Raw genomic sequence first — 144,179 nt, forward strand, 5'->3', positions numbered from 1 at the left:
CAGTAGAAATCATATAATCTTCAGATGAACAAAATTGAAACCAAAAACAAAAGAAACAGGAACAGGAACAGGAACAGAAACAGAAAGAAAAGAAAAGAAGAGAAAGATGACCGCTTTCTTGTTGTGTTCTTGGACAGCAAAACGAGCGAGACTGTCGATCTCGGCGCTGTTCTGAGAGCCTTTGCAGTCGCGAATCCCTCCAAGCCTCATCTTTATAACAGGAGCGTTCGAGACAGTGACCCAATTCACACAACGAACAAAGCAACACCAACACCAAAAGGCCAGGCAACACTCTCACTGAGATAACCTTCTTCATCCTCAAACCTCTTTCTTTCTTTCTTTCTTAATTCTGTGCCCACTCTCCGCCGCAACCTCCAGAATCCTCTCGAACACCTTCACCAACGCCTCTTTCGCCTTCGACACCTCCTCACCACGAACCAACTAACAAAAGAACGAAAATACACGAACCCACAGACGACGCGATCGCTGGCCTTGACGGTGGAGAAGAAGTCCTTCTCGGAGAAGATGTCGGTGTAGTCGCCGTGGCCGAGGGAGATCCAACGGCTCCGCTTCTGGGCCATCTTCTTCATCTGCTGGAGCCTCCTTTCTCTGAGCCCTTTCTTCATCTTCTGGAGCTTCCTTTCTTTAATTTTTTTTTTTTTTACAGATTTTTTTTCTTTTAATTTCGAAAAAAAAAAAAAAAAAAGGTAAAACGGTCATTTCTCAATTAGTTTAACGGTAATCCAACTGAGTTTTAACAGAAGCCTAAATCGACAAAAATTAAAAGTTAGAGAACTAAAATGACAAAACTTAAAGTTAGAGGACTGAAATGAAAAACGTTGAAAGTTAGAGGGTCAGTTTTGCATATTTACCTTTTAAATTTAAGAAAAATATGTGTTATTTTTTATAATTTTTTTTTTTTATAATTGTTAGATGTATATAGAAAGTTTGTTTATTTGAAAATATATTAAGTTTTGAAATTATTGCACTTACTAAGAAATAACTTATACAATATTTTAAAGAAGACTAGTTATTCCTCATTTTGAAGAATAGCTATTCTCACAAGGAATGATTATCCCTTGTAATAAAAACATAACTAAACTAAAAGATAACTTAATCATAGGAATAACTATTATATTACCGTTCCTATTACAGTTTACTATGCATGCTCTTAATAGATATTATAAGAATATTAGTTTAGAAACTATTTATTGAAAATAAAAAAAATCATTGAATTTTTTGACAGCTTCTAATATTTTTCATTAAAACTTTTTAAAAATAGTCCATTAACATTCACAGGTGCTCATTAACATCACCATTTTATTATTATATATAATTAAGAATAATTTATTACTGTATTAAAAAAAGAGGGTTGGAGGGCACCGACCCATCTTTGTCTTCTTGAAAAGAAAACCAAAGATGGAAGAGTAGATATGGTGAGGGGGCCATCCCACTCTTTACTCTAGAGATATAAATTTTTTACGATAGATAAGATAGATGTGTATGTGTGTGTGTGTTTTTTTTTTTTTTTTTTGGGATCATAGCAAAACACATTTATGGTAATAAATTTTTATTGTGTGGGGCCTAATATTACACTTTTTAATAATGTAATATTTTACTTTTAAAAAGATAGCAAAAAGTGTCGGTAGCTAAATCAAAAAAAAAAAAAAAAAAGAAGTCATTTTAGTGAGAGCAATTCAAGACTAGTTGTGTTGCAAGCTGCCATGTGCCCAGTAGTGTACACTGTACATCGTGACATGATAGTAGCAGTTCAAATTTGAAACCCTATTTCAGTCCGTTTAGAACAGTCGGCACAATTTTTTCAAAGGTAGATCGTAAATGTGAGACCAGCGGGCTCCACTTGCAGCCAAAATTGTCACACTCTTTGGACTCAAAACACGTTTCCCGTAACTGTAAAGAGTAATCTTAGAACGGAGAAAGTCTAGATACGCAGAAATTGACAAATAATTTGATAGCCGTTAATATGACAATGTTAGTTGAATTTCTAATTGACTTTGCAAGTTTAATGAGGCCCGCCTGGATCACGCGGCAGAGATATTTAGATGAGAACTAGTAAAAACTTAACAATTTAACACGTGTGAAAATATCAAATTTTATGTGTATAACTATAACAGCACTCTTTACCGTTATTACTCTATTTTATACAATTATTTTACTTAATATTTTATGATTGGTTGTCTATTACTTTTATACTAATTACATCGCTTATATCCTATGATGTGATACATCACCGAGGCAATATTGTTGCAGGGTAGTACTAGATTTTTTTTCTTCCTAGAATGTTTTAAGAAAGATTTTTTCTTTTGGGTTTCGCATATAATCTCAAGGTACTAGCGCCTCTGATTGATGGTGCATGACAGCAAGCAGAACATCAACTGTTAACAATTTTACAGTATTAACAGCACCAACTGGACATCGAGAATAACGACATATCGTTTTCTTTGTGTTTGTCACTCTTTCTCTGCTGGATTAGGCATTGGTTGCTCTTCAACATTGTTTCATATCATTAAAATACATTTGATGTTTAAATTTTCACTTGGGGTGAGGGAGAGGTAGTGAAAGATACTGTAATTGTTGAGGAGACTCTAATTATGTAGTTATATAAGCATATAGAAACACCATTTAATCAAAATGTTTAAGCCTATGACTTTAGGCTAAATTATATTATATCAACTACTTATGTCATTATTATTCAATGTAAAACTTCACTTACATGTGTGTACCTAACAATCTTATCCTTATGTGAGTCATTGTCTCTCTATAGGCTTCAAAGCCTTGTATATGGGCCATGAACAAGTGTTACTAGCTCTTTTTACTTGCAAACTTTTTCCTTTACCAATGCGCCATTCATACGTCTTTTGTATATTATCTACCATTTATGGAAACCATGTGTCAACCTCGCATGCTCATTCATGGGAACTTGGTCTGCATGGAGAGAACATCTTGGTGAGACTCCAATTAAGCAGTTAATATAATATGTAGGTGTATCACTTGATCTAAAAGCTTAAGTATGTGAGTTTTGTTCCTTGATATTGTTTCCTCTTTAATTAATTGTTCATTTTATAATAATTGTAATTTTCTTTATATGCAAAAGGATTGTATTTATGCTTGATTTATAAAAAAATAAAATTATATTAATTAATTATTTTATTTTTTAGATTTTTTGGATATTTTATCCGTATAACATTAAGATTTATAAAATTCATTGCTCCCATTTTTTCTTGAGGGCATAATACTGAGGTATATTAAATAATTTCACAATAAAAACTTATAATCATCCCAATCACATTTGGAAAAGATTGTTAATCAACTTAATATATGGTGCAATGGTTTTGATCGTAGGTTCAATACTCATGCCATCAATTTAAAAGAAAAAAAGAAGAAGAAAAAAAGACACTATATGTGGGGTCATGGATTTTGGGATTTGGCCGAATGCATGTGGTTTTGGCCGAGAGCATATGGTTTTGGCCGAGAAGCATGGGTGGTCCGAGTCCGAGTCCGAGGAGTACTATCTCCTCGGATAAAGCCAAACGCAAATCTGGTATAGATCCTAATGATCAAGGATGACCTTCTAGGAAGTTCTAATGATAGCAACGAGCATTATGAACGTACAAGAGGGATAAAGACTCAAAAATATCTAAGGGAAAAGTGCTACCATCGCATTAATGAGGAAGTGACCTTTGAACAGTATTATGGCAGCCTTACAGCCACCCTAGAAGACTTTTAGAGGGGGCTGATGGGACAACCATCAACTGTCCACATGTGGTCCACGTGTAGGGTAAGGATGAAGAGAGAGATGTAATATAAATAAGGGTAGAGATCCCAGAGAAGGGGGGGTGAAAGAAGGAGAAGAAAAAACACTATAGCAATCTCAACAACTCCTGTAACTATTGTCATCCAATATATGCTAGAACAGAGTTCCTCGGACTGTGATGAGAACCAACTTTCTCACACAAACCGGGTTCAATTCTTGTTGGCTCATCATTCAAAATCATATTAACTGTTATCCAAGCACTAAAACCTAGCTCTTTGACCCACTCTCTACAAATTTATTGTACTGGGTTCACTGGGCCAAGATCCCTTACATTTTGGGCTTGGTCTGAAAATTGTGTCCCTACAATTGGCGCCGTCTGTGGGAAGAGCTTGTGTGATAGTGAGTGCAATGGTTAAATATGATACAATTACGCCCCCATCAGTAAGAGTCCTTAGGGAAAGCCATTATGGTGGCCAGTTTGCTATGTGAGCAAGTCACGACATGAGGCACACAGTTGTTGTTCTAACTTAGCTTCCGCTCAGGTCTATACTACAAAGTATGGATTATACGGGGAGGATTGCTGAATGGGACACAGTTCTGGGGACTTTTGACATCAAGTACATGCCTTGTACCTCTGTCAGGGGCCAGGTTCTCGCGAATTTGGTGGCCGAGTTCGCTGAACTCCATTAGAGGAAGTGGCAACAACATATGATCAATTCAAAGGGGCTTTGCGGCGGGGCTAGTTCTTGAAGGTATATATTGATATCTTCTAATCTTTTGAAGTGGTTAAATAGAACCTTAGCTATGCCGGGTCCTCGGACCTCCTGCTTTGAGGAAATTAACACACACTGGCATCTATTGAAGTGGTTAAATAGAACCTTAGCTATGTCGGGTCCTCGGACCTCCTGCTTTGGGGAAATTAACACACACTGGCATCTATTGAAGTGGTTAAACAAAACCTTAGCTATGCCAGGTCCTCAGACCTCCTGCTTTGGAGAAATTAACACACTAGTGGTTAAACAGAACATTAGCTATGTCGGGTCCTCAGACCTCCTGCTTTGGGGAAATTAACACATACTGGCATCTTTTGAAGTGGTTAAACAGAACCTTAGCTATGCTGGGTTCTCGGACCTCTTGCTTGGGGGAAATTAACACACACTGACATCTATTGAAGTGGTTAAACAGAACCTTAGCTATGCCAGGTCCTCTAACCTCCTGCTTTGGGAAAATTAACACATAATGACATCTCTTTTCAAAGTGTTTAAACTATAACTCAATCATGCCTCGGTCCTCGGACCAGATGATGTGAGAAAGTTAACACTTCATGATATCTCTCTTCAAAGTGTTTAAACTATAACTCAATCATGCCTCGGTCCTCGGATCAAATGATATGAGAAAGTTAACACTTCATGACATCTCTCTTCAAAGTGTTTAAACTATAAACTTGATCATGCCTCGGTCCTCGGACCACATACTTTGGGGAATTATCATTACACAACATCTATTTGTTTCTAACTAAGTGTCAAGACAGGCCCAAGATTATAACCAAATCCTCAGATTGGTAGCTCTGAAAGGAGCAATTCACAGTATAAATATGGAGCGCTTGAAACGACACTCCCACAAATGTAAATCAAAGGATCAAAGCAGAATCAACTCTTAAGAATTGAAAACCCCACTTTTCTCCTCGGATACGAGGAGAAAACCGGAGTTTTGAGGGGCTATTGTGGGGTCATAGATTTTGGGATTTAGCCGAGAGCATGTGGTTTTGGCCGAGAAGCATGGATGGTCCGAGTTTGAGGAGTACTATCTCCTCGGATGAAGCCAAACGCAAATCTGGTATAGATCCTAATGATCAAGGATGACCTTCTAGGAAGTTCTAATGATAGCAACGAGCATCATGAACGTACAAGAGGGATAAGGACTCAAAAATATCTAAGGGAAAATTGCTACCACCGCATTAATGAGGAAGTGACCTCTGAACAGTATTATGACAGCCTTACAGCCACCCCAGAAGACTTTTAGAGGGGGCTGATGGTAGGGATGGCAATTTTTCCCCGCCCCGCTTGACCCGCCCCTCCCCGCTTCGCCCCGTGCGGGTTTTCCCTACCCCGCAAATATGATGGGGTGGGGATGGGGCGAGATTTTAGACCCGCATCACGGGGCGGGGCGGGGATGGGTTTACACTTTTTAAACCCACCCCGCCCCATCCCCGCCCCACCTCCCGTTAATAAGGATTAAGTTATAATTTTTTCATACTCTAAAATCCTACTATTTAAACAAAAATATCATCAACTTATTTTATTCTACCTAACGTGGTTCTACCTCTCTTTTTTCTCAAGCAAAGTTGGAAATAAGGTACCGATTTTAACTCTTTTTTTTGTCTTTTCATTCATGATTCAAATGTCTTTCTCAACTTACTGTTCATCATTAACATAATATGAGATTTTTGTGTCATACTATGAGATTTTTGTTGTGACATTGTCTTGTTAAACATTTAGATAATATTATTTAGTTTTTGCTAAAAATTAGTTTGATTTGATAGGATAAATTTATTTATAATTTCAAGTATATTTTTAATATTGAAACATGTCATTTTATTTGAAAAAATGGTAATAGCTATAGGGAAAATTAACAAGAAATAAAGTTTTATGGTATAGGGCGGGGCTTCGTGGGTCTTCGCGGGGCCTTAAAGGGCGGGGATGGGGCAAGAAATTTTCCCCGTCATGCGGGGCGGGGCGGGGATGGGGCAAGAAAAATCTATACGGGGCGGGGGCGAAGATCCCATCCTTCGGCCCCGCCCCGCCCCATTGCCATCCCTAGCTGATGGGGCTGATGGGACAACCATCAACTGTCCACATGTGGTCCACATGTAGGGTAAGGATGAAAGGAGAGATGTAATATAAATAAAAGTAGAGATCCCAGAGAAGAGGGGATGAAAGAAGGAGAAGAGAAAGCACTATAGCAATCGCAACAACTCCTGTAACCATTGTCATCCAATATATGCTAGAACAGAGTTCCTCGGACTGTGACGAGAACTAACTTTCTCACACAAACCGGGTTCAATTCTTGTTGGCTCATCATTCAAAACCATATTAACTGTTATCCAAGTACTAAAACCTAGCTCTTTGACCCACTCTCTACAAATTTATTGTACTGAGTTCACTGGGCCAAGATCCCTTACATTTTGGGCTTGGTCTGAAAATTGTGTCCCTACACTATATATGGTGTCATTTTTTTTTTCCAATTTTATATCACTTAATAAATTGTTTTTTTTCACATTATTTTATTACTAATCACCTCTTTCAAATTCCGCAAAAATGAGATTTTAATGCATTAGGTATGATCTTTTTATTATTTTGAATTGTACCATTGAATTATACTTTTTTTTTCCTTAACATACATGTCAAAATTTGCATTAATTAGATGTAACTTATTATCTCATCCATAAACTTGTATATCATTTAAAAAAAAAAAACTTTTTTTTTTTTGAGAAGGAAAAAAAAAAACTTAAAATGTAAAGATTTTATAAATAATAGTTTTGTATATAATTTTAATATTTAACTTGATAGTTTACAATCATGAAAATATAATGGGAAAACATGTAATAAATGGATGGTATTGACAAAAATTTCTTTTAAATCTTCAACCAGACATATTAAAATATATGTTATTTTCCCATTTTGTTATTTTACCAGCTTTCATAAGTGAAAAGAAAACAAAGAGTGACTTCTCTCACAAAACCATTATTAAAATATATGTTATTTTACTAGCTTTCATGAGTAAAAAGAAGACAGTGACTTCACTCCGATCACTTGCAAATTTTGAACTAAAACTTGAACATGAATTAAGAGTATTCGTTTTGAGATCAATAATAAGTCTTTAGAATTTCTGTTTGCTGAAGTGATCAATTACGAGTGATAAGTCTATATAAAAGTGATTCCCATAATCTAAAGTCAACCGCTTCTGCAAACTATGACAAGAATTGTGTCCCTAAACTTACTGTTTTGAGATGATTTTAGAGCTTACACCTACCTATACTTTACTTCTCTACCAATCCTTAATTACTTGGTTAAAGAAAAGAGGGCACAATTTACTACTAGGCTGTGAGGCATGAAGTATATGGCATTATGACTTCCTTCTAAATGGGTAAATACACAACTTATTATAGTGTACGTAATTGAAATCAGTCTCTCAATAAAAAAGGGTACATTCCTCAATTTTGAAGAGATCAACCCACTATTTGGTAATTGGTAGTTACATATTCATCTGTTACATAAATAAATGAGACTGACCAATAAATGAATAATGCATTGTACCCCTTTTCTTTATTTGGTCATAAATAAATAGGAGACATCAGCTACATTTTTTTTCCCTTGGCTATGAATCAAAATCCAGGGCAATTTAGACCCAAAGGAAGGAAAAAAAAAGGAGAAATTTCAGTAGTACAACATTTATCAATATGATGAGAATTTGAGAAACTAGATGAGGGCTTGGACTCCAAATTGTTGCATTTCTCTTAGCCTCCATATTGGGTAGAGAGCACCATCTCCAAGTTCTTCTGCATCCACTAGTTGCATTGCCCAAGCATAGTATACAGTATGGATTGTATCCTAGAAATGCCACAAAATATCACAGGAAATTAATATTGTTGAAAATTCAAAATTTAATAAGCAGGTTAGTGCAATATAGGAAAAGGATTTTATAACTCCTTATATGGCCGCATGGTTAGAGGCACATCCATATGATCAATTGGCATGGCCAAGCTAATTTCTACACATGGTACAACAGTAAATTGACGTGTTTTTCTATAAATAAATGAAAAAAAGTAAATTGATAGGTCGCGTTGCTCTGTATCATTAGTCTTCACACTGTCAGTCTGATGCACCGCATGCATTAGGTTTTTCAAATAACTTAGGAGCCCTCATTTCACCGTTCCATGCTCATGATGACATGAGTACAGCTGATCGACACCTTTTCTTTAGGTCATGAGCAAATCAACACTCAAGGGCAAAATCCATATGAATTAGGCTTTTGGACATGTAGTGGAACTTAAAAGCAATAACCAAGCCCATAGAAATACCATAACTCAACAGAGATAGCAGAATGGCGGAATCCACGATTTCTTAAATGCAGGTCCACTTAATTTATGTTCAATTGTCTGTCATCCAGCTTATGAACAGTGAGGTCCAAAATTTTAACCTTTGGCAAAGCCAGGATGCAACAAAAACAGTTACAACTTCAAAAGTGTCTTCAAATTGAGAACAGATATCAAATGTTGTGAAAATGCAGACATTTACGACCATACATAACAGACACAAGATTTCAGGGGATATTTTAATTCCTTTTTTTTTTTAAATAAGAAAAATAGCAAGAGGGAAAATTTAATTCCTAAAATATAAAACTATTTCTCAAAAGAAATTCAAGGGGAAGTATCAAATACGCTGCTTATAAGAGATGTTTTGGGTGACGTTACACAAATTCTATATCTATATAATACCATTTTTAGGTAATAATAGTAGTCCTAAGGAAACTGTGGATACACTTACAAATTTAAATATAATAATGTGACCAACATAATGCTAGGAAAAAAAATGTAATCTTTTACCTGGCTACCTTCGGTTATTGAACCATGTCTATCACGTACACAATAGACCTGCTGTGTTTGGAACTGTGACATTTCCACAGAAGAAGATAATGAGCATCAGCTTTTGTTTCCACAAGAAATGTGTTAAAAATGCTTTCTATCAAGTTCAAAGAAAAGCAAAATGCATACTGCTAAGATAATAATAGGAGAATTTCCCATCATTTTGGTCTCTCTAACTTCAACATCTGATATATGAAGAATTCGCCAAGAAAAGCCATAAATTAATAACAATACCACTAAATATATTTCCTGATTTTTTCACTTATAACTCAGAAAAGAAAGAGTTAGAAAGTAGAAACCATAATGACCTTTTATGCACCCAATACAATATGTTATCTAATTGCCAAACCAATATATTCCACTAGACAAAATAGGATTGGAGAATCTTCTCTTTTTTTCTTTTTTTTTGATAAGTAAATTGGATTGGAGATTATGTTAACAGAAAATGACAATAAGTTGTTTATTGGGTCCTTAATGATGTCTCAAAAACAAAACTGAACCCTAAAATGATGGCTAGGATTGAGGTCAGCCAATTTCTAGAAATGGACAAAATCAACCAGAAAGGGAAAGCAAAGAAAGACACAAAGTCATAGTCTCCATTTAAACAGAACAGTACAACAACAACCACCAAGCCTTAGTCCCCGAACTTTTGGGCTCAGCTATAAATCCTCAACATATTAGTCAAGGTTAGCCACATGTAAATACCTGCTTCTAATAAAAGATTCACATGCTTGATGTTACTCTTCCAAACTGTAATATAATTTATCAAAGTCTCATATTCCATTCCTTCCAACATAAAGTATTCATCACATGCTCAACATATTCTTAAATACACCCTTGAAAATGAAAAAGGGATGGCATTGTGTCAGGAGATTAATGTGTTGTAAAGATACAATGCAACCATGGCTGGTAAATATAGACTTTTGTTTGATAGATATGACTAAGAAACAAAGAATCGGTGAACTAAAATTTCCTACCTTGTTATCAAAAAAGATGCCATTGCTTTGATAAGCCCCATGCTCAGCTTTACACCGTTCAATCACTTCAGGGAAACAATACTTCTTAAGTGTTTCGGCATCTCCCTGTAAACAAAAACCAATTTCCATTCAATAGAGATGAAAAACTCCAATGGTAGTCACATTATACACATTCATAATGAAAATTTGAAAAAAAAAAAGAAAAGAAAAGAAAAGAAAAAAAGACCGAATAGAAGGGTAACACCATTCTAGAATTCTTGCAGAAGCTCAAAACCCCACCTTCATGTAAGCACGGAGGACAGGCTTGACTGCTTCCTGAACTTCTGTCACAAACTCCGGTAAAGAGAAAGATCTAATCCACACAAATATGATCAATAGAAAACAGTAAAAATTTGTTAAAATATGGAATGAAAAACTCTTAGACAAACACCAACGGTAATATGAACATACGGATCTCGCTGACGTATTTCCTTGATTGATACTGCAGCATCTGTTTCTTGAAAGATACTTTCATTGAGACTGTCAAAGACAAGACGGTCAAATATGATATGAAATAACTATTTAAGTAATTATAATTTATATATTATTGGTAGAACAAAGAGAAAAATATCATGGCTTAAGAGCATACTCCTGAATTTTGTGAACAATGGGGTTATCACTTGTCTCCCATATTTCCCGCACGTCTTCTGCAATCTGCCAATTCCAACCCAGACAAATTAATTGCACCACATTCAAGAGGGTGAGTACTTTATAAAGTCAACAAAGTCCATTAAAAAGAAAACTACAACTTTATACCATCACTTTAGTTGATATCAAATTACACCATGCCAATTAGAATTTACAATAGGAAATGTCATGAATTCAAGAAAGTTTTATTTCAGTACATTCCTTCCTTTCTGGTTAAAATAGTGTAAATAAATTTAGATACGAGGGGAAAAAAATGGAATAAGAAGCTAAGCAATCATTTTCAGTTCCTGTTTGATACTAGTCAACAAAATTGTACCTGAAGTATTTGCATTCAGCACTGAGAAAACAAGAATTCAAGATTGCATTTCACATTTGGCTTGTTTAAAATGTCTATGAAAATTCAAATACTAGGGAACACAATTTCAAGACATATTACCAAGTACAATTTTACTACTGTCCAAGATTTCCATAAATTCAAGTGAGGCATTATTTATTTATTTTTTTTCATCTCTTCTCATGTCCATCAAATATAAGAAAGCCTTATAATTGGAGACCTATGACGCTTTGAAGAAAAAATAAAAGGTTAATTAAATGAAATCATCAGTGCTACAGAAAGAGAGCCGTGTGCCATGTTTCAAGCCCATTCTTATTTGAAAGATATCCAACATGTCTTGCTATTAAGTGGCAATTATTTTTTGTCCATCCAAGTGAGTTTCCCATTTGAAACGTTAAACATGTGCATATGACACTACCATTTATTGCCAAGAACCATTGCAAGAAAAGTGTCACATATAAACAAAAAACAAAACAGATGGATAAGCATTTCAACTAAACAAGCTGGTCAACACAAAGAAACAATACAAGATTGAAAAATACCTCCTGACTCTTTGTGACAACAGGCTCACTATACCCACTGACAAGTTTGAATGTAGGATGACTTCGAATCTGGGAAAAACGCACCGTAGGGTGGAGGTTAGAAAATGTCCATTTTCAGGTAATAGACAAGAGAATATATAACAACAGATGAAACTTTTTATAATTTTCAAAATTGGCAACAAGGATCAGCTTACCTTCTCTTTGAATGCCTCCCACTTTTTACTCCATGGGGACTGCTTTGACTGTACAATGACAATGTCAGTTTTTGTACTTCTTTCACCTGTTGATGTGGAAGGAGTATATTGCAGGTGCTTTTTCTTACTTGTGGTACCACTTAATTCATCTTTTACAATACCATATCCTTTCTTTGCTAAATCAGCAACCTTTGCTCCCTTTAATTTCTGGAAGGCCAAAGAAACCTTCTGGGAAGGAAGACTGGACTTAAGTTTGCTAAACAATGTTTCTGCATTTTCACTAGACGCAGACTGCTGGAAATTCTCTTCTCCAGATGATGCTTTACTTCCATCTTTACTGTCAGTACCATGTTTAGCTGAAGTACCATTAAATTATGAAGACTCTTCCTTCCCAATCCCAAAACTTTCTTTGACCTAATCACATAACACATAATAAATAACTAATAAATAGTCATCACTCATCAATGCAAAATATGTAGCAGTACATCAATGATGTGTTAAAATCATGAATAGAAAGCAGACCTCTTCTTTTGCAGCTGAGATCTTCTCTTTCATGTTGGTAGAAACCTAAAAACAACATAAATTTCATGAAACGTACTTCACTAATATAGCTTTTTTGTATTAGTAAGTTTACACACACACCCAATGGGTTTGAAATAACTTACCCTCCACTCCTTTCAATGGGGGAGAGGAGGTGTTGTTTGAGCAAGAGCTCATTGGCATACTTCATTGATATAGATGATAGTCACTTTAGATACTTAACAACGACCCTTAGCTAATATGATAGTAACAAGTAGGATTCCCTAAGAAATTCTTCGATTTCTTTTGGAAGCATAATAGTGGAAGCATGCGACTATTCTTATGATTCTCATATTCCACAAATAGCTAGGACATTGGTCCACAAGCTCTACCTCAAATGGCACCTCCTCTTCTTGTAAGGTTAAGGTGAAGAATGAGGTAGTGGTATCAGGACCCATCACCTTGGGTAACTTTGAAAGATTAAAAAAAAAAAAAAGAGCCAGGACATTGAGGAATATCTGAGTCTAATAATTGATCCGGCAAGATGAGTACCAAAGACACTTCATATATTCCAAGACAGCCCATAGGACCTGCCCTACAAGCTAAACATACAATCCTTAAACATGTTTGAAGACACCACCAACGGCAGAATTTTTTTAAAAATACAAGTCCGCCAATGATGAAAATACAAACTCATACAAAAGCACTCTAACAAAGTCACTAGAGACCAGAACCATACATATGGCAGTATATCAGAAGAAACCAATAGGAATATATAAAGAACAACTTATAAAATTTATTTAGAAACATAAGATGGTGTTCTTTATCACTTGTCTTGGCACTGGCAGCACATGAAGGAATATTTAAATCAAACCTTTTTAGCCGTAGCTTCAGCCTCTGTCCACGCACTATCCACATGCTTGTACAGTTGCTCAGTTGTCTGCTTTGTTCTGCATTTCGCCATTTCACCATCTCAATCCCTCCATTGAAGTGTCCACTAAGCCTTGACATACAACGGTATGTCTCAGCCTATTAATTAATAAGGCAAAATTACAAAATTTATTAGGTGGCTACATTACAATATTACCTATTTTTCAGTTCTTCTTTTGCCACTTTCAGCTCCTCTGCTTTCTCTTTCAGCTCCTTGAGTGACTTCTGAAGTTCTGGGTTTCTGTGACCAACAAAATGACAGTGTCCCGTAATTTAAGATCATGAACAAAGTCAAACCGGGGACTTTTTTCAGCTTCAAAATGGGAATGGGGACATAAGCCATTGTCAACCAGACACTACAAATCCTTATCCAAATTTAAAATTTTCACACAAATGCAAAACTGCTGTAGAAGTAACATCAAAGCATATAACACATTATCAAATTTAAGAAATCCCTCTGCCTAGTCCAACGCTAAAATACCTTGCTAAAGACCCATCAAAGCAACACAAAAGATTTTGTTGTCACCTCAAAATCAAAGTTATATTGTGGTTTAAAATAAAAAAAATATTTACATGAAACTATAAATCTAGAAATTAAAGTTACAATTCATTTTTTCGGCTTCCAATATAATTTCTCTAGCAGCAACTACACAACACACACACACAAACAAACACAAAGAAAACTGTGAGACAGTCAAACAAGCATAGAAGTTGAACAAGAAGAAGCAACCAAAAAGTTACCCGGTTACAAAGCCCCCGCCTTTATATTCGCACATGCATATAACCCCCTTAAAACAATGATCAGCTACCAAACAACGTATAAATTTTAACAATAAATCCACTGCTTCATCTATATGTAAAAAGAACAAGCTTAATAGAACAGAACAAACAAACTACCGTACCTGTTAGCTTCGACTTTCATTTTTTCTGAAAACTCATTGAAGACGCTAAAATGACGATTTCCCACATACCCATTTGCCGAAATCAATGGTAAACTCGAACTCGAACCCTGCCACAGCACAAAACCAAATAAATAAATAATAGTTAAAACCCAAAGAAACAGTAAACTATGGCCAAGAAAATAACTTGAGCTGGAGCACCAAAAAGCTTCATGCTCCTGCAAAAACCAGAGGCTATGTCGCTGTTTTGAAAAACCCGAGATGGGTTTTGTGAAAGACATGTTTTTCTCGCTTGTGCGGCAAAAGGGTTTTGAGAATAGTATCTCTTCCATTGAAAAGCCAAGTGCTTCAGCTTAGATTGCCGAACTCTTCCCCAAGATGCCATCTTTTTCTAGTTAGAGATTTCAAATTGTTGCATTTATATGATTTTTGTGAAATAATTTTCTTCCAGAGAGAGAGAGTGTGTGTGTGAGAGAATGGTGTAATAAATTCAAAGTTTTTCTAAACCCTAAATCAACCAGGAATGGCCGAAAGAAAGAGATTAGGAACAAGAAAACCCGAATGACTTGGGAATAGGGGTAGCAAGAATTGGGCTGGGCCTGCAAATTGTTTAGTAAGCCCAAAAAATTTGATATTCTAATGGGCCCGGAACTTTTCATGCTTCTAAGGCCTAATTCAAGATTCAGATCCTATTTGGGCTGGCACATTTTCAGAATGAAATTCCCATCACTATATAAGCATCTTCAACCAAAAAGTGAGCAGAAAGTCACCAGCACCGGTCGGTTACCAGCACCGATCCAACCGACCGGTGCCGATCGTCCCGCACCGCCATAGCAACCGATCGATGAAGCCGATGCCAGTGATCGGAGCGCGAAGGGAGTCCCGATGCCGGTGCGGTGCGGTCACCGGAGCTGGAAATCCAAAATCGATACATGCCGAACCGAATCGATAATCGCTCTCCACTTCTCGGCTTCTCTAGTTCTTCTGATCTGAGTTCTCTATTCTTCTCCCAAGTTTTAGTATGTTTAGTTTAGATGGTAGATACGGCGTCGTTGGAACACAGTTCTCATTTTAAAAATTTTTTAATAAAACGTTGTTGTATGATCTGGGTGTTATTAAAAAAAAAAACAAAAACAAAGACAAAACGGTGCTGTTTTGGTTTAGGTTTTCAGATTCTGCCCACTCTAAATTCATTCTTTTGTGACCGTAACTCTCTCTTTCGTTCTCACCTCTCGCCTGAGTCTGAAGATGGCATTGTTTGTATATGGCATTTTATCACTTTATAGGTACTTTTCTTTTCCAGTAAAAGCATGTCTAAAGTTTTATATGCCTCTGAGGTTGGCTTGGGCGTGAGAGCCTCTTTTGTTGACTCTTTTCCTTTAGAGACTTTTTTCTTTGGTGGTAAATCTAGAGTTGATAAAGGTGTTCTTAGATAAGGTATAGGAAACAACTGTTCAAGTATATTATTTTAGCATTTCATTTCTTTCGTGGCATGTATTTTCCTTACATATCCTTGGCAAATAGTATTCTGTCAGAAGCCACAAGGTGCTGCGGCTTTTCAGATTGTTTATCCATTCTTGAGTTCCTTGTTTCTCATTTTAATACTCTAATATATCTTCCGCTCTGTTTGTTTCAGCATTAATGTTTTCTGGAAAACTGGTAATTTTCCATAAAATATTCTTTGGAAAACTATCTCATTTTCCAGTGTTTGGTAACGATCTTAAAAATGAGTTTGAGAATGTTTTCTAGTGTTTGGTATGCACAAATATTTTTTGAAAAACTATCTCATTTTTTTAGAAAACTATCTCATTATAATTATACCACTGCAATTTTTGTGGCTCTGGAACTCTAAGCATCAATACCAAGTGAATAGAAATACACATATTGCCAAGAAGTGCTTAAGTCTTACCATCCTACACCTTTGTAGCAGATAACTTTCTCAGCTTTATGTCATGATTGAGCATGGCACTTACACTCTTAACCACCAAAATTATGCAATCAATATCCACTAGTAACAATGGCAAACCAATCATTCCATATTAAAATAATTTTTAGCCAACAAAAGGACTAAAAGTTGCTTCCAGATCCACATTCCCATGAAACAAAAGAACTAAAAGTTGAAAACCAATGCCCATTAAAATGATCTTGAAACCTACAAACTAGACGCCAAATAGTTTGATAAATACCAAAATGTCAAATTGTCCAAATAGAAAAGCATAAATTCTAACAAAAATGCACCTACATAATCAAAATTGGCTTAAATAATTGTCAAAGAAGTTCTGCAGCCATTGTCTACGGAGCTTGTCATTTTTCAACATAAATGACCTTGCTTGTTTTTCATCCCCATTCAAATGGTCAAATGCAGCCACAAGCATATTTTCCTCAAACCCATCCATCTTCATAACTTCTTCATAAAGACTACCAAAATTTAGTTGATTTTCAGAAATCTTTTCTATTGCAGAGGCAACCTTACCAAGTTGTATAGACAAATCTTGGTAAATAGCATCTTCAATCATAGTAGCATGACTTCGTTTCCTGTGAGACCTTGTTTCATTTGAAGCCACATGTGAGGGATCAACTTGCTTCTTTTTGGATATGTCATCAACATCAGCATCAACAAGCGGAGGTGAGTCATCCAATGCTTCTACACCTATATCACCAACTCCCTTGGAAAAACCTCCTGTAGCCATATCCTTACCCACAACCAAAGCCATCTCATCAAACATCTCAATTTTCTTGTTTAGAAATTGTGCATGATTTGGATGTGCCTGTGCAAAGAAAGGAAAAGAAACAATGAAAAAGAAAAAGAAAGGAAAAGAGTCAAAAACTAATATGAGAGCAATAAGAATAATGAAAAAAAATTTAAACTTTACAATGATATAAACTAAAAGTTTCTACCTATAAAATAAAAATAATAAAAGTTTCTACCTATAAAATAAAAATAATAAAAGTTTCTTACCGCGACTTCTTCATCATACACTGTCCTATCACAGGTGATCATTTTCAAATCATCATTTCATCCAAACCCGCTTTTCTTATTACGAAGTAATGCAATTGTATTCCAATTGGTTTTGAGTGTTTTAAAGCGATGTTCCACATGCTTTGGAGTACATTCAGTCATAAATTTCTCAGTAATTGCTTCAGCTACTTTAGCATATGATGCATGTTTAAATGTGTTGGATTGCTTATTGCCATGAAAAGCCTCATCTGCAAGTATCTCAAGTAATAAATTCTGCATTGGTTGTGACCACCTGAAGTTGGTCTTGGTGTCCTTGACCTTTTGAGTATCCTTTGTATTTCCCATTGCAATTCTATTACAATGATATTCACAAGAAAAATGAGACAAAAAGGAAAGAAGAATATAAACAATATTTAATACAAAATATGACTTGGGGGTATCCTGAGAAACAAAAATAATTGTAACATAAAAGTCTTGATAATATGAAACCAAAAAAATCCATTACACAACCAACTAATATAAAGAGTGTGAAATCACTCCATAGCATTATAATCCTCCCACATTTTACGACAAATATCATCCCATTTTTGAACCCATTCTCTATTTTCTTCTTGGACTTCCCTTTGTGATTGTTGGACTCTTCTACTTGTACTGTCATTTGCAAGTGGACTACCACGAAGCCCATTGCTCATAATTGAGTCTAAAGGGTCAACTCCTATTATATGATTATGAATTATGCAACAAGCTAAGACTACATCCACTTGTGTTGGGAATGACCAAAAAGGTTCTGCATCTAACACACGGAAACGTTTCTTCAAAACCCCAAAACAACGCTCAATGCTAGTGCGTAAAGAAGAATGGCGAAGATTGAATAATTCTTTGTCATTACTTGGCGGGTTATCACTAAACTCTTTCAAATGGTAACGAACACCACGATAAGGGGATATAATTCCTTTTCGAACTCCATAACCAGCATCACCAAGATAATATTTACCTACACGTCCATAGCCAAAAGGAAAAGAAATCACTCCAAAAGTTATTGTCCATATTAAAATCACTTTCTATTCCTATAATACCTTCAGGAATTTTTAATCCTCTTGGCCTAGAGAGTGCGTCATTTAAGACACGTGAATCATGTGCACTTCCTTCCCAACCAGCTAATACATAAGTGAATTTTAAGTCAAAGGTAGCAGCAGCAAGGACATTTTGTGTTGTTCCATCCTTTCGGCCGCGAAACCTTCCTTGCATTTGAATTGGAACAGATGCACGAACATGAGTTCCATCAATAGCTCCCACACAATCCTAATTACGATAAATATAAGTTACATTTGTCTAATATCTTTATATGTATATAAAAAAAATAAGGAAAATGAAAGCCTTTGTAATTTACCTTGAAATATGAACTAAACCTGCTGCTATTTCTTATCTCCAAGGGTGTATCTTTGTCAGGCTCTCTAATCATGTGTTTGTATAATTGCAAAACTGCTCTAAGGACATGTCTAAAGTATCGGTGCACTGTCTCAACTGATCTATAAAACCTCCCACCAACAACTCGAAACCTCACATCATGGCCAATAATGTGTAAAAAAATTAATACTTGTTCTTTAATGGACATATGAATGGTCTCTTGAAGTAGATTATTCTCGCTCAAAATTTTACATAGCGCATAAAAAGCAATGGGTCTCATCCTTATATTATGGAGACAACGCGCATCACCTCTAAAAAGAATATCATTCATATACGTCTCTCTTTCATACTCTCGATTGACATGAGGTTCTCTAGGCATAACTCTCCTAGATCTTAGTCCTTTCAAAATAACAACACCCACAGCAATAACAGATGTAGCTGCCCCCATTATGGCAGCAGGAAGTGATGGGTTATCCATCTATATTTCCAAAAAAAAAAAAAAAATTTGATGAGTATAAATTAAATGTGTACTTAAAGAAAGCATTCATATACACAGGTACTTAGAGAAAACAATTCATAAAAAATGACCACTTTAAGTTTGATGAGACTAAACTATAAGGTAACAACATCATCACTCCATAAGTACTAGAAACAATAACTTTTGAGTTTGTTATTAGAGGCTAAAAATTGACAAGGTAATAAATGAGCAAAGAAATTGAGGGAGTGTTCTATCATTGCAAAGAAAGAACGACAGCCTATCAGGAAACCCCACCAAACACACTCTTTACTTAAAACTTTCAATAATTAAAGGAATAGTCAACCCCTACAACTAGATTGGGCATTGGGGCTTTATCTTCGGACATTGATTGAAAGTCTAAAATGGCTCATCAATCATCATTATATATATATATATATATATATATATTATTTACTGTAATACTCAATGTCCCTTTTTTAAACTTTGATTGAAAAAAATGTTCCTTTGTAAACCGATGGATCACATTATCATATGATGCACAAATTGAATATTGTCCCCTAAATGAGTTTGAAACATATATAGATGGATTCGTTGTTTGGCCTTGCCACATATAAAATATAAGAATGCCCATCATAGAAATGCTTAATTAACACAATCCATTCATTGAAATGGCAATTTTCATTAGAATTCACTGGTCTGTGTTCTTCATAGAATCATATTCATAGGCACTAAAATCACATTATTCAACAAACAAAACAATAAACATAAAAGAAACAAGAGACAAGAAAAAAGAAAAAAGATCCTTGAAAAGTTGAAATTAAACTAAATATCTGAAAGCACCAGTCCAATGTTCATATCATGCACTTAAATACAAATTCATCCGTACCAATTCAACATAGATCTGAAGCCAATTGGACACCAAGGAAGACAGATTCACAAAAGAAAGCTAATAAAGCAGCACATATTAGTTACTTTTAACATGTCTGGCTGAGTGGCATGGCATATATAATATAACTAAAAACTAAAACCAACCCAGATAAATTATCCAACATACAAGAAACCAAAAGAGAAAGAGAAAAAAACCCAATAATCGAAACAGTGCACCCATCAACACACGAGATCTACAAGATCAAATAATCAAAGTGATAAAGCCGTTATTGCAAATCAATTGCTCAATTTGAAAGTGATTTGCTTGTACTTCTGCATGACCCACAGAGAACTCAGAAACATAGGACCCAAAAGAACTGTCATATCCCAGGAAACATGGACTTTGACCTCCAATTATTAAGACCCATATGGCCAAGTTTCTCACCACTAACAAGAACCAAACATGGACTTTGACCTCCAATTATTAAGACCCATATGGCCAATGTCACGCCCCAGAAAGAATGCTCAATCTTCTTCTGTTTTTATCAATTATAAAAATAGTATGACAGTTTTCAACTCAAACTACCCACACCCCACAACAAATACTGAAGCAAACTATAAAATTGGGGGTTTTGTACAGAAGAACGAAATATTACCAGTGCAAGGAAGAGTTGCTGACTGTGAGAGATAGATAGAGAGAGACCTGTGAAAAGAGGAGAGACCAGAGTGGGAGAGACAGTGAGAATAAGAAAGGAGAGAAAAAGCAAAGAGAAGGAGAAAATTGAAAGCTTACCTTGAGACTGTGATACAGAGTAGGCGCCAGAAATTGTTGTTTCCCGCGGCTAGAGAGAGTAAAGAAAAGATAATATTTATAGGAGAGATGTGATGGCTGAGAGAGAGATCGTTTTTCGAAAAAAAAAATTGGAAAACATTCTATAGAAAATAAGCCTTATTTTTATTAGGGTTTTCCATTGACTAAAGATAGTTTTCCGTTGACTAAATTTTTTTTGTGCTACCAAACACTGGAAAATGTGGAAAACTATCTATATAGATAGTTTTCCAGCGAAACAAACAGAGCGTTCATGTGCACAGATTTTTTGCACAGGTTTTGAAACATTATTGTTTGGATGATCAGATTTTTTTATAAAGTTTTTGTTGGACAGATTTTTTTTTTAATAGGTTGAACAGATTATTTTTATTAAAAAAAAATTGTTAATATTTTAAACCGAACAAACCCATTAAACCGAGCTGATCAAACCACACCGCTATAGGTTGGAAAACCAACCCTAATCGGTATGCATCGGTTTTAATTATTACAAAACCGATCCCTATCGGTTCGGTACTAAATTTGAAAAAAAATCAAGTCGATCGAACTGCGCACACCCTTATTAAAACAGAGGAAAAAAAATCATATAAAAAGTATTTTGCTATTTGGGCTCACTATAAAAAACGCAGGCTATAGCTGCGTTTATAGAAAAACGCGGCTATACCTGACCTATAGCCGCGTTTCTAGGAACGCGGCTTCAGACCCAACCTATAGCTACGTTTTGTTAAATGCGGCCATAGGTTAGGTCTAAAGCCGCGTTTCTAAGAGCCTTGAGCTGCGTTTTACGTTCGGACTATAGCCGCGTTTTCAAAAACGCAGCTATCGGTCCAGGCAAAGAATATTTTTTTATAAGGGAGGGCTATAGCCGCGTTTCCAAAAAACGCGACTATAGATGACTTGTGCATCCGAATAGTATATATGTTTTAAAAAGATGACCTGTGCATCCAAATAAATTTTTTTTTTATATATAAGGGAGGGGCTATAGCCGCGTTTTCAAAAACGCCGCTATAGGTAACACCAATAAAAAAAAAACCCAGAACCCCACTTTCCCACCTACCCCTACTCTTATCTTTTCTATCTTTGGTCCTTCTTGTCTGCTTTGTTGGGTTTCTTTCTTTCTTCTCTGCAAATCACGCCCAGCTCTTCTTTCGTTCGTTCCTTTTTTTTTTTTTTTTTTTTTTTTCCATCTTCACTCCAACATAGCTCTTTTTTTTTTTTTTTTTTTTTCTTTGTTTCTTTGCTGCTACTTCTTTTTTTCTTTCAACACAATGCACACACTCCTCTCCCTCAATGTCCCACCGGTACACTCCACACCACCATATACTTCATTTTTCAAGCAAGGGTCACTGGAAAACTTCATAAGAAAAGCTAAAGGCTCACTCATCTCTACTATTTGAGATAAAAATTCTCTAATTTTTTTATGGGTATTATACTTTTGCTAGAGGTTATTTTTGCTATTGTGTTGTTGATATTGTGCTTATGTTTAAATGGGTTTGTGTTCTTGAGCTTTTGTTTTCTTTGAATGGATTTAGTGTTAAATTTGGGTTGGTTTTGTTGAACGAGAGGAGATTCATGGGTTTGTATTGTTATATTTTGAGCACGTTGTATTTGTATTGTTAGTATGTTGTGTTTGATTTTGAATTTTCTAGGTGTGTTTGATTTTAAACTTTTTGGGTTTGTGTTTGATTTTGAATTTTCTGGGTTTGTGTTTAATTTTGATTTTTTTTGTTTGAATTTTGAATTTTTTGGGGAAAAAAAAACCCAGTAAATTTTTTTTTTTTGTTTTAAAAAAAACCTATAACCGCGGTTTAAAAGCAGCTCAAAGCGGGTTTGTAGCCGCGTTTTGTAAAAACACGGCTATAGGTCTCAGACTATGGCCGCGTTTTTTTGAAACGTAGCTATAGACTCGAAGCCTATAGCCGCGGTTATTAAAACGCGGCTACAGACCCCGAGGCTGTTGCTGCGCCGCTTAGGCCGGGGTTGTAAACGCGGCTATAGGCTATAGCCGCGTTTTTGTGGTCTATAGCTACGTTTTTGAAACGCGGCTATAGACCCCATTTTTTGTAGTGGCTGTCACATTTTCAGAATGAATTTTCCATTACTATATAAGCATTTTCAACCAAAAAAGGGAAAAAAATCATATAAAAAGTATTTTGTTTTTTTCATCTCAAAAAGTAGGTTGTTGTTTCATAAAAAAATTGACATCGAATTATTGCTGCATCAAAGGAATAAGAGATGGATTTAAGAAAAATAAAAGGCTATAGCCAATTACAAAAGCCTCTGTTTTTTTTTTTTTTTGTCAGTTTGGAAAATCAAGTATATATGCTTATTGCATCAAACTATATGTTAATGGTAAATTGCTAATAGCTTGTATTTCAATTGGTATATCTCATGATTTTTTTAAAAGGTTTAAATCTTCTCTCCCATTGTAATTATTGAATTATAATACTATTGATAGTTCGAATGATATATTTCTTAAGCCCAATAACGTTTAGACATGGATCTAAGTATATATCGCAAGAGTTACATTTGCATTCAATGGTAATTAACATACTCTCCAAATTTAATGGTAGACTATGATAGTTTGATGTCAATGGACCAATACTTTTCCATTTTACGGAAATTTTTTTTAAAAATAATTAAAGACATATGAGGCGTTTCATCATTTAATTAATTCGCTACTATTAAATGAGAATCTTAATACAATTTGATTAGTGTTTCGACTTGCCATTGGGGAGACTTTGTGATGCCTTAGTCAGTAAACTAGTTGTATGAGAGTATGGGTGATTTTGCAGAATACATTTTGCAGAATACTAGTTGGTCTATGTCTCATATTTATATTCTTGTCATTTGAGATTGAATTAAATCAAAATGTTGGGATCATTGTATTGTATATTTTGTTAATCTAATATCAAAGTCATCAATCTCTTGATTATAAGGAGGCATATCATGCATCAGATACATGGTATTCTTTCCTTAACAAATACTGGCGTCACAAGGACTGGTGATGGTAGGTGGATATGAATGTCTTCCCATATAACCACATTTGGTGTGGGCTCCCTTACTAGCTTGGCATATCATTAATTCAAGTTTTCATATCAACTATCTTCTCTTTGGCGGAGTTGAGCTGACAAGTCATCATTTTCCTTAACCATGTATATCATTGATAGAAAAAACAATTCAAGTTAAATTCTTATCCATGAAATGTAACGCTGGGGATCTTAACTCAATATCAATTTGGTATCTATTTAACTGTAAATTAATTTATTACTATTGAACACCTTAATATAATTTTTGTTCAAGGATTTGTCTTTTAACCATTTGAAACCCATTGGACCCATGGCTATACAATAAGAGGTAGTCCTCTCCCTTCTTATAAACGCTCATAGTATATGAGGATTTTTTTTTTTTTTTTTTTAAAGAAATTAGTATATGAGGAATTTGATCACAAACATGTTCCTTTATTTACTACAACAAACTTAACCGATCTTTTTTAAAAAAAATAATTTAAATTTTTACGATTTCTAGGACAAACTTTACCAAATTAAACCAACTTAATTACACCTATAGGAGGATTAAGTATCATAAAACTTGATGTTTCTTCTCTAAATTAGGTTTCTAGAAGTTCATCACTTTGGTTTGGTCTCATATCATTTCCACACAAGACGTGCAAGTGGTAGGGCATGAGAGAAAACCTAGAATCTAGAGAGAATTGGGAAAATATGAACAATTGAGATTTTGTATTATATCAGACTTAATCAATACATCAAGGGACTGATACATATATACCATCTCTCTAATTTAACTAACACTCGTGATCTAAGGAAAGCTAACTATTAATCTTGACTGTACACGTGTCCATTAACAGTAACTAACTCAACACTTAATAACCAACACTGAACTACAATCAATTTTACAATTCTATTACTAAAACTACATGTCGTTTCAGCAATACAAAGGACTTGACCAACTGCATATTGCTCTACATCAGCTATCACTTGTTGCTGCATCATCAGTGATCTTTACATCCATCTCAAACGAGAGGGAGAAACTCCCATGAGTTTGTGCACCAAAAAAGAAAAACGAGGAGAAGGCAGAGACTTGGTAAACACATCTGCCAACTGATCAGAAGTAGCAATGTACTTAACCACAAGATCCCTATTCAAAATCTTCTCGCTCACAAAGTGATAATCAACTTCTATATGCTTAGACCGAGCATGAAAAACGGGATTAGAAGCTAGAGCAAGGGCAAAAACATTATCACACCATAGAATAGGAGGATGATACAAATAAACACCAAGATCTTTAAGCAACATCCTCAACCAATAAAGCTCAACAGTAATGGAAGCTAAGGACCTGTACTCAGCCTCAGTGGATGATCTAGAAATCGTGGGCTGCTTCTTAGCAGACCAAGTGATAGGGGAGCCACCCAAAAACACAACCAGACCTGAAATGGACCTCCTATCATAGGATCATCAGCCCAATCAGCATCACAGTAGGCAAAAAGAGCCAATGGACCAGGCCTAAAGTAAATCCCCAAATGCAAGGACTCTTTCAAGTATCTGAGAATGCGTTTAGCTGCAATAAGATGATGCTAGGTAGGCTTGCTCATAAACTGGCAAGCTTGCTGCACAACATAGGACAGATCAGGCCTTGTAAAAGTTAAGTACTGAAGGGCCCCAACCAAACTCCTATAACCAGTAGGATCAGAGAGAAGAGGACTGTGAGCAGGCACCAAATGATGATTAGAAGCACAAGGAGTAGAGCAAGGCTTACAATCAAGCATATGAAACTTAGCAAGTAAGTCTTGAGCATACTTTGCTTGATGAACAAAAAGTCCAGAGGCAGTGGGCTCAATCTGAAGACCAAGAAAGTAATTCAAGGAACCAAGATCCTTAAGAGCAAAAGAAGCACCAAGCTGAGCCACAATCTCAGTAACAAAAGAGGAATGATTACCGGTGATGATAATATCATCAACATAAAGCAGCAAATACACAATATGAGAAGAATGAATCATAACAAAGAGATTACTATCAGCAGAAGAAGCATGAAAGCCAAGATGGAAGAGTTGAGTGGTGAAACTATCAAACCACACTCGAGGAGCCTGTTTAAGCCCATAGATAGCCTTGTGCAAGAGACAAACATGATCAGGCTTGGAATTGTCCTTATAACCAGGGGGTTGACACATATACACCTACTCATGTAAAACCCCATGAAGAAAAGCATTGGACACATCCAATTGCCTAAGAGACCAGCCAAATTGCACTGCTAAAGCAAGAACAATCCTAACAGTGGCAGGCTTCACAATAGGGCTAAAAGTTTCTGCATAATCCAAATCATATTGTTGCAAGTACCCTTTGGCCACCGACCTTGCTTTATACCTAGCTATATTGCCATTGCTATCCCTCTTAACCTTATACACCCATTTACAACCTACCACATTCTTACCACAAGGAAGAGGAACAAGAGACCAGGTTTGTTATTGCTGAAGACTAGCAAATTCAGAGTCCATGGCCTCAACCCAATGAAAATACTTGGAAGCCACAACATTAGAAGGAGGCTCAGTAATAGCATAATCAACCTGGATAGTAAAGGCTTTGGGCTTAAAAATACCATTCTTAGACCTGGTAAGCATAGGATGAGTATTGGTAGAAACCCTAGGAGCATGTAAAGAAGCAGACACAGAAGGAATAAGGGCAAGAGAAGGGTCCTGAGCAGGGCTAGGAACCACATCAGAGACCAAAGAAGAAGAAACAACAGAAGGAAGACTAGACAAAGAATCAGATTGAGGCAAGGCAAAGGAAGAAACAACAGGAACACCAGAAGTAGAAGTAGGCAAAATAGAAGAACAAGGAACAGTAGAAACAGATAAAGGAAGCAAAGTAGCCAACCAAGGATCAAAACCAGAATTAGAAGAAGAGGAAGAATCTACACTTGATAGGGAAGGAAAACAGATTCATGAAAAATACAATGAGGAGAAATGTAAACCTTTCTAGTGGAAACCTCCAAACAAAGGTAACCTTTAGAAAGAGGTGGATAGCCTAAAAAAATACACAACCTAGACTTAGGATCAAACTTATGAGAGGAGTAAGGTCTCAAGAATGGAAAACAAGCACAACCAAAAACCTTTAAAGCAGTAAGAGAAGGCTTCCTAAGATATAATTTCTGCCATGGAGAGACAAAGTTAAGGGAAGAAGAGGGAAGCCTATTAAGAAGATAGACAGCAATACTAATGGCATAAGACCAATAAGACAAAGGAAGATTAGACTTGTGAAGCATAGCCAAATCAGTCTCAACAATATGTCTATGCTTCCTTTCAGCCACCCCATTATGCTAAGGAGTGTAAGGACAGGAAAGTTGATGTGAAATACCATTAGCTAGACAAAAAGATTGAAAGTTGTGATTAACAAATTCACCACCACCATCAATTCTTAAAGTCTTAATCTTGGTATTAAACTGATTCTCAACAAGAGATTTAAAATGAACAAACACACTAAAGACATCTGATTTCTGTATAAGCAAAAATAACCATGTAAAACGAGTAAAATCATCAATAAATATCACATAGAATCTATGACCAAGTACAGAAACAGAAGGAGCAGGACCCCAAACATCAGAGTGTATCAATTCCAAAGGAAAAGTAGTACAAGATTCATGACTAGGAAAAGCAGTTCTGTGCATCTTAGCACTTATACAAGAAACACATTGAGAACAAATGTCACTAGATGAGGAAATAGAAACAGAAGGCACACCATATAAAGCAAAATGTAAAATCTTGGAATAAGGGTGCCCAAGTCTTTGGTGCCAAAGCAAAGTCTGAGCAGAAACAGCAGCAAAACATTTGGAATTGAAAGAAGATGTGGATAAAGATGAATCAGAAGCAAGAATTGGAATAGGGTAGACACCATCTTTACTCAGCACTCTGTAAAGGACCTTCCCCGTAAGTAAATCCTGAATTGAGAATTGGTAAGCATCAAAATAACAAAAGGCATTATTCTGCAAACAAAGTTTATGAACTGAGAGTAAATTTGAAGCTATTTGTGGTACTATAAGAATGTTATTAAGATTGAAATGATGCAAAGGGGCAAGAAGCTTACCATGTCCAATATGAGTAACTGGTAATTCTTGCCCATTACCTACTGTCACAGTCTCACCAGCAGTAGGCTGTTGTTGTTGTAAAGAGAGATGAGCCAAATCAGATGTAATATGATCAGAGGCACCTGTATCAGTGAGCCAATTCTAATTGGAAGAAGGACCTGTCTGAGCAGCTATGAAGCTAGCAGCCATTGCAGCAAGCTTAGCTGGAGGATGTCTTCCTTGATAGGCAAAATTCATCCTATGATAGCAATCTAGAGCAGTATGACCATTTTCACCACAAATTTGACATATTGGCCTCTGACCTTGGGAGAAATTAGACTTGGACTGAGACTGGGAAGGGGAAAACTGAGCTTGACCATTGAAAGATTGACCAAGAAACTGAGATTGACTAGTAGAGAATTGATTATGATTAGATGGACTACCTGGAAACTGACCACCACCAGAAAATTGTCCACTGTTAGTACCTCTACCATTGCCACGACCACGATTGTTGAAATTCTTTCCCCTTCCTCTATTGAAAGATGAATTAAACTGATTAGCTGCCATAGCAAATGAGGATGAATCCCTAAGTCCGGACCTCTTCTTGATAGGTCATTCTTCAGCATTGAGTAGAGTATTTAACTCTTCAAATGTAACTACATCACTCTTGGTTCGTATCGCAGAACAAAACGCATCATACTCCGATGGCACAACTTCAAGAACTAAGTGAATAAGTTCTTCCTCATCAACACAAACTCCCACAGCACCAAGCTTGTCACAGATTTCTTTGATTCTTTGAAAGAAAGTGTTCATACTTTCTGAACCTTTCTTGATGCTCATCAACTCATCTCTTAAGCTAAGGATGTGAGATCGAGAAACCGAAGCAAATTGTTTCTCCAAGATCTTCCAGACTCCTCTACCAGATCTTTGACCCACTGTGAGAGCCAAAATCGATGGAGAGAGAGTAGAATTGATAAATGTGAATAGTGCCTGTTCACGATTCCTCCATTGAACATACTCTGGATTAGCTTTAGTGGTATAATTCCCTGAGCTATCCTTGAGAAGAGGATCTGGAACTTCAAGATTGTCTTCAATGAAATTAATCATTAAGTAAGCTTTAAGATCACCTCAATTTGGTGTCTCCAAACCAAGTAATTGTTGTAATCAAGTTTTACTGTTGCCATACTCGCCATGTTAGACAGAAGCAGCAACGAGGGATTAACTCCATGAGTAGAAATCGAAGAGTGTGTACTTGTGCTTGAACTCGAAGCAGAAGAAGATGAACTCGTAGAGGACGCCATTGATGGCTTTGATACCATGAGAGAAAACCTAGAATCTAGAGAGAATTGGGAAAATATGAACAACTGAGATTTTGTATTATATCAGACTTAATCACTACATTAAAGGACTGACACATATATACCATCTCTCTAATTTAATTGACTCCCGTGATCTAAGGAAAGCTAACTATTAATGTTGACTGTACATGTGTCCATTAACAGTAACTAACTCAACACTTAATAACCAACACTGAACTACAATTAGTTTTACAATTCTATTACTAAAACTACATGTCGTTTCTACAGTACAAAGGACTTGACCAACTGCACATTACTCTGCATTAACTATCACTTGTTGCTGCATCATCAGTGATCTTTACAGGGCAAGGAGTTTCCCAACAAATCAGAAAGGGCAAAGATTTTTTTTTTTTTTTTTAATTATGCAATGCTACAATATCAACTTTTCGCTTCAAGTTCCAGACCACAATAAATAAGATAAAAATTCCATGTGATTGTTAGCTCTCAAACTTGGTCCTATATTACAATTTCTCAAATGTCTTTTTGAATTTTCCACCTTAGAAGAAGAATCGCATTTGACAATATTGGATGCGACATACTAGTACTACCCAAACTCATCAATCTTTAGCCAAAAGTGAAGAGGTTTAATGCCAAACCATAAAGTTCCTTTTTTTTTTTTTTAAAGAACCAGTAATTTCATTGAACAAAAAATATAATACAAAATGAAGTACTACTTTATCAAGCATGCATACGCAGAAAGGATTATACGTACATGGAAACCAGCCCAGAAACTTTAACAATACAGCAAAATAGAGCAAAGCACAAAACGATAAATCTAACATCCTAACATACTCAAAAACATAAAGAAATCTTAAAACTAACCTAAACAAACATATATAAATATAAACTAAACAAAGAAATAGATTAAAGAAAAGATTAAAGGCAAAAATAGAAAAAGAAAAGTTTAAGAGAAACCTAAAAAAAAAAAAGCTTTTTAAGCTTGATTTTGACCGTTCTCATCAGTCAATCTATTCACAAATTCATAGAAACATAATTAGTAATCTTAAACTCAAAGGATCAATGCCAGAAAATGCCCCAATCAAATAAAATTAACTTGAGGATATTTTGTGAAAAAACTCCCTCTTAAATTCACTATTTCTAATGAATCTTAGGTTTTCCTTTAGAATTTTCTGTATTTTGAAAAGTTATCATGTAAGGCTTCATATAGTTGAAAAATAGAGGTTTGGAACGGCTCCCAGACGATGTGAGATTCATTCCAAACCTCATTCTTTAATGTAGAAAACTTGTCTTTATTATGTCTCTAAAACTCTGGATGCGTACTTAGACTTGTGCCTGCATACGCAAACCGTGGGTTTTCTTTAGTCTTTGTTTTCAAAAAATAGATGTTTGCTCATTAAAAGTTATATTTTTCATTTTAAAACCCCTAAAGTCAATTTAACATCTGATTGAGCCACAAACCAATCTTGGGCCTTAGAATTTGGGAATCACTGGGGAATGGTGCCAAGTCGTAAGAAGTACAAAATGCAGTATCTACAATGGGGTTATATTTCATCAAAAGACACGTATGGAGAGTTAAAATATTCCATAAAACTATTCACAAGGCTTGAAACCTCCTCAAACATTTAGAACAATTATCAAAAAAATTTAGAGAAAATTCAGTTTTACGATATTCAATCGGTTGAGAGTTTCTTTCAATCGATCGAATGCTCTTTACGATCAATCGAATAGGAATTAAATAGCGATCAAATCATCTAGAGACTCCAAGATTATTTTCTTCATTATTTTGATCAATCAAGCCAAAAATTTGATCGATCGAAAATATATACTGAATTTCGAATTTTCACTTAGAAAATTTCAGAATTTGAATTTTTACTTTATTAATTTTATAAAACAATATTCTTCAAAATTAAACATTATTATTACAACATATCCATGTATATACCTAGCTATATATACAACACATCTTCAACAAGACAACAACATATACCCTTTTGCAACATCATAAGGACAAAGGTATTTCTTCTGGGAATCATTTTGAAGTCTTTTCCCTTAAAAGTAAAGTTCCTTTTTGTTTTTGTTTTTTTTTTAAAGAACCAGTAATTTCATTGAACAAAGAATAGAATATAAATGAAGTACTACTTTTTGCTTGCACCTTATGATGATATAGCCGGCCTGTGAGAGTGAGGTCATAATGTGGAGGACAAGCAAAGAAAACTCGGAAAAGTATAGAATTCTGAAGAAATCGCTCCGTGCTTACCAGACAACCATGCATGCAAAACCTAATGTGTTTAATTTACATGTGTCAACCACGAAAAGTATAGTCTAGCTGCCACACGTGTATCACATAATACATATGTGCAAACAACCATGCGGAATATCCGTATGAAAATTTAAAAAGCAACACTTAGGTACCTACTTAGAGCATTCTCATAGTTGTTCTAAAAAAAAATGTCATTTTGACACGCTAAAAGTCTACTTTATTATTTTAACACATCATTTTACAATATCACATTTATCAGATGTTTTATCCTACAATTCTATACATTAAAATAATATTTACTACCCATTAAAATAATATATTAACTCCAACAACAACATCAACAACAATTCCTCCACCACTGCCGCAACAACGACCACCAACACCGACAGCCACCACCGGCACAAACCCACATCCACCAACGGCACCTTAAAAAAAAAAAAAACACACAACCAAAAAAAAAAATTCACAACAACCCAAAAAATAACCACCACAACTGCCCAATAATCACCACCACAACCACCAAATTGCCGCCACAACCACAGTACCACTGCCACAACTAACCCACAACCCACTACATTCACAAACCTCAAAACCCATCCCAAATCAAACAAACCCACAGCTCAGGCGGCAAGATCGGCTTCAGGCGGGAGACATCGGCGGCAAGATCGGCTTCAAGTAGCTTCAGGCGAGATCGGTTTCAACGGCTTGAGGTGGCTTTAGGCAAGATCGGCTTCAGGCGGCTTGAGGATGAGAGAGGAAGAGAATGAGAGTGCAGAGGGATCTGTGGAGGACGACTATGGCTCCGGCGAGATCGGCGGCTTCGATGAGATCAGCGGCGAGATTGGCGAGATCGGCAAGAGAGAAGAACTCAGATGCAGAGAGAAAAGAACGAACTCAGATGAGAGAAAAGAGAGAGAGAGAAAGTCTGAGTGAATAGATGAGAGAGAAAACCTGGTGAACAAACAAATGATAAAAAAATTTGGCACACCTGTCCGTACCGTCTCAAATATGAGATGGTACTGTAGATATGTGTTAAAATTTTTGGCATTTGAAATATCTAATGAGACTCACATTTTGAAGTTTGGTGTGTCAAATGTGCCATATTTTGACATTTGGCACCTCTGATGAAAGTGCTCTTAGGTGTTGTTCCTTAAATTCCTCTCTTAAGATTCTTTCATGTGGTTTTTTTCTCATGAATAAAAGTGTATTTTTTAAATTAAGTAGTTACATGACAGAATCTTAAGAAGAGAACTTAAGAAACAGCACCTAAAGAACTGTATATAAGTTTTGTCCAAATTTAAACTACTCCCTTTCTCTCAATTTTTTATTTATTTATATAAAATAGAATTTCTACTCTAGTCTAATTTAAGTGTATATGTGTGTGAAACTCTGTCATAGAGACTTGAACCCTGACCCTTGCCACCACACACCTCATAAGCATTAATTCTTATGAAATGACCACCGCACCAAAGATGCCCATCACCTTTCTCCCCATTTAACTTTCCACTAAGCCTTGAGGAATTAAATTTTCATTTATTTTATTTTTTTTTTTTTTTTTTTTTTTTTTTTTTTTTTTTGAGAAACGCCCCTAATGGAGAGGGGCATTTATTGGCATTTATAGCATGGTCGTCAGATTCATTTATCTTTGTACTAGAATCATTCACGTATGACATATGTGCATGGGCTTGGTTTAGTTTTTTTTTTTTCTTTTCATTAGTTTATTTACTTACGTATTATCGTTTAAAGATTATATGTTTTTTTAGGTATAATGGTACTTTTACCAGTTTTCTCCTTTCAGCACATAAAATTTTCAACCAAAAAAAAAATTAAATACAGATTTTTCTATTGACGCAAATCATGCATAAGACAAGTTACTTAGAAAAACTTCTTACTCAACGCATGATCTTTACTTGGAAAAACTTCTTACTAAATGCTCATAGTATATGTGGACTTTGATAACAAACATGTTCTTTTATTTTACTACAAAAATCTTAACCGATCTTTAAAATAAAATAAAAAATTCGATTTTTACAATTTATGGGGCAAACTTTACCAAATTAAACCAGCTTAATTACACCTATAGGAGGATTAAGTATCATAAAACTTGATGTTTCTTCTCTAAATTAGGTTTCTAGAAGTTTATTACTTTGGTTTGGTGTCATATCATTTCCACACAAGACATGTGCAAGTGGTAGGGCAAGGAGTTTCCCAACAAATCGGAAAGGGCAAAGATTTTTTATTTTATTTTATATATTTTTTAGTTATGCAATGCTACAATATCAACTTTTCGCTTCAAATTCCAGACCACAATAAATAAGATAAAAATTCCATGTGGTTGTTAGCTCTCAAACTTGGTCCTATATTCCAATTTCTCAAATGTCTTTTTGAATTTTCCACCTTAGAAGAAGAATCGCATTTGACAATATTGGATGCGACATACTGGTACTACCCAAACTCAATAATCTTTAGCCAAAAGTGAAGAGGTTCGATGCCAAACCATATCCTCCATATATATGATATTATATCTAAAATCTTTTGTACATAATAACCTTCTAAATTTATAATATATAAGTTGTCTCTACTAATTTCAACTAGGAATAGTACTGTAATAAAACTAGGAAATAAAATAGGTTGCTGTTAGGAAGCTCCAATTGTAATGGAGAATTGATCGCAAAAATTTAAAAATACATAATATGGTTCACCTCGTTTATTTTTTGTTAATGTTTGTTGCCATGGGATTCATAGCATCTAATGTTACAGTATATATGCAATAGTCTCTTCAGTGTTTTCTTTATTGGAAAAAAATGAGAGTTACGTTTAAATAAATCTAATATTGTAAGGGCACATTTAGTAAACTGTAACTGTAATTACATAAAAATAAGAATAGGTATTATAAGAAATAAAAGATGTATCATAAAAACATAACTAAACTATTGAATAGTTAAACCATAAGAATAACTATTACATTATAATGTTTATTACAGTTTACCAAATATACCATAGGTACATGTAGTGGTAAGAATAACTATTACATTATAATGTCAATTACAGTTTACCAAATATACCATAAGTACATGTAGTGTGTGATGGGTATATATTTGCAAAGGAAAAGAGCCAATCATAACGAAAAGAGAAAAGAGCCATTCATAACGAAAGATGGAATGTCCCAACTGCTCTCTGATCATAGAGAGAATAGAACCACATAGTACCATTATTACTAGAAGTATATTCATCAGTAAAAAAGAAATATGTAATGCTAAAAGGCAAAAACATAATTAATGGCCATCTTCAAAGCAAAATTATTTGTGTTGGAAAAGGTTTTGTGAAGTAGTTTTCCTGAAAGAATCTCTATTCTCACTGATACGCATGAACCTTCTTTGATTTCACTGACCTACAAAATACCAAAAAAAGACCAAACGCATTCCTTTTTTTTTTTTAGTATTGTTTCTTGTTGGAACCAAGTTAATTTATACTAATTGGGCAATGTCATGTCTAACCTATACATGTTTTTTTTTTCTTTTCTTTCAAAAAGAGCTATAGCTACCTGCCGCCCATTGAAGAATATATATGTTCTAAAATCCATATCTTATCCTTGTGAAAACATTATATTTCTTAAGCTTGGTAATTGCGAATTTCTGTTTCTTTTTTCTTTGATCATACTTACAAATCTCTTTGCATAACCCCTCAAATGAATAAAAGAAAGAGATTTCAAAGATGATTATTGAACATCTTGTTGGGGATATTACACAAAATAATGATGGAAGAACAATATTAATAAAAAGGCAAATAGAAAATAGATAATTTGGAGGAACGATATTATTTTCTTTAGACAATATTTGCCCCCACATTTTTGTAGCTAAAGAGTTATCGCAAATTTGTCTCTAAGATACAACCAAATTGTTGGATTCTACATATAACAATTCTAGAGAATGATCATATGATTTCTTGTGTTTCTTTGTAACTTACTATTTTGGGGTTAAAATAGTAACCCTATAGAGTTATTATTTTCTTTATACCTATAGGGTTATGTTTCATCAAAAGGCACGTATGGAGAGTTAAAATTTTTCATAAAATTGTTCACAAGGCTTGAAACCTCTTCAAACATTCATAACAGTTTCTAGAAAATTCAGTTTTACGAGTTTCAATCGGTCGAAAGTTCCTTTCAATCAATCGAACAAAAATTGAATAGCGGTTGAATTATCCAGAGACTTAAGATTATTTTCTTCATCATTTCAACAATCGAGCCAAAACTTTAACTAATCTAAAATATATACTGAATTTCAAATTTGTACTTAGAAAATTCCAAAACTTGAATTTTCACTTTATTAAATTTATGAATCAATATTCTACAAAATTAAACATCATTATTACAATATATCCATGTATATACCTATATATACAACACATCTTCAACAAGACAACAACATATACCCTTTTGCAACATCATAAGGACAAATATATATCTTCTAGGAATCATTTTGAAGTCTTTTCCCTAAAAATAAAGTTCCTTTTTGCTTTTTTTAAAGAACCAGTAATTTCATTGAACAAAGAATAGAATACAAAATGAAAAAACTACTTTTTGCAATTCTGGATAATAATCACATAATCTTTTGTGTTTCTTTTTAACTTGCTATTTTGGGATTAAAATAGTAACCCTATAGGGTTACTATTTATACTTATAGGGTTATGTTTCATCAAAAGACACATATGGAGAGTTAAAATATTTCATAAAACTATTCGCAAGGCTTGAAATATTTTCAAACATTCAGAATAATTACTAGAAAATTTGATTTTACGACTTTTGATCGCTCGAGAGTTTCTAATTGATCAAATGCTCTTTTCGATCAATCGAATAGGAATCAAATAGCGATCGAATCATCCAGAGACTTCAGGATTATTTTCTTCATCATTTCGATCGATCGAGCCAAAATTTTGACCGATCGAAAATATATACTGAATTTCGAATTTTCACTTAAAAATTTCTAAAATTTAAAATTCCACTTTATTAACTTTATGAAACAATATTCTCCAAAATCAAATATCATTATTACAACCTATTCATATATATACCTATATATACAACACATCTTTCAAGACAACAACATCTACCCTTTTGCAACATCATAAGGACAAAGATATTTCTTCTAGGAATCATTTTGAAGTCTTTTCACTAAAAATAAAATTCCTTTTTTTTTTTTTTACAGAAGCAGCAGTTTCATTGAACAAAGAATAAGAACACAAAATGAAGTACTACTTTTTGCTTACACCTTATGATGATATTGATATAGCCGGCCTGTGAGAGTGAGGTCATAATGTGGAGGACAAGTAAAGAAAACTCGGAAAAGTATAGAATTCTGAAGAAATCTCTCTATGCTTACCAGACAACCATGCATGCAAAACCTAATGTGTTTAATTTACATGTGTCACCACGAAAAGTAAACTCTAGCTGCCACACGTGTATCACATAATATATAAGTGCAAACAACCATGCGGAACATCCATATTAAAATTTAAACTACTCCCTTTCTCTCCATTTCACTTTCCCTTGAGCCTTGAGGAATTAAATTCTCATTTATTGGCATTTATAGCATGGTCATCAGATTCATTTATAAAAGAAATTTCCCATCTTTTTACCAGAATCATTAACGTATGATATATGTGCATGGGCTTGGTTTAGCGCCTTTTTTTTTTCATTAGTTTATTTACTTACGTATTATCGTTTAAAGTTTTATGTTTTTTTTAGGTATAATTGTACTTTTACCAGTTCTCTTTTCAGCACATAACTTTTTAAACTAAAAAAAAAAATCTAAATACACATTTTTCTATTAAAGCAAATCATGCATAAGACAAGTTACATGGAAAAACTTCTTACTGAACGCATGATCTTTAATTCAAGCAACATATTATGAAGTTTTCTTTCCAAAGACTAATATCCATGCATTCATGAAATGCCAAACTTTGGCACGTTCTGTTAAAGGAGGTTTTGAAAATATTCTATTCCTAGGATATGAATGAGTCTGGTAATTAAATGGGTGAATAAACACGAAGCACACCATACACACAAACTTCTAAATCTCTAGGTCTATTAATGTGATGGTGAAGTATTATTGATGTTACTTGCCCATATATAGGTGGGATCTATCTCTAATCTCTTCAACCATTAACAAGTTGCGGGTAGTCCATGGAAACCCTAAGGGCCTAATGGCTTTCACACTAAGTGAAAAGGCAGTTAAGGAAAGGCACCTTTTCATTGGGAAAAGTAGCAGCACAAACCACTCAAAAACTCCAAAGTGGACAAATCATAAAAGCAGGCAATTCTTATTGGCATGAAATATCATCTTCATGAGGATGAGTTAGGGACCACAATCATCCAAGATCCAACGATCAAAGATATTTTATTGTTTCAATGGGATTTGTCTTAATCTCCAAAGCTAAGGACCCAACCAAATTGTGCTGCAATATTTAATTGCATTTATAAGAAGAATGAAAGTAAAATAGAATAAAATAAAAAGATCTACTTGAGCTCCAAGAGAATTGGAATTTCAGATTAAACAAGAGCCACACATGATTCTATCACTTAGTTGGGCAATCTCAAAAGGCAAGAGGATTGCCTGTAACTACTTACGTAACAAGGTTAATTATATAACTTTAAACATAGAATCTGCCCAAAAGAGGAAATAAATATATGTATAACCTTGCATCAATCACCAGCAATTTCAAATTAGCCTAAAGGTAATAAATAAACATGTTCTTACAATCCCCCAAAAAAAAGGTTTCCGAAAAATTACTGAGCCATGAAAGTAATTATCATATTCATACTATTATCTAACCAAGTATTGCTTTATGTATGTATGAAGTACTTATCTGTACCTAAAACTACTCATCTACCATCACCAATTCATGATCAGCCTTTGATATGAAATTTTGGCCGACATCACCATCCCATGCACTTTGATTAGCATTTTGCATTCTATCCAGCCAAGTCATGGAGCAACTGTGCACCCATCAAATTTCTGTATGGTAGATTCTGACCTTCACCATCTAAAAGCGAGTACTGAACTGGTTGGCAATCTTCAATGTGGTCTCTTGCATAGAACAGAGAGTTCTGAGAGGCGGGTGAGAAGGCTAAGCTCACACCACTCCCACCATGCTGTTGCAACCCTAATGTCAAAGACACTCCACCACCACCACCACCACCACCACCATTGTAGTTATTCTGATTAGCATTACTGTCACTAGGATAAGAAACTGCACCACCACCACCAGCTGAGTGGTGATTATAAGAAGAAAAGTCCAGCTCCATTGACCCATATGTCTCAGCTGCAACCCTCCCGAAACTATGTTGTTGATGGTGCATGTGGTGGTCTTGGAGGGTTTTACTGGTTTTAGAGTCATTCTTATCTGGATTAGTGATGATGGATGATAGGCACTCAGAGTCAATTCTGTCAAGCTGGTCTTGTGTAGGTTTTTGATCCTCAGGGCGTGTTGGAGGTGGGTTTTGATTTTGCCGGCCATTCTCATCGAGATTAGTAACCCCATCTGAGGAAGTCATGTTGTTTTCTCTCTCTTTTATCTCTTCTAGGTACATGTCTTCGACCATAGGTTTCCACAGCCTGACCCTTGCATTAATGAACCAATTGGATACCTGGTCATACATATGTAACAACAAAAATGCCTTAGATTAATACATATAATATGATGCATTCGTCAGTACAATTGTTTTTTTTTTTTTTTTTTAATATATTATAATATGGATCCCAAGAAGATATGCCCCATTGATAATATAAACTAATTCCTGACATATTAAAATAACTTGAGGAAAGATGTGACTTGCCTGGCTTCTTGATAGACCAGTTTGGCGGGCCAAGATATGTTTATCAACATCGCTTGGGTACCTGCAAAAAGTTCCAAAAAGACTTACTTTTACTACTTTGTTTGCGTGTATGTGTGGTGAATGAGTGAGAGAGTGAGAGGGCCATGTACATGAAATAGAATTAGACCCACATAAAAATAGTAGAGATGGTGCCTAGCACATATTCAGAAAAGAAACTAAAATGATTGAAAATAATATGACAAGAATGATATTTGGAATCTGAATGTTGGTGGGTAGAAACTACCAAAACAACACATTGTTTTTGCAAGGCCAAAATCACAGATACTTTACATGTGAGAAACTCATAATACTAAAAGCAAGCTACCAAGTACTGTTTCTTACTTTTGTTTTTAAAATCTGTGGTGAAAAACATTGATTCTCTTGTGAAATCAACTTGGTAGTTTACTTATAAAGGACTCCAACTCCAAGTGTGTGAAACATAAAAAAAGAAAGAGAGATATTTACGGGTGGAGAAAGTGCTCGAAAAGCCAAGCTCGAAGGACAGAAACAGATCGTTCAGGAAGGCCACGTTGGGGTCTCCATGGATGGCTTTCCATCATGCTCATTTGCTGAAAAGCCCTTTGTTGCCTCAGTGTCTGATCAAGAATACGTAGCCTTGGTGTTTCTCCTTTGGTTGTGCCTGGAGCAACAGGATCTTTCTCTCCCATGGCTTTCTTGGTAGCCTGAATCTGACTCACAATCCCATCTTTCAAGCATCTAAAATGCCTTGACATGGCCTTTGAAGCCAAAGCTGAGTAGACCGTGGCAGCACCATGGCCAGCCACAGCTTCAAAGGATGACACCACGGCCTTCATCTGATTACAATAGTTCCTGTACCTTCTGTCCACCTTAAGAAGAACAAGAAGATAGAGATAAGAGTGAAAGAAAGATCAAGTTGTTGGTATAAGAGTTACAGTATAGAATATATTATAGTTAAAAGAGTAAGAAGATAAAAAACAAGATGCTATGAAAAGAAATGGGAGTAGAGGTTTCTGAAAGTGAATGAAAACGCACCGAATTGTTACAAGTTGGGGGCATTAATTAAAAGGTCAACAGTCGCTTAATTAGTTCAAGAATCAAGTCATAGAGACACCAATCCATCAACCACCTAGTAAAACTTACAACTTTGTTTGATACTAAAACTCACTTCAAGAAAGCACAAATTTTTACTTTTATTTCCATATTTTGAGAAAGGATTGATAAGTTGTAGAGGGAAAATGGCAAAAAGAAAGGATCGTTTAATGGAGTAAAACAAGATCTGAAACACATACAGATACATATATAATACATACCTCTTCAAGCATTGAAAGCAGTTTTGTTTTTCTTTTCTGCAATTCCATGTATTCAAGTGAGTAAAGAGCTTGCTTTCTGGAAGAACTACTGCCATTATCCTCTTCCCATTGCTTGGCTTTGTGGGACTTTTGCTTTTGTTGATCAGTTTGCTTTGTTCCGAGGCTACAACAGAACTCATTCAAAAGTTCCTGTGTAGGGGCCAAGAACTTTGAGTTCCTGAGCTGGAACTGTTCCTCGTGATGATTTGTAGCTTTTCCCAAAAACACATCTTGCATCATTTGTTGTTGTTGAATGTTTGATGATTTCCCATAAAACCCATCTCTAGAACTTGAAGCCATAAACCTCATATCATCTTGTTCACCGTGATTGTGATGATTAGCGTGCCTTAGCTCAAAAGATTGTAACCCTATAGTTGAAGGATTGCTTGAAGAAAGAGAGAGTGAAAGACCCTGACTTGGCCTTTCATTTCCTTCACAAGGAAACACACACCTCAAAGAATCATCAACAAGCAATCTATTCTCTTGCCAAGCACCAGTATTGTCGTGTGCTCCAACTATTAGGTTCTCACTACTTGTTTCAGAAATCCCAGTTGTGAAATCAGACTTATTGAACTCATGCTGATAGAAATCACTAGTGGACTCATTGATGGTCTTTGAAGAGGATGGACCAGCATGGCTTTGAGACTTCCCATAGAGCCCTTTCCACATGACTGAGTTACTATCACTTTGTTGCTGTAGATTCTTTGAAAACCCTATCATCTCCATGCCAGTGGTCAAGTTGAAGATCTCTTGGTTGGACTCATAGCCTTGGATCTGATTCACTAGATGAGTCTGAATAGTTGGGTTACTAGATGAAACATCTGAGTAACAAAAGCCAGCTGAAGATACCATAGTCCCGGATTTATCTTCAAAGTGTTCTCGAGCCATGAAAGACAAATCTTCTTCTTGCTATTTATAATAATATATTGCTCTTGCTTGTAAGCTTCTACAACTGCAAGAACATCAATATCCAATCCTATATAAAAAGAACCCAGAAACCATTATAAATCCAAAGTTGAAGACCATCATCAAACAAACAATTTCAGCAATCAAAATTTTATGAGACCAAAAAGGTACCCTTTTGATTCATCAGAGAACTGGGAAAAGGAAAAGACTTGGTCTTTAGTTTCTTATCTATGTAGAAACTCTAGGATTAGATAGGAATACAGAAGACTTACCAGTTATAGATGAGTGGACTATGTGGCTGTTGAGCAAAAGTAGAGGAATTTGTGTTGTTGTTGGTGGTGTTGGTGTGGTGGTGGAGGGAACTAGATGACGGTAGTAGGTGATGGGAGGAGGAGAGAATTAAGGAGTGGCCTATTTTCCTCAGACTTGTTCTCTTAATAAGCCAACATGGTATGCCATGAAAAACTAACCTAGGAAGAAAGATCAGATATATCTCCTCAGAAATAGAAGATCAGATAGGGGTGATGATGACCTCCAACCCATGTTCATCATTTGATATGTGCTGCTCTCTTTCTGTTTCTCTCGCTCTCTCTCTCTCTCTCTCTCTCTATAGTGGGTCAATGCATCATGATATAAATACATCCAAAATAGACTTCCTAATTCTTATATGAAAAATCAAATAGTAACCTCAATTATTTCATACCCAACAATAAAAAAAAAATTATTATAGTTTTTTTTTAAAGGTGGTAACAAAATATAATATTAAAAAAATATGATTAAATTAAAGTTCCCAGCTTTACAAAGTACTGATAGAGAGAACCAGCAACGACAGAAAGTAATGATCGTCCTTTGCCTGGTACGCAAACTACAAGCCGCCACATGACCCTGTTTTAATTTACTTTAAATATTTTTCATAACCTCACCATGCTGATATTAAAATCCTATTAAGTACCAAGAGCCAATAATAATAATAAAAAGAGGTTAAAAAAGCTTTGGGATTTTGGAAATCTTGGTATGGAACGAATTCCAAGAAATCATTCCTAAGTAGGAGTTGTTTACAGGCTTTTCAGATGAGTTTCAGTGTGGACTCTGTTGGGGTTCGGGTCTGGTGGGCCTGGCTAGTGTGTGTAGTACTTTTTTTCTTCTGAACCAAAAAAAAATTGAAAGGTGTTACAGAGAGAGAGAGAGAGAATAGATGCGCCTGGGGCTGTACAAATTGTTCCCAAAATAAGGGACTGTGGGTAAGTTGATTTAGATGAGATGAGGTGGTCCAATGTTTCCCCATCTAATTCTCATTAAATTTGTGTATTAAAGCACCACTCTACCACCCATCTCTCTCTCTCTCTCTCTCTCTCCACACTGCATGGGACCGCATCTATTCTTTTTAATTATGATGAAAACGTACCAACTCCACGCGCAGAATTGGATGTCAATTGCCATTTGCCAATTACACAAACATGGAATGGCAATAACCATCATGCTTTTAAAGTTGAAACAACAATGGCCACAATAGAGAAATGTATACAGCACAAATAAGGCAGACTTTTTAGGTTGCAAGTCCACAGCGACTTTAGACCTAATTGTTTCAAAGATGCTTTCAAATTTTTTTTTTCATGGTTTTAGGGCTCTATTATAAGTTTTTGTGTTACTTTTTTGCAAAGTTTTACCCTAGTTTGAAGCTTAGTAAAAAAAAAAAAAAATCCAAATTGTTCATGTGGATGGATGAACAATTTAAAGAAACAAGACATGAGTTTCGAAATCTAGAACTTCCTAACATGACCATATAAGTGTAAATTCCCTACACTTATTGCCCAATTCGATTTGAGGTTCATATTTAATATCAATTTTTGGGAACAAAAATAACTTATTTCTTAATCATCTCTTATGACAAAAAGGAAAGGAAAAAAATAAATATTTTTAAGTCAAAATCAAAACAAGACTCATTTGCTAAATACAATTCTCAAAAATAAATTTAATATCAACACATGAATAATGTTCATCTTCAAATCATTTTCAATGATAAAATTGATAACATTTAAAAAAAAATGTTTGATAATTGCATATTCATGTATCATAAAGTTCAATCCTTTTGAAATTATTTCTCAAAATTATTTCTTGAAAACATCCTCACCTCACACGTTTTTTGTTTCACTTTTCATTTTTGAGAAATATTTAATCCACCAAGATATTGATTTAGACCCGAACGTTTAAATTATGGCTTAATCACTTTTAATCTAATCTTACAATTAACACCAAGTTTAAGTGATTAACCAATTCTAGAGTACATGGACATCAAAATTAGCATGGATAAACATGTAAAGCATGAATAATGAGCAGCCCATAGAAAATTAAAGACATGATACCCCACAAGATAACAATGGATCTGTTATCAAAGAGGAAAATTCAAAAACTGGACTGAAAAGCCTCTTCAAAGCACCATCACTGAAACGATCTACTAAAATGAATAGTTGTAGTACATTATATACATAAAACCCTTCAATTTATACTAAAATCCTTCAAACCTCTGTTAGGTTGCTAGCAACCAACTCTGCGAGTCATTTCTTCAATCTAACTACTAGATCTGCAATGAACCACCAATTGCATCTTCAAGCTTCCATGGAACAATATGGGTGTGCTACAATAACTCCTACAACTTCAATTCCTTATAACACAAATTTAGTGATGAGTGTGAAAGGAATTAATCTTCTCTCAAGTATTTTCCTGTGGTGAGAGGGAGAGAGTAGAGAGAATGTGAAGTGTTTGGTTCTCACAATTGGGTAGGTTTCTCTCAACTCTCAGAAGTGAACTTGGGTTGATTTTGGAAAATGATGAATATACAAAATAAGGAAAGAGCTAACAATAGGTGAATTTGTAACAAAATTATCTCAAGTTCGTGAAATTTTGGTTGATGCAACATCCCTCGAGTGTCAACTAAAATTTATGTCTCAACTAATTTTCAAAATTTATCACATGCAATTTTGATCAATCAGAATTCCTCTTATAGCATTTTTAATTCTTAGCATTTGGACCTTAGCCCAATTAAAAATAGACTTATTACAACATATTTCAATATTAATTTCAAGAGAATTTTGACACGGAATATACTAACACAAAGTAAAACCAACAACTTTTATGATTATCAAAGTAAAAATAAATAAATAAATAAAAAGGAAAAACGAGCGTCCAGACTTTCCCATCAACCCAAACACAAGTGACAAAACACAAACCCAACACCAAACAACATGGAATAAACAACGTACGTGAAGACACGCGACAACAAATGAGAGTGGGGCTTTATCATAACCAATGAGAGGCTTAAATTTTTGTCCGTTTAAAGCAGGTGGTCCTACAAACCGAGCTTTCTCCGCCGCTTGCCATTTTGCTTCTTTCATTACCTATGCCCTACACCATACTGACGTCATTTCTCGCTCTCCCTCTCACTTGGCTTTTCATGCTTGTAATTTCTGCTTATTAAGCATTAAAAAAAATTACCAACATTGGCATAGGTCACACAATAGTATATTATTTTTTTTAAAAAAATTTATAAAAAATTTAAAAAATTTTATAACTTTTTCAATTTCTCATAAAATATTTTTAAAAATAAATGGTTTAACATGTGTTTTAACTAAATCCTAAAAATAAAAAGTCATACACTAAGCACCCCTGCGCATATTAGCAAAACCACAATCCCATACTTAGTTTCTATCAAAGACAGACCTTGGTGGCTTGGTATGAGCTACTTTGAACTTCCTTTGCCTTATATGTGAGTATATATGACTTTCCCTAGGCACCCATAAAAGACGGGGGTGAGTTAAAGAGTTTAAGAGAGAGAGAGAAACCCCTTTGAGCTTTTGGTACTCACTACCAGTAGTACAATTTTGAAGTAATATATTGAAACTTGTAGCTATGGATTATAGGTATTGAAGGGTGGTCCTGTTTTTACAATCTTTTTTTTTTGCATGCATTGCATGGACCATTCTACATAGGCCAGCTACATGGAAGAGCACCCGTGGGACTGTGTACCTATACTAACATGTTGATGCTGATTTTTGATTGGGATTCACAAGGGGTTGAACCTAGCTAGGGATGGAACATTGAAATGGGATTCTTTGGATTCTAATAAGAATGTGGATCAATTGTTTCAAACTTCAAATTATTGCTTGTCCCTAAGGATTGGTGAGTGTGGTAATGCCATTATGGTTTTAGGGTCCTCTGATCAATGGTGTACTTTAGAGAGTACGGAGCTTTGATCTACCATTATATATATATATATATATATATATATATATATATATATATATATATATATATATATATATATTGTTCTTTGCCTTTTGCTGATCACAAAGGGTTATTGTTTATGGAGCTTGAGTTTTAATTTTGTTTGAGCTTGTATGCCTGCTTTATAAATTTGATAATCATAATTGGCATTAGCTGAAACATTTTACTTAGCTTTAGATTCCTTCTATTTCTTGGAAATTGCAAAACTAAAGCTTGTGCATGCTCTGCAGAGAAATGATCTCATCCTTTGGTTCTCCCCCATAGAAGGTGGTGCACTTGAGTTACTTCGGCAGCTATAGTGTGATCAGAATAAGCAAAAGTTTAAAATAAAGTATGTGACTTTTTCAAGGGATTTAAGTATGACAAGAAGAAAAAGATTGATTTCTTCTCATATTGTTTTCATGGTAACAATGTGAAACATAAGGAGCTGGCATGGCCAATCCTGTCCAACACTTTAAGACCCTTGTCACATTTTTGCTATATCTCATTCAGAATTGACTGACAAATACCTTGGAATATTAGGGTGCAAGCCAATATCCCAAGTATTTTAACTTCAAAGGTCATGTATAAACTTTTTATGTTTTATTTTTTTGGGTATGTAAAAAGTGTTCATTTATAGATAAAAGAAGGAAAATTAGTAAGGGACCTCAAAATGTGTCATTATTTGATTGTCACATTTAATACTTTTCTACCATACATTTAAACACACTTTGGTGCCAAGGAAAGTATGGCATTGGCATGTTGCTTTCGTAGAATAGAGGTTGCCGGCATGGACTATATACCTCATCAGTCTAATAATCAAATTAATTAATGAAACTAGCTAGACATTATTATCTTGACCTTAATTCTCATGGCCTCCTATCATTGGTACGGTGTTACAAAATTTTCTTCTTTGTCCCTATCTTTTACTAATTTATTATATATATATATATATATATATATATATATATATATATATATATATATATATATATATATTCAAAGTGTTCAAACTGCATGGCGGCTGCATGAAAAACCATGCGGTCCATGCTCCCCCCTTCATTAGCAACCCTTAAAATGCCAGAACAATAGCACAAGTTGTTGCTATTGGTCCAATTCAAAATGATATATTTTACTAAGTCAGTCCTCTCTGCCCTTATTATATGGTCCTTGTGGTCAACTTAAGAGTTGCAGTATAACACTTTCATGCTTTCACTAGTAACCACATATATCTTATTCTATTATTTTTCGTTTTTTCTTTTTTATCCACCTCTTTTTGGATTACAATATGGGATGAGGATGGTTAAAAACACAAATAAAGATGGCCCATATGTAAATTTTTGTTCTGGTGGGCCACCAAGATATGAATTAGATATTCCAAAATATGAGTTAAAAATGGTTCTTTTTTCCCTATTAAGCTTTTAGTTTCTCTTAGCAACATCAAAATCTTCACCCATTTTTTGTTCTTGAATGGACTGTCATGATCTGGTTGATGCTTTTCTCAGTAAGTAACCAATCCCAGAAGTCATCCATCAAAGCAACGGTTTTGATCAATTTGTTAAGCATCAACTCTTAACATTTTCAAGGCAATTAAGAGACAAAAAGTGAAGCTTTTAGCCCTTCTATAAAAATGTAGGTGAAAGTGAAAGAATAGATTTAACATCTCACTAAATAATTATTTTTTCTAGTATGTATCTTTTGGAACAAGTTCCATCTGCTTGCATCTTCACTAATGCTAAAATGTTCTTTTCCATTAATAAATTTTTAAAGGTTATCATTGATTCATTATGTAATGTACTAATACAAAGTGAGGGTTCTTATCTAAAATTGAGCTTAATTATAAAGGACCACGCAAAGTATGGTATATAATTATAAAAATAAAAAAAAGGAACCTTGGTCCAAGCTTTGATTAATATGATTTTTTGACTTTGAAAGTTGTGGGAAAAAATAAAATTGGTAGGTGTGATAATGACACCCTTGGATGTCTTATATACACCACAGGTATTGAGTTTCGTTGTGATCACTATTATTCTTTTCTTTTCTTGAAGAAGTGGTTTCCTCCAAGTTCATGAGAAGCTAATAATGCAAGATGAGAGATTTTCCGAAGTCCAACAAAGTGAACAAACATATCCAAATAAAATATCCACAGCCACTCTTGGCACCAGCATTTGCTTACAACTTCGATCTTAGTATTTATGGAGATTTTTTTTGGGGGTGTGAAATGAAGTTGTGGGTAGAATTAGGATATTCTATCTAATGTCTATTTTTTTTATAATATAAATATAATATGATTGAAATTTATGATGTGTAATTCATCATGATTATTTTTACTATTAGGTCAAGATATTAATAGGTTTATTTTTTATGTAAGTGGATTTTTGATACCAACCCTTTATAATTCGAACAATAGTTGAATTACTATAATCCACCCAATCTCTAAACTCTAAACCTTTAAAGAAAGGGAGCTTGAAACTTTGTATTCTATAAAAAATTAAAAAGGCATATTGAATGGCATAAAATCTGGAGTTATACGAGGAACAAGAAAAAGCAGTTCTAATATTCAACATTATCACATGCCACCCTTCAACCCTAGTCTAGTAGATCACTTACTATTAGGCAAAAATTGACTAAATATCACCAAAAATGGCACAGTATTGTGCCGTTGACACAATGATGTGATACATTGGCATAATAATCCAATAATCACTCATCATAATATTCAGAAATTTGTAATGTCAAGAGACAAATTTAGTCATATAATCATGACCATCCAATTGATTGGCTTATTTGATGCCTTCCCAAAGCAAGGTCAAGCAATAGTTCAAATTAAGAGTGAATCACGCATAAATATTGTAGAGGATTTTCAAAAATTTTAATTTGTTTTGAATTGAAGAATATCATAGAGGGCATTGTCCAAAAGATTTGAAATGAGTAACCCAATCTGTACTATTATTGTACAGCAAAGATTTTAGGGAAAATGTCATCATGCATATTTGTCTTTCATAGCTCTATTCATAAACCGTTGTTTTTGTCATGACTCATGAATTGGGATAATTTTATAGCATCATTGATATGCCTCGGTCAACAAAAGTTACATGATCATACATATATCTTTGGAGTATTCACACACAAATAGACTAGGCGAGGTTCTCCGACAACAACATTCTCTTATCATTATTTTTTTTAATACTTCTCCTTTCTAATCCCTTAGTTTTAAGTCTACAACTTTGAAAGAAACATAGGCTAGGCCAGGTTCTCCCACAACAACATTGTCTTATCATTAATTTTTTTTTTAATACTTCTCCTTTCTAATCCCTTAGTTTTAAGTCTACAACTTTGAAAGAAACATGGAAATAGTTGATGAAGTATTTTCTACTTTTCATTGAATGTTCATTAATCTTGAAATTCCATTGGGGGCCCATTGGTTCCTTTTGTACGAAGAAGTCCAAGCCGATATGGGAGGAGGAGTCTGACAAGCCTTGAACCCCCACCATGAGAAGGCAAAGAAAGCAAAGCACATCACACTTACATGGGCCACAATGGGCAGTGATAACATTCTCACGAGTCTATATCTAACAAGTTACAATCACCATTTGGTGGCTTAGTCTTAGTGGGCATGTACATGCAGTGACTGATATATATATATATAGCGCAGCCAAACCAAATTTTGTGCTACAAAGTAGAAAGTCATATTTGAATTTAATTAGTTTAAATAAATTTCAACCATTTTTGTTTCGTTTCTTTGCTTTCTCTCACTCGATCTCTATCATAGTCCTTTTGATTGAGTCTTTATCCATGCATGTACAAGGTGTAACCTTGAGATGTGAATAAATATCTACATACCACGAAGACTAATTTGTTATTAACAAAAAAAAAAAAATTATTTGTTTTTGTTTTATGGAACAAGGGAACAACAGAAGTCAGTAAGTATCCATTAATAAATTGTGAATCAATTGTACCCCTGATGACATTCTATTGCTGATAGATAGTGATTTTTATTTATTTTTTAATACGTGTGATATATAGGAGAGATTTCAATCAAATAATATCATTGAACACTTAAAAAGTTAAGATTAATTAGTGATAATAGATTGACTCCACTAACGGTAGTTAACATTTATGAATTAATTTATTGTTAAAAACAAAAACAAAAACAACAACAACAATAACTATAAAAGGAAAAGTGGTAGCAATCAGAGGAAAGACCAAGCTGCCGACAATTGTTTGTGTCAGGTATGTATAGTGAATAACATGTAGGTCCAAGGTACAGTTGCAAGTGCGCATGTCAAAAAAATAGCCAGCTTTTAAAAACAAAAACAAAAACAAAAATAAAAATAAAAATAAAAATAAAAGAAGATGAAGAAGAAGAAGGAAATTAGTCTCTTTTATATGTCACATTTATCCTTATCCTTAAACTAATCCTTTTTAAGGATATGATAGGATTATTAGCAGATTTAATTATCTCATTTGTTAATGATCTCATTTTATTATTATTATTTTTTTCAATAAAAAAAAATACAATGAGAGGTATAACAAAAGAATATACACAGAAAAAAAAAAAGATTTTTTTATAAAAAATATTTAAATACTTATATATTATACACAATCCGGAGAAGGTAGTGGTGCAAGATAGTCTTAGCGTGTATTGAAGGAGGATGTTTGGTCACAAGGCATTGAGACCCCATTGAAGAAGTCTCCTCCACTGACTTGTGAGGCAAGATGACCAATTTAGTGGTCCAACTTTTGTTACACGTTTTTATTCTTTTAATTTTAATTCTTATTGTCTTGAACCTTTAATAATTTGTTCCAAAAAATCTCATCCTTCACTACTAAAAGCCTCCCCCTCGTCATGCATCCACTTTATCTAAAGATTAAAAAAAAAAAAAAATGATGTGGATGATTGTTAGTGATAGTTGAAAAAATAATATTGGTAGATTCAGATAAAAATCAGTAAAAGTTTTTCAATTCAACTATCGTAAATTTTTTTTGTATTTATAGCATTACTCAAAAAACAAATATCTTCTATTATTACATAATTCTTGTAATTTGTTGATGTTGTATCATGCTTAATACAAAGATTACATCATTTTTTACATGATCGATTCTAACAACATCTAGTAGTCGAATTGAGTAAGTTGGACCAATTGACGGGTATAAAATTTCATTTTATGACAAGGTAAAATATCCTAATTATTTAGAAATACATTAGTTGATTTTTTTTTTCTTTCTATTATTAGAGTTAGGTTGAATTTTCACATAACACAAATAGGATAAGTCTAGAAACATGTACTTATTGTAATAATTGGCTTTTGTTGATAGGTGTCCCAAAAGTATTTGTTAATGTATATTAATATTTTATTAAAAGATGTTTCAATAATTTTTCTAAATATGTCAAAAAAACATAAATATTAATAAAAGTACACCTAACCACCTTAAATTTTTGGGTATAAACCAATTAATCATTGACAAGTATAATTTTTATTTTATAAGATATGTGTATTACGGATAATTGATCACTTAAAAGTCCTTACTCATGAGTTCTAATTTAATCTAGGAAATAAAAGCTTTTAATTATTATAATTATTCTTGGAAATGTCATTTCCATCATATTGCCGCAAGACACTTATGTTTGAAGATATTACCTCCTACACCCAGTATACTATACACCCCTCTCACATAAATACAAATAGAATATACAAGATTCATATGTGAAACGCATCTTTCTAGTATGTACAAAATATTCATTGTACAAATACAAGATATAGACCCCTTTACTCCATAATTTAAAATAAACTTAAAATTGTCTACCTATGTAATTATTATACATAAAAAGCATATAATTATGGAAGTTGATGGGGGAGGCGGCCTATCATAATTTTCCCCTTTTTATAATACTTTTTTCAGGATCAATGATTTATGTTTATAAACTTCATTCATCCATCTCTCTCTTTTTCTTTTTCTTTGATAAAATCATCCTCTTTCTATTTCAGTCTCTCTTAAGATAATTCTTAATTTGCACCCTTTACAGAAGAGTACAAATATAAATATTCGTGATTATAAGAAAAAAAAATCAAAATTTTCTTCTGAAAAATAAAAAAGTAGCATACTATGTGGATTCCCAATATATAAGAACAGTTCGATTGTGTGATTCTTAGATGAGTTAGATGAGTATATCATCAATAGGATGGTCCCATATATAGAGCAGTTCGAGAGTGGGAACTTGACCAGCTACGACTGAAAGTTCACCACGTACCAAGAATGCATGGTTGGACTTTAGACACCAAACTTAACAATAAGTGTGGAAGCTACAGGGTATGTGAGAAAAGTTTCGATAGGGAAAGTTTTCCAAGCCAAGGACTACGTCAAATTTAAGCTAATATGTGGAACTAGACAAAAGATCCTTCAGCAATGACCAAACTCAGTGACTTTGTCAAGTATTCCACCCAAGTTTTAGTGCAGTGACAAATAATAATATCATGCACGTTTTGATTGGATTTTTTTCAAAGCTTTAGGGCATTTGGTTTTACTTTTACTATGGAAATCAAATTACTCTAATCCATTATGCTTTTAGGGCTAGAAGGATTATAGCAAAGATGAAAGAATAAAAATATCAAAATTATACAATTAAAACGATTTTTTTTATTATAAATATAATAATATTTAAGTTTATGGTTCCACTTCATAATTATTGTTTTTTACCAGTGAGTAAAGACATCAATGATCTGTTTTATGTAAACAAGATTTAAATTCAAGTTTTTTATTCAATGACTAAAAACTTTATTAATTGACCTAATTAGAAACCCACCAATTAAAATGAAGTTAATTCATATCTTTTGCTATTTTGGGTCTGTTTAGATACTACTTATTCCTGAAAACTGAAAACCGAAAACACTATAATAAAATAATTTTTAAATGTGTGAATAGTGCCTGAGACCTAATTTTAATGAAAATTTTGTTAAAAAAAGTACTTGTGGGTCTCATGAATAGTGCACAGGACCCACTGAGTTGGATGCAAAGGAAACTAAAACCAAATTCATGCTTCGTCACCCACTTTTCTTTCGTAGACTTTATTGGCGACATGAAATTTTTTTTTTTTTTATTGGTAACATGAATTGATACTTTTTTTTTTTTTTTTTTTTGAGAATGAAGATGAATTGATACTTTGAACATGAATCGTATGATGAAAATATAGTGAATAATTCAATTGAATTATAGAGATAATCCATATGCCACCAATTAATCAGACAATCCAAGGGGGAAAGATTAATTGAAGTAATGTTCCCAAAATTGCAAGATATCTATCTCACCCCTTTTATTTAATTAATTTCCTCCTTCGCTTGCACGAAAGCTGAGTCACCGACGGGACTAAAGTCAATGCAAATGACAAAAACCAAAAGAACTAGGAGCCTAGGTTTCTTTGTCTGACATTGGAATTGTTTCTTCAACAATGAATTTCTTTTTCTTGGTTTCTTTACTCCCTCTATAGCATTCACCTGAGCTCTTCTTTTAAATAACAAGTTAATTAAACTTGCACGTATACTTCAAATAGAATAATCTTTTGGTGTTGTCAATTACAAGAAGTTTCTTCGAGACCTTGATTGCATTTTCATTGGGTAGTTAAGAAAACCTATTTCTATAAGAGACAAATCCCATGAAAACTACTGTTTTGTGGGCATATGATTATGTAATAGTGCGAACTAATTTTTCTAACTAAATGGGCTGCTTGACCCAAGGATCTTGGTTTGGTGGTTCTATTAGGGGAAAGAGTTAGGAGAAGATAATAATGCAAGTTGTATTTTTGAGGTAAAACAAAGAATTGTCAATTTTCATCGTGTATTCCATTCCCTATGAATAATTTTAGGCTTCATATTCAAGTAGCAAACACACACAAGCACCAAAAATAAAACGACTATAGAAAAATGAAGATAAGATTAACGTTTGTATTCTTATCTATCTTTTTGAGTTTTAACTTTTATTGAAGTCCAGCTCTCAAGTTAGGAATCAGGAATTATTCTTTGGGGAACGAGCTATGGCATCATAATTCTATTATATAAAACTCAAATCACAAAACTCATAAGACTTTGCATTATTTTATGTCACAAATACTAGAAAATAAGAAAGATAATAATGATTTGAAGAAAAAAAAAAAAGAGTGTTTAAAAAAATTACAAAAATTAAGTATATTGAATACATATAATAAAACATAAATTCCCTATACAAAATTTAATTATTAATACCAACAACCATTGGGTAAATTCTATAACTTTATACATCCTATTGTATAGGATCAATTACATTTTAATTGCATATATAACAATTAGTGAGGGGGATACCTTTTGCAAGGTCAAAGGAGGGGCCGAAAATGATGATATTGTCACTGAACAACTAAAAATAGAAATTGATGTTTGAAAAAACCTTTGAGAAGAAAGTCTATCCAATAGACAATTTGTTTTTGGATTTTAATGATGAATTTTATTTAGCCACGTGCACGAAATATAAGTGTACAAAGACACTTAAAGAATTGTCATGTGTTATTCAATTTCACAATAACAATGAATTTGAGTATTAATTTTTTTTTTAAAAATTATACAAATATATTTGTAGTCTTAGTATTTTTTAGCCTTTTAATTAGACACCACTCTCTTTTTAAAAGTTTTTTAGAGGGCTACTCTATTTTTAGGGGAGTCAATTTATATTTTTTTAGGGACCTAACTCCTAAAAGTTTACATATTGATAAATAATACTTACAGGTGTTAAAAGTTCTTAAAAATTTTTGGGGGATGCCCCCTTTAGCCCAAATGAATTTCGCCCCTAAGCCAATGCCACTAAAAAAAACTCCATAAATCTCAAGGACCATTCGTTTTGGGTTCTCTTTCTTCTCTAGGAGTTTGCATCAATATTATATCCACAGCACTAAAATAGTAAATACTCAATCATTGTCTTCACTTGTTTAAAAATCCTTTATTGGACACTTCTAGTTGACCTTAGATGAAACGTTCTTTTTATGATCATAAGGTTAAAATTTCACAATATATTCACAACAAGATAAAATGTCAATTCACCACAAGCTGAAAAAAAAAATGATTACACTTAAACCCACCATAACTCAAAACATGGTTATTGTAAAACTCTATTGTAGGATTTTGTTGTATCCATAAACTTTGTCATAAATCACACTGAGACCTCCCATTTTAATCAATTTTTGCCTATCAAGGCAATTTGCGATCTTTCTCTGCAACCTTCCCAATAGGTTGGTTTTGTTTTGTTAGATAAATACCAAATCTTTATTGGAAGCAGAATAAGCCAGGAACTGAATACAACAGGAACAACACCCATCTGGTCCTGAAAAATAGCATTAACAAAAGGTTGGGGACCTCTAAGAGGATCAAAACACCCCAAAACAAAATTATGCAGAGACCACTGTCCAGAGCATGTGCTGCTCTATTGGCATCTCTACATATCCAGCAAAAACAAAATGAACAACTAGAGAAACAAAGAGTGATAGAATTAATAGAAGCCAAACAGTTCTTGATTCTCTAAGGCCTTTCCAAAGGATGATGAGCCAAACCATCACTATAGGCTGGTCATAATACAAAATAAAAGAAAACATATAATTTATTTCCCCTTACATCTTAAGTTATAAAGCACGAATTCAATATATTGTAACACGACTCTAGGTGATTTTATTGCCAAAGGAATATTCAATTTCGGGACATATTTCAGTTTTCTTTCAAGAATTTGGAAAACATGGTCTCCTAAAGATGTAGTATGTATCTGTTGACTTGGGAATCATTTTCTGTAGATGATAACGCACCAATAAAACATCATTCTAAAAAACTCAAGAAATTAAGAAAGTTAAAACTACTTTGAAAGGCTGACTTCTTAGGCAAAATGCATGCAGATAGCAATATTCATTTGCTATTTTTTATAAAAAAAATTTTATGAAAGGCTAATGACCTCTTTATTGGAGCACAAATTCTTCTCATAAAAAGAATGAACCAAAGCTACTCACTAAGTTAGGAGGCCCTTAGAATTCGAACTAGCAAGGTATAAAGTTAGAATTCTGAGTTTCATGAGTGTGGGCCAGGCTTATTCAAAATCTTTCAAGTCCCACACTATGCATTGGATAGGCAAACTATGGCCTGCCATTGTATGGACCACTACTCTCTTGCAACTTGAGCTGTAAACAAAAGGCTTATCATGAAAACCAGAATCACAGGCCCAATTAACTTAGGGACCCAATTTATAAGACCAATGAAGATATCAACACACCATAGCCACGCATATTGAAATTCGCGGACTACATTAGAGCATCAATTCCCATCATACTTGAGAGATTCCTCATTCTAATAGACAAAAATATTTGGGACCCAGAAAGACATTGGTCCCCTACTCGACTATTTAAGCTATAGGAGGAAAATGTTGGTTAAGTAAATGCACCTAACTTCATTGATAAATGTCAATTACTTTTGTTTTTAGTCAGGAATTTATGAACCTAATAAAGCTTGAAATGGTCCCCTTTCAATTTGCACCACACATCCACAACCATCAAATAAAGTTCATTCCTGATAATTATGGGAGAGCACAAAGTTCCAGCAAGGAAATTGGAAGGTATTTTCTATGACTTGAGACTTGAGAGTGGGTAGGGCCACTTTAGCATCAAGAAGCACATTTTTACCGATCACTGTCTTTTTCCAAAGTAAACTAAACTGAAACATGCCAAATAAATGACTAACATTTACAGTTTAGGTTTGCACACTAGATGCTGGTTCTCAAGTTATGGCCAATCTTTCTCTCACACTCAGTCCACTTATCTTTTTGACTGGCTCTCAAGCCATGGCCACTCTTTCTCACACTCTACCCTCAGCCTCAGCACTACCAATCTTGCAACCAAAAACCTTTACTTCCAACTCCATCAAATGCTGTGAGAACCAAAGGGAGACTGTTAAGCTGTCCACTAATGGGTTGGCTACTTTTCCCGAGAAGAATGCTCTTCATAGTTCAGCTGCTGCTACTGTTCGACCTCCTAGGCCTCGCCGGATAATCCTGGTCAGACATGGACAGAGTGAAGGGAATCTTGATGAGACTGCTTACACACGAATTGCTGATCCAAAGATTGCACTGACAGAGAAAGGAATGGCTGAAGCTGAGGAATGTGGGTTAGAAATTAGAGAGATGATTGAGCAAGACAAAATAGAAAATTGGAAGGTCTACTTCTATGTGTCTCCCTATAGAAGAACACTACAAACTTTAAAGAGCCTAGCTCGTGGATTTGAGCGCTCTAGAATTGCTGGCATGAGAGTAGAGCCTCGTCTAAGAGAACAAGATTTTGGTATCTAATCATATCATCTAAAGCAAAAATATAACACCATGTTTTCAAACCTTCTTTAGAACTCATAAAAGTATAGTTTGATTTTCAAACATGTATTACCAATACAATCATAAACTTACCTTCTAACCGTAATTTTTTCAATTCAAAAAGAAATTTCTTGTAATTGAGGTTTCACTTGCGCTTATCCATGACAGGCAATTTTCAGGATAGAGAGAAGATGCGACATGAGAAAGCTATCCGCATGCTTTACGGCCGTTTCTTTTACCGCTTTCCCAATGGCGAGTCCGCAGCTGATGTTTATGATAGAATAACAGGTAATTTTATTACTTGACAATCATCGTCTTGTCAAATTACAAGAAAAGGTTTCAACACTATCTGTATCAGTGCAACAGGGTTCAGAGAAACACTGAGATCAGATATTGATATTGGACGCTTTCAGCCACCAGGCGACCGAAATCCAGGCATGAACTTAGTGATAGTCTCCCATGGTCTAACACTTCGAGTATTTCTAATGAGATGGTACAAATGGACAGTAGAGCAATTTGAGCAGCTAAATAATTTGGGCAATGGAAAAATAATTGTTATGGAAAAAGGCTATGGTGGAAGGTAATCCCTTTTGCCATGTCAACAAATTAAACTATGTTTACATACTACAAATTCAGCGTATCTTTAGCAGTTGCTATACATCTCCTATTATCTATAGGTACAGCTTATTAATGCATCATTCTGAAGAAGAGCTAAGAGACTTTGGATTATCAGATGATATGCTAATGGATCAGGACTGGTAAAAACTAGTGATATTTTTACATTCCCAAATTCTTGACTGGTGATAAAATCCTAGATATTACAGGTTATTATAGCTATTTTGGCTAACCTTGGTTTTTGTTGGCTTTTGATAAGGCAAAAATTTGCCAGACCAGGTGAACTAAACTACGATTGCCCAATGATGAATTCCTTCTTCACCCACTTCGCTGATGAGGGCTGCAAGACCTGAGTGCTGGTACAGTAACATAATTATTAGCAAGTCACAAGAAAATGAAAGCAGGAGCTTAACATCGATATAACATAAACTAGATAAGCATAGCTGACTAGGTTTTCAGTTAAATCACTACCTCAATGTAAAAGAGGGAATCTCCTCAATGGTCTTGTGTGGAAACCAGAAAACTACTGTTCTCTATTTTTTTTTTTCCCCCTATACAGCACTAGCTCAGAAAATTGTGAAGTTTATCAAGTCCTTGCGTCTTTGATTAGCAATTTGATCATTATAATATAACCTGCTCCTGTGGCATCAATGACCATACCAGCAAGTGGTAGACTAAACAAGATAGAGATTTAAGTCCCTGAATTGAAACTTCAAGAATGATTCCCCGCTCAAGTACATTAAATCATGTTTACTTTTGGCTACTCAAATAGGTTCAGATGACGAGAGGCAAGCATAAACATGGAAACCGTCAAGTGAAATTGTAATTTGCATTCTTCTATTTCACCCAACTAACAGGATCCAAGATGATATTCTGATATCTCCTACAAAATAATTCAGCGCATTGCAATAACAATCTGAGAAGACTAGATCTACCAAACTATTGTAAACATTCTACAAAGTAAAACAGGTAAGTAATCTATTTATTAAAAAAAGAAAGGGCCGGGGGGGGCGCAAGTAATCCATCTGCTCCTAATATGCAATCAATGGAAGGAGTACCATATTTTAATGTATAGCTTCACCAGCATTGAAGTGTCATTCAAGAAGCATTAATTCACATAAAGTACTCAGAAATTAACCGAACCTGCAAAACCAGGCAAAAGAATGACACTTACCACCATTTGCTTCTACAATTATGACCATATGAGCCTTGTCCAATGGGAATTTACAAATTTCAATCCCTCCTTGCCTAAAGAAAAAGGCACCCAGTATAGCATGACCATAATGTAAAACTCAATCTTCCTTATAGACGGACTTCAGAGGTTTGACGCTACTATGCAATAACATGGCCTCGAACACGAGACTCGGTGGTTACAATAGGCAAATACTGGTTTTTGTCATATTGTTCTAATTTTCCGGCAAAAACAGGGATAACTCGTAAATAATACAAAAATCAAATTCACTTGAAGAAAATGATGATAAAAAAAAAATGAAACTTTTCATTGATTTAATTAATATATTTCAACGGCCAACAAAAGAGGCTACATCGAACAGAATTGGCCACAAGACAACATATATTTAAAATGGAAAGTCAAAAATGAGAAGCAACCACTAGACCTCACCTAAAATTCAAAAAGAAAAACAAATGAGAGAATGCAAATCCAACAAGTGCTGGAATACAAGGAGAACTGCAGGGCTTGGATGCTTTCCTGCTGAAAATGAAAAAATTTCATCAGGTCCAACATATTTCTGTCTACCTGCAGACGCACCCAATGTGATGGAAAAAAAAGGGGGCACTGGGTACCAAGGTTACGAAGGTCTTTTCCTAGGAGATGATTCCTCTTCTCCTTCCCACATTGCAGATGGATTTGATTTTACATCATATTTCCCTTCTCGTTGGTATTCATATGGGCCTCCTTCTCCGGATCTTCTAGGTATGTCCCCTATTCGGCTGTCAATGCCCCCCCTGTTGAAATCCTTAGGATTCCCTCGGCTGTGGAAATCATCATTATCCTGATAACGAGAATTACGTGCCACAAAACCTTCAACATTATAACGAATCCGCTTAATAGGTTCATCCATATCATTACGTACTCCAGCATTACCTGGCCGATATTTATAAACATGTTTCCTTCTCTCATCATTGTTGCCACCATACCTTAGGCTGCCTCTACCAACTCCATCCATATCTGACAATCTTCCAGAATACAAAGGTCTGTAGCTCCGCGGGGCATCCACCAATTCAAACCTGTCATGTTGGTCAAATCTCCTATCTATAACTGAAGTACGTTGATTGTATCCATGCTCCCTGAAATGACCGACCCCTTCCCTCCTATCTCCAATCCATCTTGAGTTATGAGGAGGGGAACCACGACCTCTTCGCATTGACCTAAGTCCTACCACATGATCTGCCAAAAAGCCAGGCCGCTGGTAAGGTGACCGCTGTCTCTGCATCCTGATCTCAGATCTGAAAGGGGATTTACTTCTCTGTCTGAAACCTGAATTACCAGAAATAGGAGACCGAGTTCTAGATCTAGATGGAGATTTTGTGCAAAATTGATGTGCATGAGTATTCCCTCTTCTTTCAATAGGAGAAAAGCTTCTCTCTCTCCTGGTTGGAGGATGTGAATGGTTAAAAGAATCACGGAAATTACCAGGTAGTGGCCCATATCTCCCCCTAGGTCCCCTCCCATCAACTTGAGGACCATATCTTACAGATCTGCCCCTGCCAAGAGTCACGCGTCTATATGGGCTGATCTCTCTACCTGGTCTAACATCCACACGCATACCAAAAGCCTCATCCCTTCCAACTGGTGAACGACTTCTTAGAGACCGATGCGAACCATTTTCTGACACAACATGACGGAAATTCATTGTAGAATGATAATTAGGAGAATGATGCCGTTTTTGGCCCCTGTAGCTTTCTGAAGGATCAACCCAACGGTCACCTCCCAGATCTCTATTGTAAGCATGCCGAGAGTATCTACCCCTACCAAAGAATTCAGCAGATCCAGATTCCCTTTCAAATCTAGGAGTTAAACCATCAGCATCACTGAATCTGGGAAATAATAAATAAAAATAAGAAATTAGCAAAAAAAAAATCAATCTATACCGGCTAATCTAAATGAAATACCAAGCTAATATGAAAGTAAAAAGTCACAGATAGTACCTGCTTCCTTGCAAAGATAGCCTATCTTTTCCAAAAAGTATATCACGTGATGGTCGTACTTCAATATGTGACCGCAGATCCCTCTTAAACACTCCAGGTTCAGCCATCCTTGCCTCAGCATCAAATCCATCAACACAATCATTATCACTTTTCTTCCAGCTGCTGCCATCTCTAACTCCAGTCTCTGTATCTGAAAAAATTTGATGACACTCCGACTGCTCCCATCCAGACATTTCGATCTTTATACTAGCTGATTGGATTGCTTTCCTCATATCATCTCCCCTTGCATCAGTCTCATCAATTCTGGTCACCTTGTTGGTACTTACACCAGGTTTGTTGTCCATACTGTCACTTGTCCCAACAACATTGCTTGCATCTTTCCCTGTAAACTGTCCTCGCAAGCAAGGTATGCTAGTTTTGACTGTGCTTTCCTTTCCAGATCCTGCCTTAGTAACTTCTGTCAATAATGAGACACTAGGATGAGGTTGAAAGCTTGATTCCAGGGTATTCTTCATAACTTGATCACCTTCACAGCTCAAGGTGTTAGTGTTGTCAGATCCATAGTCCACATGTTCAGCTTCTACATCTTCACCATCATAATCTTCCCAAGTATGCAAAATGGATTCCCTGACCTCCCCATCTTCATACTGGGAATCATAATCCATGTCTAGTTCACTTGTTTTTTCAATTCCAGCTAAATGCCCATCATCATGACATACGTCAGAAACATAGTTGTTGTCCAAAGGTTCTTCTGGAGCCACCTTATCAGAAACATTAACAAGACCATCAGAATAACCAGATGGAGAGTGTAAGACTGCCACACTTTTTTCAGAGGACTTGGGTTCCCCATTATCGAGATGCATTTGAGAACCAGTTTCAGTATTATCTTCAACAGAAACTTCGCCTTGTTGAATGTTAACATCCACAATCCCTGCAGGTTGACCTCTAACCAGGACAGCAGAGGTGGGCAACTCTACGCAAATGTCAGAAGATTGAGAAGGACCCACTTCATCGGAGTTCACAGCAGAAATTTTCATTGCATTATCAAAAGACCCAGATTCTTGTAATTGACCAGCCTCCAAGCCAACTACATTGGTCGGTGCAATCCTATTATCAAGAATGGAAGCTCCTTCAGCACCCTCAGCATCTACACCATTAACATTCTCATTCTCACAGGTAGAATTACAAGGCAAAGCTATGGGCTCCTGCAGAACAACCTTAGTACCAGGGGAAATAATTTCACCTGTCTGAAAACCAGCAGTGTTGTCATCTACACTCTTCATACTAGTAATATCAACAGAAGCTGCATTGCTGTTATCTTCAGATACAAATGTGCTTGTACAATGTTTTGGTCTAGTATGAGTGAACCCTGAACAAAGATCCAAGCTGCCAACCTGATGCAAAGGTAAAGTTTCACTACTTACTGAAGAGCCAGACGTTACAGACTGGACTAAAGCATTTCTATCTGCATCAGCAGATGTTCGGAGCCCAAGTGCATCATCAACTGGAACCAAGTCAACAGATCCAGACTTAGGGCTAACACCCTCTAAACTATGACAGGATTGTGTTCCATGAACTGAAACCAAAGTTGGAGCCAAATCAATCTCAGAAGAAAGTTGCCCTCTCTGCGAGCAAATAGCACTATCAGTATCAGTGCACTGATCCAATTTATGCTCCTCTACATTTAATTTTTCTGTTTTATGTACCATATCTTTTGAATTACTTGACAGTGTTTCCTTTTCAGCATCACATTTAATGCTTCCAATTTTCTTGTCTTCAGAGTTCCCAGTCCTATCACTACAAGTGCTTTTCCCATATTCAGAGACGCCAACAGCAACATCAGTCTGAGAACCAGAACTCTGACCATCAAAAGGGCACTCCCATGCATCCATTACTGTATTTAAATCCCAGTGCAACCTACCATCTCGTGAGGAGGATTCCTGCATTCTAATCGTTCCCTCATCACTCTTGCTCAAAAGATCCTTTGACGTAGCCATAGAAAGATCCTGCAAGGATGTACCCTCCATTGTATGTCTTTGAGGCAGACAATTTGAGGATGAATTGGCAGTTCTTGAGGAGGCAGCTAGTTCTTCAGCAGGCATGATGGAAGTACAAGAACCACTTCCTTCTTTAGAAATTTCAGCAGAACTTTGGTCTTCCTTGGAAATTCCCTTTGACAAAGAACATGATTCACTATTCTTGAAATCTTCAAAAGCACCCTCACGCACAAAAGATTCTTCCATTCCTGAACCCTCCTCAACATGGCCATCATCTCCACCAAAACTGTTACTGCAGGCAGCAGCTGCAAGTATTGAGATACCAGAGAAATCTTCAACTTCATCAGGTTTATCGCTTGCCCTGACCAGGTTCTTTGCACCAATATCAATTTCAGTATCAACTATTTGACCCAAATCATTCATGGAAGCAGCAGCTTTAATTGCAACAGATCGAGATTTGACCAATGAATTGGGATGAAACTCCTCATGCAAATCATTTTTACACTTCAAGAGCAGTCCATTCTCCTCAGAATGTGGAGAAGGGATTCTAGGTGGTGGAGATGGTGATCTGAACATAAATCTCCTTTTCTTGATTGGCACATGTTCTACCTTTTCACTGAAGCGGCACCCAAGAACACTCACACCAAGCTGCCAAATAGATCAGGAAAAGATATTGTCACTCCTTATCACATGGGTATTTCTGCTGATAATAATTGCTGAAAGAATGTTAAAAAAAAAAAAAAAACAGTTTTGCATGTCAGGCTCACCTTCTCAGATTCAGAAACAGGCATGTCCACAGCTTTGGGGTCCTTATTGACTAGCTCTGCAATATTTCTCAAGCTTCTTGTCAGTGATTTCCTAGCACGCCTTGATGAACTCCTATTTCCTTTCGTAATATTTGTCCAAGTCAATTCAGAGTTGACATATCTAGTAAGTTCCAGACCAACAGCACCCGGCATGCTACTGGTTGATGGCACCCTCCCATTAACCAAAGGCTTTCCGCCGCAGGCTTTACAGGATGCCGTCGCGTCTTGTTTCTTGCTAATCTCAAGAGTAGAGGCAGACACCCCAGAGCAGGAACACAAGCTAATCTGCAAAGCAAAACAAGATTCATCCATACATGTGTTGAAAACCCTTAAAACACATCCACAATGATTGTAAATCCATATAAAGTTTCTCTAATTATAGCTGAAGGACAATGTGTCACGATGCAATGACAAAAAAGGATCCTTAATGCCCACCATTAGAAGGGAGCACTCATTGTTGACTAATCAGAGATGGAGAAAGTCCAGAAGCTTCTCAGACTTCCAGCCTGTGAAACATCCAAGGCTTAGGTCAGCACCACGCCCAGCACCAAAATAGTGTAGAAATTTATATTAAAACACTTAAAACAGTCCAAGAAAAATTGTTCACTAATGAGAGCACATTAATTTGATAACAAGACTCCACAATAATGGCCGCCTTAACTGCAGACTTTGGCTTTCGCCACAGCCAACTGTTGCAATTTGGGACAATGGGTTCTACAGAATGAACAATGAAGAGACCATAGACAAAGTTCAAGTAACACAGACACAGGGGCAAACACCCATGTTCTGAAAGAAACTTCTCTTTCATTATCAATAAATTTCCTATCCGATAAAGTGCTGAATCTGAGAAAGACCAGCAGGTAGCATAGACATAGTTTTAGAATAACAATTCCTTGATTCACAACCACCCAGATAGAGACAGAGCTGAACATTGTGACGAACACAAAGAGGGGCTCTATCTCTCTCCCAATTCGTATCAAAATTGCTAGATGCATAATAAAAACAATAACCCTATTTGATTTTTTTAGCCTACCATCCAGGGACTAAAACCAAATACTCCATCTTTTGATCAAGCAACCCTGGATCGTGGCCGTGGCCGTGGCGGTGGTAGCGGCGGCCTCATTACTACCACTGAAGTCGAGGTCCAAAATTCTCAAACAAAATTTTAACATAAATTTCATGAAAATCAATGAATCAATTGAAGCTCAATGAGAAGAGAATCGTGCAGATCTAATCAGATCAATGGGGTATTTAATTTATGACCCACAAAAACCCTATTAAAACTACTCCATACTATAACAATCAATCAGCGTTGATTTGATTTGATTTGGATTTGGATTTCATCATCAGCGTTTTTCAAAATCCAACGGCTGTGAGAGAGTGCAAGATATAGATGACACATTAAACGACGCCGCCGCTGAGATTGTAGGTCGTCCACTCGCAAATAAAAGGCCCTAGATAGATCTAGAGGCAAACCCTAAAAACCTCCATAAGATAAGAGACTTGAGAAAAATCTTCAACGAGTTTTCAAACTCCAAAATCCAATACTTTCTTCTCTAGTCCGGTAGATCTTGCAGCGTTCGGCGGCTTCGTCAAGACAAAACCGCACCATCGGCGCTAGGGTTATCTTTTTTTCCGGCAATCCAAACAACAAAACAACACGATACAAACACACAAACAAACACATATAAATCAAGGCTAGGGTTTCAGTTACCTGAAGAATCAAAAAAACAAAATCACCAACTCTTCTTCCCACCGAAAATACAATCAACCACAAATAAAACCACAGATCCTTTTTGCCGAATCCAACCAAATCGAACCGAACGGCACTCGTGGGAAAACGAAATATCAATCTTCAACAACAACAATGACAGAGAAAGAAAGAGAGACAGAGAGGCGCACGAGACTTGGGGGCTTGTTTGTTTGTTTGTATGTATGTATGTATGAAACTTCTTCTTCTTCTTCTTCTTCTTCCTTTCCTTTCCTTTCTTCCTTTTATAGCGAGAGATTATTCCTCTTCTTCCTCTATGGAATTGTGATTTGTGAGAGAGAGAGAGAGAGATAGAGAGAGCCTTTTTCCCTTCTGGATCTTTCCCCTGCTATTTCCTTCCACAAAACAATTTTTGTTTTTGTTTTTCCTTTTCCAATACGCCAACCAACAACGCCGCGCAGCACAAGAGAGATCCTTTTTCCCTTCTCTCCTTTTCTTTCCCTTCCTTTCCTTTCCTCTCCTCTCCTCTCTTTCCGTTTTTATTTGTGTGTGTGTGTGTTAATATGAACGCAAAGGCAGAGTTCCTTGACCACGTATTTATGCTATCTTTCATTCCCAAATCACCCTCCCATTTTTGCCCTTTTGTTTCCCTTTCTATCCCTGCCAGAATCGGTGCTAATTGGTGGAGAAATTGTATTGTGGTTTGGTTTAGGTATTAGGACTCAAATCACCACGAGTCAAACTCAAAACCCACACATGCCGATTATGAAGGGATCCGGATCCCTTCGCCTTTGACTATTAAGGCATTTTTTTTTAGATATTATTCTGTGTATGAATAATTTCATAGACACAGATTATTTTACAAATATTTTTTATAAATAGTTAATTTTGTAAATAATTATTAGTAAATAAAAAAATAATATTAACGATAAATATAGATGAAAACTAATAAAAAATTAATCATATCAATATTTTGTAAAATAGTTTGTGACTGTATTATTATTTTTTTTTAATGTATTTCTATACAAAAGCAAAGGGCAACGGGCAACGGGCAACTGGCAATTGGGCCTGGCTTTTTTTTATTTGGAAATATCTCCAATGTTTTTTTTTTTCTTCCTAAAAAAGGTCCTTTGGATTCCCAATTTTCTCTAGACAGTGACAAGTTTAATTCATTGCTTTGAAACTATTGGTTTTTTTTCTTTATTAATTAAAGGGACTTATTATAAGATTTGTGTGTGTGTGTCTATATATATATATATATATATATATTGGGGGTGTTAGTGACATTGACCAAAAATCATCATTATTTTACACCACAATTTGAATGGGGGTTTAGAAAAATAAGTCAATCATCAATTGGCCTAATACAGAAAAATTTTGGGGTTTAGGGATACAAATCATAGATGATTTGTATGGATAACTGTCGTGCTAAGCTTGAATTGTGGAATAAAAATGTCTTTAGTCATGTTAGCAAAAATTTAGCCAGATTGAGAAAAAAAAATTAGAGTGGTTGGAACTTCAATATGCTACTATTGAAAATATCACAACAATGAAGGATACTCAAGTTGAACTAAACTGCTGGTCGGATAAGGAAGACGCTATGTAGCACCAACGGTCTGGGTTGAATTGGTTTCAGGCTGGTGATCGGAACATAGGTTATTTTCATTCAAGAGCTTCTACTCATTTCCAGAAAAAAATTCATTGAAGGACTGTTTGATCATACTGTCACTTCTTTTATTTTTGGTAAAATTGAGTGTCATGGTCAAGGTAGAAATCGATAAAATATATTTAGAAATAATTTTCTCAAATTTGATTACAAGACTTGCAGTTCAAGTTATGCTATTAATTCAATTAGAGCATGGAAAAAGATTTATATATATATATATATATATATATATATATATCTAGCCCACAAGACTATATACCATTAAAAGCACATATAAGATATAACTATATATATATATATATATATATATATATATATATATATATATTATCACTTAAAAGAGTAAAAAACAATCAGCAATTTCACTACCCTCTTAAGGAAGGAAGGTTGGTAAAATATCATATCATCATAAGTCAATTCTGTCGTCAACTCCACAAGGGATCAATGTTTGTTTTTATTGGTCCATACATTATTTTTATTTTGTAAAATATTTTGATATCCTCTTCAGACTATTCTTTTTTTTTCTTCTTCTTCTTTTTTTCACTTTTTGTAAATTTAAACGCCAATTGAATTATCACCATATTCGGATATTCCTATTTGATATCTAGGAAGCTGCAATGGAAGCACCTAGAATATGTGTACATGAAATAAGGTCATGTCCAATTGTTAAAAGATAAAAAGAAAAAAGAAAAGAAGGACATTTCCATGAGCCCATTACACGTTTGATGTTGATGTACACATATAGGTCCCAAACTGGGACCGAATTGATTTTTAGAATCCAAAAGGTGTTTCAACTCACAAAAGTGAAATTTGATATCAACAATTATGATTTTATGTCTATCCAACAAAATTGATAAAGTAGTAAAGGAATAATAGATAAAATAGTAAAAAAAAAATTTGATAAAAACAATTAAGTTACGGTTCATATCTAAAAAAATTTATGCAAATTTTTTTTTTTGTTGAGAAACTAGACTACTGGCCTGTTTGAAAGTTTAGAGAGGGAGGAGAGTAGAGGGGAGGAGAGTAGTAGAGAGGGGAGTGATTACCTTCTACATTGTTTGGATGTTTTTAAAATTAGTGAGGGGGAAGAGAGTAATTAGCTCTTCCTCTTATTTGGATGTTTTAAAAATTAGGATGAAAATGAGAGGAAATAATTTAAATAGACAAATTTACCCCTATTTGAAAATGGACTTGCAACATTGATCTATGATTAATTTGTTATATTAAATAATTATTTAATTAATCATTCCATCAAATACCATTAATCAAAGTATAAAACTAATATTAACTTGACTAAAAAAAAAAACTAATATTAACTATTATAAAATAATATTTATTAAATCAAAAAAATTATAATAATAATAAAAATAAAAAAAATTCTTTATTTATGGAAAATAAAAAAAATTCTTTATTTATTGAAAATTTAAGAAGCTTCACATAGGAAGCAAGTCAAGCAACCACGATCAACGGCCGCCGTCTTGTGCCCCCGATCAACGGCAGCTTTCTGTGCAGAGTTCCGACGCCGGAGAACGATGCGTCTTTGTCGTCGAATCGATGCGAGGGATTGAAGAACCGTTCAAAGATTTGGAGACTTTGAAGCATATTCTTGAAGCTCTGCAACTCAAAGGCCTTTTGCAGAACTTCGTTTACGATCGGAACGGCGAGTCTCCGATCGTCGTAATGAAGCCAGCAAGGTCTTCGGCGAGCCGCATTAGTCGCGGTGGAAACGAATCGCCGCCTTTGAGCTTCAGATCGAGGCCTGGTCCTCGCCGAAATACGAACGAGGTGATGCCGGCGGTTAGTCCGAGGTGCGACCGGCCGGTTTCTGAGCAAAATTTCGGCGCCAACAAACGGTGAGAATGTACAACTGAGGTCCTGTTTATTAGCAAATAATTTTTATTTTTATTTTTATTTTTTCCATTCACTTAAATTTTCTCAGAAAACAAACAAAAGGTATAATCAGTTTGTAATTTTGTTAATTTAAAAAGGATAAATTTGAGAATTTATATGATGAATAATTTATCTACCCTATTCTCCCTCCAAATCTTTTCAATTTGGAGGAATTAAAAATGAGGGGTTAGAAGTAGTTGAAACCCCTCCAAATCCCTCTCCCTCCTTCCTTAAAAAACTTCCAAACAAAGGAATTGAATTACTCTCCCTCCCTCTACTCTACTCCCCTTCCTTTTTTTAACTTCCAAACAGGCCATACAAGTCTGGGCTATTATTGAATAGGAATAACAAGAATTCAGTGAACATCAAACAAAAGTAAAGAAACTATGTCCTCAAGAGGGGAATTAAACCAGACCCGAGCACTCCTATAAGCTTTTGCTTTTTTAGCAATTGCATCAGCAACATAATTACAAACTGGACTAGTATGAGCAAATGCACAGGACTGAAACACCAAAGCTTGACTGCGGATGTCTTCAATGACGACACCGTAAGATGAAAGACTAGCATTGTTTTGGTTTAAAGCATTGATAACCATAGCTGAATCCCCTTCGAAAATCACTCTCTGTACTCCAATTTCTGCAACAAATTCGACAGCTTTCCGGCACGCTAGCGCTTCCATATCAGCAACTGAATGAGTCAGCGGCATTGGGGAAGATAATGCACCAACAAATTCGCCTCTCCAGTCTCGAACAACAACTCCAACTCCAGCCAAGTGCCCGTCCCTGAACATTGCAGCATCGAAGTTGACTTTGTGGTAGTTTAAGTCAGGTTTGCTCCAGTGCTGCGAAGCAAGGGAAGTAGGAATGGTGGTTTCTATCTGTTGGACTGCCAGGAAATCTTGCAGCAAATTTCCAGCCGATGGTAGGATTTGGTCTGTATCTCGCATAGGTCTGCCAAAGTGAATGGCATTTCTCTGGTTCCACAACAGCCAAGCTGCAATAGAGAACACTTCCTTTCTATAGTCATCTATGACCTGCAAAAAAAAAAAAAAGAGTAAGTCACTAAAACTCTAGGGTTGGGGGAGATTGGCTTGGTTGAAGCAATGAGAAGAGCTCCAAATGATCTCCACTTTTCTGCACAACTAGATGGCATGCAATGGGTCCTCAGGGTGAAGATTGCAGAGTTCACACTTATCAGATAGTGTGATTTGTCTCCGAAACAGATTGCTCATAGTTGGAAGAGCATTATTACACGCTCGCCAGATGAAATGCTTGATTTTATTAGGGACCCAAAGCCCCCATACTGCCTTCCAAAACTGTTTTTGAGCAGCTCGGTTTAAAGTTTCAGCTTGGCTGTCATCCACCCCAGAGGCCAAGAGCTTATAAGCGCTACTTGTACTAAAAACACCTGAAGGAGTGCAACCCCATGCTATTTTGTCTGGAGGGCAGCGACAACTCAGAGGAATCCCCAATATAGCAGAGGCTTCTTGTGGCAAGAAGAGTTGGTTAACACAGTCATCTCTCCACACTCCCAACTCCGGATTAATAAGAGTTTGAACCTTTGTCTCGGCTGCAACAGTAGGCAGAGGTGAAATGATGGGGCTCGTGGGACTACCCTGCAACCACCTATCCTCCTTGATCCGTACATCATGCCCATTCCCTATACGCCACACCATCCCCTTCTGAATCACATCTCTTACACTAAGGATACTCTTCCAAGCATATGACCCCGTGTTTGAGTCCTTCGCCTCCAAGATTGAGCAAGTTGGGAAAAATCTTGCTTTAAATACCCGGTGACAAAGAGAATTAGGATTATTTATCATCCTCCATACTTGCTTGGCCAACAATGCATCATTGAATTTTTCTATTTCCTTGAACCCCGTACCACCCATATCCTTATCTTGACAAAGTTTCTTCCAATGGACCCAATGAATCTTCCTACTACCTTCCCCATATCCCCACTAAAACTTACAAGTCAAAACCTCCAAATCTGTTATCAAACCTTTAAGGAGCTTGAAACAATTCATGGTATAGGTAGGGATGGCCTGGATCACTGCCTTTATAAGAACTTCCCTTTCGGCTTGTGAGAGAAGTTTTTCCTTCCAACCCTGTAATTTCTTCCAAACCCTTTCCTTGATGTAGACAAAACTTTGTTTCTTCGCCCGACCAATAAAAGCTGGCAACCCCAAATATTTCTCATATTAACGAATAGCAGGAACCCCTAATAGAGCTTGGATTTGAAACTTCACTTGGTCTTGAGTATTTGAGCTGAAAAAAATATTGGTCTTCTCTCGGTTAATTTTTTTGCCTCGAGCCCCTCTTATAAACAGCCAATATAGCCAATATTCTTTAACATTCAGCTTCCGTAGCATGGCAAAAAAGCACACTGTCATCTGCAAAAAAATAAATGAGACACCCGAGGCTTATTTCTACAAATAGCCACACCTCTAATATCATCATTCACTTCAGCTTTTTGGAGTAAACTCTGTAAACCCAAGGCACATAATAAGAATAAGTAAGGAGATAAGGGGTCACCTTGACGTAAACCTCTTGAAGGTTTGATTCTACCCACTGGCTGCCCATTTAGGAGAACTGAATATGAGACCGTTTTCATGCATGACATTATAATTCAGATCATTTTTTCATCAAGCCCCAGGTGAGTCATGATTTTCTCCAAAAAATCTCATTCAACTCGGTCTTAAGCTTTGCTCATATCAAGCTTGAGAGCCATGTACCCCATTTTACCGGTAGTCTTTCTTTTGAGGTAATGCAAGGTTTCAAATACTATGCCGTGGAACCACAATGATATTTGATTTCTAAATTTTTCTTCCTACTCTCTCCAAAACAGCCTTATCAACCTTAGTCTCCATTAAGAAAACTAACTTGGGATCTTTGTTGCCGACTAAAGCAACTAGTTCGTTCTCTATCTATGGATTTCCAAGCCCACGACAGTTATTACTTAGGCAACTCATTGTGCTCGGTGGTGCTAGGAACCAGCGACCACCTCAAAATTCTCCTTATTATGGGAGAAGGAAAAATTCATACATTACCTTTTATTCAAAGTGACTTCTTCAATATCCATCTCTGGGCGTCGCTTCATGCTACTAGGCTGCTTGTCTACATCAGATTGTTGGCATTGACGGGCAATTTTTTTCCATGTTCTTAGAGGGACAAACTTTACTGCACTTTGATTAGTGCATTCCTCTAATTAAGGGTCGTCAATGGGCCGAGTCGAGCCTGCCCAACCCATTTTTACTTGGCCCAGTGACACAATAGGCTGGGCATAATGGGCTCTTAATTAGTTAACGGGTCGAGTCGGGCTGGGCTGAAAAAGAAAACCTCAGCCCATGGGCAATGCCCATTTTGTTTTTAGCAAGCTAGGCTATTGGGTTGGGCCTAATAGGCTACCCATAAGCTTGTGTTAGCATATTATTTTATTATTTTTATAAGGAAAAAATCAATTTTTTATAAGGAAAAAATCAATTTTTTATAAGGGAATAATCAATCTATTTTTTAAAGGAAAGAAATAAAGAAATTAATGCTTCATTACAAATTTTTTTACATTCAAATCTATTTAATTTGTTGTTTTGTTGATGGAAACCTATTTTTTTATTTATTAAGGATTTAAATAGTTTTTTATTTTATCTTTAATAAAAAAAATGTCAAATGGTTAATTCAAATTTGCTAGATTACTAGAAAAATATATATTTAGTAAACTAAGTTTAGCACAACTACTTTGAGTATCTTAGTAGTTGAGGGAGATCTCTTAAGAAATTCCTCTATAATATCTCAAGATCAATCCTTCATACACTTCCTATATATTTTTGTTATGAATTATGAGTTATTGGGTTGGGCTAATGGGCTGGGCAACGGGTTGGGCTACTGGGCTAGCCCATTGGGTACCCATGGGCATAAAAACTAGCCCACGGCCTAACCCACGGGGCTAATGGGCTACCCATGAGCCTCAATAACAACGGGCCGGGCCGCCCATTAGCCCGGTGGGCCGTCGGGTTTTTGGGCCGGGCTATGGGCCATAGGCTATTTGATGACCCTTACCTCTAATATTCCTAGCCGATTCTTCAACCCACTAGCAGAACTATTACCTCCATTTTGCCCTTCCTTCAACGTCAGACCCGCCACACCCCCTTTCTAACCAAGATGAGCAGCACACACTATGACCTTCGTTGCCATCTCTGTCACCTTGCACCCTACCCTTCGGACAACCTTCTCTACCTGTCTTAGGAGCCCCCTTCTCAAACTTTTGCTGATCCACTTTCATGGTAGAAGCCTTACCACCCTTGGAGTCATGTTCAGAGGAAGCCAAAATATTGTCAGCAGATTGTCCGTTGTTACTGCCTGATGAATACTTAAATTTTCTGCCCCAAGGAGCTTGGCTACGCGAGCTACCCGGAATCACTGCAACTGACTTCCGTAATTGTCTAACCTGTTCAGCCCGCATCCATTCACCGTATTGTTGATCCTCTTTTTTCAAATTACCTTTCCCTCTCAACCACACTTCACAATCCCTCTCGCCATGCGAAACTCGATCGCACCAATAGCAAAAGTTAGGCAAACGTTCGTAGCGAATACCGACCCAACCAATGTGCTTATCCTCCGACCATAACTTGTAGCAACGTGGAAGGGGTTTTGTTATGTCAACGGCAACTCGGACTCGCAAAAACTCTACACCAGAGCCATCATCCTCTGTATCAGCCATCTGGATCACTGAACCAATCCTTTTACCAATGGCTTCACCGGTCTCATGATTCAAACTATTCTCGGGTACATTGTGAATTTGTACCCAAAACGTGACACGATCAAACTCTAGGAAAGGGATAGACTCTATATCAGGATTCTTTTTGAAAACCACCAAACTCTTGTCATATGACCATGGCTCATATTCCAGCACCCTTTCAAGGTTGAGAGCGTCTTCAAATTCAAAAAACAGAACACCTTCTCCGATATCTCGAATCTTAAGTTCACCAGCAGGTTTCCACAATGGCTTGAATGTGCGAGCCACCGCATCTAGATTCAGAACATGCTTTGTGAAAAACTTACTAGCCAAACGGTGGATAATTACCTCCTCCTGATGAGCCACCTCTACCCCGCCTTCCTCATCCTCTGTTAAAGAAAACCGTGACCACAACTCTTCTAATCCAGTCATAAACGAAACAGATCCAGAGCAAAAAAACAATCCACTACCACAACACAAACAACAAGACCCCACCGTCCTATCAAACACTAGAGTTTGAAGGGAACAAGAAACCTAAACTAGGTTAGGAACAAAATTCTACAAGCGTGGGAAGAGAAAACCCTAAACCCTAGCTGTGGGAAGAGTCAACCCTAAGCCCTAGCCGCGAGAGAAACTTTAGATCTTAAGTAACTAACTCATTACTATAAAAATCCAAGAGTGAAATTTATAATAAATAAATAAAACCCTATCTTTTAATTGATTCCAAAGCTACTCCCCCTACGCCCCTGCTTCATTCATACAATACCAGATACATATTGAATCAAATATTAGTGTGAAAATTGAAGTTTGTAAAAGAAAATGTTCTAACAGATCGACTAGGCTTCCTAATCAAGCAGAAGTAGAACGTTGCCTATATAAAGAAATCCATTATCCCGTTATTTACTCTCAATAATTAATTTCTCATTTAAAACATAAAAATCCCAAATGGGGATGTAGCTCAGATGGTAGAGCGCTCGCTTAGCATGCGAGAGGTACGGGGATCGATACCCTGCATCTCCAAAAATTTCTGAACTTCTTATTTTAGCAAAGGTTTTTGTTTTTGTTTTTTTTTTTTTTTTTTTAGATAGTTACAAAATGTTGTTATCTCGTAGCTCGAAAGTCTTGGCAGAACTTAATAATCAAGCCACATGCTATATGATATTTTAGGAAAGGCTATAAACAATATGGTCTAAATTTTATCCATCTTCTTAGCTTTGAAAACAGGGTTGGCTTTTGCTATAGCAACCTTAGCAGCAGCCCGATAATCATAGGTGCAGTTGGGTTTATCAGAGTACCTATGAGCTGCACAAAAAATATTTCCACACTTACATTTGAACCCTATTATACCAACACTCTTCTTGCAAGCGTGGCACCTATTTGGACTGCTTTCCTTTGCCTTTTCCTCCTCATCCTTCTTGTTCGACATTTTTGCTTTGTTTCAACTCGATCTAAAAAGGATTGTTTTGCGTCTTGCGTGCGTGTGATGTGATTACATATTGTCTTTTAAGGGTTCTCAAATGGTAGTTTTCCTCGTAATTCAATGATTGGCACTCCTTATGATTAAGATGATCCTATGAAAAGTTTTTAATTGGATGCATGAGTATGCAATGTCCTTGTTTACATGCGTAAGATTTTCTGTGACATGACATGATTCAATAAATATATATGTCACATTTATTGCCTTCACTATTGCATGCACTTGTGCATGCTGGGCTAGTTGTTAGAGTGACTCCAGATTAGTATTTTCATAGTTATTATAAAAGTTTTGGCTTTGTGCCAGTAGGGGAGCAGTCTTTGCTTCCACAGTCCAACTGTTCTATGTTTAGGATGGCTACCGGTCAGGTATTTTAAGCTAGCCGGAGTGTGTATATATATATATATAATATATAATAAAATAAAATAAAATAAAATAAAAACTTCAAATAGGTATCCATAAAGTATTAAAAAAATTATAAATACATAAAATTGTTATTTTTAAATACATTAAGATACAATTATTTACCAACAAAGACAAAAACAAAAACAAAATAATTTTTTTTTTTTAATACTAGGCTAGCTAAGATTTTTTTTTTTTTTTTTGAAGTTAGAGCATTCACAGTAGTGATGCTAAAAATTTTAACTTTTCACATCTCAAAAAATTACTTTATCTATTTTACCACCTCACTTTACAATATACCCAACGTCAAATGTTCTATTTTTTATCAGTTCATTTAAAATAATATAAACAACTTGTTAAAATAATAGAGGAAGAGAGAGAATTTGAGTTTTTTTAATTGAATGAAGAGATATAATCTACATAAAATGTTGTATTTTATTTTTAACAACTTGCTACAGTCAACTGGTACCACTGCACACCCTTGGTGCAATGATCACTCTACAAATATGAGTATTTGGGAGGGCGTAAGGGCTGGGGTTCAAGTCTCCAAGAGGGAGTTTCACACACATATATATATACTTATATTAGGCTAGAGTAAAATTTCTATCTTGTATATAATAAAAAAAAATTGGTATTTATATTAGTTTACTGTAGTTGCAAAAAATTTAGCTTTAGTTTCTCAAAAAACACATGCTTTTTTGGTTCTTTGGTGGTAAAATATATAGATATATATATATATATATTTTTTTTTTTTTTTTGCTAAAATATAATCACAATTGTGAATGTTTTTATTATTTTTGAAGTCTTTTAGTTTGATAGTTGCTATTTGGGTGAGGCTAACTAGACTTATTGAGGAGAAAGGGCCTAAAATTTTGGAAGGGAAACCCAATTACAAAAATAAAATATATTATAACTATATATATAAATAAAATAAATAAATAATTGGACCCAAAAGGTCCCCCTTGGGCCCCCACCTAGATCCGTCCGTGCTTCCAGTTTACTATATAGAATAGTCATTGGGAGAGCCAGCTCTTCCAATTTGATCCTTAAGTGTGCGAGAATTGCTTAACTCACAATATTTTCACAACAAATTTTAGATGATAAATTGTTACAGTTTCTAATTTAAACATATTACTGAAATTAATTTGTGCTTACCATTAATTGTCAACAACAACATGCCACTTAGAATTTGTTGTGGACTTAACATTTTTCTAATTTACAACAATTCTCACAATGTTGCAAAATCAACTTGGAGTAGAATTCCCAAAAGTCTAAGGACACACGTTTGGGTACACAGTTTACTACAACTTGTTTGGGTGTCAACTAATGATTAGAGTACTTTAAGAGGTAATGAACCCATGTGTAAAAATGTAATTCAATCATCAATTGACACTTAAGCTGATCGTGATATGGTTTGGATTACACTTAATCTATTAGAATTCAAAATTCAAATCTAAATCTAGAGATTTGTATGGAGATAATATCTAACTAATAACCCTAACAAAATCCTAAATTTTCTGTTAGACTATCTTAGGATCCAATCCCTACTATCTAGTATCTACCTAACCTTAATTTTTTTTTTTTTTTTAAATCTCATCTTATGGTACATTCTTTAAAATTTCACTTTTTTTAAAGACCCTTTTAGTTAATAACTCCATGCATTTTTTTTTTATTTTAAATTTAGGCCCTTGCATAGCCTCATCAAGGACCTTTCGAAAGCTGAAAAGTACAACATGATCAGGACTGAGGTACATCTTCATGTTTTTCAAACAAAGATGTAAATATTCATGCTTAGCAACAAAAGAAGAATCAATTGTTCTCATCTTTGTTGTTTGACAACTGAGGAGTTATTATGCATCAGGATAAGCTTCACTCCACTATTTGTTGGCTGAACTATAGGGATTTCTACCAGTTTGATTTACTTAAGAGTTAAGATAATACTTCGTTGACATAGTTATAAAGATAAGGTGGTATGGTTAGGTTATATAGATAATGTAGCCGTAAAAGGAGTTATACATCAAATGGAACAGATCAAAACTGTTCCCCTGTGTGTTTAGCTTAATTAAATTATAAGGATATTAATATACACCCTAATTCAATGCAAATTTGCAATATCAACGTTAACAGTTTAGTGGGTAATTAGTTATCTGCCTTAACGAGTAGTGCACATTTGTTGAACATGGTACAATTACCAAGCGGTTGCTAAGTAGTAAGTACTAACTATAGAGGCTTGTTTGGTGTGATGATAGTGCAATATGGCTATAGGATAGTAAGTAGTCATGCCCTAAAAGGCAAATTCCCAAAGTTTGCAACAAGTTATAAAAGGGTTGGTACCTTGAAAATGTTGGGGGTATCAACAACAATTTAGCGAAGGAATATAGAGGGTTTGTTGTGTTAGGGAAAGAAATGTATTTTCTTGTATTTTGAGCAATGTGTTGTAGCATTGTGACCTTGAGTGAGTATTTTGTGTTAAGGGAATAGGAATTTGTTCTTGTTTGTACTTTTTGGGAAAGTAATAAAAATTGGGAGACTTCTCTTGTAAACTTCCCAAGGTTGTTCTATGTTCCTTTGTGTATTTTAATTTTAGTGTCTGGTTAAAATTATTGGAAAGTTTAGTATTATTACAAGTTAGAGCATCGTATCATGATCATATACTATATAATAAAATTTAGACTTAAGGGATGTGGTTGTATTAAGTAAATATGTCAAATGGTTACACCGTTACACCAAATTGCTCAAATCAAAAGTTAAGGTATCACGTTGACACCATATATTATATAACAAAAATTAGACTAAGAAGCAATGTTTGCACTAAGTGAATATCCTATTTAATTGTCAAGTGGTTGCACCAAGATATTAAAAAAAAATGCTTGCACAAAATTGAAAAAAAAAAATTTAGATAGAAACAATAACTTGATTGCTCTTATCGACTTTTCCTTTACTATTTTATTAATTTTTTGGATAGACACAAAAACTCAATAATTGATATAGAAATTTTTTTGGCGAAAAACCCATTTTTATTCCTACATTTTCATACGATTCCCACTTTAGTCTCTATCTTTTTTTTTTCACCGCTTTTAGTCCCTATTTAGAAAAACGCCTTTTATTTTAGTCTTTTCCGTCAGTGTTCTAACGGCAAAGTCCACGTGGCAAACGTAACTATCAAAATAATAATAAAAATTTTATTTTAACATTAAAAATGCCACGTCGGCATTTAAATTAAGGGTCATTCTACAGTACCCACTATTTTTTTAGTGGGTACTGTACCCCTTTAAATCTTGACCATATATTTTACATGTCTTAATCCTGACCATTTATTTATTTTTAATGAAAACTAGTTACCGAATAAGCAGGTAATGTATAAAAGCAAAAACACATTGAAAAACAAACAACAGAGTCTTTTCTTTCTCGCGTTCTTCTCACCCAAACTGCAAACCTAGCAAGAGTTCTTCTTCTTTCACCGGTGGCCCAAGAGAGAGAAGGAATTAGCATTCTCTCCTTCAAGAACTCTTTCAAACCTGACGACCCAGATTCTGTCTCCATTCTCAAGTGGGTCTCTATTACCGACCTGTGACTGTGAGCTTTCTTCAATTCTTTTTACTCTTATTTTTTTTAAGTCTTATGATCTTATCAATTTGTATTTGATATTGGGTCTTTTTTTTTTATCCTAAAATTCTTAATCTCTACATGTTTGACGGTCCTTGGATATTCAAATCCTTGCAAAATCTTAGGTCTTTTGCTTATAAAATTTCAATCTCGTCACCTCTGTTTCAAAATCCTCTTATCCATGGCTTAGTTCCAATTCGATGCTGGAACCAACCAAAGTCAAATAAAGTTGAACTTAACTCCTGAAGAGCAAGCAGAGGTAAAGCAACAAAGATTTGCTTCCCTTGGCGAAGGGAAAGAGGCTACAGTGATAGAGTTCTGCTCACCAAAATGCTGGCTTTGCAATTCGTTAGTTGATTTTGTTTTAGAGGTGGAGGGTAGAAACTTAGATTGGCTCAACATTGTCATGGCAAATGCGGAAAATGAAATGATCTTATATATAAAGACATACAAATTTTGTGTCTGGTTTTAGCTTGGTCGTTGTATACAGTTATCTAGCATTTAATCAACAAAACCATGGGGTTTCTTGTTATATTATTTTAAGCATATTGTCTATTTCTTGTTTAAGGCTCTTATATTGTGCTAGTGCCATTCTGTTTTTGTGGAGTTATCACTGGTAGTCATGAGAATGCATTACCAAGTTGTTTGTCCTGCCGAGTTTGACATTACGTAATTTTGAACTTCAACAATTACTGAAGTTATTAATAATTAGGAGGCACCAAGAATATACCTCTTGGAGAATCCATGTTGTCTATCAACTTTTAGACTTTTGCAGATGATTAAATATTGAGAGAAATATCTGGGATCATTCATGTGTTGCACTTATTTGTTTGTTTGTTTTTATTTATTTATTTTAATCTCTTGCAATTGCCTGAGAGACCCTTGATCATTTATGACATTTTTTCAGTATTCCACTTCTCTATCTTGACCTTAAGACCTATTTAATCACTTCTCTATCTTGACCTCAAGTAAATCTTAATTGTGTTCCATTGTATCATATGGTTTATGATGGAAAGCATATACCGGGTTTAAAGTCCTGGTTCCAAGATCTTGCTCTTTGATAACAAAAGGCCGGTATGACTATGTCACTATGTCTTGTCTGTTTTTCAGATGATGAAAGTGTTGAAATTATGAGATTTTTATTAAATATTTGGCAAATTTTGGAACCAGATTCACACATCTAATTTGTTGGGAATAACGTTTTTGTCACAATGAGTATGATTATTGTTCTCATATTGAAGGATTCCTGAAGTAACTCGGTATTAACATCCCAACAATTTTTATCGTTAGGGCTTTGTTCTTGATGATATTGACTCCATTCTTGAGGGTGGAAAAGTTATAACAACCAAATGATATTGTCCTTGAGCTTCACATAGTTGTTTATCTTCCTTTTTTTTTGGTGATCTCGTTGGGGCTTTGCTTAAGCATAAGTTTGTCCTCAAGATCCCTCCCCCAGTACTTGTGTTTTGCAGTTTCTCTTCAATAGAAAAGCAAATAAGATTTGCCCCGCCTATATTTTGGGTTTTTGGAGAGATTTGTCTCTAAATCTTTCAATTGGGTCTTATTCATTGGGGATTTCAGCTGTTTGGCCCTTCACAAAGGAAATTGAATCTCTCTGTTTGTTATACAATCTTAATTGCATTACCTAAGAAGTTGATTATGACACCTTTCAAAGAATTTCAGAGTAAATAATTTTTAATTGTATGTGTTTTGTGTGTGGCAGGGCATAAGTTGTGGGATGGCCACCAATTTGTGCCAAGTAAATACTGTTGGGACAAACCATTTAGGCTGGACTGGATTCCGGACTAGGACTGGTGCATCATTGTGAGCCTCAAGGAAGTCTTGCAAGATTCTGGCAGCTTCAGAGAAGACCTGGTTCAGTGGCATTAACATCACTATGATGAATCTCCCTCAAGACTACACAACATACAAATAAATTAGATTAACATCACTTCAAATTTCTAACATATATTTTCTTAAACATCTTCAGTGCATTTCACAACTCAAACCACAGTAGTAACATAGGGAATGATAAAAAACTGATCCACTGTAACAAACTTCAAACTGAGAGATTTTTATCAAGATAAGAATCATAGTTTTGTTTCAGTGAAAGAAACTAAGGAATAAGAAATGGATACTCTTAGGCAAAGAAATCAAGATCAGAAGAAAAAATCAAAGATCTAGTATCAACATTTCCAAAATGCCAAAGCCAATAGACCCATACACACAACAATTACAAGAAAACCCATTTTCATTCAATCACAATAGATTCGGCCATATTGCAAAGTCCTAATTTTCAAACTCAAGCAAAACCATCAAGCTTTACACTCAACAAGAAAACCCATTAATCAAGCTAATAAAAAAAAATCCAATTTCCATACACATAGCATCACAGTTTTGGCATAAAAATCCAAAAAAAAAGGGTAGAATACAGAAAGATGAACTAAAACTCTATGAGGCATTTTAACAAACATCTTCAATGCTCACCCAAAAACCAGCTTTAAAAATGCCAATAATAACAGTTATTGCTAATTCCAGAAATCCAAACAAGAAAACCCATTCATCAAGCTAATCAAAACTGAAACAAAATGTTAGTCATAAAACAAAATCTCATCCCTCTCACCCCAAAATCAATGAGCAAACAAGAGGAAAAAAAAAACCCACATAGAAAAGAAAATAAATTAAGGAGAAAGAGAGGGTACCCGACGACCACTAGCGTTGGTGACGTTGTTGAGAAACTGCTAGAGATAGTGGTGTTGGGGCAAGCAAAATCTTGGTCACGGCTAGACTTGAGAGAACGAGAAAAAAGAGGGACCTTAAGAGAGGAGAAGGTTAGACCGGCAAGCACCGCCGGCAGACGGTGGTCTGGCCTCGAGGCTTCCATTGTAGCCATGGTTATGGAGATTAAACTTGTTGGAATAGAGAAAAGTTTTGATAATTGGATTTGGTGAATCTGAAGACAATAGAAAGGGGAGAGGTGAAGAAAGGTAGCCCAACACTAGGTGAGACACGGATCGATGACGTGGCAACTAGTTACAACTGTTGGATTAAATTAAAGGTTGAGATTATGAATCAAATTTTTCTTATACGAAAGTACAGAACGGTGGTACTACTCAATAGGGAATTCCATAAAAGTGCACTGACATGTGATATTGGTGTTGCATAATGTGAGGATAGTACCTTTAAATGTGAGAAAAAAATAAGAGAATTATGAATGTGATAAAAGTAGTGGCGGAGCTAGGATTTTAGTCTAGAGGGGGCAAAATTAAAAGACGATATTAAAAGTGAAATTTATCTAATAAACATTAATCAACAATAATAACAAAATAAATAAAAATTGTAGGCAAATATGAATATATTTCATATTATTAAAATAAATAAACAAAAACAATCAATTCATAGCTACTAAAAAATTTACAAACTGATGGAGTAAAAATATGATTAGTGTTACTTAAAAAATATAATGAATAAATGTTTGAAATTATTTTTTGTGATTGGTGACATGCTAATTTGTAAGACATAAGTAGTAAAATTTATAATATCTCTAGCATCATTTAAAGATAAAATGTTGTGAAAAGTATCATAAATAGTAACAATGATGTAAATAATGATATAAAAAAAAATAGTGAAATAGGTGGTTTGGTCACTTTCAAGTTTCAACAAGTAGAAGCTTTTTTTTTTTTTTTTCATGTGACTACTAATACAAAAAAAAAAAAAAAATAGGAGTCAAGAGGGGCAAGTGCCCCCCTTCACCCCCCTCTGGCTCCACCAGTGGATAAAAGTACAGTCACATGTGATGTTGATATTATGCAATGTGAGGCTGGTACTATAAAATGTGAGAAAAAAAACAAGGGAATCACCGAACGTGATAAAAGTACAGTCACATGTGATGTTAGTACAGTCAAATGTGATGTTAGTACAGTCATATGTGATGTTGATATTACGAAATGTGAGACTGGTACTATAAAATGTGATAAAAAAAATAAGGGAACCATCAAATATAACAAAAAAAATAGTCACAGGTAATGTTGGTACTACGCAATGTGAGGATGATACCATAAAATGTGAGAAAAAAAATAAGGGAACTACCAAATGTGACAAAAGTGCAGTCACGTGTAATGTTGGTACTGCGCAATGTGAGGATGATACCATAAAATGTGAGAAAAAAATAACAGAACCATCGAATGTGACAAAAGTACAGTCACATGTGATGTTGGTACTGCGCAATGTGAAGATAATACCATCAAATGTGAGAAAAAAATAAAGAAACCATAGAATGTGACAAAAATACAGTCACATGTGATATTGGTACTACACAATGTGAGGATGGTACCATCAAATGTGAGAAAAAATAAAAGAACCTTCGAATGTGACAAAAGTACAGTCACATGTGATGTTGGTACTGCACAATGTGAGGATGGTACTATTAAATGTGAGAAAAAATAAGGGAACTACCGAATGTGACAAAAGTACAGTTACATGTGATATTAGTACTACACAATATGAGGATGGTACCATCAAATGTGATATTTTGGTAACCTAGTATAGCAGGTTGACTACTAGTGGGTACCATACCCCCAAAAAAAAAAGGGGGTACGCTAGAATTACCCTTAAATTAAAAAGTTAATTTATTAATTTTAACTAAATAAAAAAAAACAGAAATAAAAAGCAAAAATCAAATTAATTTAGATCTAAGAACAATAAGAATACAAACCCAAATCTAAGAACACAAAATTAAAATTCAAAAATCACAAACCCAAAAAATAAGAACAGAAAATTAAACTATAGATCCATGTAAGAATACATGCCCAGATTTTCTAGCATTTTCTTGCCCTTTCTTGTCAACCAAACACAAACACAAACTGATTTCCAGCAAGAACAAAAACACAAACACAAACCCAGCAACAGATCTTCCTTGTCAACCAAACACAAAAGCAACAAACACAAATCCAGTTAGAAGCAAACAACCAACCCCACCGGCCACCAGCAAATATCACCACCATAGGCGAAACCTATTGGCACCGCCAAAGCCTAACCCTTCAACCACCAAACCCATTTGCACCACCAACCCCACCGGTGAAACCCACTCACACCATCGAACCAACCAATCATCGGCCAAACCCACTTGCACCACCGAACTCACCAATCATCGGCCAAACCCACTTGCACCACCGAACTCACCAATCACCAGCCAAACCCACAAAGTCAAGACCCAAAAATACAAAGAAATTTCACAGCAAACCCACCATAAAACAAACCCATAACAAACCTCAGTTTCTTTCTCAAACTCGAAATCAATAGTGGAGAATCCAAGATTTGATGCCGTTTGTAGTGGTGGTGGTCAACGGCGATGGACTAAGACTGTGGTTTTGGCCTTGGATGCCTCACAGTGAAAAAAAAAAAAAAGGAGGAGAGAGAGATAAAGCCAGTGATGCACAACGGTGAACTCCAAAGATGGTGAACGGTGGTCTGAGGAAGGAGTAGCACAGCTTGAGTTTGTCCATGGAGGTTTAAGTTGAGAGAGAGAGAGAGAGAGAGAGATAGCAGAGTGTGAGAGAGGGAGAGCAGTGGCCAGTGAGTGAGAGAGAGAGAGTCAGAGACTGTTTTTAATTGCTTTTATGTTTGGTTGACAAGAATGATCTATTGCTGGTTTTGTGTTTGTGTTTTTGTTCTTGCTAGAAATCAATTTGTGTTTGTGTTTGGTTGACAAGAAAGGGCAAGAAAATGCTAGAAAATTTGGGCATCTGTTCTTATGTGGATCTATAGTTTAATTTTCTGTTCTTATTTTCAGGGTTTATGATTTTTGAATTTTAATTTTGTGTTCTTAGATTTGGGTTTATGTTCTTATTGTTCTTGTTCAAGGCACACTTAGATCTAAATTAATTTGATTTTTGCTTTTTATTTCTATTTTTAATTTTTTTATTTAGTTAAAATTAATAAATTAATTTTTTTAATTTAAATGCTGACATGTCATTTTTTAATGTTAAAATAAAATTTTATTATTATTTTAATAGTTCCATCTGCTACGTGGACTTTGCCATTGGGGCACTGACGGAAAGGACTAAAATGAAAGACGTTTTTCTAAATAGGAACTAAAAGCATTGAAAAAAAGAAGATATGGACCAAAGTGGGAATCGCGTGAAAATGTAAGGACGAAAATGAGTTTTTCGCTTTTTTTTTTGTTTACACATTTCTTATCAACATTTCCTCGCTTTATTGATTTTTTAGATGTTGTTATTAATTTTTTTTTCTCACATATCATAAAATCACTATTAAAAACAAATATAAGAATTTTTAGGGAGGAGTATGATAATTTTTTAAATGGATAATTACAATAAACCCACCTGTAGTTAGACCCGTTTTCAATTTGCCTACCTGTGGTTCAATCATTTACACTTTACCTACTTGTGGTTACTTCCGTTAGAACTCTCTTACCCACTTTTCCCTTTGCCGTTAGAAAAACAAATTTTTAGGAAAAAACAAACATAACAAAAATAAAAAAAATTAGGGTTTTTGATTGCTGAAGAACTTCTATGAGAATAAAGTGGAGGACATTGTTGTATTCTTTTTTGGTTGATAAAAATTTGGTATTTTCCCAGAACAAAGCTGAGAGTCCAAGTAGGACACGTTAACCTGACTGTCTTTGCCATATAGGAAGCCCATATATGAATTTGGGTTCTCAGCTTTTACAACCACAACGAATTCGGTGAAGAGGCTCATATCAAATTGGAGTTCAAAAGCATGAACACCGAAGCTATCAACATTGTAGGATGGAACATTGTAGACATGGTTTCGATGCTTTCTTAGCATTGTTAACTCCGCTCGTGACAAACAACCAAAGAACTCTATTCTAATCTAATAAACTATATAAAACTCTCTTTGAGAAGACAAAAACAGAGAGACCCATCTCCTTCTTTCTCTTTCGTTCTTGCTTAATTTCCCTTTGGTTGTTTGGTCCAACAAGTTAAAAGGAAACGAATTCCCAACCTTTCAATCAAACCCCTTTATCATACCAAAACTTAATTCACAATCCAACACAAGAAAACCCTCCGGAAAATTCACCCAAACCCACCATTAACAAACCCCCAAAACCAAACCCAGCATAAAACCCAATCTCATTCTCAGATTGAAAGTAGCAGGAGAGAATCAAAGGGTTTCAAATGAGTTCCAGCAAAGGCGAGAGAAAGAACCATGGTCGTTAATGGTGGCGGTGAACGGAGCAATGACAAACGAGTATTGCAACAATGCAAGTTCTAACTTTGGCCATGGGTTCCTTCGTGTTGAGTTTGGCTCCGACTGTGACTTCGATCTGCCTCTCTCTCTCTGCTATCTTGTATTCTTTGTTGTGGGTGTAGTGGGTCTATGTTTGTGTTGCTAGGTGTGGTGGGTTTGAGTTTTGAAGAGGGGTTTGCTTTGGTTTTGGTTTGAGATTTGAGAGAGAACTAAAGTGAAGCCGTGTATGATTTTTGTGAATAATTGAAAGTGTCTGGAAGGATTTTTGTGAAATTAGAATAGAGCACTTTCAAGTGTAGGATTTTTGTAAATGTTTTTTAGGATTTGTGTGAATATGAAAATTTTATTTGGATTGATTGGCTCAAGACTGTTCATACCAAGAGGAAGTGTGTTCTTGAACCCAAGCTTAATTTTTTTTTACAAATCTGCTTTTAGATCTTCTTTCTCTTGTTTTTGGTATAATTTTTTGTTTTGAAAGGAAAGAGACATAAAATGAGAGATAGAAAACCATTTTGAACCAAATGTGTTGGCCTGTTCATTTGATCTTGTTTTGATACAAATCTTGTTTCTCTACAAAAACCCCCTCTTTGATCTTGTTTGTTTGAGTTTTTTTTTTTGTTTTGTGGTTATTTTTTGTTTTTAGAGAAGAGAGACATAAAAGTGAAGATAAAATACATTTTTACACCTGATTTTAACAGAGGTGAGTAACAGATTGAAGTTCAGGTGGGCAAAGTGTAAAGTTTTAAACTACAGGTAGGCAAAGTGAAAACAGGTCATACCACAAGTAGGTTTACTGTAATTATCCCTTTTTTTAAATTGCCTTATGATAACTTATTTAAAAATCCTAACTTGATCAGGATTCAAAATACTTCATCTAATATTTATTATAAAAAATTCTTCATTTAATAGAATTCTTATTATTATTTCTTCTCAAGTATTAAATTTTTTGATAGATAATTGTTCTTACCAACTTTTCCCCTATTGCTTTATCAATTCTTTGCATTTGCTCTTTAGTCTTTGCTTCCTCTCCACACAATGGTCTCTTTGACTTGGCCTACGTCGTGCCTTGGAGAGCTCTAGGTCGTTGTCTGAGACTCTTCATGCTCTATTGTTTTGAATGTAGTATTTGTAAGGTACTTTTAACTCTATAATTAGTTGGTATTAGATTTAAAGCAAGTTTGATATTCCAAATTTGATTATTAGGAAGTACTAGTCACCCTACGTTATCTGACAAGTGTTGACAAATGATGTACTAATAATCATTCATTTAATTATTATTTGTATATTCTCACTTCAAAGTTGGAAGATAATATTTGTAAAAATTAATTCCAGATGCTGAACTTTTGGAGCTGATTTTTGGCAGGAATTGTTCTTCACATCGTTCGTTAATGTCAATAGCAAAAGCAAAAGCAAAAAGCATGATGCTAGAGGCACTAAAAAGTAAACCATAATGTTGCCTATGCACTTTCTCCTCTTCAATAGGAGTCCACGTTTTAGTGCTCCTCACAACTAGCCACATGTTTATTGCATGCAAGCAATAAAGACTGCAAACCGAAATCGGACATTGTTAGAACTTGGTTCATGAGCTCTCAATCAAAGAGAGCTCCAAGGCTTGAGATCTATGTCACGTTCCACACCCGATGGAGTTCATTAATAGTCATGGCCGTCCAAGACTCCAAGCATCAAAGATTCAAAGTAATGTTCAATTTTCCGAAGAGAAAGTTTGGTAACTGTTTTTTCCCTTTATTTTTTTGTTTCCAAGATCAATTTTTTATTTTTGAGACTAAAAAACTTGTTTAGCAACCTAAATTGACAGAAAACAAAAACTGTGCTCAAAACTCAATTTGTGAAGGAAACTGAAAACATGGAAAATACTGTTTTCAATTTCTATTTTTCAAAAGTTAATTAAAACATGTATTTAATTTAATGAATCTGTCTTATTTAATGAGTTAGTATTAGAGTTCAAATCCTAGTAATAACATATTATAGTATTTCTATTTTTTTTCCTTAAAAAACTATTTTTTTTCTAATTTCAACTAACCAAACATGTTTTTGATTTCAAAAATACAAGAAAATTGTTTATTCTTTATATTTCCAAAAACAAGTTTATGAAAAAAAAAAAAAAAAAAAAAAAAACTATTACCAAATACAACCTAAAATTTGTTGTTCCCTCTAGGAAATAAAAGGAAACCACTAGAAAATATTGCATTCTTGCTACTACAAACAAACGCTCACAATTCCAAAATGTCAGATTGTCTGTCTAGTAAGTTGTAAGCAACAACCATTCTTTGAGGCATTTCATCAAACAGACTACGGGAAAATCCATTCTCTGAGGCATTTTATCAGACAGGCATGGGAAAATGAAAAAAGAAAAATAATGTGGAGATGCGGGGTATCGATCCCCGTACCTCTCGCATGCTAAGCGAGCGCTCTACCATCTGAGCTACATCCCCGAGTTGATGTCCAGTCCTCAACTTTATTTTACTTATCCCATAGAGACCGCAATTGCTGAAGTTGAAGCCAGTTCATTCACAATCAGAGAGTTCACAGGACCAAGGATTAAGGAAGGTAATATGGGTGCAAAACTAAAACTTATTAGAGTTAGTATTATCCTTCAAACGTGCATTATAAATTGATATTTAACCGGTGAAGGTAATGCCACGGAGCTTTTGGAAAACATTATCTTGTGGAAAAATTTTCACCAATGAGCAGCAATTGTTGACTTGAAGATGGCATCTAGTTTGTAACGTCCCTTTAGAGTGTAGACTCAACATGCCTATCCACAAACTTTCTTACTACTGGGCCCAAATGTTCTTTTGTTTCTTCCTTTTTTATCCTGATTGCCTTTTTTTTCTTTTCTTTTCTTTTTTTTCTTTTGCGCCCATTGAATTGTTGCCTGTTTTGAGTTGTATACCATAAAGTACTGTCCAAATCAGTGTTTCCAATGAAGTGGGGTTGGTCGAAGAGGCTTGCTGACTTGACTTCCGGGGCTCCAGTCATTGTTAATGGATTACACACGGGTTGCTGTGCCCTGTAGATTGTAGTTTGGGCTTTACAGAAAAGGATTCCCAAGCCACACCATTAAATTATCCAACTGTACATCCACTTCTTGTCTCAAAAATGCATTACTTTTGAGTTAAGAGAAGGATTAACTTGTAGCAGAATGGGAATCCCACAGCTTGTAGAATTAGATTACTGAATCAAAGATCAATGAAGAAGCAAAACTATATTCCCGATCAATGAAGAAGTAAAACTATATTCCCACAGAAGAACCAATGTATAAGTTATTCTTGAGAATACACAGTCCAAAAAAGTATTAAGCCACATTCTAACAAACAAAAAAAAAATTAAATCTTGTCAGGCCACCCATAAAAGCACCCATCATCTTTGTTCTTTTGCACACGTTATTGATGCTTAACCAACAAGTCGTACACCAGTCATACTCGCAGAGTCATCTTACCATGGAGTATTGTTAAGATTAGGAAATCATGGACCTTAGCTAATAAAGGCAAACACCTTTCAAATATTTGTATAACCCGAACCCTTGGGCAGTACACCCAAAATTGGAAGCCCAACGTTTTATTCTGAAACTACAATGAGTAAGCAAGTACAGATTGAGATCTTCGGACTGAAAAAGAGGCTGAGAACTTAGTTCTGCAAACATTGTAGACTCTAAAGTCCCAACACCCAATAACAACAGAAAGTAATTGCAGCATCATATTTGCCCAAATCTAAACTAATAATAAATAAATAAAAAGTCCATATATAGCAGATACATAGCATTTATAAAACGAGACATGAATTACAAAGAATATGCGTAATTCATAAATTTGGCAAGAGCCATTGGTAAAGACAACTACAAGCTTTGTTGTGACCACAACGTTTAGAAATTACATGTCAATGTGTGTATAAAATACAAGAACTTGACAAAAAAAAAATTCTACAATAAAAATTTGGAACTCTAGGTGAATCAACTTTTTAAATGAAGCAAATGGAAACGAGCATTCATTTGGATGATGAAGTACTGACATACAAGTTATAACCATAAATTAGATATGCATAGATATTATGTGTCAACAGGTGTGATTTGCCTAAGGCCCTACAATTCAAGGTAATTTATTGGATAACTAGCATGCATATCGCATTAACTCCAATAATGACTAGTCAATTTTTTCACCATGTGCCCTCCAAATATATTTTATTGAAATCGAATGTCTATAAGTTAATCAAATCAAGCTGTATCTTCAATCTGATAAGTCCAAACTTATTATAGTGCTGACAGGGAGTGAACTCGTTACTTGAACCTGGAATAGGGGACAAGAGCTAGTTAATCATACTTTTTAGGATGCCTTAGCTACCTGCCAGCCTCGTGAAAGAACAACCAGTCCTTAACTACTACAGATTTCAGTTTACCAATATAATTGTTCTTTTAATTAAGAAAGTTAATTCTCCAATAAGATGACAAAAATAATAAGATAATTAGGGATATTCTTCAAATTCGCCAACTGGACAAACTAATCCAACCAAACCGGACGCCTTGGGTTGGTTTATCACAGGTTGATGGGCTAAGTCGAGTTAAATTGGAATTTTATTTTAAACCTCAAGTTGAATCTGGTTTGGATTGACAGTTTTTTCAATATCATTTGACCCAATTTGGCCATCTTATATATAAATTTATTTTATGAACTTTACTTTTACTTGGTTTGATTTTAGTATTTTCAAAAATAATTTTGGTGAATTTGAAATTTTAGAATTTAATTTTATCATATCATGTGTGAATTGTAATAAGTTATTAAAAAGGTGCTTAAAAAGTTTATGAAACCCTAATTTCTATAAGGGATGAGATATATACACAATCTACCGACCCATGTGGATTGGGTTGGAAATTTCTCATCCCAATATGGTCAAGTTGAGTTCAAAAAATCCTTATATCCTTATAAAAAACCCATAAACCCAACCCAAATCGGCCCATGCACACTCTAAAGATTACAACTACTGGACTAATTGAAACACTAATCCAGATAAAATAGTAAGGGAAAGAAAAAAAAGAATTTAACTATCAAATTAGACAAAATAACTAATTCTGAGTATATTTCTCATTCTCAACAAGATATGGGAGTTGCAAACATAGATCTTTATCTTCTTCCAGGCTAAACCTGGCTACTTTCAGTCAAGGCAAATACATCAATCACCTCTATGAAAGTTCACTCCATGAAATACTGTCCATCCTGGTTTAGAAAGGAAGAAGATAAAAGAGCAAAATCACCCTATATAAAGAATGATGACCAAAGTGATCACGAGAAGGTAATGGGAGATAAACAGACCCATTAGCATGTCACTATTGACTTTCAGTTCTCGATGGTAGCAGTTGTAATTCGTAATGGTCGTTGCCTTTCCTGCTCGCCATTCCGTCTCCAAAAAGATCTCCTCCACCAAACTTCAAAACCCCTTTGTATGTTTGGACAATCTTCACCAGAGTTCAAGAAACGATTAAACCAAGTAAGCAAAATTTCCTGCTGCCAAGCAAGAGGCAGAGTGAGAATCGTGTTACTAAGACCATCTTCAATTAAGTGCCGATCAAGACCCTTGGTTGCTCTCCTCATCCACCCAAAATCATCATAAAATGGCTCTAGCCATGTCCTTAGTAGCAAGCACCTCACATCTTTAGAAGCCAATAGCTGCCCCTTCCCAATCCCAACAAATAGCCGTGCTGTTACTCTGCTAACCTCAAACCTATGAACTGCTGGCACTTTAGAATGTGCACCAGCCAATTCAGATTGAGATGCCCATGTTTTCAAAAAATCTTCAGCAATCTGCCTATCAATCAGAATATCCAAAATCCAATGTAAATTATCTGCTTGCCGCGCAATCTGACCCACTTCCCTTAAGTCTGACTGTGCTGCCCGCAAAAAATGTTGGCAAAGCAATTGCAAACACCCATCACAAGCCGAGTACAACGACTCTTTACGAAGATCATTCTGTGATGAATTCTCATGAAGCATCTTTGACACCAATCCTTTCATTTCTCGCCTCGCCTTCTCGTCTTTCCCTTCAAGAACTACATGTAAGAGTTTCAGCAGTACTTCTTCATTGTCATTGCCATCCTCAGCTCCACTAGTAACCTCAATTGAAACCCTTTTCAAAACTTCCCCTGCTCCAACACCTTCAAGGCGGAGCTCAGACAACAATGAAGCCACCTTCTCTTCTTCATCTTCAGCCCATGGTGCAGCTTCCAAGTACTCCAAACAAGATAAAACCCCAGCATCAAACCCAATTGCAGCTGATACCTAAAAATAAAACAAACAGGGGCCATTTCAATACCACCCAAAACCCTAAACCAAAATTTGAGTACTTTTCATTCACCAGCTGCCCTACACAGAAAATCCACCTAAATTATACACAAAGGTCAAACTTTCTCAACTCCCACACAGCAATTCCAAAAACTTCAAAATTTTTCACACATCCAACTATTTCTATAGTTTCTCAGCAATCAAACAGAGCAATGCAAAAAATCCCCAAACGAAATTTCCCTTAAATAAATAAAAAGAAAACAAATTCGAATCTTGTTCATTCACCAACTTTCTAAAAATAGAAAACCCACCTAAGTTAACCCCAAATGCTTATAGTTTCCCAAGGCCCATGCCCATACCCCAACTCCAAAAACCCATAAATTCTTAACCACATTCCTTCACTTTCTCAGCAACCAAACAGAAATACACAAAACCTTTATAAAAATAAACAAAAACAAAACAGAAATGTTACCTTTAAGATACCAAGAACTCTGGGCACGTCCTCTTTCATGAGCTTCTTCCTGAGATCCCTACAGTACATCAACCTCAAGGTCTCGATGTAGACCTCCACGTCATCACAGTCCGCAATCTCAACAATGCAGGGTGACCCAGTTGGCCTCTGACTCTGTTGCTTTGACCCACGCTCAGAGAGCTTGACCGCGAAGAACCTACTGTGCGCCACCAGAATCTGACGGTGGAGATTCATCGACACGCTCACACCATCTTTGGAGCTCAGTGTGAGCTTCACGTCGCTGGAGTTCGGGTCGTTGAACTGGTTCCCGGGGCTCCGAGTGGCCAAGATTTCAGAGATTCGTTGCAAGGTCAGAGCCTGTTTGTCTTGTGGCAATGGGGTCTTCGTGGGGACCAAAACGGTCGCGTTTTGGTATTGTGGGATCTGAGACAGTGGTCTGGGATGGATATCGGGTTCGCTGGCCATCATTTCGAAAAGGGTCGGGCTGGATCGGGTTTTATCGGATGGTGGAGGTGGCGACATCGGGTTTAGAAGACCCGCTGTGAGTGCGGAGTTGAATTTGGTGAAGCTTGAAGGAAACGAATCGTGACCGTTCATCGTCGTCGTTGAAGTGGGTGTGAAATCCATTACGGGTGATAGACTACCCGGCGACAATCGGATCCTGAAGCTGGATGAAGACTCGGATTCCGGGTTCGGGTTCGGAGTACGTTGAGGAGGTGGAGATGGGGGAGGTGGAGGTGGTGGGGGTCTTGAGTTTGAAGCTGGACAGCACCAGGGGTTGTTTTTGTCAGGTGAAACAATGGTGGGCGGGTCAAGTTTCCGGGTCGGGTATTCAGTGGTGGTAGTTGCAGAGGCTGAGATAGTGGTTTCCCGGTACTTACGGCGTTTGGGCTTGGTGGGTTGGGTTTGGGCTTTGAGTTTAGTACTAGTAGTTGTTGTTGAAGTTGCTGCTGCCATGAAATGTAGGTGTGTGAAGTTTGTGGTTTTTTTGTCTTTTTGTTTATGGCATTGGCATCAGAGACGCAGAGAGAGAGAGAGACAGAGAGTTAAGGATTATTAAAAATGGCGGTAGAAACGAGACAGTGTTGGATGTGGATTCAAGTAAAAGACAGGAGAACAGCACAGAGGTACTGAGGCAACATTTATTGTGTGCGTTGGAGGTCAGATCATGAGTGAACGATTGCCTTTAAAAATATCTACTTTTGTTTTGTTTGTTTGATGACGTGTATGGCTGTGTCTGTATGTCTGTGTGTGAGTGAGTGTGCAATGGTGATGGGTTTTGGGTTTGCTTTTGGGAGTTCGAGCCTTTGTGGGCTTAGCTTGAAGTGTAACTATCTCATACAACTTTCTCATATATATCAATATAATCTCACAAAATACGTGAGAGATTATATAATCACAAAGTTTATACCTTATGAGATATTATATGTATATTCTCCTATCTAATAATGCATGAAATACCTTTTCAAACCAACAGAGAGACAGAGATTAGGCCCACAGGCCACAAGTGCACAGTGTTTTTTGTTTTGTTTTTGTTTTATGCATTATGCAGAAGCGAAGTATTGTGATAATGTCTTTTGTGACTCCTTGCTTCAGTCGGCGGGAATTGTGCTGTGCTACTTGGAAGTATTTGTATTGATTTCTTTGGATTATTAAGGCCTCTGATGTTGGGTTTGGGGCACTCCAATACTGAATCTTTTTATTAAATGGGGGTGCTCTTAATTCCAAAAAGATGTTTGATTAGTGACCATAAAATTGGAAACTAGGTAGACTAAGACCTGCTTTTTTCATGTCCTTGACAGTCATACAAGTATCCTAGGTCAATGTAGACCATTGATTGGACTTGTTCGATAACGGTTATAATGATTCCTTTAACTATGGCACTATGATTGATTGAAGGTTGTGAACTTTTATACTTCTGGAAAAAGAATGGCTAATAGATTGATGATAGTGAGTGTCACACACTCAAAGTTTTACAAGTGTCATCACTCGATTAAAAGTTGATCTGTTCTACGTGGTTAATCCAGTCTGCACGCAACAATAATCCCATTTTCTATAATATAAACGTAATTTTCACAAAGATGCAGAGTTGGTGACCACTTTGAGTGTCTAATGAGCAAATGATCAGCATGCATTCCTTTTGTCAAGTGTGACTAAAAACCAGTTTTTAGCTCTATAATATCATGCCTCTTTACTCACATAATTGTAATTCTTTTGGGCTAAATTATTGTTATGTTCTTAAATTTTGCATAGAGCTTATTTTTTGTCTCTAAACTTTTTTATAAGTTACAATTTATGTACTATATACACTTCTGTTAATTTTTATTCTATGTGGTCCAATGGAATATTGAGTTGGCATAGGGACTTCATTAAAGCTGAGCAGAAATTAAAATTTAAAAAAAAAAAAAAAATCTTTCACCTTACAAACCAGAAGCAACAATGCTTAAAAATAATAAGACTTCATGGTAATTTCGTTTGTTTTAGGTTTAACATATCCCACTATTGTTGGCTTCGCGAAAAAACATGCTTAATACAAGAATAGAGCATGAAATCCATTTGGGTTTTAAATGATAATTAATTTCTGAGGTTGACATGAACAACATGAATTGAGCATTTTTTTTATCAGTAAAAATATTACCTTAACAAAATGGATGTGACTTAAATCACCATTTTGTATGATTCTACAAGTGGTAGGACAGGGTCTCACCATGATGGGCACCCTTCTAGGCGGTGGGACTATACAAATGATTCAAATGGAACCAAGGTATTATTCGTTTCCAAGTGATGGAATAGAAGTTGACTCTCTGTTACTTTCAGACTTCAGACTCCTATTTAAGATGTACAGTGCCTTTTGCAAAAGTGAATGGGAGCTCAAATTACCTAGTTTTTTTTTTATAATTCGCTCAAATCACCTGGTAAAACAACATTATAATAGGCTCTCTTTTTCATTACAGGCTGTGATGTTTTGTTGCTTCCCTTTCACTTTTATTTTGATACCTTGCCAATTTTTGGGTATCATGTGAATCTCTCTCTCTCATAGTTTATTTTTTCTCCTGGAGTTATTTATAAAAAGAAGCTGAAAGATGCCAGCACTAGGTCAAAAAAAGATTAACACTATCTATGTGGCATATCCTAGGAGATCCTATCAACTAGATTTGCTTTTTTAAAATTGGATAGTTACAATGTATTGAGGAAAAAAAAAATTTTGGATAGTTGTAAATTGAACACTATTCTCCTTCTAGAGGAGAACAATAATAATGTCACTTGGCACTAAAATGTACTATCTTGTGTTTATTACTGTATAAATTAGAATATATCATTATATATTTCCTGCGTAGGACATTCCAACTTATAGCACATATAATTATCTTGATGGCCTCCTATAAAATAACCTAATACAAAATGCTGGGCTAATACCATAGTGGTTGGTCCTGACCCACATTTGTATTCATGGCCACCCCAACCACGATACAATAAATACATAAAACTAAGAAGCTGTAATTGCCCTGCCATCAGTATCAGAGTTTAGAAGCACTAATTATTTGTTATAACAGGAAAGAAAAAAAAAAAAAGAATCAGCACCAAGTATCTTAGAATAGTTCAAAGCAAGCCCTAACAAGAAAATATTAACTTTGTCTATGGGTGCATTTGGTTGGATTTGCGGGCAGGTGAAACTGTTCTTAATACAATTAGTGAGTAAGGAAAAAATTTCTACTGTAAGGAGTACAGCATAGTAAAACATAAATTCCATGTGGTGTGTACTATGACTTTGGCAACTGTTATAAAGAAATGGACAATTTATACATTCACAAAAAGAAAATACAATAGGTTTCAAAGACAAAGCAAGTACAATAAAAAGCCAATAGAGACTCTCTTCCCATTTCTTTTTGTTCTTGAACATTCTGGGCCCTCTTCACTGCTAGTAAACAATTTGACTCAACTCTGAACTCTACACTTGAAACTCTTTCAAATGCCTATAGTGCTTTGCACATTTATCACAATATTTGTAGGTTAAAATGGCATCAAGCAATCCTTGAAATGCCCATCCCAGATGATCCCTCTAAACCTCTCCATTATTGCTTACTATAAAACATTGACACAGAAAAACAGGATGTGATATTTTTCTTAACACAAGGTAGCCAAACCTTTTCAGTGAAATTATTTTCTACTCTTTACTTTCTAGATTTGGTAATTGCCAAAACATGTTGGTGTCTTTCCTTCACTCTCTGCATTTGTATTTGTGCACGCACTCTGATATTCACACACTTTACAAATAAACAAGCATGCATAGTGATATAATGATGTACATCTATCTCATAATGTTATGTAACTTGATGCTCCTAATAAAACACACTTGCAATTTTTAAATTTTTTTCCCCTTTGAAAGAGTAATAATATTATTATTATGATATGCAACCATTAAGATATACTTGTTGAAGGTCCAATCAGTTTATTCTATCCATCAACTTAAATACAAATTAGCAAAAGTCAAAAGGTTTAGGTAATATCTTAAAATGCTTCAACTCTACGAAACATTAATTGAAACAACCAATGATGGTAGTATGGTGATAAACATATATACTGAATAACCCACTGAGAGCTCCTCATGAGCATTCTTGTATAATAAATGAGCATTCTTGTATAATAAAGCACCACATATTCAACCCCTTACAGCTAATTTGGACCCAGTCCAATGCCACGACCCTTCGATTCATCAAATAAAAAAGGCAAAGAAATCAAATTTTTATGTGAAAATATAAAAAACTAAAAATAAAGGGTAGAATATTATTTTAGTCCCTAAATTTTATCTTTTTATTTCTAAATTTAAAAAAAAAAAAACTGTTTTCAATAGTTTAGTGAAGGAAAAATATTTTTTAAAGTTTAAGGATAAAAAGTGAAACATTTTCAATAATTAAAAAAAAAAAAAACTTTTCACTAATTTGGAAATGAAAAAAAAAATTAAAATTTTAAGGATAAATATTTTTTTGATAAAATCTAGGGACTGAAAAATAAAAAATTTCAAAGACAGCTAAATGCCATTATAAAATTTTGTTTGATGTCATATGAATGAGAAATCGACAATACTCATGTATCCACTATCCATGCTTACCAAATATATGCAAGAAATGTGTTAAAAGAAAAATAATTGCAAACCTGCAGCAGAGGACATTATTAAGTTTTTTTTTGAAGGCAGGACATTATTAAGTGAAGACACCATATACTTCACATAATTATGCAGACCTAGTTTAATCAATGGCAGTGATAACAGCCTGCTTTGCTGTAGGAATTAGGAGGGTGCACATGAAGAAGTTATGTAATACAGACACGTAGATTCTGAATTTTCAACTGTATATATATATATCAACCAAAATACAGACACAGGCAATAATTTTGTTGAATAATTGTGATGGATCGTATGATATGCCTCACTGTTCTTCACTCTCAAGCTGGGCTAGGTGGCCCCTATGGGCTCAGAGCCTAGCGGCCTGCTTGACCTGTTTGGCATAGTCGTGGTGGTACGGTACTATTGTACAAGGTCAAGCTATTGGGGTAGGGAGGGGTCCCCAAGCTATTGGGCTTGCGTCTAACTTATTGGACTAATATATCTATTACAATCGGGATTAGGAGTTGTCATTATTGTTGGTGTTGGTGCTTGATTTCACCTCACAATGCTTTCACTCTCAATTTTAAGGGTGTAAATGAGTCAAGGCAAAAGCTAGGTATCAAATGTTTATGATTGTTAATTTAGTTTTATTTCAACTAGGAGCTTGGCTCAAACTTTTTATTAAAATGAATTACATCCTTTGGTTTAGTTCAATTTTTCATCAAACAATCTCGAATATATTCAAAAACATCTACTTAATTGATTAATTTTTTTTCTCATATATAGTAAAAATCACAACTAAATTTTTTTTATCTTTTCATAAATATATGTTAATAATTAATGACTGAATTTTAATTGAAATTATAATATTTGAGCTAATTAGAAAGAATGATTTATGTTCATGAATTTATTAATACTAGATTCACTAGTTTCTCCACACACACAAAAAAAAAAAAAAATTTCACTAACATTATATTATTAAAAATATATAATTTTCACTTGGAAATTGACTATTTATATTATTTACAAACTTACACAATAAATTTCAAGTCCATATATTTCTATATATTTTTTTTAAAGAATTTCAACTTATGGTGTTTGCTCTTGGTGATAGCATTTTATTATCAGACCAAGATACCAATCGGTATTTAGTGTAGACGGGGATTGATTTCTATATTACATCAAGTCTCAGGTTCAAAAACTTATTCACAAACACATTATTATGTGTTTATTTGGCAAAAAACTTTTTAATTTATTTTCTCAGTATTTTTGAAAATGTGCAAGCTTCTAATTTTTTTTATCACACGTTTAGTATAAATACTACCAAAAACTATATTTGCAAATGAGTAATGATGATGCGAAGAAAATCAATAGACTGGATGCCTCGGGCTTCAAATGGTTAGCGACTGTTTTGAATGCCTGAAAAAGAAAGAACAAATGATCAAAGGTGACCGGGGTAGACTAGCTAAGAACCCTCCGATGCCAAAGTTAGTTTCTCTCTCAAGTTTTGGAGTTCTAACCTTTCAGGAATTGTAAAAATGTACCTTTATCTGGTCTAAATAGATGTTTATATAGTGCGCCCCAGAAACAGTTATTAGATTTATAACTTCCTCTGTATTTTAGGAGGTCAAAGGGTTTAAGGATAACTTCCAAAACCGCCATAGGAGTTATACCTTTTTGTATAACTGTCATTGGAAGTTAAGTATTTAATAAGGAGTTGTAGCAATGAACCTAGATCTCACTCATGCCTTGGAACAATGGCATGTGATTCCATCGTCAGCTCTTGTAGGCAAATCCACACTTGGGAATTTCCTAAGTGTCAGGGGGTCATTCAGGAGCCTTCCTAATAGACGACCCTCATTCCCACAGACGGTCGTCCTACTATGGACGACCTTCTTATGTAGGACGTCCTTTCAGCTCTGGACGCCTCTTATGGACGAATTGGAGTTTAATTTTTTTAGTTCACCATCAAGTAATAATAAACTACAGGATACCAAATGAACATTATGTTTGAACTTGACTCATTTAATAATCGAGCATTTTCTCGAGTCGAAATCAAGTTAATCATAATCCACTTGGTTTATTTCCAATCCTAACTAGGTCTGTCCACGGGTCGGGCCGGTTTGGGTTTGGGCTTGGACCGAACCCAACCCGTTTGAATCGGGTGGCAAGATCTTAGACCCGCATTCGACCGAAAAGTCGAGTCGGACTCGGTGTTTTGGGCCGCGGGTTGGGCAGGTTGGAGTTGTCAGTTAGGCGGGTTTGGGCCATTAATGGGCCCATATTTTTTTTGTTCAAATTTTTTAGCTCTTTTAGCCCAAATTAAAGAGTTTGTCAGTTTAAAAAATTATTTGGGTGTCATACTTTCTGAACAAACATTTAATACAGATTGGGCCTCTGTTTTCCTTTTTTTTTTTTTTTAAATGGGCCTTCAACCAAACTTAAATTAAGCTACTTCACTTATAATAAATATATTGGGCCTTCAGAACAAAAACTTCCTAGAAAAAATACCTCACCACAACACAAAATAAACCTATTTTTACATTTGTTAAGCATGCATACAATGACCATGAAAACTAAACGCATCATATATTGTAAAGCCTGGTACCTGGACAAAGAGCACAACACCAGTAACACAAAATCCTATTTTCACCACATGTGACTTCTTAAACAGCCAGTCAGCCACATTGACAAACCAAAAATTAACACAACAAATAACCTGAACAAAATAGCAAAACAATACACAAAACATGTGTATTTCCAACAACCACACAACAAGTAGAATTTCCAACAACAAATAAGCCAACCATAGCAAGCATAATCTACAGATTTATATTGTAATACACACATCTAGGCTGAGAAGCAAATAGATTACTGCAGGGCAGTAAATCATAAGAAGGCAGTAACCATGCTGGCTATAAAATGTTCCCAGCAATATAATTAATTACAACTATAAAATACCACAGGTATTTCAACAAAAAAAAAAAGCTTTCCCCGAGCATTAAATGACAAATACTCAAGCTTATAACTAATAGAAAAGAAAACCTATATGATTCCTAGGATTTCTTTTCTGTAAGTATTAAGACTAGTATTGTTAGAAAAGCAATTTACAAAAAAGCTTCCAAAATGTTCCCAAAAGGCTGCCCCTACAAAATAATTGATTCCACCTACAAAAGACAAGAAAATATTTAACAAGTTATACATTACAACCAAATAGAAGACCAAATATAAAGAGCAGCAAGTTTATAACAGTAAGAGGCCAAAGGCAATAACATACCAAGTCAGTTATCAATCTTCAACACTAATTAAGGGTCGTTTGCCTGAGCTAGAACCCAAGTTGGAGCTGGTACTTGCTGATGCACTTGATGATGATTGTTGATTTAAAACTAAAAAAGAAAAGAAAACAAATACAACATATTAAATTTTGTTTGAACATGAGACATTCAATAATAATAAATAGACTGAGTTCCAGAATTTAAACATATTACCTAAATCATGAAATTCCTCCTCCAATGCCTCAACCTCATCCTTTGATTGGCGATAAGAAATTGGTACTGTGGCTTGAAGCCAATTTTGTGCACATACAAGGTTTTGAACCATGAGAGGAGAGAGAGAACTTAGAAAAGGATCAACAATGTGATCTCCGGTGCTAAATGCTGACTCAGATGCAACAGTCGAAACTGGTACAGCCAGCACATCTTTCGCCACTTTGGACAACATTGGGTACCTACTACAATTGTCCTTCCACCACCCTAATACCTCAAAATTCACATCCCTTCTACCATCACAATTTTCAACCAAATACTTTTCAACCTCATTACTACAACCTACAGATTGCTCAGCTTCTAAGAAAAGCTCATATCGAGAGTGAACCATCACATATGGATCACTAGCATCACCTACCATTTGGGTCCTCTCACTTCCACTTGGTTCTTGCATATTTGGGGAATTAACAGAGCAGTAAAAAGTATACAACTTCATCAAAAGATCTTTCACCTTATCAACCATCACTTTCCCCACTTCATTCCCATAAATTTCAGAAAAAGAAAACTTCAAAAACCTCAATTTTTTTTGTGGATCAAGAATCACAGCCACATACAAAAGAGGATTAATTTTACCACCTTCCCCCCAATACTTCTCAAATTTAGTTTGCATGTTTGTGGCTGTGTTTTTCAAGAGGGTGTTTTGAGATTTAACTAACTGAGAAATACTCTCCTGAATAACAAAGATCTCGTCAAAAAAAGCATTTGAGGTAACATACAAAGAGCCAGAGAACTTCTTTGTTGCATTGTAAAAAAGCCTCAAGAAAGTCACAAATGCCCTACAATTTTGGAAATCACTCATACAAGGAGATCCTAAACCACCACTATCTTCCTTGCTCCTAAAGTATGATGAATAACCATCATCTTCAAAATCCATCCTAAGGAATACTTTCTCGAATTTTTCAGCAGTTTCTAACATAAGGTAAGTTGAGTTCCATCTAGTAGGTACATCTAGACAAAGAAAACTCTTGGACTCCATACCTAACCTCTCCATAAAATTCCTAAAAGTCTGATTTCTATTGGGTGAGGACTTAACATATCTCACAGCTTCCCGCACCCTAGCAACAGACGCATCAATTTCTTTTAAACCCTCACCAACAATGAGATTTAGGATGTGGGCACAACACCTCATATGCATGAACTCATTTTCTAAAACTGTCCCATTCCAATCTTTTCTTACTCTTTGCAAAAATTTGATAGTGGTTAAATTCGAGCTAGCATTATCCACTGTCAAAGTGAATATGCCATTAATACCCCACTCACGCAAAGACATCTCAATTTTTCTACCTATAGTCTCCCCCTTATGATCTTCAACTTGACAAAAATTTAAAATTCTCTTATGTAACTTCCAAGCATCATCAATAAAGTGACATGTGAGACACATATAATTCAAATTTTGTATAGAAGTCCATGTGTCCGTAGTAAGACACACCCTACAACCCTTCAAGGATTTCCTTAGCTTCTCTCTCTCACAATTACAAATCTCAATCACATCTCTAGCCACAGTTTGACGAGATAGAATATCCTTTAAACAGAGCTTAGGTTGTAAGGTAGTTACATATTTCTTAAACCCATACCCCTCAACACACCTAAAAGGTAACTCATCAATTATAATCATTTCAGCTAATGCCTTTCTAGAAGCCTCAACAGAAAAAGTTGTTGACACAAGTTTGAACCCTTCATCTCCATCATTTTTGGGTTCAAAAGCTAAGGTTTTCTGCCCTTTATCTTCTCTATTAGAGTTCTTGGGACAGATTGTCATATAAGCTAACAAATTACTAGTACCACAACTCTTACTATCAACATGATATGATTTTTTACAATAATTACATACAGCCATAGTAACACCCTCATCTACCTTTACTTTTTCAAAATGATTCCAAGCTAAAGACTTTTTCCTACCATTACCAGTCTTACTCACTACGCTAGGTGGAACTGGGGGCAACTCACCATCAGTAGCTTTAGCTTAGGTTGCAGCAGCAACCTCTTGGGTGGTAGTGGCAGTAGCACCATCAGCTTGGGTAGCGGTAGAACCATCAAGTTAGGTAGTGGTAGAACTGTCAGCTTGTGTAGAATCAGAGGGAGCATTAGTGGAGGAATCCATGACCTAAAAAAATCAAATATAGAAGTTAGCAAACAAGAACAACAAAGTAAGATATTCATCAACTCTAACAAAATCCCAACAAAATCCCAACTTTTAACACAAAACACTAAGGGAAAAAAAATCATACCTTAACGAAACCAGGGGTGTTGGAGTTTTGAATTTGAAGACAAAAAACCCCACTTGGCCAACTTTCAATTTCTGAGTAAAATTAAAATAGGAACAGAATTAATCAAACAAATAAACAAAGAAAAAAAAAGTAAAAAAGTTTAGGATTTCAATTTTTTTTTTTTAGTTAGTGTTTCAAATTATAAAGCTTTTTTGATTTTTAACAGTATAAATTTTACTATATAATAAAAGCGAAAACATTGAACACATCCACAGTAGCTTAAGTTACATGCATCAACTCTAAGTCTCTTAACAAAAAAAGAACAAAATCCCAACTTTGAACACAAAAAACAAAGGGAAATAGAAATCATACCTTAATAAACCGTGGGTGTAAATTTCAAGTTTGAAGACTGAAAACCCCACTTGTACAACTTTCAATTCCTGAATAAAATTTAAATAGGAACAAAGTTAATCAAACAAATGAACAAAAAACAAAAGTAAATGGTTAAGGTTTCAACTATTTCTAGTTAGCGTTTCAAATTAAAAAACTTTGGGGTTATTTAATTTTAACAGTAGATTTTCATAACATATATAATCAATGAGAGACTGAAAAAAAGAGAGATGAGAAAGGGAGAGCACATACCCTGGGTTCAACCCATATGATCGGCGGCTGAGAAAGGAGTGGCTGGTGGTGGTGGCGGCGGCGGCTAGTTGTGAAGAACTTGTAGTGAGATGTTAGGGTTTGGACCTTGGAGTAAAAAGAGGCAAAGTGAAAACTGAGAGTTTGAGAGTTTGATCTGTTCATTGGTAAGAAGACTGAAAATAGGTTGCTTTTAAAGAGTGAAGATTGAAGACTGATGAAGAGATGAAGATTTGAGGTTTCGTATGAAATTGGTGAAGAGATTTGAGGATTTGGTGAAGAGATTTGAAGTTTTGAGGATTTGAGACTGAGATAGAGAGACAAAGATAGAGAGACAGAGAGAGAGAACACCTGAGAGAGTGAGAGGGAGAGATATGAGATTGACATTAGAGAGAATGAGGTCTGAGACTTTGAGCTGACTGTTGAGTCTGTGGACTTGGTGAGTGATTAGGTGAAGACTGAAGAGTGAAGAGAGATTGTGGCCGTTGATGTTAATCTACTCATCATGATCAACTTGATTCGGTGAAGAAGAGTGAGAGAGAGCGAAGATTCCGTGTGACTGTGTCTGTGTGCCTGAAGTCGTTGCCTTGTTGGGATATGAGGTTATATATTTTATCTCTAATTTTGACCGTTGATCACTTGATTATGATATCAGTTTAATTTTAACGGTTGAATTCTAAATGCTAGGGCTGTAGAGTTTAAGTAAGTGATATGATGTGTTAGGGCAGTAGAGTTTAATCCTTACCGTTGATTTGAAACTGAATTAAATTAAATGGCTGGATTTGCAATTAGGAATTTGTGCCCACTGCCCACTACAGTCTACACTACACGTTACCCACTGGCCACTACACCTTTTGCTCAGGTTGATCAAGTTTTACTCTTACACATTACCCACTAACCAAAGCTGATGATGTGACTTGACTTATGTGATCATGTGAGTGCTTGCTTGAGGCTAAGTGGAGTGACTTATTTTACCAAATATTCGGTCGGGTCGGGTTATTCGGATTTTTTATTGTGTAACCCGAAACCCGAACCGATTATTCGGTGCTTCTTTAAACAGCAACTACGACCGACCTGTAGTTGTACTCGGATTTGCCCGTGGACCTTCGGGTCGGGCGGGTCGGATGTCACGGGTCACTAGACAGCCCTAATCCTAACAAAGGTAATTCATATTAGGAATTAGGGATTAACATAGATTGGGCAGTTTAGTCATGGACAATTTGCCTAGTTAATTCTTCTAGTCTTGCTTGTTGAAAGTTGAAAGAAAAAAAGTTTAGAAAAAAAGTTTAGAAGCATATGCTGGCTCATATGTATCTTGGTGGATTTTATAATCGGTTGATTTGGACCCTGGCCTTTCATTTTAAAGATTTGATGGCCTGGGCCTTGAATGGTTTTAGGCCCGACTCAAAATGCTTAGGCCACTAATGGGTTTAGCAAAGGATTTAGGACATAATGAGATTGGCCCGTCAATCAAGGCCTGTGCTACGGTTCCATAGCTATTTTGAATCTTAAATCTTATACCCTATCTCTAAATTAATTGTTCTTTAAATGGGGGTTCAAAACTTCAAATGATAACTTAGTGATAGCAATATCATTTGTAGTATTCTATTTTTATGATTTGAATCTCACCGGACCCCTCTTGTACTGTCTACCTACAAATACATTTATACTATATATGAGTAATGATACTCTTTAGCATTTTCCAAATATTTATTGTAAGTAAAAAAAGTGATGTTAGTGATGGACCCATATTAGAACTAGTAAGAATTCGTTACATCAGCAGTTTGTAAAAATATTGTAAAATAATTTATATCTGTAGCATTACTCTTGACAAAAGGATTCCACTCTTTTAACTGGATTTTTTTGTGATTCAAAAATACCATCATTAATGTAGAGTAACTTCATTTAGAAATATGGTCATAATGTCAAATAACAAATTTTATTTTGATTTCAGAAAAAGAACTCCTAAAATTTAGGTTTTTTTTTTCCCTCACGTTCATAAAAAATTACAGTTACTACTTATTTTTAAAAACTATCATTTTTATTTGTTTGAAAAATAAAAATATATATTTCTAAATTATAATAAATACAAATGATTAGCCTTTACTAAAAAACCTAAATAGCCTCTGAGCACGCTATATATATATAATCTTTAATTGGGTACATATTAAAATCAGTTTTTTTTTCCTCTCAAAATTATGAATTTTTTCCTTTTTTCAAATTTTAAATTTAAATATATTTCTTTAGCAATTATTGTTTCCTTACACATGCACTGTTGATAAGCATTAATATTTGATGTGACGTTTAAGGTTGCCTTACAAGGTTACATCTTTTTTGTTTTTATTTTGAGAACATCTTTTACATCTTATCAACATGACAACTTTACGTAATGTTTAATATAAAAATACACATTATTATTAATTTTTTAATCCAAGAGATATTTAGAAATAATATGTTCTACTACGGATATTGATGCATTATATAAAGGGTTCGGTTAATGTGTCCTTTTAGAGTACATGTTAATTACTCTTTATAAGAAATTTTTTATTGTAAGTAAAAAAGTAATGTTAGTGATGGATCCATATTAGAATTAATAAGAATTCGTCACATCAACAGTTTGTAAAAATGTTATAAAATATTTTGTATCTGTTGTATTACTCTTGACAAAAAGATTTCCCTCTTTCAACTGAATTTTTTTTGTGATTCAAAAATACTATCATTAATGTAGAGTAACTTCATTTAGAAATATGGTCATAATGCCAAATAACAAATTTTATTTTGAATTCAAAAAAAGAACTCCTAAAATTTAGAATTTTTTTCCCTTACGTTTAAAAAAAATTACAGTTACTGCTTATCTTTAAAGATTATCATTTTTATTTGTTTAAAAAATAAAAATATATATTTTTAAATTATAACAAATACAAATGATTAACCTTTACTTAAAAAAACGAAATAGCCTCTGAGCATGTTATATATATATATATATATAATCTTTAAACGAATACACATTAAAATCAGTTTTTTTTTACTCTCAAAATTATGACTTTTTTCCATTTTTCAAATTTTAAATTTAAATTTATTTCTTTAGCAATTATTGTTTCCTTAAGCATGCACCGTTGATAAGCATTAATATTTGATGTGACGTTTAAGGTTGCCTTTCAAGGTTACATCTTTTTTGTTTTTATTTTGAGAACATCTTTTACATCTTATCAACATGACAACTTTACGTAATGTTTAGTATAAAAATACACATTATTATTAATTTTTTAATCCAAGAGATATTTAGAAATAATATGTTTTAGTACGGATATTGATGCATTATATAAAGGGTTCGGTTAATGTGTCCCTTTAGAGTACATATTAATCATTTTTTATAAGAAATTTTTTATTGTTAGTAAAAAAAGTGATGTTAGTGACGGGCCCATATTAGAACTAGTAAGAATTTGTCACATCAGCAATTTGTAAAAATGTTGTAAAATAATTTGTATCTGTTGCATTACTCTTGACAAAGTGATTTCCCTCTTTCAACTAGATTTTTTTTGTAATTCAAAAATACCATCATTAATGTAGAGCAACTTCATTTAGAAATATGGTCATAATGCCAAATAACAAATTTCATTTTAAATTCAAAAAAAGAACTCCTAAAATTTAGGATTTTTTTCCCTTACGTTAAAAAAAAAAACTACAGTTACTACTTATCTTTAAAAATTATCCTTTTTATTTGTTTGAAAAATAAAAATATATATTTCTAAATTATAATAAATACAAATTATTAACATTTACTTAAAAAAACGAAATAGCCTCTGAGCACGCTCTATGTATATATAATCTTTAAACAAATATATATTAAAATCAGTTTTCTTTACTCTCAAAATTATGAATTTTTTCCATTTTTCAAATTTTAAATTTAAATATATTTCTTAAGCAATTATTGTTTCCTTAAGCATGCACCGTTGATAAGCATTACTATTTGATGTGATGTTTAAGGTTGCCTTTCAAGGTTACATCTTTTTTGTTTTTATTTTGAGAACATCTTTTACCTCTTATTAACATAACAACTTTACGTAATGTTTAGTATAAAAATACACATTATTATTAATTTTTTAATCCAAGAGATATTTAAAAATAATATGTTTTAGTATGGATATTGATGCATTATATAAAAGGTTCGGTTAATGTGTCCCTTTAAAGTATATATTAATCATTCTTTACAACAAAAAAAATTATGAAAATTTGGTAATGGTATCAAGAAAGTCAGTCACTTTTTCATATTTTCGTTAAGAAGTTTCTTAAAGTGGTTTTACTATGACATACATTAGTAAAACTATGATGTAAAGAATAGGGTGAGAGGAGAAAGCACACCTTGTTGGGTGCATGGCACCAAAGGGTCCAGCCCACATAAAGTTAAAGCCCACACATGGGATTGTATTGTAATTCACGGGGCAGCTAGTATTCCTAATTCAAGTGGAATTGGAGTTTGTGTGCTGCCAGGATTGTATGGCAGCTGGGTTATATATATATAATACTAAGTATTTTTAACACACGTATGAGAAGATGGAAGAAAACAGTTGGGTTATATATATAGGGGTGGCAAAATTGGACATAATCCACGAACTCGACATGACATGACACGAAATTAGTAGGTTATGGGTTGAGGCTTCATGTGTTAGTATTATATTCGAGTTGACACGACTGACTCGTTTAATAAACAAGTTGGGTTAGTGTCTAATCCTTGGAACCCGTTTGACATATCTGACCCGTTTAATTAAATGACTTTTTACCAATATACCCTTCAAACCTTAGGTATATAAACTTATTAGTTATTGTTATTTATTTTCTTTGACATATTATGATTGATTATTTGTGATATTGAGATATACTTTAGTTTTGAATGATTATTTGTAATGCAGTTACTTGTTAGTTTAGAGTTTTATATTATATATATATAAATATATATTAGTTTTTCATAATTCATATCAATTTGGTTAATACTATTTTTTTGTTTTGATAAAATTTGATAAACAAGTTGACACGACTGACTCGTTTAATAAATGAGTTGTGTTAGGGTTGAAAACTCTTGACCAGTTTAATAAACATGTTGGGTTAGTGTTGACTCATATAGTCAGATACACATAAGCTGACACGACACGAACCCAACACGCGAACACAAATTGTCACCCCTATATATAAATAAGGTTTATTAGGTTTCTTTTTTTGGTGTGCTGCATCTAGTAGAGAAAAGAAAAAGAAGAGTGCCGCTAGAGAGAAAAAGGAAAAGAAAAAAGAAGAGCTGCCAAGTGTGATTGCAGTGAGTGGTGTGTGAGAGTTTAGAAGACAAGGAAATTTTCTTTAGCCGTGAGACATACACAAGAGAAGATTAATTTGGAGTTTTTCTCTAGGGATATATTTTGAGTACTACAACCACAGGTAGTTGTCATATTTAAAGTGTGACTGAAGATTTCAGGTGAGTTTATATTATTCTTAGAGAGATATTATTGTATTTGACGTGAATTTCAAGTTAGGCATAAACTTGAGAGGATATTGTATTTTATTTGATAATAGTAAAATCACTACAGCTCTGCGGATGAAGGCAAATTGTCGAACTGTGTAAATATTGTCTTGTGTGATTATTTTCTTTGATGCATAATTTTTCTCTATTTTTTTTTTCTCATTGATCTAAGAATGTTTACTCTTAAGACACATTAATCATTAATTTTAGGAAAAAATTTTTATGAGAAATTGAAAAGGCTATAAAAAAACGTCCATCATTTTTTCATATTTCCATTAAAAAGTTTTTTAAAATGGTTTTACAAGGGAATACATCAGTAAAAACCTTGTGTAAATTAGCATATCTCTCAAAAGAAAATTTATTAACCCCTATGGATGGAATAGGGTGAGAGGCGAGACGGCTCTCCCCATTGGAGTGAATAATTTATCTTGTCTATATGATATTGTTAAATTGGACTAATCACCTTCAGCATTTGCAATAATATAGATCTCAATAATTCACAGAAGTTTCTACGTAGGAATTGATCTCAACAATAATGGATTTTTGGTAAAGGGACAAAACAATTAATGACATGGCTGAAGAAATTTTTTTAATAGATATAATAGAATTTCAACTAATAACGTTTATTCCATAATGATGCATTTGATCATCAAGCCAATATATCAATTGGTTTTAATGGTAGGTGGGGGTTCAAACCTCGAATTTTTTATTCATCGATATATGACTTTAATAGTTAAAGTAATTGAAACTCACACATGTTGGAGAGAGTTTATATATATATATATATATATATATATATATATATATATATATATATATATATATATATGTGAGTTTTCTTCCTAAAAACTTGAACTTCGGCCTTTGCCCCCCACCCAACAAGCACTTATACTTATTGGAGAGAGTTAATTTTGTTAAATCACATATTTCTAGAATGTTAATAACATGGCCACAAGTATTTGTTTTACAATTAAATTTAAGAAAAATCAATAGCCTAAAAAGCTTGTAACTCTTACAAAGTTATATTGAGTATAACTTGAACCTATCTCAAGTTTGTATGTATTTCTAAATTTTGTTACTCATATCACCCCATGGATTAATTATTTGCTATTTTCCTAGTTATAGATATCAAAAAATTAAATGAAATTGAAAAAAAAATTAAATGAAATTGAAATAAAGAAAAAAAAAAACCAAAAAACCAAAAACCAATAATAGAACAAAAGTCATGGTTTTACTGAATAAGAGTTATTAAGTTGCCTTTCCAACTCTTGCTTTTGACATATTAGTTCAATTCATAATTCCTCCTAATCGAGGTGTTAGGACAAACTTTACAATCTAAGCATTTGTCATATTTTAAGACCAATCTAATCCCCTTTATTCACAAGTAAAAAAAAAAAAAAATTGTGACTTCAAAGATGCACCACTAGCTTTCTTCATTTATGGTGTGGATATGAGTAGTGGGCTTGACTTCCCTAACTTGAACTCACATCCAAAAATCAAGTCAATCAAAACTCAACTTGTGGCAATGCAACGAAAATGACCCCCAACAACAACACAAACTTTAATGATATTTTTGAGATTAACTATGGATCCTTAATAGATTTGTTATCACGATTTCAACTTTATACTATGTAGTACTCGTCTCGTTTCGTAAGCATAATCATTAATTTGTTCATGTACGTTCCTTATTATTTCTCTTTTCATTTTGTGAACAGTCAAGGTAGCAATTGCTTTTAACACACTTACATAGTGATATGGCAGAAAGCATGATTAATGAAACCCTGTAATTGCTTTGCTGTGTTAATCATGTCTTTGTTAATAGAGTTGGGTATAGCTGTTCAATTTGAGAATTGTTCAAACACGCGTTGAACAACCAGACAAAATACAAAACTTAAGAATAGCAGATGGGACAGATAATGACATTATTTATAATTATTAGGGCACAAAAGCTAAAAAGCAATTACAGTACTGATCAATATTCATTCATTCATAGTTCATTCTATCACTGCCATGCATTAAGCCTTTTAAGAGCTTCAAAAAATGACATTCCCCGTGACTCACAAGTCACAACTTGTACGTGTGCATGTGTACGAGTGTCTCTGTGCATTTGTGTGTGTGTGAGAGAGAGAGAGAGAGAGAGAGAGAGGTTGATGGTGAAGACAGTAGCGTAAACATCATATATGGAGATAAGAGTGGATTTTCAAGCACATTTGATTAGGTACAAGAACACCAGACATCGCCACATGCAAACGTGACCCACCATTGTGACATATGTCTCCGGTAATATCGTTATCTTTCTGGAAATCTCTCGCTCACTTGGATTTTCTCAACTAGGGCCCCATTCCCATCCAATTACAAAGCCCTATAAATCTACTTTTCAGACCCACTAGACTTTATACTTAAATAAAAAAAATCATCTTATGGTACTAATAAATTGCAGTTCAATTAACCATATTTTTCTCTAAAATATGCTTTCTTTAAATAAAAAAGTATCCTATACACTATGCTCTTAATTAAAAATCTATTCTCCCAACTAAAGCCTCACTTTTTGAGTAATCTTTGAGAAGCAAGCATCCAAACAACATATTTATGACCCCAAAAAAAAAAAAAAAATCAAATTCTCCACAAAACATGTCAATAGTTTGTGTATGCTAACGCATCCTAGTGTGAACCCTATGTTCATGTGTATCTTTATATCAAGTTATTAATACTTTCAAGAAAAAAATAATAATAAATGGCATGAGCAAAGGAACGTTAGTTAAAGTGAACCTACCGAAAGCAATCGATAATCATGTAACATAAATAATCAAAAGATATATGAATTAGTTCTTGAAAAAAAAAAAAAAAAAAAAAACAGGGTTACGTATATATAATGGCATATATACAAAGAGACAACCCAAACCAAGAGTCAAGAAAAAGGGACACACTCACATTGAACATAACATAATAATGCTATCATATTGTACGGACAATATGATTGGAGTGGTCGTAAATATAAAAATATCATCTTATACTCGTTTACATCAACTATTTTATATTAATATTCATAATTGATGCCAAAATGTTAACAAATATTTAATCATTTTGATTAGTTATAGGCTTGTAGATAGCTAGATACCTTCCCCAATAAATTAAACTCAGTTCTCAGGGGGTTCTGTTGGCACAAACAAAACGTGGGTATACAGTAAAGGTTCTAATAAGTGAGCTGTTCAAAAACAAAAGCAATTGTACCGAATTCTGGAGTCTGGACTGGAAACCAAACAAATGGGGGGATAATATATGGGTAAAAGTATTGTGATTATATCGTTTATTAATTACATGTCACTGATACCTGTCTGTACTTAACTGCCTTTTCACTTTTTACAGACATAAAATGCTAATTGATACATAAGCAACTTGCAGAAAAACTGAAAAAGTGTTAAGCTAGCTCATTTTTCTGTAATCCCAATTTGTCAAGCTATACCAGCATGCCTTGCTTTATTAGTTGTTACTAACATGCTTGTATGTGTGGAGGAAGAGAGAGAATATTCTTTGGAAAAATTTTAAGAATTTTACTAATATGTGTCTTAAGGGCACACAATAATATACCATTTTTAGAAAAAAAATTTTATCGTAAATTGAAAAATTTTATAACTTTTTCAATTTTTCATAAAATGTTTCTAAAAATAAATGGCTTAATGTGTGTGTTTAGGGCACACATTAAGCGGACCCAAATTCTAATTTCGCTCCCATTTTCACGACTATTCGATATGACTAGTGGTGGAAAAAAAATTCATGTAAAAGTTAGTCACAATCTACCACATACATAAAATAGTTGTGAAAATGGGTGTAGCCTCCATTGTCTAGAATAACTCTATTCATGGTAATGACAAATTTTGGAAGCCACTTCTAGGAGAAAGTGCTGAATATCTCCATAGCTCTCTAATTGGTACAATATATACAAGGACATAACATGCATACACTTATCTTTTTCAACGACAAGCATCTATGCTTGCAGTGTTGTTGCACAATCAAAATTGCTTTTCCCTGCTTTTCTCTACATTTGGCTAATGCAAACAAGAAAAAAAATGACGGAAAATTTCCCTAATAAGGAAACCAATTTATGAGTTCATTAGTTAGTAGTTAAGCCATAAATTTTGTTAATTATAAGCTTATTACTTCTTTCCCATACGCCAAGGGGCAAGGACTGCTCACACTAGTGGGAGAATAAAATGTTAACAAACAATGATTAGTACTTCAATTTCCCAAAACAAAGGGGAAAAAAAAGGACATGCATAAGGGGAAAAAAGAAGAAGCCATGTGGTCCTTGTCAGTTTTGACAGTTTAGATCACCAATGAGGCAGTGATCAACGTGCTCTCACATGTTGCCTTAAAATTAAGCATGACCCAAAAAACCATTTTGCATATGCTTTTACAATGCAAGTTGCGGCTGCTAATTCTGCCACTAAGTATTCATATGTTTTTTGGCCATTGCTATGAAGCATAGACAATATCTGATCAGCATAGTTGGACAGAATTTGATCTTTTAACTTATCAGTAGACAAGTTGTGATGCTTAGTTCAACATATTGGCAGGCAATTTCTGATTTTTTTAGTTATTAATTTAAGAAAAGTAGAGAACTAATTACGTACAAATCTCATCTTTCCAAGTAAAATGTCTAGGCAAAGAGTAAAAAAGAAGCCAGAACTCTGAACTTATTGGATTAAATATTACCATTGGAATAGTCTCGGCTTAAGATATTATCATTACACCTTGGTTTAAAAAGAAATCACAGTTGGATTTAGCTGGCTGACCTGTTAATCTGATCCTAATAGGGCCAAAATGCCAGAGTGCTCGCAAATACTCAAACTTGTGCCTCATTTAAATTTGTGGTTTTGTTTATGTTAAACTTACTTACAAATTGCTTTCACAACCTGATCCTTCTAGGCCATTAGGCTATTAAGGTAGCGAGATACGCATGTGCCCCATGAATATTGCGCTACTCATAAACATGAAGAAGCAAACAAGTAAATGAAAAAAGGTGATTCATTATCAAAAGAGATGCAGACAAAACTCACCAAATAACTATTATTATGGACTAATTAGGATTCTCAAATCCTTCTATTTTGAGTTCAAAACAAAGATAATCACTTTCCCATTAGAGTTTGAAAATATCCTTGCAACCACATTAGCTAATAATGGCACTTCACTAATACATTCATAGTTGTCTGAAAATAAATTTATAAACAAAATAAACTAACGAAAAAAAAAAGACTCATTCAAACGCACACTCAAGTGACCCAAAATTTGTTTTACCTAAATGAAAATTACGTATACACACAATATTTATAAAAATAAGACTAGCTACTGTCTTTTATGAATAGTATCATACATATTAAGCCAGTTTTGTCAACATAAAATAGTGAAGAATGTGAATGTGATTCGGATTGGGAGTCCAGGGCATGGACACAGAAACAAAGAATGAGACAAAGAAGGTGGTGGTGACTGGTGAGAGGTCTGGTCCTGGTGGTCGGGAGGTGGGTGCGTAGGGCTTATAATACAATAATATATATTTGGGAGTGAATGTTAAGAGTTAAAAGAATAAACAAGTATAGGCTGTGAATCTGTTATAGGGTGGGGCAATGATGTTGTGGCTGTATTCAGACATTTGTCAGAGCAGCAATTGGTAATAGGGCCTTGGTGCTGCATGGTGATGATCAGCATCAGCTAAGCATATATATGTATATGCCACTCACTACCCACGTTGTGCTCATACATATTGCCACGCCCTTCTCTTCTTCCAACTTCCAGTCCATCCTCCTTTGTTGTTTTGGCTAGGCCTAACCAATCTCTCTCATTGAAATTGTTGATTGGTTCAAAACTATACAATATATGTACCCAAGTGGTCTAGTTGTCAGGTCTTGAGTTCAAGTACTCATGATTCTCATTAGCGGGCGTGTTAGTATTCATCTTTATTTGTAAAACGGTAATCCATATGTAATTATATATGATGATCGAATTAGGAGGACTAAGGGTGCAATTGTATAATTTATTTTTAAATGATATTTTGAGTTTAAAATGAACGTTTGTAAAAAAAAAAACTATAAAGAATTGTGGTTGTAAATCAGAATTTTAAGTTTTAAAAATGCTCATTTAAACTTCAAAACATCTATCCAAACGGACTATAAATCAAATTTAAGTGGTGAGAAGTATTAATTATTCATGAACTAATTGTTTTCATGAGAACATGTTTTATGTCTACCACTAGCATTAATATTGCTAGGATGCTTTTCGTTTGAGGGTCGCTACATCCTCTTTTCACTTTAGTACGTAAAAGTTAGTAAAGCAAAGTATGGTCAGCATCATTTGTATATAAATGCTTTGCCTATCACTCAGATGGCCTCTAGATAGTGACATTATTCATAGAATTGACTTGTAAATGAACTTCGTATCGTTATTTTGTGTATAAATGTCTAGTCATCACCAGCATTAATTAATGTATTATGATTTGAAAGCCATGCATAATGCACTTTTTTAGAGTCCAAAGGTTCCTTATCATAGATCGAAACACTTGGATAATCTTTTCTTAAATTAACATAGTATTATGTGGGAAGTTCTAATCAATTAGTCTTCTTTAATGACTCGCATTTTAAGTTTTGTGCACCTCATAGAAGTGGCTAATTAGAAGCAGCAATTTTCTTTGCAACTGCATGTTGTGTGTGTGAAATAGGCCATTTGATTCAGCAAATAAAGAAGTGCAATTTGACATGTCTATAATTGAGAGACCTAAAAACATTGTCTCAAACAAGCCTATAAAAGCCATTTGCTATGTTAAAAAGTGGTGCCCCCAACTTATTAAGAATGGCCAATGGCACCATGATATGTCAAAAGACGCCAAATTAGTATCACCCAATGGCCATATATATAACTAGGCCCTTCTTTTTTCCATTGTTTTCTTTTATATATGTGTAGCTTCTTTTGGTGGAACTATCAGCCCCCACACTTCATGTTTAGGACATTTCATTTTCAACACCATGACTCTCTTTTTCCCATTACTTTACTTGATGATTGATCCCTAGCTAATAATTAATCTTCGGCTGTCCTGTCCATTTTTACAACTTTCAATTATTACTAAGAATATATATATACCTATGTCTTCATTAAACGAACGACTCGGTTGTTAATGACTTCATTTTCAAGGGATCATAGTTTTATTTTATAAATCAATCCCATGGACCCTATCGACAAATTAAGCCACCGAATAGGATTTAATTATGTACGTGATAATTAGTCACACAAAAAAAAAAAAAAAAAAATCATCGAAGCCGTTTGTACTTTGTATTCCAAGAAAATTTTTGTCACCTTTGGATTTGTCAAATGCTAATGGTTAATGCGTTAGTTAAATGGAAGAGTTTTGGGATAATTTGTATAACAATTTTGTCACCTGTGGATCTGACAAATGCTCTTGGTACTAAGGAAGGCTTTGATGAATCCCTATATGTCTCCTTGTTCTTGTTCTTGTTCTTGTTTTTCTTTTTTCTTTTTTTCATACCAGATTAGGATAGTAAATAAGTTGACCTAAGTCAAATATTAAAATGACAAAATTTAGTTACAAAATTGGTTATAACCTAAGGCTATATATAACCTTACTCAATATATTTTTATTGGGGTGAATTTTGATAAATCTACCATTGAATTATATTTTCTTTCTATATCCTCTATATTTGCAAAATTGCTAGAAAATTAAAGATCAATAGTTATGCTATTAATAAATTGTTTAAATTGCAAGTTTTTATAATTTAAAATTATGTATATAATATAAGCTTATAGATAATATAGTAAATAATATCTGATTGACACAAAATTTGACATGTGTATTAAAAGTATAAAGAGCATGCAATTCAATGATTAGATTTTCAAAATATATATAGCAATTTATATATATATAAACAAGACTTGAGCTTAAGCTTATCATCAAATTAGATTACATATTCAAGCTTTGTTTAACTTTTCATCAAACAAGCTAGATAAGCTTATTCAAAAGTTATTTGATTAATTTATTTTTTATCCATATATATAATAAATAATACAACAACAAAAACTACCCCTTTCATAAATCTATTCTAATAATCAATAACTAAATTGTAATAAAAATTATATAATTTGAATTAATTAAGCAGCTCAAAGTTGTTTACGAACTACATAATTAATTTTTTTTTTACCCTTTATACATTATTTTGTTTGTTCTAAACTTGTTTAATAGTTGAGTCTAAACTAAGGCTTGATTTTGACTCATTAGCTAAATAAGCAAATATAAATAATTTTTATTAAAAAAATTAAATCTAATTTTTCATAAACAACTTTGTTTATTTACAATCTTGGACTAGCTAGATTGAGGATTTTTCTAATCTTCTTTAGTAGTGAACTTAAAATGACTCCTACTATTAAGCTTGAACCTTTAGGAGTTACGTTGCCAAACATGGCATATTTCAATTTATAGAGTATAAAATAGAACATTAAGAGTATGATATAAGATTTTTATCTTTTGTATGACGACAATAAACTTGAGCATTAAATAATTAAACTTAACCAAGTGAGTGTTTACTGCTAAATTAAATCGATCACATGAATACGTGACCTATGTCCTAGTAGAAGCATTTGTAACCAAATTTAAGGCAACTTCCTTTTATTTTTTAGGAAAATTAAAATTTGCGCAGCAACATTTTTTTCATATAAGATAAAAATTCTACTCTAACCTATGCATGAAACTCCTTCCTGGAGACTTGAACCCCAACTCCCCCCACTCCACAAGAATCACGTTACAATTATAACCAACTAAACATTCTATCAACTTCCATTATTATTATTATTATTATAATGGTTGAAAATACTCTCATACTAGCAATATGCTGACCTAGCTCATAGCTTGAACCAACACCCTACCTTTGCTTCATAAGCACTTAGTACCAACTCCCCAAAACGGTCAGGTAGTTCAACTTCAATTATTATAGTCTAAAGTCTTGTAACTTTTAGTTACATTATCCAATTCTATCATGAAGGGAAAACTAGTTTCGAATCCCCCATTTCGCCTTATAGTTAGCAAAACAAAGTTTCCTATATATTTTTTTTTCTTTTCTTGGTAACATTTACAATCATAAACTAATTAATAAGCTAGTTGACATTAACCCCATGATTAATTGGCGAGATCAGAGTTGGCTTTGATGTTGCCTATATTTTTAAGGTTAAAAGGGTAGATGTACACGTTTGTGGGGGAGGCATATTAGAAATAAAATAGTTATTTCTCTTTGCTTTAGATATTATGACAAAAGTGTAGATTTTGTATAAAATGGTTTGGTATAATTTTATGTAAATGGTTTCTATTACTGTTAAGTAAGATTATATAATTATTTTTTGGGTAAATACCACAAACCACCCCTAAGGTTTGTGATAATACCAACTAAGTCCATAACATTTTAAAACCTACCAATTTCATCCTAAAAACACACTTTTGTCCCTGAACTTTAAAAAAAAAATAAACGCCGTTACTTTTTTATTTCATCTCCCCCTCTCTTCTCTGAGTTTCTCTATCTCAGAACCCTCTCTCTCCACAACGCCAAGGCTGTGAAGGACCTCTGATCCTGCATGGACGCCGACGTGTCCCTCGCTCTCAAGAAGACAACTTGATCAAAGTCAAGCTCAAGGTGCTGTGGACTCGATTAGTCTTCGAACCGGACCAGGACCTCCGTGGTGAACGGGTTGAGGAAGAAGCTGAAGGATTCGAGGGACAATTTCAATAATCTCCAGCAACAGATCTCGTTGGAGTATCGGGAGACCGTACAACGCTTGTACTTCACCATCACAGACAAAAATCCTGAGGACAAAACCGTTGACCTTCTTATTTCCATAGGTCAGCTTTTGTTTCAGACACTTTTCGAATTTTCTGTTGAGATTTTTAGGAGATTTCATTGGAAATTTTCAAAGGGATTTATGTGTGTTGTTTGGCTTGGATTTTCGCTGTTTTTTTTTTTTTTTTGGTGGGTTTTGTTGGGATTTTTAGGAAATTTCATTGTGAATTTACAAAGGGATTTATGTGTTGTTTGGCTTGGATTTTTTCTTGTTTTTCTAGGATTTTTAGGAGATTTCATTGGGAATTTTCTAAGGAATTTATGTGTGTTGTTTGCCTTGGATTTTTGCTCTTTTTTTTTTTTTTGGGTTTCTATTGGTTTTGAAAGAGATTTTTATTGGTAGTGTTGTTGATGCCGGTGACCAAGTCATGGGCTTCACCATGGCTAAGGTTCCATTACAGAGAGAGTTCTGAGATGGAGAACTCAGAGAAGAGAGGGGGAGAGGAAATAAGAAAAAGTAACGGCGTTTATGTTTTTTAAAGTTCAGGGACAAAATTTTCTTTTTAGGATGAAATTAGTAGGATTTAAAATGTTTTGGACTTAGTTGGATATTATCACAAACCTCAGGGGTGGTTTGTGGAATTTACCGTTATTTTTTTAAGTGAAGATCAAGGGGATCTAGTTTCATCGATGGTGGTCCATGGTTTATTGGGGAGCATTTTTTTGGCAATTAAACCTTGGGAGCCTTATTTCAAAGCTTCAGACGCTAGCTTCTCATCAGTGGCTGTCTAGGTTAGATTCCCAGAGCTGCCCATTGAGTTCTATGATAGCTCAGTCCTTTTGGAAATTGGTAAAGCCATCGGGCCAGTCCTTAGGATTATACATACAGATAGATCTAATGAAGCTGCTGATAAACACTATCAAAGTGGGTCGGCTATATCAAAAATTGATGTATGAAGGCTTATCAACCTTATGCTTTTGTTGTGGCAGAGTTGGACACAAGCAAGAGTCTTGCTGCTATCGTGTCCAACCTAAGGAGAAGTTTGAAGAAGCTGAACTAGTACCTGTGCAATCAAGAAGAAAGATACAGCAAAACCGAACCCTAACTTTGGGAATGGATGCTGGTAACTAGAAAGAAACGGCCAATTAAGAATGAATGAGCAATTACATCCAAACAGACTAGTCAGCATGGGGCGACAGAAACAAAGGGAACTAAGGGTATTTTTGGAATCCCAAACTCTAGTGTACACAACACGCTAAAAGATCAGGTAGAGATCCATGAAAGTTGCCTAGGAAAAGATAAAGCTCCCTTGGGGAATGGGTCGGGTTGTCATTCAAACCAGGTAGATGGGATGGAGAAGAAAAAAGCCAAAGTCACAGGATCATCCCAAGAGAAGAAAAGTGCTAGTCCCAAAGGAGTGAAGAACTTGCAGTGCTCTAGCCTTAAGCCAGATACCAAATCTTCTACCTTACTCGAACCTAACCCCACTCCCCATCATGGATCATCCCAGTAGAAGACCATCAACCCTCTCTTCCTCAGGTTGGGCAATATGGCACAGGAATAAAGCCATAACCACCCCCGATGAAGTAATTGCCCAGATCCGATCAGCTCCCACAGACACAATGGGTTGAACCGAGGAGAGTATTTGCACAGCATGGAAGCACATGTTTCCAATCACCCCTGATAGTGTGAGAATCAAGACCTTGGCGTTGGATCATCCAGCGTGGGGGACAACACCAAACCTTTGGTCGAAATTTCTCACAGACATGCCACTAATCTCGGAAGTAGAAGCAGAGGAATCGAATAGGCTAAGACGGCTATTAGTGTTGCCCCACTTGGATGAATCGGGTTGGTTGGTCTAGAAGAGAAAGGTAATCGACTTCAGGGGGACAGCATCAATGCACCTAAGGAATTTTCCCACAATGAAACTGTTCCAAGTGCTCAAGATTGTCAAAAACTGCGATCTCCAGGTCTGTTGCAGAGAGGAAGTAAAGGGGATATTTAACTAGTTGACATTGTAGAAACCAGATTGGGCAGCATCCAAGGATCTGCTTCGGAGGATGGGATGGAGCATGATAGCAACATCAATGATGGGGACTCACCCAATGGAAATTCCAAATAACCATTGCTCCTAAATAAATGTTCTTTTGTGACCTTGGCGTTGGATCATCCAACGTGGGGGACAACACCAAACCTTTGGTGGAAATTTCTCACAGACATGCCACTAATCTCGGAAGTAGAAGCAGAGGAATCGAATAGGCTAAGACGACCAATAGTATTGCCCCACTTAGATGAATCGGGTTGGTTGGTCTAGAAGAGAAAGGTAATCGACTTTAGGGGGACAACATCAACGCACTTAGAAAATTTTCCCACAATGAAACTGTTCCAAGTGCTCAAGATTGTCAAGAACTGCGATCTTCAAGTCTGTTGCAAAGAGGAAGTAAAGGGGACATTGAACTACTTGACATTGTAGAAACCAGATTGGGCAGTATCCAAGGATCTGCTTTGGAGGATAGGATGGAGCATGATAGCAACATCAATGATGGGGACTCACCCAATGGAAATTCCAAATAACCATTGCTCCTAAATGAATGTTCTTTTGTGACCTTGGTGTTGGATCATCCAGCGTGGGGGTCAACACCAAACCTTTGGTGAAAATTTCTCACAGACATGCCACTAATCTCGAGAGTAAAAGCAGAGAATCGAATAGGCTAAGACAACCATTAATGTTTCCCCACTTGGATGAATTGGGATGGTTGGTCTAGAAGAGAAAGGTAATCGACTTCAGGGGGACAGCATCAACGCACCTAGGGAATTTTCTCACAATGAAACTGTTCCAAGTGCTCAAGATTGTCAAGAACTGCAATCTCCAAGTCTGTTGCAGAGAGCAAGTAAAGGGGATACTGAACTACTTGACATTGTAGAAACCAGATTGGGCAGAATCCAAGGATCTGCTTCGGAGGATGGGATGGAGCATGATAGCAACATCAATGGTGGGAACTCATCCAATGGAAATTCCAAATAACCATTGCTCCTAAATGAATGTTCTTTTGTGGAACTGCAGAGGTGCACTAAATTTGGATTTGAAAAGGAGAATAATTGAAATGGTTGTAAACTACTTCCCATCCATTATGATCATTACTGAAACCAGGGTTGGAGGTGACAGGGCAGCAAGGATTTTTGGGGATCTCATTTTCGATGGGTTCTTTGCAACAGACACCATTGGATACGCAGGAGGGCTATGTTTGCTATGGAAAAAAGAGGAAGTGGACATTTTTATGCTGTCCTCTACAAAGCAAGAGATTCACACCACTGTTAAGGTACGTGACTTTGACCTTTCTTGGCTTATCTCTCCTATTTATGCTAGTCCAAGAATAGCGGAAAGGAAAATTATGTGGGCAAACCTCACCTAAGTTGCTTAGTTGCATAACATGCCCTAGTTGTTGTTAGGAGACTTTAACGAAGTACTTAGTAGTGAAGATAAATTGGGAGGTAGGAATATTAATCTTAATAAATCTCTGGATTTTAAAGAGTGCCTGGACTCTTGCAACCTCCTGGATTTAGGATTCTCGAGGCCAAAATTTACCTGTTCCAACCTCACACAAGTATAAAAGGAACGGATCGATAGGTGTTTTGCTAATCCATCATGGAGACTTTTATACCCTGAGGCTGCTGTTACCCATCTCCCCAGGGTGTTTTCCGATCCTTGCCCCATCCTTTTGGAACTCTCTAAGCCCCCCTTGCCTCCCAAAATAAACCTTTCCGCTTTCAAACTATGTGGCTGCATTACCCTGGTTTCCCTGAGGTGGTTAAAGGTGCTTGGGAGCATGAATCACTCCTACCTTCTGCCATCAAGTTATTCACGGACATGGTTAATCATTGGAACAGGACCGTTTTTGACAACTTGTTTGTAAGGAAGAGGAGGATCCCAGCTAGGCTTAATGGGACCCAAAAAGCCCTTTCAAATGGGCCAACCCAATTCTTGGTCCAATTAGAATAGGACATGATTAAGGAATATTCTAATATCACGTTTCAAGAGGAAGAATATTGGGCCCTCAAATCTTGCATTAACTGGGCTGCTTATGGGGATCGCAACACTTCCTTTTTTCATGTATCCACACTAGTTAGGAGACATAGAAATAGGATCAGAAGCATTAAGAACTCCCAAGGTTTAATTGCTAGAAAATGCTCCCTAAATGGATAAAGGGAAACTCCTTAAGAAGTATGATTGCAGGTCCCCTCACCCAAAGAGAAGTCAATTTGACTATAGTTGATATTTTCCAAGAAGGGAATTGGAGATGGAATTCTATATCCTTTGACTTGCCGAATGAGGTTAAGGACATGATCTGTGCCACACCCATGCAGATTTATGGTAAGAAGAAAGACTCGTTGCTGTGGAAGTCCTCCCATGATGGCGAGTTCGACATGGCTTCGGCTTATGCCTTAAATTTTACCATAGATAACAATCCTCAAGTATTTGTGGGCAACTGGGTTTGGAAGTTGGACATATGGCCAAAAATCAGCTCCTTTCTTTGGTTGTGTCGTCATAATAGTGTCCCAGTAAGGCAAGTGGTATCAACCGTGATCCTATCTGCCCTTTGTGCAAAAATCAAGAGGAAACAACCATACATTTACTAAGAGACTGCCCCTTCGCTGTCACCTTTTGGAAAGCTATCAAAACCCCTCATTCCCTATCTAGACTAAACCAATTGGACCTTCCCAAATGGCTAAAGCAGAACTGCTTGTGCAGTAACCAGCTGCAAGCCAATAGGTTGCCTTGGAGACACAATTCCTTTTTGCTATTTGGGGTCTTTGGAAACAAAAAAATAGAGTGGTCTTTGAAAATACCCTTCTAAACTCTCGCCTCCACAAAGTTTGCATTCAACAAGCCATAGAGTATTACTTTTGTGTTGGGAAACTGCACATTCCCAAACATTACTCAATCAGCCCAATGCGCTGGCACAAACCAGAGGTGGGTTGGTTCAAACTAAACTCTAATGGTGCCTCCTTAGGGAACCCGGGCAAGGTAGGAGGTGGTGGTGCAATCCGCAACTGTAATGGAAACTGGGTGAAGGGATACAAAAGAAGAATTGGTGTGGCAACTAGCATTATAGCTGAATTTTGGGCGCTCAGAGATGGTCTCCTCTTGGCAAGCCAACTAGGGATAACCCACCTTATTGTGGAACTTGATGCTAAAATTATTGTTCAGCTTGTGCTCTCCAATAATACCTCTAACAAAGCTTACTCTCCCCTCCTAAATGGCTGTAGGTTTCTCCTCAACCAATTCTAGCACTTCAAGGTCAACCATGTTTTCCGAGAAGGTTACAAAGTTGCGGATAAGCTTGCAAAGGAAGGTTGTTCCTCCCTTTTTGATTATGTTATACTAGATCATCCTGATCCTAATGAATTATGTAATATTTTGAACTCAGATGAGATGGGATTGTACACCTTAAGACGTTCTTCCAGTACTCTGTATAATTTAATTAATTAATATTATGCACCTTTTAACCCAAAAAAAAAAGTTTCAAATCCCCATCTCCCCTTATGGTAAGCAAAACAAAACTTTCCTACGGATTTTTTTTTTCTTTTTTTACAAATAAATTAATTAATAAGCTAGTTGACATTTACATTTTCTATCTTCACTTGAAAAAATAATTATTTACCACCGCGAACCTTTAGTGCGGTGGTCACTCCATTAGTATAAAGACTTGTGGGATGTGGGGGGCAAGGGTCGAGGTTCAAGTCTCTAGAAGGAAGTTTCACACACATTTACACTTAGATTAGGCTAGAATAGAATTCTATCTAATATAAATAATAATAATAATAATAATAAAATTATTTAAACCATTTACACAAAATCATAAAATTATACAAAACCTTTTCCACAAAATCTACAGTTTTGTCGTAATATCTACAGCAAATAGAAATAGGTATTTTATTTCTACCCATTCAACCTTGAAAATTTAAACAACATCAAAGCCAAATCTTTTTTTTGAGAAACAACGTCAAAGCCAAATCTGTTCTCACTGCTCACCAACCAGGATCAACAGTAATTAATTTATACTAAAGTTTTACCCTGGTGGCTCATCCCCACCTGTAAGAGACTAAAAGTCTAATTTATAATCTTTTTTTGATAAACAAAAGTCCAATTTATAATCACAGCCATAATAATCAATTAATTTCATACACTCAGACTCAGTGACTCAAGCTTTTTACATTTGTTTTTTGTACTCACATCTGAAATAAAAAACAACTGAATAGTGAAATAGTAGCATAAACTGTCATTCTAAATAAACCTCAGACCCATTATTGACATTTACATATCCTCCATACCTCTTTATATAGCTCTCAGTCTCTCTCTCCCCCTCTCCATCTATCTCTCTCTCTCTCTCTCTCTCTCTCTCTCTGCTACCATAAAAAAAAAACACAAAGAAACAAAGCTCTCCCACTGCTATAGCTATTAGCTATACACAAACACAAGCTCAAAAACTATCTTGCTCCTTTGTTTCTCTACTATGGGGTTCCCAGTGGGTTATTCAGAGCTTCTCTTACCAAAAATCTTTATCTACGCACTTTCCTTTCTGGGTTTCTTAAGAAAACTCATCTACACCATGTTTCACTACGTGGGTCTGTCGGATTTCTTCGAACCCGACATTGCGTTGCAGGACACGGCGACACGTGTCTCCGAATTCAACTCCGTGTCGGCCGTGCTGATCCGAGAAATCTTCCCCGTCGTGAAGTTCTCGGACCTGGTCGACCCGCCCGAGTCCTGCGCTGTCTGCCTCTACGAGTTCGAACCCAACGACGAGATCCGACCGCTCACAAACTGTCGCCACATCTTCCACAGAGGCTGCCTCGACCGTTGGATGGGATACGAGCAGAAAACGTGTCCGCTGTGTCGGACACCCTTCATTCCTGATGATATGCAAGGAACTTTCAACGAGAGACTCTGGGCTGCTTCTGGGATCCCTGAATTTTATGGAGATTATTATTCTCATCTTACTGGTTTGTAGTAATTAACTAGAGACTCTTTAGTTTACAAAATTATTATAAAACCAAAAAAAAAAAAAAAAAGGATTTTGGTTATTTGGGCTGGTTCATGTGTATATATATTCGAAAAATATTCACAATTTGAGTCTAGTTATCAGAAATCAGATGGTTTTGTAATCTGTACAGTTTCATTTCTTTTGGGATAATGAATTTTTTTGAAATTCGGATCTTTATTTGTTTATTTGATAATTCGAGTTTTTTTTTTTTTTTTTGAGGTATGAATCTAAATGTCTCTCCATAATTAGGAAGTTTTTGGAGTATTGGTTTGGTTCATGAATAATTTGATGTTATGAGTGGGTTGTGATAACGTTTGCAATGGCGAGATTAAATGTGTTTTGTCAAATGCAATATTATGATTGAGTGTGACATGGTCATATTGGTGCCCAAATTGGGACAAAGCTATGGTCACGGGCGACAAATATGTCTTAATGGCTTTGAAAATTTGCCTGTGGGGACAGACAGAGGGAGTATAATCGTTCTTGCTTCTAGTACGTAGCAAGAAACAAGAAACAAAATGGGTGAGAACTGAAAGTTGATAATGTAGTAATTATCAACAACTAGAAGTGTTTTCTTTATTTTTGTTTTTGTTTTTCATGTAAGTGTGATGGGATTTGTACAAAGATTTTTGTTGTTGTTGTTGTTGTTGTTGTACTAGTCTGACAGAAGTGTTGCTAGTGTTTATAGTTCAAATCTATGTTGCCAACGGCAAGTTTCGTGGGATCTAATTATTAAATTGTGAACATAAAATGATGTTGTCCGGGTTTTCAGGAAAGATGGGAGTACTGTTTCCTGCGCTTTGAAAATTTTGAGAATCTAATTAGGCATGGTGTTTCCTTTTTCTTTCTCAATCATTCTCTTTGGGATAAAATTTGAACCATTCCAATCCGCTCTTTTTTATGTTTGTTATTTATCATTTACTAAGTGTGTGTTTGGATATTAATGAAAATTTAAAATTACTTTACTATTCAGCTTATTTTTGTTACTATTTATGGACCCACTGCACTTTTTGATACTATTTATGGACTCATTGTACTATTTCAACTAACTTTTACCTTTATCTACACTACTTTCAGCAATAAATTTTCAGTTCAGCAAAATAAGTGGTATCCAAACAGACCCTAATACTATTAGATTTCTTTTTTATATAAACAAATTTTTATTCAATAATATAAAAAAAAAAATTTGAGTTAACTAGAATTGATCTACTTTTCAATCATTTTCTTAAAGAACATAAGAAGAAAAAGGAACCATAATTTAAAAAGAGAAAAAAAAAGAAGAAGATAAATTACACTTTTTTATCTTAATATTTTATCCTAATTACACTGAATCTCTTGAACTATCAAAATGCACAATTGAGTACTTTATTGGTGTTAAATTATTTATTGGTATTAAGTGTGATGAAATTTAACGTCAGAAAAACAAATTTACCTTTCTCTTCTAAACAAAGTAAACTGATTCAATGCAAAATTTCGGTAGACATACTTGACAATAAAACAAATATTAGAAAATTAATGTATAATTTGGGACAAAAAAAAACGTTTGATAGTGTTAGAACCCATGGTAAAAAATTATGGCATGATTCATGAATGCTCTCTATTTTAAAACAAATTGAAAAGTTCAAAGCCGTGCCATTTTTCTTTAATATTGTCGTTACCGTATGAAATAGGAAGTATATATTTTCCTTTTTTATATCTGGAAGGAGGAAGTATGAGTAAAGACAGCTTTTCATCTGAATTGACAGACAATAAATTTGCCGGCGTGAATAAGCTATTCTTTACTTGCACTGTATTATCAAACTGTATAAATAAATTAAATAAAGGGAAAAAAATTAAAATAACTACAAGCTGTTGATTTTTAAAAATATAATAATAACAACTACAAATCTGTTGTGGGTTCATATATATATATATATATATATATGGTAAAACTTAGATATAATACTTTAAGTGTTGTTTCTTAAATTCTTTTATTAAAATTTAGTCATGTGACTATGTGAGTACTTAATTAAATAATACGTTTTTATCCCATGAGAATAAAACCACTCATTATATATATATATATATATTAAATCAATATATATATATTTTAAATCAAATTCAGATTTTTTGTTTGATAACAAAATATTTTACTAGTTAAGTTAATTAAAATCCACAAAATTAAATAATATTGATATTGATAGAAAATCAAGATGAGCATTTATTCTTATATGTTTACGCATCTATTTGTAACACTAGAAAGTACTAATAAAGCCTTTTATCATTATGTAAAAATTTGTTATTCAAACCCTACCTACACTAAATAAACCAATTGATTTTTTTTTTTTTTTGCTTCATAATAAATAACAATCATAACAGAGTTAAATGAACGTTATAGGTTGAAATTAATTATATAGCGTAATATCTTTCAAACAAATATATATATATATATATATAATAGCTTTTTCTTTTCTTGAGAAACTATATAATAGCTTTTTCAATTATGAAAATTGTGGGGTATATGAATTTCAATAAGGTAATTGTGATACATGTCATATCCATGGCCGAGAATGGTCATTATCACGCCGAGGAGGCCACACCCTCAAATAGTAAGGTCACGTCAATAGCACGTCATCAGAGGAGGTCGTACTATAGAGAAAGAACTTCAGGGAAGGGGTTAACACTGACATGACTAAAAGGATGGTGGCTGCCACCACATTTAATGCATCCCACCAAAGTTTCTGACTGCATTTATGTGAAGAAAACCCCTGAATAGTGCTACCTTGGCTACCGCAACTCACAAGGGGTTTGGAGAAGGTGTCTGATGGGACAGACACTCAAGTAGTAGCTTGGATGATCAACAAATGGAGGGTCAAGATCATCTAGGGGAGCTATATAATGTAAGGGACCCTCCATGTACAACGGGGTGAGAAAATCAGAGAAGAAAACACTATAGTAGCAAGGACTGTAATAAGATTTGAATCTAAAGGAAATATAGGCCAGGATCATTCTCCTCGGATGTTGCCGAGGAGGGTTTCTTTTGCTTAAGAGCTTGTTCTTCTTACTTTCCTGCTATTTTTTATTCACTGTGTGTATTCTTGGATTCATTGAAGCCTAGCTTTTAAGCTCGCTCTCTACAAATTCATTGTACTGGGCTCTTTGGACCTTAATCCATTTATCTTTGAGCTTAAGAACCAAAGCTCGCCCTTACAAAAACCTAGTAGATCGTAGTTAAATCTTAACCCTAAAAACTATAGAAGTTATGCTAACACTAAATTATCTAGTTCTTTTAATGAAAAAATATCAAATAATATGCCATACAAGAAAAATGTGGGCAAATTATAGATATCACCCATTTAGTATATAGTTATACACCTTTAAAACGTGAAACCTTTTTTTTTATTTTTTATTTATTTTGAGACACTTAACTCCATTATGATTTGTTTAATGAGGGATTTACCTTCCGTATGGTTTACTTTATTGGGCATTTTCATTAGCTTTGACATAATTTGATGATGTGGCAAGTACCAACCATGTCTATTGAGACAAAATTAAAGAAAAATATTATTCCATCTTAAAACTTACGACTTCTAAACATTCACGAACCCAAATGAATTCTAAAAGAGAAAACTAGAAAGAAGATTAGAAATGTAAGATAGAACCATCTTTCTCTTCAATTCATATTGTTGGCATTAGTCACATAAAATTAGCGAAATACTCCATAAAGAAAACCATAATAGAGGTAAATATTTCATAAAACAAATCACCAAAGAGACAAGTGTAATTACAAACTTAACAATTGTTGAGGGGAAAATTGATGCCTCTGAATAAAATATTGGGAAGCTAAGCCGAACTCGACTATAGGCTCTTGAGATGGTGCCCAAAGGCTTTCGGTGTGGTGATAAGCCTATCCAGGTAAGAAATAAAGGTTGCACTTAACAAAACAGCAACAAAAGCCCTATAAAAATACCTCACAATACTTAATTAATGTGTTAGTGGTCCTGTTCTAATAGTGCAAGAAAAATAAATTCTCCAACGGTAGGGGCGAAATTACACAGTCCAGAAAAATAAATTCTCCAGTGGTAAGGGTGAAATTACACTTAAAGTCCAACAGTCAATGATTAAATAAATTTAGGAAAGTGTTCACTCTTGGGAGTCCTTGTGTGTCTCGGTTAGGGGAATTTATTGTATTTTCAATTATCATTACATCAATATGAGGGAAGAATTCCATTGTTACTAATACATTATATCCTTCAATAGTGAAACAAAAAGTAAAAATTAAAGGTTTCATGGGAAGAAGAAAGGGGTTAATTGGCATGGTGTAAAGGGAGAGTGAGATCCTAACTCAGTGCAACAATTATTAAACTAAGATTTTGGGGAATGTATGTACAAAAGGCATAAATGAGGTAATGTGGACTGTTTTGAGTGAGTGGGATGGAATTAAAGTTGAGGTTAAGGCTTTAGTGAGTAGTGGATTTGTTTGTGACTGATTAAGAGGCATTTATGAGTTGTGAATGTGCAGAAGAGGAAAGAGAATGTTTGAGGCTAAGTGATTGTGGGCTAAGGGGAATGAGTTATGAGCTTGGGGAGAGCTAAACTACAAGCAAAATGGTAATTAAATCAGAAGTTTTAGAGGGAGTTGCTGTGTGTTTGAGGGCTGGGGTGCTTATGCTTTTATAGTGGAGTTTAGGGAAGCATTAATTAACAAGAATACAAAAAACGTAGGACCGATCAGGGGCAGGGAATCAGGCTTAATCATCCTAGGATTTGGCCAGAATTAGGAGATTTGCTTTTGGGGCTGCCTTGCTTCTTTGGGTAATATGACAAATGGTGGGTTTTTGGGGTGTTTTACATTAAATGTCAAGATTTCTAGAGCTTAGTTTAACCAATAGGATTAAGGCAAGTATCAAAAATGAATCATAGTGCTGCAACTGAGATTTGGACCCCAAGAAATAGGATTCAACACCCCAAGCCAGGTGTCAAAGTTTAAGCCCACTTCAAGGGATTCTGCTGGAGATATATTTATGCCTTCCAAACCACATGTTCCCAATTTTTCCCCTCTATGATTCATGGGTTTGGCACATGAACCATGTCTTGAACGTTTTTGACATTTATAGCATCAATTTGTTAAGATTTGGATAACTTGGTTTCAGCCCCCCTTTCGCTGGAGATATAGTCTTAAGGAAAATGATGGAGTTCCATCACCCATTAGACTTCAACTGATATCACAATCTTTGGACACTGTTCATGTTAGGTAGAGGGTGACAGAAAACTAATGGGACAGCCCCTAGTCCATTCCCAAAGACTTGGTTCTCTTGTAGAGGCCTCCAGCTGTACCTTGGTCAATGATGAACAAGGGCTAGTTGTCCATTTTCAATACTTTGCCTCTTGTTGGGGTTCTTGGGATTGGGCTTTCTCATGTGGGCTAGTCCCTTTGGGCTGGGGTGTGTTCATCCTTCAAAATGGGCATTAACAACACATGTTGCCATGAGTTTTCATCCCTCATGGACTTTTATTAGTAGTAAATATTTTGGGTTTTCATAGACACTTGTAATGGGTCTTTGGGCAATGAGTTGTAATATTTGAAATAATAGGATAGGTTTCAAAATGCCTATGTAAATAACATTTACTATTTTTGAAAGTGATGAATTCCACATTATAAGTAATGTTCATGATTTCTAATAATCACATCATAATTTAAATGTTGAGCTTATGGGATTGAATAGATACCATGAGCTCCAAAGATGCGATGTAAATGATGACCACATGTTCATAGGTTTATAATATGAGATGAATACCATAATTTTCAAGATAACTTTCTGTTGAGCTTTTATAAAATGATCGCTATGGTTTTTGCCATAGTAATGATTAAGAAACATTGTTCATATTTTAAATGAAATAAACATGATAATTTTTTGCCAAACATTAATATTCTCAGGCTTTTGATAAACGTAAATTGGGCTTTTGATGTTGTCAATAAAAATTGGGCTTTTGATATTGCCATTGAGAATTAGGCTTTTGATGTTGCCAATGAAAATTAGGCTTTTTGATATTGACAGTGAGAACTGGGCTTTTGATATTGCTAATGGAAATTGGGCTTTTGATATTGCCAATGGAAATTGAGCTTTTTGATGTTGCCAACGAGAACTGGGCTTTCGATAAATAATTTGTCATGGGTTTAAATCATGATCTTTGATTATGGGGTTGAATCCCATTGATAAAATAGTATTGCCATGAATTTGAATCATGGGTTTTTTCTCAAATATTGTTAAGCATAAAAATTCTTAGGCTTTAAAAGGAATGAGATTTCAACTTGCTCAATAAATAATTTAGACTTTAAAAAAATATATTGGGTCTTATAGTGTTTTATATTTGTAGCCCAATTTTGTGATGGAAAGAAAAAAGGGTTGTGGGCTAGCGTAGTACTAGTTAAAAAAATGTTTAGGTATACCTAATAATTTGTTTGAAAAATAAATAGGTATTATTTAAATAATATTAGGTGTAAATAAAATGTACCCTAACAACAACATAACTCTACGTTTTAAAGGGGTACAGTAGGAGTGACATGTGTAGTTTATCAAATTACAATAATATTTTGGATAAGAACAATTTTTTTAGATAGAGAAAACAACTTATTTGTTTTTGTCAATTTTTTTAAATAAAATAACAATAAGTGTTTTAATTAAACACACAACATGCATCTAAGTTTTAGTTGATAGAGACAACAACTTATTTATTCTTATCAATTTATTTAAATAAAATAACAATAAGTGTATTAACAAAACATAAAACATGCATTTTAAATGAAATAAAAATAAATATTTTAACGAAACATTTAACTGGCATCTAAGTTTGGTTTGAGTTGATTGAGACGTCAATTTTTGTGCGTGGAAAGCTTTTGTCATGCCACGTTGCATGCAATTAAAAGATTAGTCCATGTATATGATTTTATAATCCTATTTTTAATTTCCATTTATTTTTACTTTAAATAAATGGACGAATTGCCGTGGGAGTTCAACTTTCAAAAGGCGAGTCTACGTGGTTAGGAATTCTTTAAATGGTGTTTGGTTAAATTAAATACCTAATTCTTCTAGATGTACACGTTTATTAGATTCTTTTTTCTTTCTTTCTTTTGTTCTCTGTTTTCCTAGGCTGAGCCCCACAGTACCATTTTTCAAAGGAGGCAATGACAAGAATAGATACAAAAACGACTGGTCCTAAAAGGATGAAGTTTCATGTGGATCGAGAAGGTGTTAAGAATTTTCTCATTTTAAAGAAGATTATTTGTATTTGGTCTTAAAAGTAGGCTCCATTCTAGAAACATGGTAAAATAACTTTCTTCAATACCATTTATAATACTATAAGGTTTAGACAGCCGGTTTCTATTAGGAAAGAATTAAAGCAAATTAATTTATTTTTAACAAAGTCAATAACATTAGCTCAACAGCTCCTGGAATATTTTTTAGGGTGGTCATTAAGAAACTTTGAATATATCAATATTATGAAGAAAAAAAAACACAAAAAAAATGAAGTACTACAAGTTAATTTTTTCTACTAACAAAGAGAAAAATGAAAAATAGACTGAAAAGAGACAAAGTGGAAATTGAAAATGCTAAGATGAGAGTAATAAAGTAAAAGAATTGAAATGATAATAGAAAAGAGAAATAAAATTTGATGATATTTGTTGCAACTACGAGCTAAGTCACTAAGGAGAGCAAAATTATTGTGACTGCAAAGCCAAAAAGAACATAATTGTCGGCACAGCCAAGGAAAATTCATGAAGTACAATATTTTTCTTAAGTTATTTTTTCAAGAAAAAATTAAAATTAGAGATTTTTTTTTTTGAGAAACTTAAAATTAGAGATTATTTTAATGTAATAGGTTGAAAGAGTCAAAAATTTGAATGAATTTTTTTTTAATAGGTTTTTTGTTGAATAATTTGTTAACTGGTTTTTGTTTGGTCTAGTCTTTCATTTTGGATTATTTTTGTTGTTATATGGGCTTTTTTTTTTTTTTTAATTTAAGGGTTTTCTTGGGTTTAAAGGGTCAAGGATTATGTTTGTGGGGACATAATTATTTTAGAGTAATGCTACATCTACAATGTTTTTTAAAACAAATCTTATGCAATAATTTGTTATTAGTGGGTTAAAAATTGTAATTAGTAACTACTTTCCGCTTATTACATAAGATTTGTAGTGAAATTATTGTAAAAATGTTGTAAATGTTGCACCACTCTTATTTTTATTGAACCAAAATTCTTATAATTTTCAAGTTGGGGTGGTTAATATTTTTATTAAGGTGCTCCAAATAGGTTAATTTAGTATGTATGTGTGTGTGTGTATATATATATAATGTAATATATATACACATTTTTTAGCAAGTCGGGGTAGTCCTATGACCACCCTAAGTTACAAGTAGCACCACCCCTCGCTCGACTTATTCTAATTAAAATATTAAAAATTTCACAGCTTTTTTTACAGCTTATTGAATAGTGATTTATAGAATGTAGAACCAATAAAGCTAACTTTTTAAATTTCACTTGTCACTTCAATAATATTTTCAATCATCTCATCAATTTATAAATAAATAAAAAATCATTAGGTGGACCTCATGATAAATCATTTCCCATAAAAATGTCACCTCAATAAGTGTGAAGAAGAAAAAAAGTGTAATTAGATACATTTCTTCATTTTTATTTGATGCAAGCTAAAATCCTTGTAAGATTGCCCTAACAATAAGGTGTAATATCCACTCTCTCATAGCTCATAATTGACATGACTTTTAAAGTACACCAATCAAAGCATATTACCACAATATAATTGTTAAAAAAAAATAATGAATTTTTTAGGTTTTTTCTCCATTTACTTAAATGTTAAAGTTATTATAATAAAAACTATAATAACTTTAGCTTTTTCTTTTGCATTAAAGCTTTAAATAAAACTTGAGAACAAAATCTAACATCGCTTTCCCATGGCCTACTACCGCGTTACTCCTAACCTACAATAATCAAAACATATCACCTCAAACAATTGTATAAAAATTCAATTAAAAAATATATAATTATAGAGATAAATTTTTTTGGGTTAGTACTTAGTACACACTTTTTTTTGTAAATTAAAAAAAAAATAAAAAAATAAAAAAAAAAGGTAGAGGGGGTGATCAGTGTAGCTTTCTTACCTAAGTATAACCATAGAAGTACCCTACCCGCTCTCGGGCTAGCCCCATACTCTAGATTGTGACAAACTCACTTATTCTTTTTTGGACCATTTGAGATGAAAATGAGATATAATGAACACCAACACACACTTAATACTTTATTTTTGTTGAAAGCAAAGCCAAAACGTGTGAACAAGTCCAATTAGTGAATATATAATCAAATATGAGCACGTACAGATTTTGTTTATTTTGATAATTCTCCTGTGTGTATTTTGAATCAAATCAGGCAGAATGCCTTAGAAATAGCGGGCGTAGTAGTAGTTGTGCTGCTTTGCCTCTTTTTTTTTCTTTTTCTTTTTCTTTTCTTTTATTGTATTTCACTTTACCAAAAAAGAAAAAGGAAAAAATTAAATTAAATTAAATTAGTCAAAACGAAAAGCAGAAAAATATTTTCATTGGTTTTACCAAAATGAAATGTTTGACGTAGTTATTTCCGTGTAGAATTTGAGAACCCAATAAAAGTGTCTAGGTTCTAGAAATGGTATTAGTCGTCCCATGAAACTTTAAAGAGTTCGTTTTAAAGGGTATACGTGACACCATGGTGTCAATTGTCAAATGCAGTTCAAGAGTACAAGCAAAACCTTTATTCAGCCAAAAAAGAGTACAAGCAAAACCTTTGGTAAATAGGGGAAAAAATGAATGGTTGTGCGGCTGAATCGAGATCAGGCAGTCATGTCAGCATAGGTATTAGGTGGTGACTGGTGAGAGATAAGGTTTCATGAACGAACTGGGTAGGTACTAAAAATTGAGCTGGGTTTTGGTACGGCCATTGGATTTAGGTTCTACTACGTGAACGTGTGCATTTGATAAAAATGATTTTTGTCTACTTATTTTATTATTTAATTTATTTTGCTATTATTTATGGATTTTATTGCATTTCTTAATACTATTCATGAGTTTTACTATACTATTTCAGTAAATTTTTATTTTTATCTTTATTTACATTTTAAAGTACTTTTAATAAAAAAATTTCAGTTACAACAAAATAAGTACATCCAGACCAATCAGAGTGAGAGTTTATTTTAGATAAAGAATCATCCTCAGTTGACTACTCAGTGTTGTAGCCTCTGAGAGAGAGACAGAGAGAGACAGAGGTATAAGTGGACAAGAACGAAGGGACAAGAAAAAGAAGTCAAGAATTGTAAACCAATGCATCATGCATGCACACAGCACACAGCACACAGCACACTCACACATTCTTTGAGCTTACCATTTTTTATTCCCTTGATCTTTGCGTGATTACCTTAGCTACATATGTGATATGTCATCCAGATTACCATAAGACCTAACAGAAGGTAGTTCTAATACAAATATATATATTTTAAGCTATGATTGAAGCATGATAAAAACGATGTCAATAATAAACCCAAGTAAATATAATTGGCATCATAGGGAAATGACACATATAAAGGGAGTATCGTTTGACATATTTAAAACATAAACATGAGATGCCTGCATCATAATTCGAAATATAAAATTGGAGCAAGAGGATTGTTGCGGTTACAAAGATTTAAAAATAATAGATAATTCATAGAGATTAACTTAATGCCAAGTGTAGTAAAAAGTTTAAGGATGAAATTTCACGAAGCAAAAACAACCATTAAAACCTTAAAGTATAAATAGAGAACTCATTTCAAAGCAACACAAGCATATCTAAGACTTTTTTCACTTGTTATCTCATTAATCCTATTGGGCTTGGGCTCACTGTACTATTGCACTGGCCCTACATTCATTTTACTTGTATTACACACATAGTGTGCCTATATAAAATAAAAAGCACTCTCTTCAATACTGTTAGTCACACAAAATATACAGATTATTTAGTTCATGTAAAAATAATAGACAAACAATTATAGTCTACCACATACAACAATTGTGAAAATGGTGTGATAAAAATTGGTAGTAGAATAAGTATGCAGGACCTAACGGAAGGTAATTCTAATACAAACATATATTTTAATCTATGATTGAAGCATGATAAAAAGGGTATCAATGACAAACCCAAGTATAGAAAAGTGGCATCATAGGGAAATGACACATATAAAGGGAGTATAACATCTACATATTTAAAATATAGACATGATGTGGCTGCATCATAATTCGAAATATAAAATTGGAACAAGAAGATCATTGTAGTTTCAAAGATTTAACAATAATAGATAATTCATAGATTTGGATTGGGCATTTTGTCCAATTTGCCCGTTCAGCATTTTTTTAGTGGATCCCAGTGATACTGTTCACGTACCACCAAACTCACTTTTTCATAGATTCTAGGTAAATTTGGGTCACATAGTACTATTCACACCTTTAAAATTTATTTTGCTACAATGTTTTCAGCAATAAATTTTCAATTTTCAGCAAATAAGCGGTATTCAAACACACCCTTAATGTCAAGTGTCCGTTTGAGAATAATTTATTTAACTGAAATTGAAAACCTTTTACTGAAGGAAATTCTAATACAAATATATTTTTTAATCTATGATTGAAGCACGATAAAAACAGTGTTAAAGACAAACCCAAGTAAAGAAAAGTGGCATCGCAGGGAAATGACACATATAAAGGGAGTATAACATCTACATATTTAAAACATAGATATGATGTGACTACATCATAATTCGAAATATAAAATTGGAACTAGAAGATCATTGCAGTTATAAAGATTTAAAAATAACAAATAATTCATAGAGATTAACTTAATGTCAAGTGTCCATTTGGAAATAACTTATTTAGCTGAAATTGAAAACTTTTTACTGAAAGTATTATAAATAAAACTAAAATGTAACTGAAATAGTACAGTGTGGCCCATGAATAATACCAAAAAACACAATAGAACCTATGAATAGTATTAAAAATAAAATAAATAGTAAAAAAATGTTGACTTTTTAAGCCAATGCCAAACGCACAATAGTAAAAAGTTAAGGATGAAATTTCACTGAGCAAAAATAACCGTTTGAGACCTTAAGGTAAAAATAAAGAACTCATCTCAATGCAACACAATCATATCTAAGACTTTTTTCACTTGTTATCTCATTCATCTTATTGGGCTTGAGTTCATTGTACTATTGTACTCGCCATATACTCATTCTACTTGTATTACACACATAGTGTACCTATATAAAATAAAAGGCTCTCTCTTGTATAGTGCTTTTTTTTTTTTTTTTTTGAGAAGGCTCTCTTGTTTAGTGTTAATTGCACAAAATATACAGATTATTATTTATTAAGTTCATGTAAAAGTAATAGACGGTCAATCACAGTCTGCCACATACAACAGTTGCAGAAATGGTGTGATAAAAATTATGGTACTAGAATAACTATGCAGGAAGCTGGTTATTTACATCCTTTTTTTTTTTTAGAATATTATTTACATCCATTTAGAGTTTAGTTTTGCTTTATTTCATTAATTGCTTCATAGTTTAAGCCGCTTCTATTGCAGTAGTTATTACTTTGTACTTTTCTTTGATGATTGACGCAGTTTATCTGAGTTATTATTGATACTTTCGAATTGATTTTTGATAAAGTAAAAATCCTTTTTATTCAGGAAAAAGAAAAACAAACCGTATCCTTATTTGAAACGAGGTCAGATCGTTAGATAGAAGGCTTAGAATAGCCCCGGGCTTCATTTACCAAAAATTAAAATAGGTGCAAAGAGAAGCCATTCAACTCATCTTTACTGTCCATTAAGAAAAAATTAAAACTAAAATTAAAACAATTGCTCTAGCTAAGTAACTCATTTTTTTGACGCACCTGTGTAAACTATGCGTGGACCATTTTATTCTGTGAAGATTGAAGAAAGATCAGGAATATATATATATATATATATATATATATATATATATATATATAGAGAGAGAGAGAGAGAGAGAGAGAGAGAGAGAGAGAGAACGTAAAGGGAAGAAAATTACACTTCCATCTACTCGTTAAAGGGGTGACAGTTTCAGCACTGGCAACGCTATTACTAAAGCTGCAATAATGGCATCTTTGCAGGAAGGGATACATGTGAATTTGGACTTGAATTGAAATTTATATTTAGCAGGTACTTATTAAATAGCATGCAATATCTATAAACCATTAACAAACAGAAGGACATTTTGTGTGACTATTCTGACTACCATGTGCAAATTCTATAAGATTGTAATCATTTTACTGGAAGGAGAAGTAATCACAAAAATCAAGGATAAGTAATCACAAAAATCACAAAAAACCATTACCATGTGCAGTAACCCTCATGCAATCAGTATAAACATATCTCCAGCATTCAGAATGGTATTCCTTCCACCTCCCAAAGCAATCAACGTTTTATCAAGAGGGACATGAAATAACTAAATGCTGATAGTCTAAAGAATAGTTGAGCAGATATGTTGCACACACTTTATTACAGAAATAAACAGTGTTCCCAATTTGCCATGCAATATTTAGCACAAAAGACGAGCAAAGACATTTCATGACATTTATTGCTGAAATAAACAATGTTCCCAATTTGCCAAGCAATATTTAGCGCAATAGACGAGCAAAGACATTTCATGACATTTATTACGGAAACAAAGTTTCCAATTTCCAGCATAAGGGACTGAACAAGAACACAAGTCAAGTTCCTCAGCTGCATGTTACATTGTTACACAAGTACATGCATATACTTGATATACAAATCTATGAATACACCCAGAGACAAAAGAAATAAGATACAAGAAACACGTAAAAGGACAAGAAGCTAGGATTTATTTAAAAATTTTGTTGTTTTTAATTGGCAAAAAAAAGGGGTCAAGCCACAGCCACACACAAATGTATCACTATTTCTATCACCCCTCAGCAAACAAATATAAAAATAAAATAAAAGTGCCTGGTGCATAGACATTTTAGCTGATAGAGGATTTCGCAGTGATGTTACTTGCAGACCAACATTTCAACACCCAAAATATCACCTGAAATAGGAAATTGACCTGGAACATCGCAATGAAATCACCTAGAGTATCCAGAAGGTGGATAAGCAGGAGGAGGATAAGCAGATGGAGGATAACCCGCAGCTGGATAGCCTTGAGCCTGAGGAGGTGGATAACCGTAGGACTGTCCGTATGCTGGTTGAGGTGGATATCCAACAGAAGGAGGAATTGGCTGGTCAATGCGAGACATCTGCTGCATGGGGGGTATTGCCATTACTGGTTGAGGCCCAAACTTCCCATCACGTTTGTCCATTTCAACTTTGTGTTGTGTCTGCAAATAACCCCAGTTAGCGAGTATAAAACATTATTTCATTGCAAATACTTACATATGTTTTCCCACTTGCATGTATTTTTATCACTTTCATACCTGCATACAAGCGCAAACCCTACAAAAAGGAAAATTAATCATAAAGTCAGTAAGTAATTTTGACCCAACTTAACTGAGAAAGATCAGTAGGAAATAGGGAAGAAAAGTCTTACGTGCAGTATACCATGTCCGACAAGCAAGACAATATTTGAGATGCCTCTTGAATTTCACTACTTCCAACAATCATTGCAACTATGGAAAAGATGCACGCAAGTTGTTGTAGGCAGAACATGAAACCCTGAAAACAGGAGTTAAAATGTATACAGAGTTGCAAACACACGCACAGAGAGAGAGAGAGAGAGAGAGAGAGAGAGAGAGAGAGAGTACAATGATGCAATTATCACATTGTGTTGTCTGTATATTAAACTCATCTTGTAACATAAACCGGGTTGAAGCCACTGAATTTCCAAAGCAGAGAAAAACCTGGATGATCAAACACATGATAATAATACCATTAATTACAGCAACAGAGGATCTTTATGACTACCACAGAAATTTGAAAATTGTTCACAGGTAATAGAAAACCTTCATCTGTTTATATCCATTATATGAATGATTTCAAATGAAAGATGTGATCAATTCTGAGAGCCCCAAATATCAATAGCTATAACTAACAGAGGGTAGAGGATATTGCCATAAAGCCAGAACTGAGCAATCTCAGGAATTATAATGCTTTGTTGATGCAGCATAAAGACAGTCCAGTACTCTTCTTCTGCTTCTTCTTCCTCTTTTTTTATTTATTTATTTATTTTTAAATTAAGTAAATTACTCAATTAATCGGGCATTGGGGCGATGGCAAATGTCTTCTACCAAAAGTGACAGGTCACGGATTTGAGTTTGGGTATCAACCTCTCCAACAAATTTGGGGTAAGGCTACCTACTATGACCTCTCCCATACCCCCACAAAAGTGGGAGCTTTGAGCAGTAGGTAGGAATTTTTTTAATAAATAAATCAATTACTCTGTCTCCTCCATGAGGAACAAACATGCACCATAATTAAATAATGGGACTACAGCAAGGGATGCCCCCCCCCCCCCCCCCAAATTAACGTTAAAAGCTATCTCATGAAACTTCTCTATCACAACATGTGGGACCCACATGTGTGGGATCATACATGTGAAAGAGATGCCTTGTGAAACTGTCTCATGAGATAATTTTTCCATTAATGTCGCTTATGTTTTTTTTTTTTTGATAAGTAATAAAGATTTATTGATATAAAAAATAAAAAAAAAAAAAAAACACCCAAGTACACAAGGAGTATAAGGGGTGTACATATCAAATACAAAAATTACATAAATCAAGAAAATCCATTAATGTCGCTTATGTAAACTATATTTTTATTTATTTATATAATACGTACAACTAGTGAAGGTTACAAAAGGAGAGTTGCTTGTATAAACTATCACATTTACTTTCTGCACAACATGTGCCTATTTTGTAGAAGGTAGAGCAATTGATAAATTACCGATTATTCCAAAAATTTAAATTGTTAAAAAATGGGGAATTTATTTATTTAATTTGAGATGCAAGATCTGATTTAGGACTCCTACACTAATACCATGATAAATTATAGATTGTCTCAAAAAATTAAGCCATTAGAAGATGGTGAATTTAATCATTTAATCTAACAACATACATATGGAAGCAAAAGAGCTAAACAACGACATTAGTGAATTTTCAAAAGTATTTAATTACTAAGATTGGGGCCTTTCTTTTATTTAACTTTTCTAAAATATAATTCCAACAAAGTATATCTCTTATTTTGGCAAAAAAATAGGCATACAATATTTAGACATAGCCCACATCAAGGCCTAGTGCACTGCAACAGACCTCGAATTGATGAATTAATAAGTGATGATATAAATCTAACTCTGATAAAATCTTAAAACTTCAATTGATAAGTTCAGGGGAAGGAATGATTTGGTCTAGCACTGACACCAATCTCTACAATACAGCACCAGGCATTACAGTGCCCAACAGGCAGGACCATTACAACAAAGTATCAAAAATAAATATATTTTGACATTTTAAATATAGCACATGGGGAAGAGAATCAACAAAAAAATATTTATTGATATTTAAAATTTAGGGATGGCAACGGCACAGGCCTGGGTTGGATCATGGAGGCCCCATCTCCACCCCATCTTTTTTTTTTGGGGGGGGTTGGGGGGGAGGCAATAAGATTATTGAGAGAGGAAAACAAGAGGTACCTCATTTTAACTGATTCTCAATCTTCACTTAATGGGGAAAAAAAATTAAACATTGGGTTTGGGTTTCTAGGGTAGGATGCTGGGATGTTCCATCATAATGTATTTGCATCAA

At 34.7% G+C, this 144,179-nt stretch overlaps 8 protein-coding genes, 1 long non-coding RNA gene, 2 other non-coding genes and 1 pseudogene across 13 annotated transcripts in view; 3 read left to right on the forward strand and 9 right to left on the reverse strand.

The window, feature by feature from the left end:
- Positions 1 to 7,954: 7,954 nt before the first annotated feature.
- On the reverse strand, positions 7,955 to 15,753 carry LOC142613665 (mitochondrial import inner membrane translocase subunit TIM44-2-like; annotated as a pseudogene).
- Positions 15,754 to 38,387: 22,634 nt separating this feature from the next.
- On the reverse strand, positions 38,388 to 42,401 carry LOC142611653 (homeobox protein BEL1 homolog). 2 transcript variants are annotated; one of them, XM_075783747.1, is made up of 5 exons: positions 42,077 to 42,401; positions 40,860 to 41,874; positions 40,033 to 40,415; positions 39,529 to 39,589; positions 38,388 to 39,339 (listed from the first exon to the last, which is right to left on the reverse strand). In XM_075783747.1, exons 2-5 carry the CDS (start codon positions 41,784 to 41,786, stop codon positions 38,665 to 38,667), a joined length of 2,046 nt encoding a protein of 681 aa, XP_075639862.1. In that variant the 5' UTR covers positions 41,787 to 41,874; positions 42,077 to 42,401; the 3' UTR covers positions 38,388 to 38,664. The 2 variants fall into 2 exon arrangements, with proteins under 2 accessions (XP_075639862.1, XP_075639863.1); XM_075783748.1 differs by having other exon boundaries at positions 40,860 to 41,850; positions 42,077 to 42,385.
- A 14,349-nt stretch (positions 42,402 to 56,750) lies between these two features.
- LOC142614251 (phosphoglycerate mutase-like protein AT74H) lies at positions 56,751 to 58,627 on the forward strand. Its single transcript, XM_075786830.1, has 5 exons — positions 56,751 to 57,396; positions 57,591 to 57,710; positions 57,789 to 58,002; positions 58,100 to 58,180; positions 58,297 to 58,627. The coding sequence occupies exons 1-5, from the start codon at positions 56,844 to 56,846 to the stop codon at positions 58,388 to 58,390; spliced, it is 1,062 nt and encodes a 353-aa protein (XP_075642945.1). The 5' UTR covers positions 56,751 to 56,843; the 3' UTR covers positions 58,391 to 58,627.
- On the reverse strand, positions 57,997 to 58,920 carry LOC142614252 (uncharacterized). Its single transcript, XR_012840389.1, has 2 exons — positions 58,509 to 58,920; positions 57,997 to 58,393 (listed from the first exon to the last, which is right to left on the reverse strand). It is a non-coding gene; the product is annotated as an uncharacterized LOC142614252 (long non-coding RNA).
- A 592-nt stretch (positions 58,921 to 59,512) lies between these two features.
- On the reverse strand, positions 59,513 to 66,290 carry LOC142614253 (uncharacterized). Of its 2 annotated transcripts, XM_075786831.1 has the most exons (5): positions 65,723 to 66,284; positions 64,444 to 64,514; positions 63,970 to 64,293; positions 61,206 to 63,850; positions 59,513 to 61,094 (listed from the first exon to the last, which is right to left on the reverse strand). In XM_075786831.1, exons 2-5 carry the CDS (start codon positions 64,444 to 64,446, stop codon positions 59,846 to 59,848), a joined length of 4,221 nt encoding a protein of 1,406 aa, XP_075642946.1. In that variant the 5' UTR covers positions 64,447 to 64,514; positions 65,723 to 66,284; the 3' UTR covers positions 59,513 to 59,845. The 2 variants fall into 2 exon arrangements, with proteins under 2 accessions (XP_075642946.1, XP_075642947.1); XM_075786832.1 differs by lacking the exon at positions 64,444 to 64,514 and having other exon boundaries at positions 65,723 to 66,290.
- Positions 66,291 to 69,630: 3,340 nt separating this feature from the next.
- Positions 69,631 to 71,166, reverse strand: LOC142612360 (uncharacterized). Its single transcript, XM_075784460.1, has 2 exons — positions 70,579 to 71,166; positions 69,631 to 70,308 (listed from the first exon to the last, which is right to left on the reverse strand). Exons 1-2 carry the CDS (start codon positions 71,164 to 71,166, stop codon positions 69,631 to 69,633), a joined length of 1,266 nt encoding a protein of 421 aa, XP_075640575.1.
- A 3,787-nt stretch (positions 71,167 to 74,953) lies between these two features.
- TRNAA-AGC (transfer RNA alanine (anticodon AGC)) lies at positions 74,954 to 75,026 on the forward strand. Its single transcript has one exon. It is a non-coding gene; the product is annotated as a tRNA-Ala (tRNA).
- A 14,075-nt stretch (positions 75,027 to 89,101) lies between these two features.
- TRNAA-AGC (transfer RNA alanine (anticodon AGC)) lies at positions 89,102 to 89,174 on the reverse strand. The gene has a single exon. It is a non-coding gene; the product is annotated as a tRNA-Ala (tRNA).
- A 2,611-nt stretch (positions 89,175 to 91,785) lies between these two features.
- On the reverse strand, positions 91,786 to 94,620 carry LOC142613859 (BTB/POZ domain-containing protein At1g63850). Its single transcript, XM_075786373.1, has 2 exons — positions 93,484 to 94,620; positions 91,786 to 93,008 (listed from the first exon to the last, which is right to left on the reverse strand). Exons 1-2 carry the CDS (start codon positions 94,438 to 94,440, stop codon positions 92,070 to 92,072), a joined length of 1,896 nt encoding a protein of 631 aa, XP_075642488.1. The 5' UTR covers positions 94,441 to 94,620; the 3' UTR covers positions 91,786 to 92,069.
- Positions 94,621 to 101,875: 7,255 nt separating this feature from the next.
- Positions 101,876 to 105,143, reverse strand: LOC142612361 (zinc finger BED domain-containing protein RICESLEEPER 2-like). Its single transcript, XM_075784461.1, has 6 exons — positions 104,982 to 105,143; positions 104,722 to 104,779; positions 104,361 to 104,431; positions 104,188 to 104,236; positions 102,076 to 104,064; positions 101,876 to 101,973 (listed from the first exon to the last, which is right to left on the reverse strand). The coding sequence occupies exons 1-6, from the start codon at positions 105,141 to 105,143 to the stop codon at positions 101,876 to 101,878; spliced, it is 2,427 nt and encodes an 808-aa protein (XP_075640576.1).
- Positions 105,144 to 126,705: 21,562 nt separating this feature from the next.
- LOC142612619 (brassinosteroid-responsive RING protein 1-like) lies at positions 126,706 to 127,531 on the forward strand. The gene has a single exon (XM_075784731.1). The coding sequence runs from the start codon at positions 126,828 to 126,830 to the stop codon at positions 127,323 to 127,325; it is 498 nt and encodes a 165-aa protein (XP_075640846.1). The 5' UTR covers positions 126,706 to 126,827; the 3' UTR covers positions 127,326 to 127,531.
- Positions 127,532 to 141,053: 13,522 nt separating this feature from the next.
- Positions 141,054 to 144,179, reverse strand: part of LOC142613893 (uncharacterized) — an 8,664-nt gene continuing 5,538 nt past the window's right edge. Inside the window, exons 5-8 of the mRNA XM_075786412.1 lie at positions 142,185 to 142,280; positions 141,971 to 142,095; positions 141,858 to 141,876; positions 141,054 to 141,761 (exon numbers count right to left, since the gene is read on the reverse strand). Coding sequence (XP_075642527.1) covers positions 141,510 to 141,761; positions 141,858 to 141,876; positions 141,971 to 142,095; positions 142,185 to 142,280 — 492 coding nt within the window. The 3' untranslated portion in view covers positions 141,054 to 141,509. The remainder of the gene's footprint in view (positions 141,762 to 141,857; positions 141,877 to 141,970; positions 142,096 to 142,184; positions 142,281 to 144,179) is intronic.

The sequence above is a fragment of the Castanea sativa genome, chromosome 10 (genome assembly GCF_040712315.1).
Source record: "Castanea sativa cultivar Marrone di Chiusa Pesio chromosome 10, ASM4071231v1".
In the NCBI taxonomy this organism is placed as follows: domain Eukaryota; kingdom Viridiplantae; phylum Streptophyta; class Magnoliopsida; order Fagales; family Fagaceae; genus Castanea; species Castanea sativa.

Coding starts and splice junctions, on each gene's coding strand:
- LOC142614253 (XM_075786831.1), bottom strand. Junction 63,851..63,969: donor CTGTTTCTGAATCTGAGAAG/GTGAGCCTGACA, acceptor TCTATTTGGCAG/CTTGGTGTGAGTGTTCTTGG. Junction 61,095..61,205: donor CTATCTTTGCAAGGAAGCAG/GTACTATCTGTG, acceptor ATTATTTCCCAG/ATTCAGTGATGCTGATGGTT.
- LOC142612619 (XM_075784731.1), top strand. CDS start 126,828: ATGGGGTTCCCAGTGGGTTATTCAGAGCTTCTCTTACCAAAAATCTTT.
- LOC142612360 (XM_075784460.1), bottom strand. CDS start 71,166: ATGGGTGGTACGGGGTTCAAGGAAATAGAAAAATTCAATGATGCATTG. Junction 70,309..70,578: donor AAAAACAGTTTTGGAAGGCA/GTATGGGGGCTT, acceptor TTTTTTTTGCAG/GTCATAGATGACTATAGAAA.
- LOC142611653 (XM_075783747.1), bottom strand. CDS start 41,786: ATGGCTCGAGAACACTTTGAAGATAAATCCGGGACTATGGTATCTTCA. Junction 39,590..40,032: donor TTCGAGCACTTTCTCCACCC/GTAAATATCTCT, acceptor AACTTTTTGCAG/GTACCCAAGCGATGTTGATA. Junction 39,340..39,528: donor CTGGTCTATCAAGAAGCCAG/GCAAGTCACATC, acceptor ATGTATGACCAG/GTATCCAATTGGTTCATTAA.
- LOC142612361 (XM_075784461.1), bottom strand. CDS start 105,143: ATGAACAGATCAAACTCTCAAACTCTCAGTTTTCACTTTGCCTCTTTT. Junction 104,432..104,721: donor ACTTGAAATTTACACCCACG/GTTTATTAAGGT, acceptor AATTTTACTCAG/AAATTGAAAGTTGGCCAAGT. Junction 104,065..104,187: donor TGATTCTACACAAGCTGACA/GTTCTACCACTA, acceptor AGTTGCCCCCAG/TTCCACCTAGCGTAGTGAGT.
- LOC142613859 (XM_075786373.1), bottom strand. CDS start 94,440: ATGGCAGCAGCAACTTCAACAACAACTACTAGTACTAAACTCAAAGCC. Junction 93,009..93,483: donor GAGTTCTTGGTATCTTAAAG/GTAACATTTCTG, acceptor TTTTATTTTTAG/GTATCAGCTGCAATTGGGTT.
- LOC142614251 (XM_075786830.1), top strand. CDS start 56,844: ATGGCCAATCTTTCTCTCACACTCAGTCCACTTATCTTTTTGACTGGC. Junction 57,397..57,590: donor TCTAAGAGAACAAGATTTTG/GTATCTAATCAT, acceptor TATCCATGACAG/GCAATTTTCAGGATAGAGAG. Junction 58,003..58,099: donor GAAAAAGGCTATGGTGGAAG/GTAATCCCTTTT, acceptor TATTATCTATAG/GTACAGCTTATTAATGCATC.